This window comes from Bos mutus, chromosome 25 (genome assembly GCF_027580195.1).
Source record: "Bos mutus isolate GX-2022 chromosome 25, NWIPB_WYAK_1.1, whole genome shotgun sequence".
Lineage (NCBI taxonomy): Eukaryota > Metazoa > Chordata > Mammalia > Artiodactyla > Bovidae > Bos > Bos mutus.
The window spans coordinates 7812675-7952836 of record NC_091641.1 but is presented as its reverse complement, the minus strand read 5'-3'; the positions used below and the strand labels follow the sequence as shown (position 1 = coordinate 7952836).

Here is a 140162-nt window from a genome sequence, read left to right as displayed (position 1 = left end):
CCCCTCTCCTGCATGGAGCCCACTCTCCCCCTCCCTCTCCAAGAGCTCCCCTCCCCTTTACCACCTCGGGAGCCCCTCCTCATCCAACCCGTCCCCAACATATATGTTAAGTTCCATGAAGGAATTCCCTGGCTCCCTAGTGATTAGGACTCTGTGCTTTCACCACCAAGACTGTGAGTTCAATCCCTGGCTGGGAAACTAAAATCCCAAAGGCTGCGTGGCCTGGCCAAAAAATATATATATATATTAAGTTCCATGAGATCAGAGCCTTGGTTCCATCCACAGTGTTATCCCTCGCTTGTGCCCAGGACAGTTCTGGTTCTCCCTGTCCAAGCACCTAGCAGGCAGGCACTCAACAAATATTTGCCAGATATATATAGTAACTCATTTAATTATTGTCAGTCAGTCAGTTCAGTCGATCAGTTGTGTCCGACTCTTTGTGACCCAATGAATCGCAGCACACCAGGCCTCCCTGTCCATCACCAACTCCCAGAGTTTACCCAAACTCATGTCCATTGAGTTGGTGATGCCATCCAGCCATCTCATCCTCTGTTGTCCCCTTTTCCTCCTGCCCCCAATCCCTCCTAGCGTCAGAGTCTTTTCCAGTGAGTCAACTCTTCGCATGAGGTGGTCAAAGTACTGGAGTTTCAGCTTTAGCATCAGTCCTTCCAATGAACACCCAGGACTGATCTCCTTTAGGATGGACTGGTTGGATCTCCTTGCAGTCCAACACCACAGTTCAAAAGCATCAATTCTTCGGTGCTCAGCTTTCCTCACAGTCCAACTCTCACATCCATACATGACCACAGGAAAAACCATAGCCTTGACTAGACGGACCTTTGTTGGCAAAGTAATGTCTCTGCTTTTGAATATGCTATCTAGGTTGGTCATAACTTTCCTTCCAAGGAGTAAGTGTCTTTTAATTTCATGGCTGCAGTCACCATCTGCAGTGATTTTGGAGCCCCCCAAAATAAAGTCTGACACTGTTTCCACTGTTTCCCCATCTATTTCCCATGAAGTGATGGGACCAGATGCCATGATCTTCGTTTTCTGAATGTTGAGCTTTAAGCCAACTTTTTCACTCTCCTCTTTCACCCCTCTGGAAGGAAAGTTATGAGCAACCTAGACAGCATATTAAAAAGCAGAGACATTACTTTGCCAACAAAGGTACATCTAGTCAAGGCTATGGTTTTTCCATAGTCATGTATGGATGTGAGAGTTGGACTATAAAGAAACCTGAGCGCAGAAGAATTGAGGCTTATGAACTGTGGTGTTGGAGAAGATTCTTGAAAGTCCCTTGGACTGCAAGGAGATCCAACCAGTCCATCCTAAAGGAGATCAGTCCTGGGTGTTCATTGGAGGAAGTGATGCTGAAGCTGAAACTCCAATACTTTGGCCACCTGATGCAGAGAGCAGACTCATTTGAAAAGACCCTGATGCTGGGAAAGATTGAGGGCAGAAGGAGAAGGGGACGACAGAGGATGAGATGGTTGGATGGCATCACCGACACAATGGACATGGGTTTGGGTGAACTCCGGGGGTTGGTGATGAACAGGGAGGCCTGGCGTGCTGCAGTTCACGGGGTCACAAAGAGTCGGACATGACGGAGCGACTGAACTGAACTGAACAATCTTATGATGTAGGAATGACTATCAGCCCTGTTGCCTAGAAGCAGTACAGTTAAGAAGCGAGGTTTGAGCCCAGAGGCAGATACCAAGGCTCTGGGTTTTGACCTCTATGCCAGCCTGCTGGGTACCTCCAGGGTCCACTCCCTGCAGCATTGGCAGGGGACACGAGGCACGTCATCATCAGCTGGGGACAACTTCTGGGCCCACACGCAGGCCTGGCCTGGCTGGTGTCCAGCCTGCTGAGCTCTCAAGGTGGTCCACAGGCTCCTCATGGTCTCACACGTCCTCTGCAGAGAGAGCCCAGCTCTGCTCCCGCTGAGAGCAGATGGGGCTGCACCCAGAGGGGGACAGAGAAAAACAAAAGAAGTCTGGGGGGAAAGTCCAGAAGGTTCCTCACAAGACAGTGGAAGGCAAAGGGCCAGCTCCCAGTACAGGACAGTATAGAACCAGAAAGATATGCCAGGGTGTCTGTTCCTGCCGACAGACATTGGTGCTGGAAGTGTATGTGTGTGTGTGTGCGCATGTGCGTGTGCACGCATGTGTGTGTGTCTTCTGCTGGGAGAGGAGGAGGAGGGGACTGTCTAGGCAGGGCTGAGCCCCGGAGAGGGAAGGACCACAGGGGAGCTGCCCGCTCCCTGGTGTGAAAGAAGGGGCAGCTGCATGGGCATCAGGAGGCCTGCTTTACTGTGTGAACTTGGCCTCCAGTTCGGGTCACTCAACTGCAAAACGAAGGTCATACTGCCCACTGCAGAGGTTGCTCCGGGAGCTGGTACGGCAGGGGCGAGGCCCATCTGAGGATGAGCAGGCTGCTTTGGAAAGTGGTCCTGTTACCAAGCTGAGCAGATGAGGGATGCTGTGGAGGCTGAATGTGATGAAGACCACTAACTCTGAGAATTTGGGCAGAATGGGGGCAGATCACAGTCAACCTGGGCCTCATCCATATAATGGGCATTTCTCCCCAGTGCTTGATGTCCTACTGTGAGAACCACACCTGGAGCCAAGTTGTCTCTCCTCTTCCCTCACCGCCCTGCACCCAAGCCTCATCCTTTTCAGGGGGCTGTACCTCCCTGGGGGCACTGGGATGGTGGGATGATGGGGGCAGGGGTGTGAACAGACCTTACCTCTCTAGGGGTCTGGATCCCTGCTCAGAAGTAAACAGGGCTACCAGACATCACCCTTCTCCAGGCTCTGGTCCCTTGTTCAGGGCTTTCCTGGGAATTGCTGGGTCTCTGAGGATGTTCCTGCCAACGGCTGGAGGGTGAGTTTCATTCTGGACCAGTCAGTGCAGTGACAGAGCTATGTCCACAGAAAGAAGGCTCACTCAAAAACGGTGCTGGTGCTCTCTTTGCTGGCTTTGCCCCTAGTTGGCTGGGTAGAAGGTGGCTGGGTGTTGGCATCTTCTTCCTGCAAGGAAGAAGCCAGGTGTCCAGAGATGAGACCCACGAGGTGGGAATCACAGGAAGATCCCCCAGACAAGGAAATGGCAACCCAATATTCTTGCCTGGAAAATCCCATGGACAGAGGAGCCTGGCGGCTACAGTCCATCAGTTCAGTTCAGTCGCTCAGTCGTGTCCGATTCTTCGCAACCCCATGGACTGCAGCACACCAGGCTTCCCTGTCCACCACCAACTCCCAGAGCTTGCTCAAATTCATCTCCATCGAGGCCATGATGCCATCCAACCATCTTGTCCTCTGTCGTCCCCTTTTCCTCCTGCCTTCAATCTTTCCCAGCATCAGGGTCTTTTCTAATGAGTCAGTTCCTCACATCAGGTGGCCAAAGTATTGGAGTTTCAGCTTCAGCATCAGTCCTTCCAATGAATATTCAGGACTGATTTCCTTTAGGAAGAACTGGTTTGATCTCCTTGCTGTCCAAGGGACTCCCAAGAGTCTTCTCCAACACCACAGTTCAAAAGCATCAATTCTTTGGCGCTCAGTCCATAGTGTCGCACAGAGTCAGAGACAACTTGCACACATGCAGAATGCAGAGGCTGGAATCTCTAGATTTCTTTTTGCTTCAGAGGGGGCCCACCTGGAATGGTCTGGGGTCCTCAGAGGCAGAACCAGAGACTTGAAATCCTCCTATCTGGTCTCCCCTCTCCAGCCTGCCGGTGCCTCATCCCCCATTCCTTCCAGCCCCCTCTGATCAGGAACCAATAGAGTGACCAGAATACAAGGAAACAAGCCACGGCTCTTCCCAGCTCACACCCCTTTGGTGCCCCCCCTCCCCACCCCTCCCCCATCACACATGTTGCCCTTTGTTCATCAGCTCGCTCAACAGACGTTCATGAAGGGTCTGCTAAGTGCCAGGTGCGGTGCACGGAATCAGCTTACAGGCTGGCGGAGAGAAAGCCAGTAATCACACAGCCACACAAATGATAGGATATCCAATAACCAAGCATGCAGATGCTCAGGGGGAAAGGAACACGGTTGAGTTGCGAGGGGGTCCTTACACAGAGGACCCTGGCTGGCCAGGTAGAGGAGCAGGAGTTCACTAAGGACCCTGAGCAGGAGCCGAGGAAGGGAGTGCCAGGGAGTCATTAGCTGCAGAAGGCAAGAGAAGAAAGGGGGACAAAGAGGCCAAATGCCACTGAGATGTCAAGTAAGGTGTTGGTGTTGTTTAGTTACTAAGTCACGTCCTACTCTTTGCGACCCCATGGACTGTAGCCTTCTAGACTCCTCTGTCCATGAGATTTCCCAGGCAAGAATACTGGAACAGGTTGCCATTTTCTCCTCCAGGGGATCTTCCCTACCCGGGGATGGAACCAGCACTGGCAGGTGGATTCTTTGTCACTGAGTCACCTGGGAAGCCCTTGAGTAAAATGAGAGAAAAGTGTTCTCAGGGTAAAGCACAGACTTCTTAGCTTGGTCCTCAAGGCCCTTCAGGCTGGCCTCATTTGTATCTCGATCCACCCCTAAGCCATAGCAATCACCATGCCTACCATGCTGTTGCGTGTGTGCGTTTTCCTCCCTGCCTGGAATTTCCTTCTCATCCTGGTGAATTCCCAAAGACCCCGCAAGCCTCAGCTCAAAAGCTGCCTCCTCCATGAAGCCTTCCCTGACCTCCACCCCTCTGGCAGAGCGTGTCACTACCTCCTTGGGTGTTCCCATAGCCCTTGGTATAAACCTCTGTTTGGCGCATACGGCAGAATAGTAAGAATGAGGCTGGTGAGAATAACAGCCAATGGGATATATGGAGATGTTGAGAACGATAGGTCAGGTTTTCCAGAAGGGCAGTGCTGAGACCAGGCCCTTTGGGTCCACTGACAGAGGCCAGTGAGTAGCCCTCCCGCACTGGCCTGTGGCTTGGTGTTGGATTCCCCCTGCTTCTCCTACTCCGGGGCCTCATACAACCCACAGCACCGCCTGTCCTGCTTGGCAAGCTGCCAGGTGTCTGCCTGTCTCCCTGTGCATGTGCAAATCCCTTGAGGGTTATTTCTTCATGGTCCCTTTATGCTTCAGCATAAAGTGCTCTGGAATGGAAAGCGGAACTCGAGGCCAAGGCAAGGGATGCTCTGCCAATTTCCTTCAGCCCCAACTAAGGATGTTTCTGGGCTCCCTCTCTGATTCCTTCATTGCACACGCGCTTCTCAAACGATGGAACCAGCCACTTAGTCCCTGGCCTCAAGCACTTTCTAGGCCTGGACCTGAAAGGAGAGGAAGCTGGGTTCCTTGAAATGTTAGTCACTCAGTCGTGTCCGACTCTTTGCGACCCCATGGACTGTAGCCCGCCAGGCTCCTCTGGTTCTCCAGGCAAGAATACTGGAGTGGGTTGCCATTTCTTTCTCCAGGGGATCTTCCCAATCCAGGGATCGAACCTGAGTCTCCCTCCTTCAGGTAGATTCTTTACCATCTGAGCTACCAGGGAAGAATTACTTTATAATATAGGGGGTGCCATCTGACCCAGGCTGGCCTTCCAAGATCATTGTGAATGCCAGGGCCACCACTAATAGATCTACCTACCTGGCGAGGTCCTAGGAGGCTGGGGCAGCAGCCCCCTGCATGGGCCCCTGGGCTGGGCTCTCCTGGCTTTGCACTTGGCCAGTCAGGCCCTAGGCTATGCTGAGAGTTCTAAGAGTTCTAAGTTTCAGTTTTTATTCAGAGATCTTACTGAGGACTATAGCCTGGGAAACAGTCTCTCAATAGCTCTGAGGGTACTACTCTGAAGAGGTTCTGGCATAGAGAAGACAGGATATATGTATATATGATTTTGGCTGCAGAATACAGGCAATCCAGTGTCTCTCTCAATAGAAGGTCACTGCTAGATACAAGGTACAGATATCTCAGTTAAAGATTTTAGTGTTTTTGTTTTTTTTCTATGTATGGAAAAGTGCAAGAATCTGGGTCTATTATAATTCTTCCTGAGATATATCTAACTGTTTAAGGGGCCTGTTTTTTCAAAGCACACAGTGCTTTGTCCTGGTCTTGGTCTTAAATTCCTTTCAGGGTATATAGGTCAGTAACTGTGACGGCTGATGACTTGATTCTTGTAGAACTGGGTGGTGGGCGGTATTCTTTGATGGACATCAGGTGGGATGTGGATCCACTCAGAGCCTGTTTCTGGTCCAGACTTGCCACTGACAACCTATATAATCTTCAGCAAGTCACGCCAACTCATGGGGCCTCTGTTTCACCCTCTGTAAAATGGGATGATAACCACCTCCTGGGGTTGGTTGCAACAGTGAAAAGTTTCCTTATGTAAAAACACTCTGTAAGCTATAAAGAGAGGTGGATGATGGCATGGGCCATGTGGGCTGGGGGGCATCCCTCCCAGTGATAATATTTTCCCCCACTCTAGGAAGGATAGGTACAAAAATAAGATCTTGATGATCTAGGTCTCAGTATTATCTATAGCTGTATAGCAAACTACTCCCAGATCTAGCAGCTTAAAATAACAAATATTTATCATCTCACAGGTTTTGCGGGTCAGAAATTTGGGAGCAACTTCATGGGGTGGTCCTGCTCAAGGTTTCTCTATTTTTTTTTTTTTGGTCACATGGCATGTGGGATCTTAGTTCCTCAACCAGGGATCAAAAGCCCCCTGCAGTGGAAGCAGAATCTTAACTAATGGACCACCAGAGGAGTTCCTCAAAACTTCTGTTGAAGTTACAACCAAGGCATCATCTGAAGGCTTGACTGGGACCGGAAGATCTGTTTCCATGGTTACCCACTGACATGGCTGTTGGTAGGAGAGCCCAGTTGCCTTGCTGGCTGTTGACAGAAGGCCCCCTCCTCTAGCACATAGGTCTCTTCATGAGGCTACTTGAATGTACCCAATGTGCCAGCTGGCTGGCTTTCCCCCACAGCTGGAGAAGCAAGAGAGAGAAGGCAGAAGTTACGATGGCTTTTGATCCAGTTTTTGGAAGTCACATATCCTTTCTGCCTATACTAGAAGTCATGTCGGTCAGTCTCCTGATACAGTGTGAAAGGGGACTACACGTGGCCTGACTATCAGGGCACAGGATCGTTGGGGGCCATCCTGGAGACTGACTACCACAGTTCTCTCCTCCAAGCCTTATACGATCACCCCTCCTCCTCACATACCAGGAATCCAGCCATCACGTTTTCCTCCCCCTCCACTCTCACTCTCCCTCAGTCACCAAGGCCCAAGGTTGGGCCTCTAGAATGCCTCTTTTACCAGTTACCTCATTTCACCCTCCTGTCCCCACCCAGGCAAGATCTCGGTCATGTCTCTCCTGAACACCCAGGCTCTTCTAATCCAAGATGTACATATTGCATGAAACTTTCATTGGCTCCCCAGCGTACACAGACTCCTGTGTATGCTCCTGGGAACAACTGCTGGGTGAGGTGTTCAGTCTCTGCTCACCACTCCCAAATGGGCCTAATTTGAGCCTCAACGATGTTCTCTAAGCAAAGTTATACCCCTTCATTGACCTTGTTAGCTCTGCCTGGAAGATATTCTTTTCATTTGTTTGTAAAACTCCTAGGCATCCTTCAAAACCCATCTCCCAGAACCCTTCTCTTACTGCCCAGGACAGTCAGTTTGTCCCTTTCCAGATATTCTCAGCCTCTGCTCGCAACCTTGTAACCATCTAATTACCTGCCAGCCCCTCTTCACAACTATGAGCTTCCCCAGGGCGAGCACAGAGCCCGGCTCATCTTAGGGTCTTCAGAACAAAACCCAGAGCTGGGTGCATCTGCAGGTAGGACCTGGAGAGAAGATCAGGCCGGATACATTTAGCTGTGAGTGGGAAAGAAAACCCCAAATCAAACTGGCTTAACGAATGAGGACCTTCATTACCTTACATGGAAAGAACTCCAGAAGCAGTGGGCAATTGGCACGGTGTGACCAGCGGTTCAGGAACCATTATTGGCTTCGTTCTCTGGCCAGTTCTCTTCATGGCTGCATGAGGGCTACCAGAGTGCCCAGGTCACCAATGGGCATGATAACATCCAGAGTCATAGGGGCACCATGTCCTCTGAGATCTTTCTCTTGGGAGCCTCCTCTATGCAGCCCCTCAGAAGACCTCCCCTCCTTGTTTCCTTGACCAGAACCAGGTCATGGGTCACTCCTAAGCCAGGTACCATGGGGGAGACTGTCTGGGCACAGAGGCTGTTGGGAGGCCACCTTCCAGACTGGAAGGGAGTCACAGCCTGATCATGAGAGCATGTGGGACATATTTACAGATGGAGCTGGGAAATGAGAGAGACTCTGGCATGTCTAGAGCAATTAAGGTGAGATGTGAGGAAATAAGGTTTCTAAGGATGGGTTTCCAGACCCCTTGTCCACTGTAGTCATCTTTCCATTCATTCATTCATTCAAATAGTGATTGAATAGCTTACGTGCTAGGTTCTGTATCAATCCTATGAAGTACGTATTATTATTTACATCTCAGAGTGAACAAACTGGGCCACAGGTGGAATAACTTGTTCAAGCTCCCAGAGTAGGTGGGAACAGTCATATCTGTGTGGCTCACGGTGCAAAGTTCTGAGTCACCCCAAGAGAGGACCATAGGCTACAATGGCAGGTTGCGTGTCCAGAACTGGCCTCACTCGCCTAGGCCCTGACCAGCCTCACAGGAAGGCTGGGCTTGGCTGGATGGGGCATCTGTGCTGTTTTGTAAGGGATGAGGGTCTTGGCCAAGGCACAAACCATTCTGGAACCAGCTCTGATTCCAGCACCTGGCAGGAGCACTTGGGGTGGGGATGTTTTTCAGATATAGGTACCCCGGGCTCCACCCCTAATCCTTCAAACCACACCTCTCCACTCCATAAAAGGCCACCATGGGTCTCAAGCCCTGGGAAGGCAGGACGGTGCCTCAGCCGAGGAGCTTCCCTGGCCGGTTGGCCCTGTCCAGGGCATCCACACCAGCAGCTGCCCAGGTGGGTGTCTTCTCAGCATGCGGCAGGGCAGGAGGAGGGGGAGGGGGCCAGAGGCTAAGCACTGGAGGTGGCAGCTTTGGTGCCCCACCCTTCCTCGGCCCTCCTGGGAAGCCAGGTTCAGGGCAAGGAGGGCAGAGAGCCGGCTGCCTGTACCTGGCAGGTCAACCGGAACCGAGACTGAGGGTAGCTAAAGGCAGGGTGGCTGAAACCAAGCCTCGATGAGGAGGTGGAGTGGCTGGCTGGGGTCTGTCCTGTCCCAGACTGGGTGGGGGGTGGAGAGGCGGTGTGAGAAGGGAAGGGAAGAGGAAGGAGCTGGTGTGGGACTTGTCCCCAGCCTGTGCCCAGGCCTGGTGGTACAGCAGGGAAAGTCCTGGATAGGGCCGCTGAAGCAAGGGCTCTAGTCCCGTCCCTGCCATTCATTTACTGTGTGACATTGGACAAATGCTGCGACCCCTCTGGTCTGAGTTTTCTCACCTGTACAAGAGGGAGGTGGCCTGGGATGATCTTAAAGACTCCTCGGGGTGGACCATCTCAGCTTTTGGTTTGTGGTGGGCCTGGATGTCGGTGCCCCACCCTCTTCCACCTTCCATCCCACCTGCTCTCATCTTCATCCCCTCCTGCAGCCACTTCCGACTTCCAGCCTTGGGGCCCCAAGCCAAGGACTGGCGACTTTGGATAAATTTTCAGGGCCTGGTGGGGGCCCAGGTCTTCATGGTTATCTTCCTTCTTCCCTAGGGCATCCCGGGCAGGCATTTTTATTAGAGAGGATGCAGATGCCCTTGTGCCTGGGGAGGTGCAGGACAGAACTGTGAAGGGGGTGGTGCTGAGTCCCTGGGGAACCAGCCCTAATTTCTCTAGCTCTGTGCTTCTGGGACCCCCTGCCTCAGAGTGATAATGTGTGCGCTTGCCTGACCCCTGGCCTCCTGAAGGGGCCTCTTTGGCATGCATGTTGCCCAGGGATTCCCCTGCCTAAGGGTTTCTAGAGCAGAAGACCCAGGAAGGGGTAGGGGATAAGAACAAGCATCTTTTGCAAGCAGCACTACAGAGATGGATGCGGTTCCGCTTGCAGCCTGGGAAGCTCCTGAACTCTCAGGGGGGCAGGCACCAGCAGCCTCTGCAATGGGGGACCCCCAGGCACCCAGCTTAGGCCAGGAGCTGAGGTATCCTCTGGAGACCTTCTAAAAAGGGGAGGAGCCAGGATAGGGAACATATGTATACCTGTGGTGGATTCATGTTGATATATGGCAAAACCAATACAATATTGTAAAGTTAAAAAATAAAATTAAATTTAAAAAAATAATAAAAAGGGGAGGAGGAGGACTCCCTTGGCAGTTCGGTGGTTAAGACTTCACCTCCCAGTGTGAAGGGGGTGCAGGTTTGATTCCTGATTAGGGAACAAAGATCCCACAAGCAGGTGCACTCATACATGCTCAGCAGCTGTCGTGCTTGACTCTGTGACCCCAGGGACTGCAGACTGCCAGGCTCTTCTTCTGTCTATTGGATTTCCTTAGGCAAGAATACTGGACTGGGTTGCCATGTCCTCCTCCAGGGGATCTTCTCAACCCAGGGATTGAATCCATATCTCCTGCATTGGCAGGCGGATTCTTTACCATCGAGCCACCTAGATCCCACATGCCCTGAGCCGAAAAACCAAAACGTAAAACAAGCAACACTGTAACAAATTCAATAAAGGCTTAAAAAAATGGTCCACATCAAAAATATTAAAATGAATACATAAAAAATAAAAAGGGAGAGGAGAAGGAGACACCCTCTGCAAAGCAGGGTTGGCAGTCAAGGTGCTGCAGGCTGGCTGGGCAGCCCGAGGCAGGGCAGGAGTTTCTAGCACTCCTTCCTTCTCCTGCTAAACCCTCATCCCTCTTGCAAAAGACGTTCTGGGGAATGAAACCAGAGTTTTTTTAATTTCCTGAGCTACCACAGCTTTTTCTCTTGGCAGAGCCAGAGTTGCCAAAACGATTAAAATAATCCTGTTATCGTCCTTATGGATCAGCACAAGCCTTTCCTTTCTGGTAGGAAGAGAGCTAGTTCCCTGAATTTACTGGTTCTACTGGTTTGGTCCTGGAGCTCCAGTTGAGGCCTCCCCAGGGCAGAATGCTAATCTGGGTTGCCCATCTGGTCCTCTTCCAGCAACGGGAATAATCAACCAGCTTTCCTCATGCCCAGGCTGCAAGCATTCATCTTTAGAAATCAGAGGACACACTAACATCTCAGCTGATGGTTTCACCTTCCTTTAAGCTCATTTCTCAAACCAACTTTGGATGAGGGATAGGATGAGAAACTGAGGCCCAGAGTCAGAGGCAGATTTCCACAAAACTCAAGTCACTTAAGCTTCAAGATTCCCATTTGCTGAAACAATAAAGTATGTGAAAACGATCACTGAAGACATGCTAAGTTTTGCCTTTTCTGTCATTACAAACCATCCATCTGTGACTGTATTCAACAAAATGAAACAAGTTCTGGGAAATCATATTTGCATTATTGTGCTCTTTTTCTTGAAGGGGGCTCCTGTGAAAACCGCTGTGGTCCTGCCAGTGTCTCTTGGGCAAGAAGTGGTAAGACGGAGCATCCCAGTCAGCGACCTTTCCCTCCACCGCCTCGGATCCTTCTGCCTGTTCCTTTCTGCTCCCACCTCATCTTGTTGTTCTTACTGTTTTCAAGGTAAAGGGTTGATATCGTCTACCTGCTTTGTTTAATCTGCAAATCTGAGTGGTAGGTTTATGGGAAATAGTTGGCATGGATCGTCTTACTTTAAAAATAAGCCTGTAATCTCTGTTACGGGGGATTAGACTAACTCATATTGTAAAAGGTGGATATTTCACAGGGATGGATGTCAGCTCATTTAAAGGGAAACTTAACCCCGTCAGAGATTTCGTAGATGGATGGGTTCCCTGAAAAGGCAGGAAGCACCCAGTCACAGGATGTGGGCAAAGAGAAGCTGGAGGCCATTGGTTGCCAAAGAGGCGTTTCCAACTTTGGGGAGAGAATGGATGTTCAGGCAGATGCAGTGTAAGAGGGGACCCTGAGAGCCTGTGGGGGCAAAAGCGTGGAAAGAGACCAACCAAGTATGCAGGTGAGTGAACACAGGAGAGGAGGCCTCAGGATTGGGGGTCCAGCTTAGACGCCTAGATGATCTCGGCTGTGAGGGCAGCAGGGTATTATGTCAGTTCGGTGTCCCCACGTTTGGGGCGGGTGGTTATCACCAGGGCTGCTGCTGCTCTTTCTGACCCTATTCCCAGCTCTTCTTCCCCCTGTTGTGATTTCCCATTTCCACGTGAGTTGTCACTTGGCCCTGACCCTGCTGGACAGAGAATAAGGTACCCCTTTGTTTCTCCAGCCAGGATCCAGGAAAAAGAATACCTGCTACCTTACCTTATCACAGGTGTTGCAGAGGTAGAATTTGACACTGGAAGGGATCCGAGAACCCAACCCCTTCACAAGCTGTCAGCTAGTCTGCACACAGAGCATGGCAGAGCCTCTGTTCTTTCATTTACGACGTGGGAACAATAGTTCCCAGTTCTTGGGATGGGGTGAGGTTTTAATTAGATCTACGGTTCTCAAACTCCAGCCTCCATCACCATCACGGGGAGGGGGCTTTTGTTAAAACCCAGATTTCAGGACCCCCTCTACCCACCCTAGTAGACCTTGAAAGAAGCCTGAAAGGTGGCATTTCAAACCAATTCAAAGGTAACGGGAAAGCTCCTGGTTTGAGGGCCAACACTTTGAGAGTCACTGAACTAGACCAAGAGGTTCTATATCTTGGCCAGGAGACCACCAGCCTCTCAAAGTCAGGGACCAGCTCTAAATCAATCCCATTTCTGCTTAGTGACTGCTCAGCACAGGTACAAGGCAGATGCTCTCAGCAAGAGCTGTCCAAACTGAATGTTAATACAAACCAAGCAGGCTCCTCCTCAGAGGCTCTTTTTCAATGGCCGGCACTGGGTTCTGGTTGCCATGGTGACAGCTGGAGCAGAAGCCAGGAGATAACCTAAACACCTGGCTTTTTGCAGTATTGAGGAGAGCAGGCAAAGGTCTTGTCCCAGCTGCATGTGGACAAAAACGTGGAGGGAGGCAGGGAAGATGGGACTTTGGAAACCTCCCATTACAGAGACACCCTCCCATCTGCTCGGCAGCTGGCCCCAAACCGGGAAGGATTTAAACTTTTGTTGCATAACAGAGAAAGGAACAAAGGGAAGGGGGCTGGGAGGGAGTCTGTTTGTAGGAAACCGGAAAGAGGAGGGCATCCTGATCCCTGAGAACCAACATATACACTCAGTGACTTAATCCATTAGCCTATTTCATCCTCACCCAAACCCAAGCAGCCGCCTTTACAAGGATCCACAGAAGCCGTCCAAGGTCACACAGCTGTCTGGGCCTTGGTGTTAATCCAGATTGGAAAAATGATCTGCTGTTGCCAAAGGCCAAGTTTGTTCTTTGATTTCAGGGCTGCCTTTTTGCTGAACTTTGGACGTGGTTTAGAGAACCTAGGAGTGTGGGGGTGGCAGGGAGGCTGTGAGAAAGGTTTGGGGAGATTTTTAACACCCCAGGGAGCCAGGCTGGTCATCATCCTGGCTTCTCCCTTCAAAACAACTGTCCCTTCCTCCTTTATCTGCTTTTGTGTTTGGATCTACCCGAGCTGTGCTGTGCGATGGACACGCTATCCCCCATGCTGTTCTGGTCACGTTAACCCCATAAGGCAGTGGTTCTCATATTCCAATGTGGAAAAAAGTGAAGCTTATTTAAAACGTCAATTTCTGCCTGGCCTCCAGAGATTCTGATCTGATGGCTGCGGGTGGGGCTGCCTTAGGAACTGGCAGTTTTAATAGGCCCATGACGATTCTGATGTAGGGGACTGGTACCCTTTGAGACATCCAGCCAGGGCCTCCGCTGTCTCCTGTACCTACACGGTCCATCTGGAGCCCCCAGTTTCAGTGCCTTCTCATTCTAGCTCCCTGGCTGCCTCTGCTCCTCTCCTCCTAGCTGTTTTCCTGAAACAATTCACGTTGTTGCCAAACTCTGGCTTCAGACTGCATGTCCACAGTTGCCTCCAGCTGGTCAGCTCACCCTGCAGCCAGCAGGCCCCCACACACCCAACTGGCTTAGTAAACCCCACAGCCGAAGCCTCCGATCTATTTTCTAAAGATCTGGCTCCTGAGCAGCCAGAGAGCCTTTGGTCAGGCTGAGCCAGCTGCCCCTGACATCAGAAGAAACTACGATGTCTGCCCTTTGTAAAAGAGGTTTGGGCAGAAGATCATCCTGTTGACAAGAGAAAGATCAGATTTTGGGGATGAACCAATCAGACAGGGCTGCTTCATTTCCCTGCCTTAGTTTTCCCATCTGTAAAATGGGGGCAAGACCAAGTGCTCATCAAAGACTTTCAGAAAGTTCAGAGTCCCCCCAGGCCAGAGGTCAGGCAGGTTTGGCCAGGGGCTTAGGGGCTTAGCCTGAAGAGCTGGGGCTTCAGGCTCCTTCTCCTGCTCCTCTTTGATGACAGGGCTCACCTGTGTCCTTGCCTTTGCCCTGTCACAGAGCCATCCTTTGAGCATCATAACAAACCTCAGAGCGCCTGGGAAAAGGGGGCGGGACAGGGTTTTTCCTCCCCATCTTGTTCAGAAGGAAACTGATTTCTTATCTAAAGAGGCCAGGCATCTGGTGAGCAGCCGAAGCAGAACTTGGCTTCTAATCTCGGGGTGGAGGGTCTGTGTGTGTGTGCGTGTGTGTGCTTAGTCGTTCAGTTGTGTTCAACTCTGCGACCCCATGGACTGCAGCCCGCCAGGCTCCTCCGTCCATGGGGATTCTCCAGACTTCCCAACCCAGGGACTGAACATGCATCTCCTGCATTGCAGGCAGATTCTTTACTGCTGAGCCACCAGGAAAGCCTGTATGTCTGTGCTTTGGTGACCACCTTATCCCTGGCCCTGTAGGTAGATAGGGCAGCTCCTTTGAACATGCCTGGCATGAGTTCCTGCTCAAGAAACTCCTTTCCTTCCTGTAAAGCAGGAACTTGGAGCTAGTCTAAGACTGCGCTCATGAAGGAGGAAGCTGGAGTCGGAGACAGCAGGGAGGAGTCAGGCCGCTGAACCCTCCAAGGCAGGCACTGCCCTGGGAGAGGATGAGGGGAGCCGCACCAGTGTGGAAATGGTACCACTCTGAAGCGAGAGTGGCACAGAGCTCCCCTCGCCCAGCCCCCACCAGGCTGGGAGAGTTTTCCCTGGGGAAGGGTGGCTCCCAGGGTTGGGGTGAAGCTGGGTGGATTTAGATGTGCTTGACACACTCACTGGGGCTTCCCCAGTGGCTCGGCAGTAAAGAATCTGCCTGCAATGCAGGAGACACAGGTTTCATCCCTGGGTCGGGAAGATCCCCTGGAGGAGGGCATGGCAACCCACTCCAGTATTCTCGCCTGGAGAATCCCATGGACAGAGGAGCCTGGCGGGCTACAGTCCGTGGGGTCCCAAAGAGTCAGACACAACTGAAGCAACTGAGCACGTCGCAAGCACGCACGCACGCACGAACGATACACTCATTGGTGGAAACAAGGCCCAGGTCACTTACTAGTTGTGGGAGCCTGGGGAGCTTGGGATAGTTCTTTCACCTCTCTGAGCCTCTGTTTACTCATCTGTCCAGTGGGGATCATAGTGGACACTTGAGATTTGTGGTAACAGCACTTAGGATCTAGGTGGTGCTTAGTAAATAGGAATTAGCTCCTCGTCCATCTCGTAGCAAGTGGGAGCCCACTGCAAGGGCTCAGCAAATGTTTGGGTCTGTGGAGCAAGGAAAGGCTTCAAGGGATCAGACTGATCAGAAGGTACGAATACGAGGTACAGCCCTTGGCTTTGTGGGATGTAAAAGTTTCTGTTGCAAGGACTTCCCTGGTGGTCCAGTGGCTAAGACTCTGTGCTCCCAATGCTGGGGGCCTGGGTTCAATCCCTGCTCAGGGAAATAGATGCCCATGCTGCAACTAAGACCCAGCACAACCAAATAAATATATTTTTTTAAATGCTTCTGCTGCAGAGAAGCTTTGCTTCAAGGGCCAGTTTCTGCCCCCTCCCTCAGCCCCTAGGCTGTCTGTCTATTGTAGGTGCCCGGAGTTTTCAGGCTGTTCACATTCAGAAGAACCTTGGGTTGCAGAGTGTGGGACAGCACTGCCCTCAGCAGAGAAAGGCCCACTATACTAACGGTCCCTGTCTCTCCCTTAGACTAAGATCACACCTTTCTGATGATTCCTTGATGCGGTGGTACCCACACGTTCACCTGGACAAATCTTCTCCCGTTCTCTTCAGGGGACACAGCCCTTCCAAAACCAACAGAGCAGCTGTCAGGACAGGTCACAAAATCCTTGTCCTGCCCTGACCTCTGTCCAGTCCCATCTCCCCCTCGCCCCAGCCTTGGCTCTAGCTCCCATCCCTCACTCTCGTTCATCCAAGTCCAAGCTCCTTAACTCCAGGCTGCCTATCCTGAATCCTCTAAGGCTCATCCTGCAAATGCCTCCATGCTGCTTTCATTTGGCAGAATCTGGGGAAGGGAAGGGCTTCCCATGTGGCTCAGTGGTAAAGAATCTGCCTGTAATGCAGGAGACCTGGGTTAGATGCCTGGGTTGGGAAGATGCCCTGGAGGAGGGCATGGCAACCCACTCCAGTCTTTCCTGGATAATCCCATGGACAGAGAAGCCTGGCGGGCTACAGTCCATGGAGTTGCACAGAGTTGGACACAACAGAGTGGCTGAACATACACGCTCGCACGCACGGGGTTGGGGAGGCAGAGAGAGGAGGCTTCTGAGACAGATGTGCCCTGGAGGGACTCTGATGAGGGACAGATACTCTGAAGATATGATTTAAAGTAGGAAATACTCTGGACCTTGGAGAGCTGGACAGTAGTGGGGAGCCATCACTTCTGGAGGGATCAGAGCACCTTCCAGAGGTGGGAGCTTTGGTAGGAGATGGACATATTACATAAACATGGAAGAGAACAACATTCCTAGTGGCTCAACAGAATAATAAAAATGCACAGCATGTACAAAACTGGATGCACCCAGTTTTGCTCCAGTGTAGAATTTGTGGAAGAAAATTGTAAAGATCAAGCAGGAAAGGTAAGTTAGGGCCAGGTTTTGAACTCTCCTCTCGCATTCCAGACTAAGGCCATCCATCCATTCCACAAACTGTCGTGCCCCTTTATGAGAACTGAAACACAGATAGGAACTCAGTCTCATCCTTTACAGTAATCAACCTGGGATAGGGGTTGGGGGTGCCCAGGAATCTTGGCGGGAGTCTCAGGAAAAATCTGGATCTACCAGATCCATGGAGAGACTGAGAATCTGTTTCTTTTAAATCATGTTGGCAGAGGCGAAATTTACTTTCAGGAAGAGGACGCACAGGAAGAGCCCTGTAATCATAAGGGTGGTTGGTTTTCAGCTGTGCAGCCCGGCTGAATGCGACGACACTGCTAAGGCTGCTTGATGACTTGACTTTTAGGCTCAAGGGAAAAACAAAGCAAAGAACATGTTATGTAGAAGGCAAATGCTGTCAAGCTCAGTAATGAAAATATCGAGGTTCAGACAGCTGAAGTGGGGAGGCAGAGGCAAGGGGTTCAGAGGAAAGGGGAGGACTCGATGCTGATTGCTTGGCTGTATGGCGTGAAAAGATATCGCTTACAGTGGAAGATTCAAGAAACAAAGATCCAAGGCTATTACTTCAGTTATAAAAATGATTAATAGAGGATGTAAAACAGGTACACAAATAATTATGTTGACATGTGGGCAGGGGAGGCTGGCTGTGATTTTAACAACCTGACTCATCATTAGCAGGACTCTAGAGGTAAGACCTAAAATTTCAGACAACAGCCAGCCACAAAAACATTTATTTACCAGCATGGAAATAAGGACCAGAAGCAAGTCCAAAATGAGGTAAGAAGCTGATTCTTTCTGGGCAGTGAAGATGAGGTGAAACAGGAGAGTTGGCGCGAAACTGTTGTTCACAACCCCACACTTTCTTCTTTCTTTTTTTTTGGGGGCATGTAGTTGGGCTTACAGGATCTTAATTCTTTGCCCAGGGATTGAACCCATGCCCCTGTGGTGGAAGTGAGGAGTCTTAACCACTGGACCACCAGGGAAGTCCCTCCTCACACATGTTTAATTTTGATTTAAGAAAAATGAAGTGTATAGTCACTATTCTTTACATATTGGGAGCCAGTAAGAGAGTTGGTTCCTTGGCCGGTGACGAGGCTGTCTGGGTAATCAGTATTCATGTATGACTTAGAATAAATAAAACACGGATAATGCACAAAGTGTGAAAGATACAAAGGGTGTACAATGACGCTTCCTCTGCTCCTGGTCCTAGCTCTCTAGAGACAACCAGTGCTATCTCTTTTTTTCCTTTCCAGAGAGTTCATACTTATACATCCAAATACAGATACACAGTATGTACATTTTTCCCCCTCCACTTTCTCTCACAGAATAGTTTTTAAAACACAGATGAAAACCTTCTCTACCCACTGGCCATCACCTTGAATTTGCCTTTTGTCAACTGATCTGAGGTTGTTCCCTATCAGCAACGAGCTTCCTTGTTTGTCTTCTTTACGGTTGGATGGTATTCATGTTTGGATGTGGCAACAATGAATGATCGTGTCTATTTCCACTCAGTTCCACCAACCCCGTGAGTCATCAAACTTTCAGATTTTGTTGTCATTGTAGGTGAAAACTGGGATCTCGGTCAATTTTTTATTTTAATTTCTTCTCTTCTTATGGTTAAGAGCCATCTGTTTGGTTTTTTTTTTTTTTCCTGTGAACTGATGGTTCCTATCTTTTGCCCATTTATATGAATCAATCCTTTTCTTATTAATTAGTAGGGGCTGTTTATTAGGGAAAGTAGTCCTTTGATTATTTTTTTTTTTTTAAACCCCTTCCTCCCCGCCGAGACCCTCTTGCTCTGGCTGGGCCGTCCGCTGCCGCCGCCGCCGCCGCGGCACTAGCACTTCGGTTCCCTCCGTCACCCGGCGCCCAGTCCTTTGATTATTGATTATTAACAATTACAAATATTTCTTCCTAGTTTGTCCTTTGCCTTTGGACTTTGCCTGTAGGTCTTTGTCACACATCATGTTTTGATTTTTATGTAGGTAGTTTTTTCAGTCATTTATGGCTTCAGGGGTTTGTGTTCTATTAATAATTCAGAAAGGTCTCTTGGAGATTAACACAAATTCTCCCATGGTTTCTTGCAGGACTTTTCCTTTCTTTTCTTTCACTGGGATTAGTGGCCCAGAGAATCTCTTTTTTTTTTTTTTTCATTCATTTATCTATTTTTGGCTGCACCTGGTCTTCATTGCTGCATGCAGTCTTTCTCTAGTTGTGGTGAGTGGGGGCTACTCTTTAGTTATGGTGCTTGGGTTTCTCATTGTGGTGGCTTCTTTGGTTTCGGTCCATGGCTTCAGCTGCCCCTCGGCGTGGGGAATCTTTCCTGACCAAAGGGATCAAAACCATGTTCCCCACATTGGTAGGCGGATTCTTAACCAGTGGAACACCCCAGAAGTCCCTCCTTTTTCTTCTTTTCAGAAATTGTTCAAATCTTTTATCTACTGGAAGTTTTTATTAGTGTAAAGTGTGAAGTGTGTATCCAACTTACATTTTTCCCCAGCTGGCTAGTGAGAGTGTGTTTTTGAGAAAGAAAAGATAAGGGACAGGAAGGTAGGGCAGTGAGCAGAGCAGTAGAAGAGGAAGTTTCCCTGGCAGCAAGTGGAGAAGAAACTGGAGGTGGCACGAGAGACAGGAACTGTTGAGATCATCCGGGGGGAAAGGTAAGCCCAGGTGTGCCTAAACTAGGGCAGGGACAGCAGGAAAGATGAGAAGATGGGGAGGGTGGTCCTGGAGAAGAAATCTACAGGACTCAGTTACAGACTCAACCAGAAACAGCAAAAGAAGATGTCTATCTCTGGCCCCAGGCAGGCCATTAGCAGAGAGAAAGAGAACTGAGTGTTCAGTGTTTTGGCTTCACATAAGCAGAGTGCAAGGATTCATGGAAGCCTCTTTGGGAAACGCCGGGGAGGTGTTCAACAAAGTGGTGGAAGGGTGAGACAGAGTATCAGAGGTCTGGGGGATGAATTTCCCTCTTGCTCTCTTGAGGGTCCAGAAGATCCCCTGGAGAAGAAAATGGCAACCCACTTCAGTATTATTGCCTGGGAAATCCCGTGGACAGAGGAGCCTGGCGGGCTATAGTCCATGGGGTCGGACTATAGCCGGACACGACTTAGCGACTGAAACAAGGAGTCTTGAGGGCCTAGTATAAGTTACACATTCAGTCCCTAAGTTAGACATGGATGTGCCCCACCCTGAAGGCTCTGGCATTTATGCAACCTGTAGGCGGGACTGGTTTAATGAGGTGAATCAGACTTGTTCCGGACAAACTGGAAGGTAGGAAGCCTAAAACTGAGGCCACAGGAAGGATCCTCTCTTTATACACCCTTTTACAATTTTCAAAGTATTCATACTTGGTTGTCGTTGGTGGGTCCCATTTTTAAAGATGGAGAACTGGTTCTGAACAAGTGAGTTGCCCCCCGCACTGTTCCCAGAGGAATTCGTAGCAGAGCCTGAAATTAATAATAATAGGGACTTCCCTGGCGGTCCAATGGTTAAGACAAGACTCCCGCTTCCAAAGCACGGGCCACATGGTAACAATAATAGTAATAATAATGACTTACATTTCTAGAGCACTATCGCACCAAGCTAAACTATTTAGGAACAAGAGTTACATCACTTAATCCTCATAACCCTGTAATCAAGCAGGAGGCATAGGTGGGCTTCTTACCCCTCAACCAAGGAAGCCAGACTTTCCAAACCAGAAGCGCCCTCTGCCCCCTCCCAGCTCTTTGGTCCAGTCGTCGCCCCCGGCTTGCTCACCTCCTGCCCTCCCACCCAAAAAGCAGGTCAGCATTCCAATCCTAGGCTGGACTGACCCCGACACTCGCCTCGCCATTTTCGAAGGCGAGGGAACTGAGGACCGTGGATGAGAAAAAGCCACGAACACAGGCGATCGGCGGTCGTCAGGAAGCCAGGCGGCGAAGCTCACTGGCCACCGACCCTGCGGAAGCGTCGTGGGCCGCGGGCGCCGTCTGCCCGGGCACTGCAGCCCAGGTCGGAACAGAGCGCCAGGCTCCCAAGGCCTCTAGGCGAAGCCGGGAGGCTAAGGGGGCGTGGCCTCCAGGGCCGTACCACGAGCGCGGATTCTCAGGGGGGAGGCCTAGCACCTAGAAGCGAGCGCATGGCCGGGTTGGGGAGGAGCGGCTCCGTCGCTGGCCACGCCTCCACCCCCGCGACCGGCGCGGGCGGTGGTAGCGCCTCAGTGGTGTGGGCCTGCGTCCTGCTCAGATGTCTCGAGTGCAGCCGGACGCCTGTGGTGAGTGCGTTCGTTCCCTAGGTTGGGATTGGTGGGGTTCGGGCGCCAGGGTTCCGGGTGCCGAGGCTCCGGGGCCCGACGCCTTCTGGCTGCCTCGGCCGCCGGGGCTCCCGGCGCGGGGACGGGCTCTAGGGCCGGGTCGGCTGCCTGTTTGGCCCGCCGCTCCCGCGGAAAGCGCGGCCCCCATCTCGGCCCTTCTTGGGGGTGGCCCTTCCCCCCGCCGCCCCCTAGCTGACCTCTTGCGGATGCTTGAGGGTCGTCGTTTCCACGGCCTAGGGCGCACCACGGGCCCCGTCGACGGAGAATTGGGTCTCGGCGTGAGAAAACTCGGGCTCCAGCCCTCCACGCCTTCATCCTCGGGCTAAACCACTTTTCCTCTCCGAGCCTCAGTTTTTCAGTCTGTACAGTGGACCTCAGGAGCCGGCCCGTTCTTGGGTTCAGTCACGTAGGACGCGCTCGAGTGTGGGTGGGACCTCAGCCTGGCCGCGCAGCATCAGGTGGACTCAGGGGAGCCCGCAAGGCCGGCCTCTCCTGGGAAACGTTCTCGGTGCCGGCTGCATCCCCGGGAGACAGTGCTCCTCGCGGGCAGGGGTTTGCCGGGCTCTGCTGGGTAGCCATGACCTTCTTCGCTCTTGGGAGCAATTGGGTAAAAGGGCGAGGTCTCCTGGGCGGCGGGGGCACTTGACCTCGACTTTTTTGCTTTTTCATTTCTTCACGAGAGTCACCATTGTGTGAGCCGGTGACCACACTGAGAAATTCGGGGCCACTTCAAAGAACGTGGCTACCTCCTCTCTTAAGACCAGCAAACTACAGCCTTCCCTCTGAGCTTGGCGGGAGTGGAGAATAGTGCTAAGACCAAGGGAGATGGGGCTGGAATGGGTAGTCCTGGGTCTGACACCTTGGCATCTTGGCAGGACCACAGGTTTTTACAGTCTCTGTTAGGCCCCCCCACCAGGTTGAAATTCAAGAGAGGGTCTTGAAGAGTGACTTTGAGAACTGTGACATTCCACCTAAGTGAGCGTTTAACTAACTTCTGTGATCCAGTATCTTCACTGTGTGTTACTGTAGTTCACAGGCCGGCCTGTTTGGGGAGAAGACATTGATTCATTAACCACTCACAAGTTCTATCTACACAAATCCCTTTTGAGTGGTTATGGGGTTGTCTTGATCAGGAAAAAGTCCAAAAGTCTAAGTTAATAAAGCAGTGAACCCAGAAGAAATCACTTTCTTTTCTTTGTGTCCCTCTAAGGAATTTTCATTTTCTTTTTGAAGAGTGGTCAGTTCTTGAGCCTCTCATGATTTTAATAATACCTAGTTTAATCATGTCTAAAAAAAATAGATCTGCATTTCAGAGAATGGAATATTGGCTTCCAACTGGGTTGTAGTGTTGACAGCTTCACAGTGATGATAACTCTTCCCAAATCCTTCCTGTCTAGCACTTGAAAATGTAATAGGTAGGTTTGAGGTGAAAGGAGCCCCAGGGATGTACTTAAGCACCTGGAAACAGCTTTGACCAAAGCTAGCATGAGTGAGGCAGCTGAAACTCCTGAGTGATAGGGGTTTGTAAACAATTCATGAGATGTTTCAGATGTTTGTTTTTAGACAAGCCAGAAATTTTAGGACCTGCTGGCCACTCTGAATTGATCCCTTGACTCTTTGAAAATCAGAATCTGAGTTAAATAAAGTTCATGTGTACTTAGGAGAGAGACCATTTGAAATCAGAACTGCTTGGCAAATTGAGCACATTTACTCACAAACTTTTCAAGTTCATTAAAAGTGTAGCTCTTAAGCAATCTTTTTTTTTTTTTTTTAGTTTCTCTTCCTTTGGGAGGCTTCTTTAATTGCAGAGCTTTTCATGGTTCCAGAGAGTCCAACTGCCATTGCAACATCTCTTCTTCCTCACACTTTGGAAGGGGCTGAGCCCTGGATGGGGTGGTGTGGGCTGGCAGTATCAGGGAACCTGAGTCCCATCTCAGGCACGAGCACTGTGTGCCGTTCACCGAACCACCCCAAGCCCAGGGGCCTCAGTTTAGTGCTACGGGATTTAACTTAGGTGTCAGATTGATTTAACAATTAACATCAGAATAAAAGTGAAATAGAGAAATGATGGTTTTTATAAAAATATATTTTATTCTGTTTACGGAAATGCTAAGTGCTCATTATTTTTGAAAATACTATTATAGAAATACTCAACATGATAGTGATATAACAGTGAACATCCTTCATAGCCTTACACTGAGACAAAAAATTATTGCTAGTCATGTAATATATATTCTCCAGATGTTTTTCCTTATATATAAAAGCACTTATTACCTAGATTTTGTTCTTTTACTTAAAACAGCAGGAATTTTCTACTATTGAAATTTAAGACAGAGAATTAAGATGAAACTAGTCATGCTGTTGTGAGTCTTACTTTTTATTACTTAACATGATGTCTTTCTATAACACGACGTAAACAGCTACCTCATTTCTGTTTTAAAACCTCATTCCTTTTAAAAATGACAGTAGCCCAGTAACCAATATGATTGAAAAAAATTTTTTGTTTGCGGCCTTTTACTGTTATGAATTCTGCTATAGGGATTAGCCTTGTTCTTTATCTCTTGGCAATTGGACAAATATTTTTATATAATGAATTCTTAGAAGTGGAAGAGCTAGAATATTTATGAGCTTTAAAAGTATTCATTTAACAGGTAGTGACTACCTCCAATATACAGATGCTCTTTGAGGTGTCGTGCCTATAGCAGTGGAGAAAATAGACAGGTCCTCTGTGGATTTGACACATGGCTTGTCAAATGATGATGTAATTTCAGACTTAACTTTTAGTTATATATCAGTTTCATTTGAAAATTAAAATCAGAAAAAAGTGCAGTGGAGAAATGACTTTTTTCTAAGAGTGTATTTTTTCTGTTTACAAAAATATTCAGTACTCGTTATGAAAAGACTATTATTATAGGAAATTCCCTGCTAGCCCAGTGGTTAGGACTCCTCAGTTTCACTCCAGAGGACATGGGTTAACGATTCTTGGTCCTGCAAGCTGAGTGGCACAGCCAGAAAAGAAAAAAAGACAATTACAGAAATGTGCAATATAGACAAAGAACATTCTTCTTAGCCTTACACTGAGACATTTTCCATATGGAAAAAAATAGTACAAAGGAGTATGTGTGTTTGTAAAAAAAAAAAAAAAGTATGACTTTAAATGTCAGTAGATATTGCCAAACTTCCCTCCAAAAATCTTAATCTTACATTCCCACCAACAGAGATGCGTCATTTTTCAATTCCTAATTCTGAGGCCAGTCGCTAGCCGCTAACAGCAGCCATGTTTTTATTTCAGGAAAAGTAGGTGCAAGACACTTTGTGCTGTTTGTATTAGGTATACATGTTTTTCTCTTTCTTTCAAGTTCTTCTGATGATCCCAAAGCCTGGTGTTTCCATGCCCAGTTCACCCCCAGGAAGGCTGTCTCAGAGGTGAAATCACTTGCTCAAGTCCATGATGGTAAAACTAAGGCCTCACGCAGGGCCGTTTGCCTTCAGAGCCCTCCCTGCTCTCTTTGTGCACTGTTACCTCATTTTCTGACTGTAGAGGACATTCTTTTGTGGGGGGAGTGGAAGGAAATCTCCTAATACATGGTATTACTGAGTAATATAATTGTTCTTCCTCGATTCTGTTACTGCAGTGTGCAAGTGTGTGCATCTCATATGTCTCACCATGCATCTCATTATAGTGTAAGAAACATGAGAGTATCTCATAGAGAGATAGATGAAGCCAGTTCTTTTATGATCATCATTATTATCATCATCACCATCATCATCATCATTATACAAACTGTAGGCCAAACCTTGTGTTCCCAGAAAAGCTCCTGGGTTGGAGGCAGCACTTCAGTTTCTGTTTAACAGGCACCAGCTTGTACAGGCCCACACCTGGCCTTACTTTCTTCATCCATGAAGCGGAGGAGAGTCCCTGCCCCACTGCCTCCTGGAACAGCCCAAGGGGTGTTTATTTTTGGCAGTGAATTCTCTGTGTTCTTGGATACGTTTCCATCCCTGAGGAGGGACACTTGAAAGACACATATTTGGCCTCTAGGGTCTAAACTACTGTGCGTAGCGTCTGGTTCAGCCCTGGTGAAGGGTCTGGTTCAGCCCTGGCAAACGCTCATGGGGAGGGGACCAAACAGAAGTAAACAACGATGGCAGAATGTGTTGAGCTCCTTCTGGATTTAAGGTGTGCGAGGCATTTCCTCTTGGTGTTGAGCCCACTGTGCCCTGGGGAGTGCTCAGGAAGAGCTCTCTTTCAGAGAATTTCTTTTTTTTTTTGCCTGTCCTGGGTCAGTATTGCAGCACGCGGACTTTCTCTAGTTGCCCATTGGCGTTTGGATCTTAATTCCCCAACCGGGGATCGAACCTGTGTTCGAAGGCAGACTCAACCACTGGACCACTAGGGAAGTCCCTGGGACAAGCTCTCTTTATGTGGGGTATCCTGCAAGGCTCAGCGTAAGAGTGGGTGTCTGAGTTGGATCTTGGAGGTTAGACGGGAATTCCCTGAGCCCACCAGGGCACACCAGCTCTGGGGCATGTAAGGGTGTAGGTTGCCTGAGGCTTGGAAGTGATTGGGGCTTATCTGAAGGGGTCTTGTGAACCATGCTACGTGATAGGAAGGCTTTTAAATAGGTCAGGGATGTGGCTAGCACAGAACACTGTATTCTTGTCTTACTTCCCTCTAGGTGAATCCATCATTTAGGAAGCTGACTCTGCCTAAATCTGTATCATACCATTTTAGAGCTCTACATCCTCAAAAGTGTTTTTTCTTCCCCATCCCCCTCCCCAAGTGAGGTGTTTACAATAGCTGTGCACCTGCGGGTGTGTGCGTGTGTAATGGTGGCAGAGGAGTGCCATTGTGCAAACCATGGCTCTTTGAAGGCTGGTGGCTGCTGTTGGTTGGGTCCTTTGGAGCCAAATTCATCCACCTCTGTTATGCCTGATGCTGGTTGGCATGGCAACATGCTCAGGAATGTTGTGAACAAAGCAGCTGGGGGACCTGGTCCTTTTTCTGGGTGGCTTGTGGAGAAAGCCACTGATATGGGGGGCTTATTTATTTCACTTATAAAGAGGGGCTCCGGTGGGGGTGAACATCTAAGAATTATCCTTTCTTTGGACTGCTAGAGGGTGAGGCATTCTGATCTGGACAGAGCTCAGAGAATTGTACACGTGCTTCCCCAAAATTAATCTGTTTCAAGGCTAAACTAGAACAAAATGATGGGCGAAACTGTGGTGCCCTCAGCCAAAGACTGTTTTTCAGAGAACTGGATTCTTTGGGAGGTGACCTGTAGTAGGAAAATAGAATGGAAAAAAGCAGACTCTTGTCCCCTGGTTATAATCAGAGAGGAAGACAGACTGTAAGGGTACTCTGATGTGGGGTTATGTAATTCGCTTCTAAGTGAAAGTCACGAATGATGTTTAGTCATTTTTTTAAAAATCTCCCTGAGTTCTTATCTCCAGTGCCTTCTCCCGTGGCCCTGCCCACCCCATTCCTTTTGCCTGAGCTTAGCCTTTCATATCACCTTGGAGCACCTTGGTCAGGTAAGAGCGCCTTAAGAGCACCTTGACCTCAAGAAACTTTGATCCTCGCAGCATACACCGTGTCCTTGAGCTGGGTGGGCCGGGTTTGTACAAAGGTTTGAGGGCTGGGTAGGAACACGTGAATTTGTGCTCAGCTCTGAACCCCGTGTGCTGACTCTCTATCTGTAGCTTGCTTGAGGTCAGCTTTCAGCACTGTAAACAGGGGTGGCGGTTCTTAAAAACCCAGGACAGTGCATCAGCCAATTGTGCCCGGCTTCTTTCAGGGGTGGGGTTTAGGGAGGTATGCATTCCAGTCACGGGAGAGTGGCCCACTAGGAATTTGTGGTCTTGTGAAGAAGGGCATTTATCGGTTTCAGTTAGGGTTGCAGAACCTTTGTGATTATGAAACCACACGGCGTTACCTGGACACATTGGACACAGTCACTTATGTAATGTGATTTGCAAACTTTAAAAGGTCATTGAGCATGACAGCAGAAATGGGCAAGCCTGTCCCTCCTGAAACCCTCACCAGTGAGGTCTCTGGCCCTGCTAATGACCTCACCATCCCCTGGTCCCTGAAGCTCTAAGGACAGAGGACATTTCCACTTTCCCTCATATTCACTCTGGGTTGCCACCAGCACTTAGTCCCGACAGTTTTTAGTCTTTGAATCCCCTTCCGCTGCTGCGGTCTTTCTGTGGCCTCTGTCATTTCCTGCCTCACCAGCCCTCGAATTGGCCTCCCCGCATCCATAATTCTCCCTCCCGCTCCTCCCCATCACTTCTCATGATCTGTCCATGGTACCATTGCTCATTATCACTCTTTGCTCAAGAATACAGTCTCACTGTCTTAATGCTTTCTGTTTATTTTTCCTCTTTCTTCATCTGCTTCCAACAAGAATATGGAAGTGTTCAATCACTTTAGTCGAGTCTGACTCTCTGCGACCCCAGGGACTGTAGCCCACCAGGCTCCTCCATCCATGGGATTCTCCAGGCAAGAATACTGGAGTGGGTTGCCATTCCCTTCTCCAGGCTGTCCTCCCGACCCAGGGATCATACCCACATCTCCTGCGTTACAGGTAGATTCTTTTCCTACCTAGGAAGCCCGAATTCTTTAACATCTTGAACCACCTGGGAAGCCTGAATATGGAAGTAACTTATAATAAGGAGCCTCATTCTCCCTCTCCCTAATGGCAGCGTGGTTGGAATAGAATGTGATTTGTCGGGGACAGAGAAATCCCCACCGTTTCCGCATATGTCAGCCAGCACGTGGAACAGCGCCAGGTGTGCGGCAGGCCCTCAGAAACACTAATGGGATGAGTGGAGGGTGAGTGCCTCTGGTTTCTCTCTGCCCAGTGTCTTGCCAAACTTTCTGCTGCATATTGACTGAGATGCCAGTATTGGGTCTCATCTGTATTTTTTAAAGATTATTCTAAGACACAATATGAATTTTTGGTACAATTTTAGTTTTCCATCTAGTTGTGACATTTTAAATGTTTCAAATTCCTCCTGCCTTTGGTAGTTGATTCAGTAATTGTTTTTTAATTGAAGAAGGGAAAGAACTTCTGTACTGCCCCTCCATAGTATTAATAGCATTTTAAGCTTTGCCTTGTCCGGAAAAGGTGGTGAAGGGCTTGCAAGTGGGTAATCAAGTGGCTCTGATGCCAGTTGGTCTAGGTTTAAATCCTGGTTCTAACGCTTATCAGTTCCCTGACTTTAGACAAGGTACTCTGATCACCGTGCTAGTTGTAGCTCCTATACCTCAGAGCATTGGTGTGAGGAGGAAAATAAATAGTGGAAAGTCCTAATGTGTGTGCTTCATAACCTGGTAACTGTTGTTACGGTTAGTGTTTATTTAGGAAAATAAAGTAGATGAGGTAAATAGAAAATGATGAGACCTAGGGATAAGGCTAGTGTATGGCTGCTGGAGGCTGTTTGGCCTTGTCTTGAATTTCCTGATGTCTGGAACAAAGAGAAGAAGACGCACCAGGAGGTGGGAGTGCCTGCTGATGGATACAGCTTTCCTTTGTTGGGGGAAAGGGGTGATGAAAATGTCCTGGAGGTCGTTAATGGTGCTGCTTGCAGAGCGGGTGAACATACTGAAAACCACAGAATCGTACACTTTGGGAATTTGGGAGTGTGTGAATTATATCTTGATTTTTATATCAGGACTTCCCAGGTGGCACAGTGGATAAGAATCTGCCTGCCAGTGCAGGGAACATGGGTTCAGTCCCTGGTCCAGGAAGATTCCACATGCCTTGGAGCATCTAAGCCCACGTGCTCCAACTACTGAGCCCCCTTGCTTCAGCGGCTGAAGCCTGCACACCGAGAGCCCATGCTCCTCAACAAGGGAAGCCACCGTGATGAGAAGCCTGTGCACCACAACTCGAGAGTAGCCCCTACTCTCCGCAACTGGAGAAAGCCCGCCCATAGCAACGAAGACCCAGCCCAGCCATAAATAAATAAATAAAAATTTAGAAAGAAAATATTAATACTATTTGCTTTAAAAAAATCAGACCAATAAGCTGGATTTTTCTTCCTCGTATTAAGAGAACACGGTCAGGCAGTCCACAGCTCAGCAGCTCGTGGTTTAGTGCAGGTGGTATAATAACCATGGACACTTTTATAGGCACCATGAGACAATCCTCTATCCCCACAGGGTCTGATTCTTCCCGACTCGTTCATGCTGTTCTGTTGTGAACTTCGGATAACCCATCTGCCCAAACCCTGCTACCTGAAAGCGTGATATGACTCGGCAGGCAAAGATCATGGAAATGACCTTCAGTTGTGCTCATACAACTTGATTGACAACAGGCCTTTAATGGGTGGCAGTGGCCTAATGTCAAGGCAAAATACAGGCAGAGCCGGGGATCAAAACAATGCCATCTGAGGCCCGAGCCTGACCTCATGATAAAAGCTGGCCCCCGGAAAGCGCACGGCCACGTCTCTGAATGCTGGCCTCCATCAGCGCCTCCATCACTGGGTGCGGAGCTGCTGCCTGGCCTGGCCTTGTGTGGCTGCCTGGTCCTCACTGCCGCGGCAGAGAGTCGGTCTTTGAACCAAAAGGCACCATCTGCTGCTGGCCCAACCTGGGGTGACCAGCCAGCCTGGGAACCACCTGGGAGGATGGTGCACCAGGATTGGGCTGCCCCCTTCTCATCTGTGGGCAGCCAGTGATGGCTAGAGCAGTGACAGGGTCTCACACGGCCATTAAATCTCCCCCTTTGAGTTACTAGCTGTGGGACCGTAAGTAATTTGCTGGTTCCTTAGGTCTTCAGGTTTGTGTCTGTGAAATGGGTGAAATATTTACCTAAACAGGCTAATCATAAGCACCAAAGAGCTTGTGTGAAGTGCCTAGCGTGGTGCTTGACCCACGGCGCTCTTTGGGTGGGTGCTGTCTCTAGGCCTGCCCTCTGCCTGCTGAGCAGGCAGGCAGCGCACGAGGTGCTGATGAGGACCCTGCAGCCTTTTTGTCCCCTGTGGTGCCCAGGGCTGGCTTTTTGAGGATCGAGGTATTAACTCTTGCTGCTCAGTGATTATGAGGAATCCTGGTTGTCAGATTCTCGAGACTGGCTGGAGAAGTCCAAAGATGATGAGTAGAACATAATGTGAGCTTTAGGAGCTTATAATCCGGTGAGAGAAGCAGATATGGAGGTAACTATAACCTGAGGCAGAGGCTGCCACGTGCCAGAGCTGTGTGTGGCCATGAAACCAGGAGCCAAGGTTTTTTGGAGGAAGTGGCACTTGTGAAGGGACAGCTTTGATGGCTACAGAAAGAAAAGGAAGACCATCCTCTGGGGGGAAGGCAGTGAAGCAGAAACAGGCAGCAGTGTAGCACGTGTGTTTTGGGGGGCTGATAGGAAGGCCTCACAGTAAGGATGCTACTGGATTTTTTTAAAAAACTCTTTAACCAATTTTCGACTTACAGAAAATTGCAAAAATAGTTGCAAGTTTTCTTATATTCCTCACCCAGCTTCCCCTGTTGTTAGCATCTTAAAAAATTATAATAAAATTAGCAAGAACAGGCAATTAAGATCAGCAGGGTATCATGAACTGTAAACCAGGGGTCGACAAACTTTTTCTATAAAGGATCAGATAGTGAACACTTGAGGCTTCATGGGCCAGAGGTCTCTGTCCCAGCTACCAAGTCTGTTGCTTTAGCGAGAAAGCAGCCATAGATCATCTGTAAATGAACAAGCATGACCGTGTTCCAGTAAAACTTTGTTTTCAAAAGTAGTCAGCTAGTTGGGCATGGCATGAAGACCGTAGTTTGCCAGTCCTTGAATGAAGCTCCACCCCTCATGAGAATTTCACTTGTCTTTCCACTCATCTTCTCTCTACTCCAGGCTCTCACCCAGGATCCTACAGTGCCCCGACTTGTCAGGTGTCCTGATTCTCCTCCAGTCCCTAACAATTCTCCTTTCATAACCTTGATGCTTTAGGAGAGGGCCAGTCCATTGTTTTGTAGAATGCCCTTCAGTTTGGGTTTGACCAGTGCTTTCTTGTGATTGGTTTGAGGTTGTGCATTTGTGGCAAGAGCACAACAAAACTGGTGCTGTGCCCTTCTCAGTGTCTTGTCTCAGGGGTCCATTACTGATGATGCCTACCTCGACCTCTTGATTAGGTTGGTGTCTGTGGCGGTTTTCCATTGTGAAGTTTTTATTTTTTCCGTTTGCAGTTTTTTAGGTATCTTGGAGGAGATAACTCTGAGACTATGTCAGTCCTGTCCTCCCCACCCAGCCCTGCCTCAGAACTTTTTGCCCACTGATTTTAACACACCCATTGGTGGGTCTTCCCTGCAGTAGTTCTTACTGTGGTGTTTCTCTGATGGTGGTCCTGTCTCTTCCTCTTTCCTTCTAAAACATTTATTAGTTGGAACTCTACTGTGAGGAAGGCTTCTTCTTTCCCTCCCATTTTTATATCTGGACTCATGGAATGTTTATTTGTCCTATGGTTAAAACTCCATTAGCAGCAAGCACTCCAAAGAGGAAATTAAGAAAATCATTTATAGTAGCGTCAAAAAGAACAAAATACTTAGGAATGAATTTAAACAAGGAGATGCCAGACTTTTGCACTAAAAACTGCAAAACATTGCTGAAAGGAAATGAAAAAGACTTAAATGGAAAGATATTTCTCTTCATGGATTGGAAGACTTACTATTAAAGTGGCATTATCCTCACTCTGATCCAAGCAGTGTACAGGCCCAGTGCAGTCTCTATCAAAGTCCTAATGGCTTTTTATGCAGAAATGGAAAAGCTGATTCTGAAATTACTATAGAATTTCAAGGAACCCCAAAGAGTCAAAACAATATTGAAAAAGATCACACTTGGAAGACGCATACATACTAATTGCAAAACTTATTTCACAGCTGCAATAATTAAGACAGTGTGGTCCCATTATAAGGATAGATAATGGATAGATCAATGGAATAGAACTGAGCCTCCAGAACTTAACACATTTGCGTATGATTAATTGATTTTTTTTCTTTTTGACAAAGATGTCAGGGCCATGCAATAGGGAAAAAATAGTGCTGGAACAACCAGATATCCACATGTGAAAGAAAGAAGCTGAACCCTTGCCTCACACCATATACAGAAATCAACTCAAGATGGATCAAAGATCTTAATGTCAAAGCCAAACGGAAGATCTTAGAAGAAAGCAGGGGTTAATCTTCATGATCTTGGATTTTGCAGTGGTTTCTTAGATATGACACCAAATCACAAGCAACCAAAGGAAAAACAAAAAACAGATAAATCGGTCTGTTATGGACTAAATGTTTGTGTCCCCATAAAATTCAGTGTTGAAATCCTGACCCTGGAAATGCTGAACTGCTGCTTCTCTGCTATCTGCCATGTGAGAGAGCAGCTGTCTACAGAACACACAGGGGACTCTGGTCAGACATGGAGTCTGCTCATGCTCTGATGCCAAGATCTTCCCACCCTGCAGAATTAATGAGAAATAAATGCTTGTTGTTTTAAGTCTGCAGTATTCATAACAACAGCCCCAAGCTGAGACATGGACTCGCTGTTTCTGTAGCCAAATAGCTTAGATTTTATTCATCAGTCTGCTGAAGCATTCCTCTGTCAGAAACGATAGATGCCATCCAAAAATGTGTCTGATATCCTTGCTTTTTAACTGTTGGGGCTCGCTGAATCGAAGCAGCTGAATTTGACGCACTTCCACTGCCACCTCCTTCAGGAATTAGCTCATCTCCCTGGGCTTGACATAGCGAACAGGCAATGTCTGGCCACATCCAAACCTTGTAGAGTTATCTTTTGCCCAAGAAATTTTGGATTTTGACAAGAGAGCAAGTCTCCTGAGTGATCACATAGATGGGGAAATGAGCATACAGAGATCTGATCTTGTAACGGAAGCCCAGTGCAACACCCTTGATCTTGTTCTGTGTGTGACTATAGATAATGCCAGTGATAGCCAGGTCCTTCCTGTCTCCCCACCATTCATCACCCCAGAGCCTCTTTTCCTTTCCGAGGAGGCCGAGTTCTACATTAAAGTGATTGAAGACCGTCCGCAGGGTGGCCCGGGGGCCCTTCACAATCATTGTGCATCCCTTCAGAGAGAGTGATGTCAACCTTTTCTGGAATCTTGATGGTCTGATTGCTGAGAATGGGCTTCCTCCCCACAGTAGATGCAGCAGAGAGGATGCCCCATCCCGCACCCCGTGCCACTCCTCTTGTGGGATCTTAGTTCCCAGCCAAGGATTGAACCTGGGCCTTGGGAGTGAGAGCATGGAGTCCTAAGTACTGAACCACCAGGGAGTTCCCGATGCGGTTTGTTTTTAATCTGCTTCTGCCCTGAAGAAGTGATCCACCGACCTTCTCTGGGTGCCTGCCAGGTGTTCTCTGCAGCTTTACCCATATTCTCCTCCCAGCAGCCCTTTTGGAATTTTTTTTTTTTTTTTGGAATTATTAATAATGATGATTCTCCATTTTAGATGGGCAGGCAGCTGAGGGAAGTCAAGTTTTGCCCACAGTCATAGAACGATAAGTGGCAGAGCAATTTTGAACTCATTTTATTTAGAGCTATGACCCCATTTTACCTGCAGGCCCTTCTGGCTCCTCTTCACTCACCCCCTCCCCGATGCCTCCATCTCTGCGGTTTTTTACCCTCTCCCATCAGGAAGCCATCCTAGGCAGCCTCTGCCCAACCGCGAACCGCGTGGGCCAGAACCTGTGCTGCTTGTTTTGGGGGGAAGTAACTGTGTGTCCCTTCTCTTGCCATAGAAAGGACATCTCCTACCTAGTTTGTCTTCTCCTGTTTGGTTAGTATGGTGCTGGGTACCTGGGCATGGAGGACCCACTCTTGATATGAGTGCAGCGGTTTCTCCTCAGGGCAGTTTCCCTCTGGACAGTTGTCTTCAAATCAGCATCACCATCAGTATTTCTGTGATTCTTTGCAATGTTGCCACAGGCATCATTTATGTAAAAGCCAAACAAGGGTTAAAAAACCACCTGGTTGGCTAAGATGAGAAGTGATTGAGGCTGGCGGTGGTAAAACCAGTCTGCAGGTTTGGCTCACTAAACTCCTGCCAAGTCCCATACCCTTTCACTCTGTCCCTCTGCCCCAGTTTTTCTGTTTTATAAAGCAGTGGACTAGAGAGAAATCAAACGGAAGATGGGGCTATTTCACTCCCCTCTGTGTTATAGCCCCTTCTCTGTGAAACCACTCCTAGTGAGAAAAGTCACAATTTCTAGTTGCAATTCAAATATTCCTTTTGGAAAGTAGTCTTGGTTTCCTTTGATGTGACTGAAGTGTAGGGATTCAAGAGTCACCAGATGATGAAAGAGTAGTTACTCACTTTCTCTAGAGAATACTAGAATGGGGGCGTTTGGGAATTTGACATACTACTATAAATATTAACATATGAATAAAACAAAGTAAACAAAAACTCCCCACGGCTCTTAACACTGTGAACGAATAAACAAAGGTGGGCAGGTTGCTTTTTACTTTGTTTTGTCTTCCTGGTAAGATGGTTTGGAACAAGGACAGGCTACTCCTCACGCCAGAGCGGACAGGTGAGCTTGGATAGATGTGCCATCGTCTTTCCATTCCGACCGATGGAGGTTGACAGAGACCTCACTGACCTTGTCTGCTGATGGTAGAAAAGTGCAGACAGCGGACCACCAGGCTTTGGCAGGGGTTCCGACTCCTACCTGTGTGTTCTTAAAGCCCAGAAGAGCTGTTGCGGCACCTCTTTGAGTCATTTCAAACCTTCCGAGCTCCGCTCTGGGTCTGCCCTCCTTGGGTACCAGACTTGTCTCCTGTCTCCTTGCGGGAGCTTCCGGGACCTGTGTGCACACCCACCTTCCGTCCCCATGGAAGTTAAGGTTTCCATGTCGGAAATCAAGGCGAGCCCATCAAGGATGGCTGAAAGACTGCCCTTCTTGGGTGCCAGTGTCCTGGCCTCCCTGGAGTCCTTCTGGATTCTTATCAGTGGGGTTTTTTGTTTTTGTTTTTTTTAACCCTGTTTCCTTCCCACGCTGATGGGGATGCAGTGTTTTGTGGAGTTACTCCCTCCTCCCCAGGTTAGAATGCAAAGGGAAAGCTGCAGAGAAATGCTGAAAAGAAATTGCTTTGTGGAAAATAATTTGAAAGTGAGTCAAGGGTCCTAAAAATCTTTATTCCCTTTGATTCAGAAATGTTTCTAAGATATATTTGGAAACCCTATTTTAAACAAATAATCAGAGGTGCACAAAGTTTTATCTTGAAAAGGTGTCAGTCATCATGTTTATCGTGGTGGTATTTGTAATAGTGAAGATATCCAGTAAGCTACTGTGTAGTCGTAGGCTGGAAGAACATTTGAGATTTTTATAATGTTCAGAATTTAACAAATGAAAAAAGCAGGACAAAATTATTTGTAGTATAAAACCAATGATGTTAAAAATAAATATATTTTATAGTATACACGTAAAAAAATGGGTGGGACAGAAACAAAGCATTTGGGTTGTGTTTTCTTTATGTTTTTTAATGTAATACATTTTCTTCAATAAGCTTGTATTTATTTTAACTTATTTTTATTTTGAAATAGTTTCAGATTTACAGAGAAGTCGCACAAATAGTGCAAAGAATTTTTGAGTGCTCTTTACAGATTCTCCAGATATTAACATTTTACTTTATTATTTTCTCTCTTTCTCTCCCCCTTTTATTGTTAATATTTTACTTTTTGGCTGCCCCGTGAGGCAGGCGGGATCTTAGTTCCCTGACCAGGGATCTGACCCTCATCCCCTGCGGTGGAAGTGCAGAGTCTCAATCACTGGACAGCCAGAGAAGTCCCTCTCTTTCTCTTTGAAACTGAAGTGTAATCCCCTGCGTCTCTGTGTTAGTTCCCGGTGCACAACACAGCACACGGTATTCCTGTGTGCCGCAAGACGATCCCATGGTCAGTCTGGTAACCGTCTGTCCTCATGCAAAGACCTTAGAGGTATTGGCTCTATTCCCCATGCTGTGCAGTTCATCCACATCCTCTCTGGCATTCAGGGAACCAGTTTGTTCTCTGAATCTATTTCTGTTTTGTTTTTTAGGACTCCACAGATAAATGAAATATATGGTATTTGTTTCTCCATCTGATTTATTTCACTTGGTATAATACCCTCTAGATCCATCTGTGTTGTCACAAATGGCAAGATTTCATTCGTTCTTATGGCTGAGTAAGTGTCCGTGTTATACACATACCATGTCTTCTTTATCCATTCATCTATGGATGGGCACTTAGGTTGCTTGCATATATTGGCTATTGTAAAGAATGCTTAGGGGTGCACTATGTTTTTTAGAATTCGTGTGTTTATTTTCTTTGGGAAAATACCCAGAAGTGGAGTTGCTGGGTCATAGGATGGTTCTAGTTCTGATTTTTTGAGGCGCCTCCATAGTGTTTTCCATAGTGGCTGCAGCAAGTTACCTTCTTCCTACTAACACTGCACAAGCATTCTCTTTGCTACATTCACACCAACACTTGTCTTTCTCACTGTCATGTTTTTCCTTGATCTTTTTGAGAATAAGTTGTACATATGGACATATGAAGTACCCCTAAGTACTTCAGTGTTTCTTTTCTGAGATCCAAGGGCATTTTCTTACATAGCCATGGTTTAATAATATCAGGAAATTAACACTGATATTCTGTGTTCATTGTCTAATCATAGAATTTTTTTCAAACTTACCACTGTCTTTTATAGCAAAAAGAAAAAATTTTTTATTTTTTCTTGGTCCAAGATTGCACTGAACTGTAACCGCCCACTCTTTACTTTCCTTTGATCTGAAGCAGTTCCTCAGTCTTTCTTTATCTTTGTGACCTTGACATTTTTCAAAAAGTCAGGCCATCTCTTTATGGAATGTCCCTCAGTGTGGATTTGTCTGTTTCCTCCTGATATGATTCAGATGTGTTTGTGGAATGTCACAGAAACGGCCTTTTGTCCTTAAAGCCCTGCATCAGGTGCTTTCACTTCGTCCCAGTATTGAACTCTGATCTCTTGATTATGGTGGCGTAAGCCACGTTCTCCACCTTTTATTTCAGTATTGACTCTTGCATTATTCTTTTATCCAGCGGGTTCTAATCTGTTGCTGGCGGTATTTGTCTTGCTATTCAAGTTGTCCCAGATTTCCCAGTGGGAACCCCTTCAGGTGCACTCCTGCCTTCTTTAGACACGTCCCTGTCGTTCTTCAAGCAGCACAGCAAAGTGATCCAGGTTCATCCACTGCTTTTCCTGCCCTTGTTCCTGAGTCAGCCATCTCTCCAAGGAGCCTGAGTTTCTTTGGTTGGAGAATGGTGTTGAGAAGCCAAGATTTGGATGCTAAATGGCTTCTTGCTCCTAGGATATCTTTATTTCCTCTCAGCAGACGAAAGTAGGAAATACACACAAGCACATACGCATTTCCATGTTCATCTTCATATATGAAGGAACCATTGTGTATGCTGATATCTCTAGTTTCAGTCCAACCCCACAGCATTCATTCCCTGATCTCTCTTCCCATATTTGTACCTCCCTCCTTCAGCAGTAAGAAATCCAGCTCCTGTGAATCTAATATCGTAAGTAACACAGTCATCTCCTTATAAAGAATAGACAAAGCAAAGGTCCTTTTAGACACCCGCCCACCACCATCATATTCTAGATGTTTCCTAGAGGAAATCACTATTGTATATATCCTCCTGGATCATTTTTCTGGAGAACTACCTAATTTTTCTTTTATTTCACTAGTGGTTTCATAATGAGACTGTCACTGCCTTCTGTGTTACGTGTATATAATGACAGTATTTCAGTGAGAATACGATTAGTTCCACATAACTTTTTTTTTTTTAACTATTGTATAGCATCCCATTACTTGGAATGGAAAACGTAAGCACCCAGTTCGGGGGCTGGTACAGGCAGTGCTGAGCTCAGTGAGAGACACAGTCAAGAAAGAAAGTCACCAGACCCAAAGGTCTGGGTATATATTTTTTTCTTTTTCCATAAGAAAAAAGCTTTAAAAGTGTTTTTCCAGTTAGGTAAATAGCACATACTCATTATTATTTTTTTTTTTCAAGTTCACAGTCCCAACTTTATTGTCACTTGGTCACACGCACTTTAAAAAACACACACGCTTGTAAAATACCCACACATCAGGAATTAGAAGGCCATAAAACAAGGGGCTTACAGGTGCCAAAAATATCCTAGGATTCAGAATAAACAAAACTCAAAAACTTATTTGTTCAGAACACAAAGATATTTTGTTGTTCATGACGTTTAAGTTTTGCTGTTGTTTTAAAGGGATATTTTAGGGACAAAAATGAAGCTTCTTGCGTTGCCTGAGGCAGGGCCTGACTTCTGTCTTCCTTGAAAGCATTCTGCAAACTCCAGAAGCCGGTCTGTGCTGGCCTTGCCATTCACGCCCAAGCCTGTGTCTGCAGGGCTACAGGGCATCCAGGATGTGGTCGCTTGCCAACCAGGTCCTGCCGCTTTCCCGAGATGAGTTTCTCGTTCTCGATGTATGTGTCTTTCTTGAGCTTGCCGGCCACCAGCCGCTCGGCCTCCACCGCCACCTTCAGGACCAGCTCCTTGACCTGCGCGTCCAGTCTCTGCATTTCGCTCACTTTGTCGCACAGGTCGGAGCCCTGGGTCTTCAGCCGGGACTGCGGCAGTGCCACCTCGCTGGTCAGGGCCTTGTGCTCCGTCTCCAGGCTCTTCTTGCCGCTCTTGAGAGTGGACACATCTCGGGACTGTTTGTACCTGTTGACCGTCGTCATACATTAAAAATAAAGTGGGGAAAAAATCCCCCCCCCCCGCCCGAGATAATATTTTGGTGCTCCGTTCACATATGCATGCTATGCTATGCTAAGTCACTTCAGTCGTGTCCAACTCTGTGCGACCCCATAGACGGCAGCCCACCAGGCTCCCCCGTCCCTGGGATTCTCCAGGCAAGAACACTAGAGTGGGTTGCCATTTCCTTCTCCAATGCAAGAAAGTGAAAGTGAAGTCGCTCAGTCGTGTCTGACTCTTAGCGACCCCATGGATTGCAGCCTAACAAGCTCCTCCGTCCATGGGATTTTCCAGGCAAGAGTACTGGAGTGGGGTGCCATTGCCTTCTCCGCACATATGCATGTGGAGACATAAGTACTTTACATCCTAGAATACATGTGCTGTTTTTTGGGTACTTTTTTTTCCAGTGTAACTTCAGTCTTTTAATACTCAGCTTGATGAATTTTTACATAAACTTCCCAGGAACTACTGCTCCAGATGAGATACTGGACATTGCCCAGTAAGCCAGAAGGTTCCCTTGTGCCTCCTTCTCCACTGATGACCCTTGACCTAAAGGTAACCGCTGTTCTGACTTTTGTCACCATTGACTGCTCTTGCCTCTTCTTGAAGTTCAGCCATAAATGGAATCCTTTAATAAGTCCTCTCCTGAGTTTGGCTTCCCTCGTTCAGCATTACATCCGTGAGATTCAACTGTGTTATTGTGGGTAGCAGCAGTTCATTCTTTATCATGGTCATGGCTGCTTTTGTTGTTTACTTCTTTATCATTAAGACTTTTCATAGTAGTCACAGCTACATTTATGACAGCACATAACCCTGTGCCAGGCACTGTTCTAAATCCTTGACAATTTCAGCTTGTTTCAGTTCAGTTTAGTCGCTCAGTCGGGGCCAAATCTTTGCGGCCTCATGGACTGCAGCACACCAGTTTGCTCAAACTCATGTTCATCGAGTCAGTGATGCCATCCAACCATCTCATCCTCTGTCATCCCCTTCTCTTCCTGCCTTCAATCTTTCCCAGCATCAGGGTCTTTTCCAATGAGTCAGTTCTTCACATCAGGTGGCCAAAGTTTTGGAGCTTCCGATTTAGCATCAGTCTTTCCAGTGACTATTCAGGACTGATCTCCTTTAGGATTGACTGGTTTGATCTTCTTGCTGTCCAGGAGACTCTCAAGAGTCTTCTCCCACACCACAGTTCAAAAGCATCAATTCTTCCGCGCTTGTTTAATCCTCAGAATAACCCAATGAAGTGGGTACTACTATTAATATTATTGTAATAACATGTCCTTGTCTCTGTATCAGGTTGAAGAAGCTCCCTATCACTCCCAGTGTACCGAATTTTTTCATCATGAATGGATGTTGCATTTTGTCAGATGCTATTTCTCATCCACTGGTGACCACACAAGGTTTTTTAAAGAAGCCTATTGATAGAGTGAATCACATTGATGTTTGGATATTGAACTAACCTTGATTCCTGGAGAAAACTCCATTTGATCATGATGTAGTATCCTTTTTACATTTTGTGTTATTTGATTGGCTAATATTTTAGATTTTTGCATCTGTGTTCATGAGGCATGTTTGTCTGTGGTCTTTTTTGTACTATCTCTGTCTGGTTTTGGTATCAGCGTAGTACAGGCATAAAAGAGTTGGGAAGCCTTCTATTTTCTGTAAGAATTTGTACAGAATTGGTCTAATTTCTTCCTTAAATGTTTGATATAATTAATCAGTGAAGCTGTCTGCTTCTGGAGGTCACTTTTGGTGATGATTTTAACTAGTAATTTGAATTCTTTTAGAGAACTCTTCAGCTGATCTATTTTTCTGGAGTGAGCTCTGACAGTTCATGTCTAAGGAATTTGTCCATTTCATCTGAGTTATCAAATGTTGACATAAAGTTGTTCATAATTTCCCATGTTACCCTTTTAATGTCTAAAGAATCTGCTGATGTCCTCTTTTTCATTCCCTATATTGGTGATTTATATCTTCTTTTTCTCCTGGTCATTCGGCCTGAGGTTGATCTATTTGAGAACAATGTATATATCATGAGTTCTAAAAATTCTAGTATAGTTGAGAATTTAAGGATTTTTTTTTTAAGAGAAAACTTTTTGTTGAAAAATATTTTTTTCTTATTATTATTCAGGGAGGGAATCAGAATGGACCTTAGTAACGGACACACATTTTATTTACTTATGAAAATATTTATTTATTTTGGCTATGCTGAGTCTTAGTTGCAGCATGTGGGATACAGTACTCTGAGCAGGGATTGAATCCATGCCTTTCCAGAATTGGGAGCACAGAGTCTTAACCACTGGACCACCAGGGAAGTCCCTAGATACATGTTTTAATTCAAGCTGCACCCCTCATCAGCTGTGTGACTTCAGGGGGCTGAAAGACTCGTCAACCCCCCAGGATTCCTCTCTCCGCAGCAGAAAGCCCAGGTCCGTGGGAAGCACGGACTGATGCTGGGACTGGTGATCTTGATTCATCAAGAGGGTTAGTACTTGCTCCCCTTTCCTGCCTTTTTCAGAGTCTGCCCTGCGCCTCCCGGTCTCTTCCCGTTGCCCGAGTCCTTAGGCCGTGCGGCGGATGTATCACTGCGTCATTGTCTGCTTTCGCTTTCCACAGCTCTTCTTTAATGAGAACTAGAAGCATGTGTGTGTGTCTGTGTGTGTGTCTGTGTGTGTGTTTCAAAGCCTTTGAAAGAAGGGAAAGAAGGTCAGGAATCCATATTGAAGTGTTGACTCAGGTCAGAGACGAGGGTTTTCCTCCTGGTATCGTCACCAGTCAGCTGGTTCGGTTTTATGATCATGAACTTGGCGGGTCTGTGTCCCAGGCCCCTGGCGTGGCAGACAGTCTGTCATTAAGTGCAGATTACCTAGCCTTGTGTTGACCCACGTCCACTGATGGGAGTGGGGCACGCCTCACCACGGTTCATCTTCTTTCTGTGCATCTTTGTCAGAAAGTTCTTCCTGGAGAGTGTGGGAACCTCCGTCCCTCCGTTACCACTTCTGCAGTCCAGGGCCGCCGCCACCTCTGTTTCCTGACCACCCAAAGCAGGGATCAGCTGCCTCTCAATCTCTTAGGGTAAACTTCTCCGGTTCCTTTCTAGCTTCTCATGTGTCATGTTTTGGGGACCACGCCATTCTGGGGGCCCTTTTCTGACTGTGTTCTGGTTTGTCTCTGATGCTCCCTGTCAGTAGGCCCTTAGTGCAGGTCCACTCTGGGAAGGCCCCGTAGGCTCTGGCCCATCCCATTCCCTTTTCTTGGAAAGGGAGGCATAGGATCTGTTTTGCAGCCTTGCTATGTGGACATTTCCAGTGAATGGTGGCGTGCCCTGCTGGGGATGGGGGGGTTCTGATTGCCCTTTGGCGTTTCTCATCACACCAACACCCCTTATTCCCAATCAGGCACTAGAGGCAGAAGCCGACCACATCTGCCCAGACCTTGAGTAAAGCAGGGCAAGTCTGCAGCTCTGTGCCTCTCTTTTCCGTCTTTGTATTCATAGTCAGTGAAGGTGTCGGCGTGGTCAGGAGGGTGGCGGCTTAAAAATGCGCATGAGAGCTGTGAGATAGGTTTTATTGGGGACAAAATGAGGACTGCAGCCTGGGAGACAGCACCTCAGCTCCGAGAAACTGCTCCAGAGAGACGGGGTGGGGGGAGGACAGTATGCATGTGATTTTGGTAAAGGGGGAATACATGCAATCAGGCACAGATTTTTCCAGAAGGTTTCTGCTCATCTCATGAAGCTTTCTGCTAGCCATGAGGAGCAGTCATTACCATGAAGGATTTTAGTGCTTTTCTGGGTATGAGGAGATGCAAGAATTGGGCTCAGAAAAATCAGCTCCTGAAAATATCTGTCTGAAGACCTGTCCTGCCAGTTTTCCCCTGAGCACAGATGCCTCATTTCTGCTCTCCACTCTGAGCTCCTTTCATGGGGTGTTGAAGGTCAGCAGCTGCAGTAGCCCATGATTTAATCCTCGTGGGGTAGATGACAAGTGCCGGTTTGTAGTTGAGGGGTGAGCCATATGAACTTGGCTTAGAGAGGCCCAGCCCTTCCTCCTGGGTCTCTCCTTCACCTCTCATGCCAGATGTGGGGGAGCTTCCCCACCAAGCACAGCAACTGGGTGCCCTGCAGTTTAACTCCATGTTGATTCTGTCTCCCTGGAGAGAGAGTCAGATCCCATAGGATAAGGGCTCAGTCCCTCAAGACTGCTCCCCCCTTACCCCCACTGCAGATGGTGGTCCCAAGTCCAGGTTGGCATCTGTGCCTCTGACTGATGGACTCTGCATTTTGGCTCCCACAGCCCCCTTCTCAGGTTTGATTAATTTGCTGGAGCCACTGACAGAACTCAGGAGAACACATTTACCAGTATATTAAAGGATCTGATGAAGGATACAGGTGAACAGGCAGATGAAGAGACACATAGGGTGAGGTCTGGGAGGATCCTGAACCCAAGAGTTTCTGTCCCTGTAGACTCAGGGTCACCCTCCCAGCACGTGACTCTGCTCACCAACCTGGAAGCTCCCCGAGCCCCGTGCTTCTGGGATTTGAGGGAGGCCTCCTCCTGTGGGGATGATCAGTTATTCAGTCCGTTTCCAGCCCCTCTCCCCTCTCTGGAGAAGGCGTTGCAGGTAGGGACTGAAAATTCCAAGCTTATCCCCTGGAGAAGGAAGTGGCAACCCACTCCAGTATCCTTGCCTGGAGAATCCCGTGGACAGAAGAGCCTGGTGGGCTACAGTCCATGGGGTCGCAAACGGCCGGACACGACGGAGCAACTAAATAACAACAACAAATTCATCACTTGGTCGTCCTGGTAACCAGCCCCCGTGCAGGAGCCCACTCACAGTTGCATTCAAACAGAAGATGCTCCTGGTGCTCTTATCACTTTAGGAAATTCCAAGAGTTTTAGGATAGAAACTCTGTGCCAGGAACAGGGGGCAGAGCCCCCTGTATGTATGTATATATATATTTTCTATTATCTCACAGCACTCGTGTGAAGTCTCTTGTACCCATAAATTGCCCTTGCTAACTTTTAGTAGTGTCAACTAAGTTACAGCCTCAGAATGCCCCAGAGTTTATTGCCAAGGGCTTAGGGGATCTGTGGGTTCACAGTGCTTTTGGTTCAGGCCAGGTGGCTGAGGCCCCAGAGAGGCCGAAAGAAGAAACAAGCGCATGTGGCCATCCACGACCGGCTGCAGTTCCGGTGGTCAGTGGCCATGGGGCTTTGTCAGCTCCGTTTACGCTGAGTAATGCTAGCTCGCTCTTCTGCCTGCTTCTTACCAAGTCATGCTTTCACAGATCCAGCTTCCCTGGCTGCCTTCCTCTTTCACATCCTTGCATCAGACACAGTGCCCGTCATGTGTCTCCACATCCCACCCATAAGCCCTGTTAATCGGGGGAAAAGTCATCAGCCGGGGCATTTGGGCATCTGCAAGGAACGTGGGCCTGCATGAGTTCTAGTCAAGGATGCCTTGGTCATGGCTCCACATCTGCACTGATCCTGTGGGTGCAGCCACTGTTTGGGGTTACCACCCCGCCACCTGTTCTGACTGTGCCACACCCTCACCCTGTCATCACTGCCACCCAGAGCTCAAAGGCCTTAGGCACGCAGAACACTCCTCCACGCACTGGTCTTAAATCTCCTTTTAAAGGCCAGCCTCTTACTCATCACCCTTATACTCACGCATACGCATCTTGTCCTAACGCTCTTGAATCACACTAGATTCTGTAACTGCTGCTCTTTTATCATTTGTATCAGTGGTTACAAGTGAGTAACTACTGCTCATTTATCAGGAGGCACATGCTTCCTCCAGCTGGAACTTTTCCCTCCTTTACCCAACTGGTGGACCCTGGTCATTTTTCATGCCCCAGCTCAGAGGTTGGTCCCTGGGTGACCCATCTTTGACTGTTTGGACCATCTTCCCTTCTTCTTCCTCAGAGCTCCGTTTTCCCCTATGTGTGGCCCCTCCGTGGTTTGAAACCACTGGAATATGCCTACCAGCATTGGGACAGAGAAGGCCTGACAAAAGAGAGGACTTAAACACGTCCCTGGGATTCTCCAGGCAAGAACACTGGAGTGGGTTGCCGTTTCCTTCTCCAATGCATGAAAGCGAAAAGTGGAAGTGAATTCGCTCAGTCGTGTCCGACTCTTAGCGACCCCATAGACTGCAGCCTACCAGGCTCCTCCGTCCATGGGATTTTCCAGGCAAGAGTTCTGGAGTGGGGTGCCATTGCCTTCTCCTAAATAAGATTTAGAGTGTTATAATACCCCAAATGCTTAGGATCCAATTTTAAAAAAATCACTCACCATCCTAAGAACTAGGAAAAATCTCAACTTGAATGAGAAAAAGCAGTCATACAAAAGATAAAGAAGAGCCGAAAGTTCTTTAGAACTGAAAGATACCGTAGCAAAAACAAAAGACCAAAATTCCACGGATGGCACCACGGCAGAATTGGCAGAGGAGACCACTGGTTAACTCAGGAGAATGGAAATGACCCAATCTGAGCCAGCAGAGAAGCGAGGTGATAAAACTGAGCATGGCCGCGGGGACTTGGGGACAGCCATACACATAGGCCAGCGTGGCCCCGGGAGGGAAAGAGAAAGAGGGTGGGGCTGAGAAAGAACTTGGAGACAAAATAGATGATAAGTTCCCAACCTGCCGATGGAAGAAGCTGAGTGAATGGCAAACAGGATGAACCCAAAGAAAGCCTCGCTGGCCTTGTGTGGGTTTAAAAGGTCAGCGAGGCGGACACTGTACCCAGAGGGGAGTGTGTTCCAGCTGCTCTTTTGAGCAGTGCTCTCAGCAGGCTGCCTTGGGGAGGCCCTTTCCCCTGAGTTATCGCTCAGGCTCTGGAGGGTTAGCCGTTAGGCAAGAGGAGGCTTGGTTTCCCTAAGGATTCTCTCTCTCATCTTGAAGAACCTTGGCAGAGGTTTGTGACCCGGAGCAGACCCTACTCCCGCTGCAGCGGGGGTTGGGGGGGGTGGTCCTGGGCTCTTTGGAGGCGACGGTGCCTGGGTGACATGCGCACTAAAGGGGCGGCGTGCACCGCTCGCTGGCTTCCTTTCTTCCTTCCTTCCTGTTGCTGCATTCATGCCAACTCACTGTGATGTCAGCGCCAGCTCAGTCGATCACTTACTGACGAGAAGTTAACGTACAGTGACGGCAAAGCTGCAGATCCTTTCCAGAGGACGATCTGAGACATCAGGTGTTGTCAACAGTTGGATGGAGAAAGAGCCCTTCTCTTTTTGCCACATGTGTCCCTTCAAAGCTGACTTCGCTCCCGCCACGTCCTTGGCCCCGGGTGGCCAGCGATTTGTTCACCCCGCTCTGCAGGGTGTCGGGCTGCCCCGGGGACTGCTGCTCAGTTGCCTCCGACTCTGTGCTACCCCACAGACTGTAGCCCTTCAGGCTCCTCTGTCCATGGGATTCTCCAGGCAAGAATACTGGAGTGGGTTGCCATTTCCTACTCCAGGGGATCTTTCCAACCCAGGGATCAAACCCACATCTCTTACGTCTCCTGCATTGGCAGGTGGGTTCTTTACCACTAGCACCACCTGGGAAGCCCTGGCATTGCTGCCTCTGACCTTCAGCATCAGTGGGAACTGGCTAATTGGTGCAGTTCAAAAGGAGGAATAGCACCTGTCTGACTGTTTATGCCCGTTTCCATATGTACACTGTCTTTATGATAAAAGTGAAAAAACTTAGGTACAGACCTAATATATAATAAAAGATTGAATCAGACCTGCTCTGTTTGGGGTGGGGGAGACTTACTTGGCTGGTCTTTGATGAACCCCATTTTTTCTGTGTCTAATTTTTACATGTAAGAACATGGAAGCCTCCTTCCTGCCAGTAAGGGATTTGCCCAGCTGGCGACAGGCCTGTGGCAAGAGCCTGGTCTGGTTAAGAACTTCCTCTATTTTCCCACAGCCTTTTTATTTTCTTCTGTTGCTGACAGATGTTGCTTTTGGCCCCGTGAGCTCTATACTGTTTGGTTTTCCTGCTTCCCACTAAGTGCAAAAGAATGAATGATTGAAAGGTAGATTGCACAGGGCTCCCAGAGTCTCCCTCAAGGGCCTGTGGGGACCTCAGACTATCTCACGGTGAGCCCCCCACACTTGAAATGGAGACCATCCACCAGGCAGGATGGTCAAATTTCTTCCATCTGAATATTTCACACTCAGAGTAGAGTGATTTTATGCAGCAGGGCCTTGATTCCCTGACCTTGCTGAGGTGCCTCGGGGCATCATTGGTGGCACGCAGAGGTGCTCAGAGAGACTCCACATCTGTGCCCCTGAGCGCAGCTTGGGGTGTTTCTCAGTATCAGTGTGAGATCTTCTGCATTCCCTTTGACACTCTGTGTGTCTTTGCAGAGCTGGGTTTTTGGAAGTTGTTGGGATCCAACTACTCCTAAATGGAACTCTTTGGTATGTCTCTTGGCCTAGGGATACCATTTACTCAGATTCCAGGGGCTTCACAAGCCGAGAAAGTCGGGAGACCTGTGTCCTGGAGGATCACTGCATGGGCATGCTCCCAGCCCCTAAGTTCTTTTCGGTCTGTAGGCTTCATGTCAGTGGTTCATGCAGTTGATACATCCTGTGTGTTTCAGTGAATTCATTGACTTTTTTCATTCCATGAGAACTTTTCTCCAGCCCTAGGTGATGTGCCAAGCACTGTGCCGGGAAAGTGTGACACACACCCCCACCCGGGAAGTGACAGTTGAGCCAGGGTCTGAGGACCGAGTGGGGAGCAGGTAGAAGGAGAGCATCCCAGGCCCGGGTCAAGGCCCTGGGGACAGGGACACAGGCTGGAGAGGAGGGCAGGTGCGTTCATGTACACCTCCGTGGGACGTTGGTGGTTTAACAGTTTGTTCTTGGCTTCAGCCCCCAGGCACGTGGCTCTGATCCTAGTTGGGAAGCATGAGGTGAAGGTTTTTCCTGACTTCCTCCTTGCCAGCCTGCCAACCCTTCCTTCTCACCACGAGCCAGATACCCAGGTGTCTTGGGGGAACTGTTTGTCCCTCGGGAACTGGGGACAGAACAAAGAGACGTGTCCACTCTGTTCCCCGGCTTGGGTGAGTGGCGAGTAAACCTCGCCCTTGGAGCCTCCCGGCCTCTGGTGGAAATAGATGCTCTCCGGGGTCCTTTGCACCGCCCTCTGCAGCTCTGGTCTGTCTGACATCTTACATCTCAGAGCTGTGGAGACCCCAGTCTTAGTGCTGTGGTTGACTTGGCGTGTGGCAAGGAGCAGTTGTTTAATTTTGTGGGTGTCAGTCCCCCCTTGGTAAGTAAGGGGGCCGGGCAGCCTGAGTCAGCAAGGTGGTGGGACAGGGAGCTGGCAGTCGTCATGGGGGGCTCTCCTGGGCCAGCATGTCAGCCCTGGCGGGACCCCCAGGCAGGCTCCGAGACCATGAGGACAGGTCCCCTCCACAGCAGAAGTCTCGTGGGCACGTCAGACACCACTGCTGGGGTGGGTAGAGAGACGTGACTAACCCTGAGTAAACATTCAGTGTGTTTATAAGACAATTCTTTAAACAGTACTCTCTGGGTACTCGAGTTAAGATTGTCTTTTCACATCAGATATCGGAAAGGGTGAGCTGAGGTGATCTCGGGAACTCAGCCTCTGAAACCAGCCCCTCAGATTAGTGACCAAGCTCAGAAGCAGGCTGAGGGCCGCCCTGAAGGGCCCGCTCCCGGCCCTCAGCTGACCCGGGGCCCCCGCTCTGGTTCCCCGAAGTCAGTGACAGCTAATGGAAGTCACGTGTGAAGTAATCTCGCGCTGCCCTCCTCGCCGAGCTGTGACTCGGGCATTTCTGACCGAGCCTGGAGCCGTGGTTGCGCTGAGAGCCAGCCACTGGGTAGGAGCAGTGATTGCAAAAGGGCACAATGAGATTGAAGAGCCAGCCCGGCCTTGGTGACAGGAGGCAGAAGTGCACCGCGGGAGCGTCTGGGCCTCTGCGGGCTCATCTGTACATACCTGCCAGGTTTCAGTGGTGGGGGGACCAGTCGAGCGCCTTTCAAGGGGACTAAATAGGTTGGTGTGGTGGGGGTTCCCAAGAACACCATCTGGGAACTAAGCCAATTGGTGTGTGTGTGTGGGGGGGGTGGGTTCCCCCAAGACCACCGTCTGGTTCAGTGATGCAGCAGGACTCACAGAAGTTGGCAAAGCTGCTTTACTCCCAGTCATAGTTGATTACGGCTGAGGGAGACAGCCTGAAAGCAGCAGAGGGAGACGCGAAAGGACAGTCCAGCAGGAGCCGGCAGAAGCTTCCAGGTGTGCTCTGCCCGCGGGCGGGCTGTCCTCCGGGGGAGTCACACCATGTTCTCCACCAGCAGCCACGTGCGGCCACGTGTCTTAGGTGCTGCCAGCCGGCGAGGCCCCCTCTAGCTGTGGCGTCCAGGGTTCCCTACTGAGAATCAGTCTTTAAGGCCCGGGGCACCCCCATGTCTGAGCTCACCTCTTGAGTCTCCAGAGCCCCAGAGGTCCCAGCAGTACGATGTGACTCAGAGCCCCAGGTGTTCCCCTACGCTGCAGCATTAGCATAAACCGTCTGGGTGACCCAAGGTCTCGGGTATGCAGAGACATTCTTATTAGGCGGCACATCCCAAGGGCTCAGAGGTTATTTCCATGGAGCTGTCCAAGGGCCAGTCCCTGAAGACCTGTGGAGCGTGCTGGTTCGGGGCATCCCGGGCCTGCCGGGGAAAGGGAAGCTGCGCCCCGCTGTGTCCTTGTGGGGCTGAAGCAGGCTGGTGTGGGGAACCCGTGGCTCCTCCTCAGGGCACTGGAGGCCCGGTCCTGGTTCCAGCCTGTGCCCAGGTGCACCCGGGGCTGAGCAGGCACCACGCCGGCTGCATGCTCGCTCGGTTCTGGTCCCGGGGCTCTGCCTGTTGCTGCATCCCTTGGGGTGTGCAGCCCAGACCGAAGCCTTCAGGGGGCTCCCCAGCAGGCCCCAGGCGGCCCCTGCTGACTTCTGTCGTTCTTTGTCTGGACAGATTCCTGATGAACATGGCAGACTCCAACATGGATGCCGGCACCACCACGTCTGAGATGGTGGCTGAAGAAGTGTCCCTTTTCAGCACGACGGACGTGATCCTGTTTTCTCTCATCGTGGGTGTCATGACATACTGGTTCCTCTTCAGGAAGAAAAAAGAAGAAGTCCCCGAGTTCACCAAGATTCAGACCACGTAAGTGACAACACTCAGGGTCCCCCCCGGAGCACGTCTCTGCTGTCCTCCCGGCAGTGCTCAGGCAGGAGCAAGCCAGCTGAGAGGGGCAGGGCCCCTCGTAGCGTCTTGGGTTTTGCCTGATTGGTGGGCTCTGCTTCTGGTCTAGCTTCATAAGTGCTTCTGTTTGTGCTGCCCCTCACGTCGGTCAAGGTCCTTTGATGCCTGTCTCGTATTCAGGCGTCGCAGGAACCAGTCAGAGCAGAAGTCGCCGTACGCCGACAGGCAGCATGATGCTCTGGCATGCAGGGGCCTCAGCACAAGGCTCCCAGTTAATGCCTCACTCCAGGCCTTGACCGTGCCTTTCGTAAATGCACGGGCTCACCGAGGCACCCTCCTCAGGGCCAGGGCGCAAGGTAACGGGTCCTTTTGGGATTCCCTCGAATCCTTTTCATTGTCGACAAGGAGAGAGTTGCAGTTTGACGCTGCCTTAACATATCCTATTCACCTAACAGCTGCTCATTTCTCTTTTTATTTTATTTTAAAAATTTATTTATTTTAATTGGAGAATATTTCCTTTCTCTTTTTAAATGAAGAGAGGAGCCTGGAGCTTAGAGATTGGTTGCGGTCAAGGGTTGGTGACAAAGTAAGAGAAAAGCTATTTTTTCCTCCTCTACTGTCAGTGCTCAGACTGAACACTCCTTTGAGCAATCAGTTCTCCATCTCTCTGGACCCCAGCTGGGTGTGACACTGTCTCCTGAAGTTAGCATCAGCTCCCCCAGGTTACGGGTTCAGCCCCAGAGGCCCGCCCCCTGCCCCCCTCAGACAATGATCAACAAGTCCGGGTGCCAGCAACTACCTGGGTCAGAGGTTCCCATAACCCTCTGCTTGGGTTTGATTAATTCGCTAGAGGGGTACACAGAACTCAGGAAAACACCTTTCTTACTAGATCACCTGCTTAGTGTGATTTAGTAAGAATAAAAGAAATAGCCAGATGGAAGAGAGGCATAGGGCAAGGTGTGGGGAAGGGGCCCAGGGCTCCCCTGCCTCTCTGGGCTGCCACCTGCCCAATCCCTCTGTGTCGTCAGCAGCTCCAGGACTGTCCAAACCCCATCCTTTTGGGTTTTTGTAGAGGTTTCATTGTGTGTGCATATTGATTTAATCATTGACTGTTGGGCATTAATGCAGCCTCCAGGCCCGCTCCCCTCCCCGGAGGTCACTAACCCTAAATGCAGTGACCCCGCCCTCACAGGGCTCTTGTGGGTGACGTCTGTAACATCAACTAGCTCTAGTCCTGCCACTCGGCAGCTGCTTAGGTGTTTGTGTCCCAAAGTGTTTCGTACCGAGCACTACGCTGGACGCCGCAGGTATGCAAGAATGGCCTTTATGTTAAAGAAGCTAACAAGTCATGACTTGGAAAGGTACTTTAAAAAATTGTTTCTGAAACACTTTCAGCTCAACAGAGTGGGTGGCCTCATCGCTCATGATGGAGGGAGAGGTGAGCAGGCGGGAGACACAGGCTCTGGGGTCTCTACTGAGGCATCCTCTCTTGGAGAGGTCAGAAAGGTGTGCTGCAGGAAAGGGGCCACATTCCAAGACTTCAAGGGCTTTGCCAGCAGAAGGCCAGAGCGGGGCGGGGAGGCTGGCAGGCGAGGGGAGGCTGGCAGGCGAGCGGAGGCCAGCCTGTACCCCTGGAACTGGACAGGTACATTCGTGGTGTGGCAAAGTGTTCTTGGTGAAAAGGTATGGCACTCAAGAGGACCAGTGCCCAGGTCCCAGTTTAAAGGGGCCCTGCGTCTGCTCATCTGTAAGATGCAGGTATGTCCCAACCCCTACCCCTGAGGGAGGCTGTGCCATGAGAGAGCCTGGAGCCACCATTCTTGTGTTACCAGGGTCCCTGGGCTCACTAGATGGACTTGAAACAGAAGTCCTAGGCTTTACAGATTCACAGACTCAAATGGTTTCTCTTTGCCAGAGTGCTGAAACTCTATTTCCCTCTTTATAACCCTAAAATTTTCACCCTCCATGTCTCAGTCCCCTTCTCGTCCCTCATGGTATCACGCTGAATATCTTGTGGCCAGGGTCCTGCGTTGTACACTGTAAGAGAAGCTGTCGTCGAGCAGTGGTTAGGGTCTGGGCCCTGATGTTGGTTACGAAGGTTTGAGTCCTGACCCCACCCCACCCTGTATTAGTCTTGTGACATTTGCCCTCACTTAATCTTTTGAAGTTTGTGTCTTTAATTATAAATCAGAGATAACAGTAGAACTGACCTCATAGGGCTGTAAAAATTAACCGACATGCTCCGTCATAGAGCTCTTTACCCAGCTCCTGGTGCTTGAAGAGCCCTCATCATTAATACCATCTCCAGTCTTACAGGAACCTTCCAGAACACCATCATTACCCTGTTTGGCAGAGAAGGAAGCTGAGGTGTTAGTGACTGAGTGTGCCTGAGGTCACCTAACTTACAAGCAGAGCTGGTTTTTCTTTTGAACCCGGATCTACAGACTGCACAGCCCCGTTTTCCCCGCTTTGCCAGGCTGCCTTCTGTCTCTTAAGATGTGGGTAATATCCCAGTGTAAAGGTGAGAGAGCTGAGACTCAGAGAGGCCGCTTTGCTGATGTGCCTGGGCCACGCAGCTGGCCCCGTGCAAATCCCTCCATGCTGCCCCTGCTCTCTCGTGCTTCCGGTGAGCGCAGGCGGCTCCAGCCACAGCTCGGCCTCCCTCACCGCCAGGCCCGTGGAGAGCCAGCGGTGTGGGGACTGTCTGCAGCCCACAGCTGGATCCAGAGTCCTCACTGATTCCCAGTGGCTTCCAGTTGGTCTTTTAAGGCCTTTTCAGGCCTTCACCACCTGGGATAGTGAGTCCAGACCTTTGAGCATGGATATTTTTTAAAAACCAAGCCAGTGGGAGCGGCTGTGTCCGACAGCAAGCACAGGATGCATGTCCGCAGCCCCCTGACCCCAGACTTCGGGGTGCACGCGATCCCCAAGGAGCCCCCATGTCGGCAGGTGAATCTCCCAGGCGTGCTGGCCTCGGGGGGGCCCTCATCACAAGGCTGGATTGGGCTTCAGAACCTCAGGTGCCCAGGGAGGGCTTCAAAGAAAGGTCAGTTCTAGAAGGCCTCCATGGTATTTTTCACAAGCTGTTTATTGAAATGCATAACATGCAGACATAAAAGTACACAGATCTTAAGCACATGGTCTGATCATTTTTCACAAAAGGGGCATAATCATGTAAGAAACTCCCCCCACCAGTCTCACCACCCCCAGGTCGCCCACTCTCCTGACTTCTCGTGACAAGTGTCGTCTGTGTCTCGGGATGTGTAGCGTTTGGCCATTTTTCCTGAGGTTTCTCCACATCATGTACAGTGATAGTTCTTTCGTTATCATTACATGGCGTTCAGTTGTGGGATAAACCATGACTTATTCACTCCCGTCACCAAGGTCCTTTAGATTGCTTCAAGCCTCAGGCATTGTTACCAGCGGCTCTGCAGGGAACACCTGTACAAGTGGACATGGTTCCCGTGTGGACGTAGCTCTGCTGGGTGTGTGGTGGACGTGGAGGTGGGGTCAGAGGGAAGGCTCACATGTGCCTCTGTTAGATACGGCCAGTTTCCCAGCCTGCAAGTACCAGCTCCCAGCCCTGCCCCCAGCATGCAGGGGTTCAGTTGCTGCCCATCCTCACCAACACTTACTTTTATCAGTTAAAAAATTTTAGCCTTTCTAGGGAGTTCCTGGGCTGTCCAGTTTTTAGGACCTGTTGCTTTCACTATCAGTACCTGGGTTTGATCCCTGGTCAGCGAACTAAGGGTTTTCTGGCTTGGATTGTGAAGCATCTGCCTGCAATGCAGGAGACCCAAGTTTGATCCCTGGGTCAGGAAGGTCCCCTGGAGAAGGAAATGGCAACCCACTCCTTGCCTGGAGAATCCCGTGGACAGAGGAGCCTGGTGGGCTACAGTCCACGGGGTCGCAAAGAGTCGGACACGACTGAGCCACTAAACCACCACCACCACTACAGTGAACTAAGACCCCACAAGCTGCATATATGGGCAAAAAACAATTTTTTAATGAAAAAAAAAAATAAAATAAAATAAAATTTTAGCCATTCTAATGGGCGTGTGGTGGTACCTGTTTTAATCACATTTCAGTGATTTTTCATGTTTACTGGCCACTGAGGTATCTTTTGTGAAGGTCATTCAAGACTTTGGCCATTTTTTTCTTGCCAGGTAATTAGCCTTCTTCATTTGTCACAGTTCTTCATGTGTTCTAGATCCGAGTCCTTCGTTAGATGTCTACATATCGTCAGTATCTTTTTGTAACTTGCCTTTAACTCTCTTAACAGTATCTGTCTTTTTGTGATCAGAAGTTCTTAAACGGGTCCAATCGTGAACTTTTGGTTGGCCTTCACATTTATGGCTAATGCTCTGGTGTCCAGTTTAAGAAGCCTTATCTTATGGTCATGGAGCTTATCTTTTGTATTTTCTTCTGAAAGCTTCACTCTTGTAGTTTTTATCTTAGATCTGCCATCCAGCTAAAATTGATTGGGTATCAGCCAATTGTCAGGGCCCTTTGAGATTGATTTTTTCCTTTATGGATATCCATGTATTCAGTTCAGCACCATTTGTTACAATAGAAAAGGTCATTCTTTTCTCACTGCACTAAAGTGTCATCACTGTGGATGTGAATCGGGGGGCCAGAGAGATGGGGGTTGACTTCTAGACTCCTTGTTCCATTGGTCTGTTTTCTGTCCTCTCCCCAGTACCACACTGTTCTGTTTTCTGTGATTTTATAGTAACTGTTGACTTGGTATCTGGTAGTCCAAGTCTTCCAGCTTTGTTCTTTTAAGATTCTGTTGGCTTTTGGGGGCCCTTGGCATTTCCAAGTAACTTTTTTTTTTTAACTTGGCCAAAGCTCAGCTTGTGGGATCTTAGTTCCCCAATCGGGGATCAGACCCAGACCCCAGCAATGAAAGCACAGAGTCCCAACCACTGGACTTGCAGGGACTTGCCTCCATGTAACTTTCAGAGTCAGTTTGTCAATGTCTGCTGCTGCTGCTAAATCACTTCAGTCCTGTCCGACTCTGTGTGACCCCATAGACGGCAGCCCACCAGGCTCCCCCGTCCCTGGGATTCTCCAGGCAAGACCACTGGAGTGGGTTGCCATTTCCTTCTCCAATGCATGAAAGTGAAAAGTGAAAGTGAAGTCGCTCAGTCGTGTCCGACTCTTAGCAACCCCGTGGACTGCAGCACACCAGGTTCCTCCGTCCATGGGATTTTCCAGGCAAGAGTACTAACAAATGAAAAAAAAAAAAAACCTGCTGGGATTGGATGGAATCTCTCAATTAATTGGCATCTTCCAGTATTGAGCCTTGAGCCTTCTAATCCGGAAACATGGTTTTATCCCCCTGGGGAGGTGTTTCGAACAGTTTACGATAGCAATTAAAGACTTGTAATAGAGAGCAGTTAAAAGCAGCGCATCCTCATAGTAATAATCCCTCTTTCATCTCCACTCCCTCTCACTCCTCCCCCTTCGCTCAGCTTGTACCTCTGGGCAGAGCGCGTGGGGCCAGGGCAACTCCCAGTGTGGGGGACCCCAGAGTGGGGTCTGGAGCTCAGGGCCCCTCTGTGCCCACATGCACTTTGCTTGCACGTATAATACAGCCCCCTTCCTATTGGGTGGGAATTTGTTTTTTTCCTCCTTCCATGGTGCAGAGATAGTGTCCTGTTCCCATCCTGTCCTTTGTCTGGGTCCCCAGCCCAGCCCCCGGCCTGTCGGAGTGAAGATACTCAGAGAAAGGCCGTTGACTTAGTAAATGCTAAAATCTGCACGTGTGTCTGCCTCTCGAGCAAACTGGCTCACAGGCTGGGTGTGGCTTACGTTACTTTTTTTTTTTTTTAATTTACAACATTGAAAGCCCTAGCAGTTTCACTTAAAACTCACTTCTATATAACCTTTTTTGAAAAAGGGGAAAAAAAAAAAAAAGCATCCCAGAGGACCCGGCCACGCTGTGAGCCCACCGTGACCGCGGCCAGCAGGGGCTGGGGCTGAGCAGGGCCGCCCGTGTCGAGGGGGTCCACACGGCAGCCTGCGCCCCCAGCCAGCCCCGGCCGTGCTCCCCCTCGGCTCTGCTCACAGCCTTGGGAAGCCCTCACCCCTGCAGCCTGCTCCTCTTGTGGGGCCTAAGAGTGCTTTCAGGAGAAACAAAGCTGCTTCTTACAGAACGTTGCAAGCAAACACCGAAGCATGGGGGGCACCCAGGCCCCCGCCACCATTTCAGCTCGCCACTCCGGGCCATTCTCCACTCTTGCCAGATTACCTTAAAGCTGGCGTATGATTTCACCATTAGTCCTGTAACTCATATGAATGATGAATAAAGAAATCACATGCTTTCATAGGAAACTGGAAATATCTCCTGTGAAACTATACGGAAACCTGCACTAGCAGAATATTCCAGTTGTCTCACATTCGAGGACTTCCCCTTTCTAAACCTAACACACCGCCTCCCTCCCACCCCTTCAAGTCCACAATATGTGTCAGTATCAGTGGATACTCGGCCGGCATTGTTCATAGTTCCTTGAGTGACCAAACCTTTTTTTTTTTAAAGATTCAGGATCTAAAGCCATACATCACAATTGATTACTCAATCTTCTCAACCTCTCTTTTGGAGGGGTCAGGTCTACATGCAGTAAAAGTCTCCTTTTTTTTTTTTATTTTTTTAAATATATTTCATTTATTTTATTTGGTTGCATTGAGTCTTAGTTACAGCATGTGGGATCTAGTTCCCTGACCAGGGATCGAACCCAGGCCCCCTCATTGGGAGCACAGAGTCTTAGCCACTGGACCACCCGGGAAACCCCCCAAATTCTCCTTTTTTAAAAAATTATTTTGAATTGGAGGATAATTGCTTTGCAATATCATGCTGGTTTCTGCCATGCACATTCCCCTTTTTGAAGTGCACAGTTTGATGAGTCCTGACAGGTGTGTGCAGTTGCGTAACCAGCGTTACGGTCAAGATAACCAAGGACATTCCGCACCCCAGAAGGCACCCCCCACAGGCCCCTTCACAGTTGGCACTCCCCAGCCCCCACCCCTGGCAACTGCTGGTCTTACTTCTGTTCCGCACTTTCGCCTTTTCTGGCAAGTCATGCTCACTGGGGCTGTGGCCTCTCGTGCCTGGCTGCTTCCCCATCACACAGTGACAGATCTCTTTTGGTCCGAAGGCTTCATTCCACCCCTGTGACTCCCTCACAGCATTTTTTGTTGAAGAAACCAGATCATTTGTTTCCCCGAGTTTCCCACGGTCTGGATTTTACTGACTGCATCCCACTGGGGGTTGCTTCTGAAAAGCCACAAAGAAGCTCATTTTCCTCCATGACCTTTGTTTGACGGCTCGCTCTCAGCAGAAAGGCCAGGAAGACCAGGAGTCGAGGCCACCAGCACCATCTCTGACCATTCTCTGTCTCCCGAGTGCTGTCCTGGTGCTGGCTCTTTGCACACCCAGCTCAGGGCCACCTTTCCTAGACAGGGGTCCTTGGCTCTGACAGTGGAAACGCAAACGGATTTTACAAAGAGCAAAGCATGAGGAAAGGCCGTGGAGGGTGGATCGTGCCCGAAACCGCCTGCATCTGTGGTGGACATGGCGAGGACGTAGGCTCAGGACATTCACGCTGCCTCTGTACTCGGAGCTGAGGGTTTTCTGCTGCCACCTGACCACGAGGGACCGCTCCTGTCCCTTGATGGGACTGGGGAGGTTTTGCCATTCTAGCCAGTGCCCCAAAGCTCAGACGTGGCCTGTCTGGGAAGCGATGCAGGGCTGAGTGTCAGTGGCCCTTCTGACCTCACTTGGCATCCTCTGGGCTCTCGGTGCCAGTGGCTTCATCTCTGGGGGCCAGGGGCCAGGGTGTAGGGACACGGGGCATCCTCAGGGCCTCATGTGCAGGTGGGACGCACGACAGTGGTACAGTGGACAAGGCTCAGACAGCCGAGGTGCCACTGGCGGGTGTCAGGAGGGAGGCACCCCCCAGGCTGAGTCTGGAGGCTGAGTAGGAAGCTGGGAGAGGGCCGCGTGTACTGACGCCGGGACCAGGAGAACAGGGCCTGCTCTGGGGAAGGTGTATCCTGGCAGGGCCTGGGTGTAAGTCACCAAGGGAGTCGGGGGTCGTGAAGGGAGCCGAGATAGGAGAGCTGAGGCTGGGGAGGGACCCGCAGGGCCTTGGGGTTTTTGTCTGACCCTCGTGGGGAGCCGAGGGGAGGGCTGGTGCCAGGGCAGCCCCGAGAGCTACGGTTTGCGTCTGGGCCCCACACAGATTGGAGGACGGTCATCAGGAGGTGTCCTGCTGACCAGGGCCCATGGTGTCCACCAGGGGAACATCACTCCCCCTGAGGCTCAGAGTACCCTCAGTGACCGGGAGGAATCCCTGGGAAGGGCAGTGAAGTGTTCATGGGGACCGCCGTGTCCTGTGTCCTGACCAACGGGGTGACCAGGGAGATGCAGCCTTGCTCTGCTGGGGGCGGGTGGGGAGCAGACCCTCAGCCTGCCCTGCTGGGGAGTGGGAGGGTGCCTCTGGGCTTTCCTGGAGCTGAAGTTACTGCTTCAGCCCCAAGCTTCACTCCCCTCCAAAGTCAAATGGGGCAGAATCCTTTCCACCTTCCCGGTGGGGGTGGGCGGGGCAATTACCTGAAGTAGAAAAGGAAGTGAACAGGAGCACTCTGTACGCAGGGGTCCCCCCCTTTCTTGTCTCTGACCCCTGGCCTCCCACACTGCTGCATGCTCCCACCTGCCTCGCCGCTTTCTGCCCACGGCGATTCCCACTCTGGTCCCGGGTGGTGGAGAAAGCTGCTGTTTCTCAAGCTCCAGGGAGCCACTTTGTTTTCACCCCAGGCAGCTTTTCCCAACCACTAGCCACGAGGTTTCCGCCACGAGGCTCTGGTGGGTCTGCCCCCTTCCACCACCCGCTCTACCACCATCGATGTCACCCAGCTCTCGGCCCTTTTCCCCGCCTGCCGCCCTGGGGCCTGGAGAACTTGTCGCCACCCACAAGGCTCTGAAGGGAGCCACTCAAAAGCAGCTGTCCCACGTATTGCCGGGAGCAAGGGAAAGTCTCAGAAGAAGTCAGTTCCGCTTTGCTGAAAATTAAATTTTACAAAGCCTTCTGAGCATGGCCTGGGACTGGAAAGAGAATGAATCACGCCAGCCCTTGTGGTTTGTCTCGGTCCAAGTGACTCAGTGTTCTTGTCCACCCTCCTTCGGGCCGATACAGTCCCCCCCACCACCCCCGCTGTAGTTGACCTCAGAAACCAGAGGCACTTCTGCTCCCAGTTTGGGGGTGGGGAACCTAATTGGAACCGTTTGTACTCTGGAGCCGTGTGGTCTCAGCTCTGCGCCTGGGCCAGCCGCGGCCTCTCCTGATGGCTGTTTACTTGGGTGCCTTCAAAGGGGGGCTCCCCACATGGAACCATCTCAGCCCACCTTGCTGGGCGTTCCCCGCACTGCAGTGAGGGGCCAAGATGTGTTAGTTTCACGGACCCTCTACCCCAGGAGACTGAACCCAGTGTAGTAGGCTCTGTCCCCCGCAGTTCTTTTGTAGGGAGGGAGATGGGAGCCAGATCTAATTTAACGGGATTCCAGGGAGGCCGGCAGCAGGCTCCTTTATAGGGATGCAGCCCTGCCATAGCAACCTGCCCCACCGCTTCCCAGGGTCCAGAGGAGCTTTGTTCAGCCTGCACGACTTCATTTTTTTTTTTTTTCCTTAAAGTGGAAAAGGGGGAGGCTGTGGGGAGAAAGGGCTCTGCTATAAACAGTTACCAAGGAGACTCCAGCCGGGGCTGGGGAGGTTGCCTCCTTCCCTCGGTCCATACAGGAGGAGGAGGGGTGTGTGCCAGACGCAGGGGCTCATGGGAGGCTCCAGCCGGGAGTCCCGGTTCCTCCCCACTGGGCCCGCCAGATGCGGCTGCTCTCCCAGGCACCGGGGTCAGAGGCAGGCAGGGGCTCTGCGGGGCTCCCGAGAGAACAGAGCGTCCAGGAGGATGTGCGGCGTCCATGGGCCGGGCTGCCCGCCTCCAGCGCCGGTAGAGAATGGACGGAGCCCGACCTGCTAGCTGCTGGCCCCCTGCATGCATCCAGGGGCGCAGCATTCTGCCTGGCCCCCCCGGTCCAGAGCAGCTGGGCATGAGAAGCCATGGGGTGCACCTACTCAGCTCATCAGGACGAGCCCATCCCGAGGTCAGTTCCAGACAGCATCCAGGGAGATGGTGTGGATGCCCGCAGGCACCCCCACTGGGGTGTGGAGGGAACTTGCTCCTGGGCAGGGACGTCTGGAGGCACAAGGAGGGCACGGCCTAAAGAGCAGCCCCCGGGGGCTCGCCGGGGCACGGCCACCCTGGCCCCCGAGGTCCTGGTTTGCAGGCTGCATGTCTCTGCTTCCTGAAGAAAGGGGTTTAGACTAGAAACCAGGAGGGCCGCAGTCACCCTACCCATCCCTCACCCTGGGAAAGATTGGGTTCCGAGTGCGAATCCCAGTGCACAGTGGTCAGGAGCGGGGAAGCCAGGCAAGGGCACCCAGGGGTGGCCCTGCTCAGGGCCTGGCAGCCGGGTATCAGCAGTGGGAGCGTGAGGAGCCTGCCCCGTGTTGGGCAGTGACTGGAGGCACGGACGGAGTCTCCCCCTCCTCCTCGGGTTTCCTGTCCCGCTCGTGGCTCTGTGGGTGTGATCTTTCCCCAGGGGCTGAAGCTAAGGACAGTGCTGGCCTTCAGAAGTGCACGCCTTTCTCAGGAGCACTCTGTTCCTGGGGGTGGGGGGCCTTAGCACCTTGTGCCTGCCCTCTGACACCCCCAACCAGACCTGCGTAGAGGGCCCCCTTTCCCCTTCCTGCCAGCCTGGAACACCCTCTCCATGCAGCTGCATAGGGAGCCCCCCCTCCCTGGCCCTCCTCCCCAGAGCTCATCCCCGCCGGCTGCCTGGGCCTCATCCAGGAGCCCCTCAGCTACCGCGGCTTTCCCTTGCAGGAGCCGTTTCCTCCCTGAGACCAGAGCCCAGCTCTTCCTCGAGGCTTTTCCTGTCTCTCTGGGCACAGTGCCTGCTCCTTCTGGAGCCTGTGGCCTGCGGATGCCCCATCAATTTGGTCTTCTCACACCTCACCCTGCTGAAATCACAGAGCCACCCAAATACTTTCCCCTTCCCTCTTTATCCCTAAAAGTTAGACGAGTTCCCAGTGCGGAGCACCCCACTGGGGCGGCTGCAAAGGTGGAGATGCAGGGTTTTCAATCAAGGAGTCCGAGGCCTTGAGAGGCCTGACTTATCCAGTCGGGGGCCTATTTAGTAGAAGAAGCAGGCTTTGACCCTGAACCTCTCTGCTCCTGAGGTGTGGCCCCTCCTCTTCCTCTTTGATTTTCCGAGCCTGGTGACAGGCCCTGGGAAGGTAGGGGCCACCTTGTGTAGTCTCGTGCCTGCCCCCCCTTGGCTGGCCCACATCACCTGGAGGTGGAGGACGGGCAGCCGGGTGCTCAGTGGGTGGTGGGTGTGCCCTAGTCCCTGTCTTCAGTGAGGACTCAAGTCCACTTGGCTGAAGCTTGTACGGAAGCCTCTGTCCTTTGAGAGAGGAGAGCTTTTCCACTGATGTCAGACCCTCAGGTGGGTCGGGGAGCCTCCAAAGGCCTCTGAGGCCACCTCAGCCAACCTCCTGCTGGGTGAGGACTCAGGACCGACCATCCCAGAAGCTGATAAGGCTTCATGTGCCAAGTGCAATCGTGCTCATGCTGATTGCAAAGAGATACACAGGCAGCTCCCCCCAGTTGTGACACCCAGCCCTCAGGTTGAGCAAGAACACACTGAAGGGTTTGGACGGAGGCGTGAAGACGCATTGAAGGTGGTAACGGACAGCCTCATGTCAGTGGCAGGGAAGGTGCTCTGGAGAGGAGCTTAGGCCTCGTGTTTTCAGGATAAGCAGGAGTCTGTGGGAAAAGGGTTAAAGGAAGGCGCTCTAGGCCAAGGCAGCAGTGGGTCCGAGGGCAGGGAGGAACTAGGAGATGCCCAGCTGGTCATTGTGGCCGATCATTTAGACAGTGGAGGAGGATGGATTCTGAATCGAAGGGCCCTATTTCTTTCTTTAGAATGGCTTCTCTGGTGTGGGTCTCTCCCAGGGTATGTCTTCAGCCATCCTGATGTCCAGACACAAGGCGGTAGAGTTGACAGGATCCTAGGGACCATCACGGAGGGGTGGCCTCGGGAGGGGGCTGGCAGGCAAGGCCAGGGCAGATCCTGAAGGGACTTGTGTACCTCTGGCCTGTGGATCATGGGAGCCATGGAAGGTTTTAGAGTGCAGCAGTAGCGTGGTCAGAATCTTATGTGGGAAACTCCTGGTTGCCTTGAGAGGTGGAAATTGGAGGTGAGACAAAGCCATGGGGACCATGGGCTGGTAGGGGCCCAGGGAGTGAACTTGACCTTTCATTCTCATGCTCTCCTGTACCCAGTGGGTCAGCCCTGGTCCCGTGAGGTGTTAGATTTGGGTCTACCAGGTCTGGGAGCCTGGGTCCTCCCTCTTCCAGCCTGGCACTGGACTGGAGGTGGCTAATGGCGTGGGCACCATGGTGTCTCCCGTGCCCATCAGACACTTTTATTTTTCAGGACCTCCTCTGTCAAAGACAGAAGCTTCGTGGAGAAGATGAAGAAGACGGTGAGTTCTCTCTCTGTGCTCGGCCCTGGTGGGCAGGTGGAGATGGCCAGCAGAAGGCCAGCTTCGCTTGATGGGAAGAGAGAGGGCGGGTGGGAACGGACTCCGCTCCCACGCGTGTACATTCCAGTCTAACCAGAGCCTTGAGGCTGCTCTGCCGTTGCCGGGACAGTTTACTCTGTTGAATGTTTACTTCTTGAACAAACCAAACTCTAGGAACAGACCCTCCCTCTGTCTCAGATGCCGCCTGGCTCCTTCCTCCCAGACCAGGCTGTGTCCACAAGCAGATGTCCACCTCACATGGCTGTGGTCCTAGCGCAGCTACAGTTCTCGCTCTTTGTTTTTGTTTATTTAAGTATCAAATTTTATGACATGGTACTTCATTTATGTGGTTAAATCCAAAACACAAACTATTGAGGTGGAAAACTTCTCTCCTGTTCCTGTCACCCATCACCGTTCTGAGAACTTCTTTCTGTGCGTGTAATGAAAACAAACAAACTTTTATTTTTACTTTTTAAACACAAAAAGTGGCGTATTACATACACTGCTATAGACCTTTTTTTTTCTCTCACTTAATGTCTTGGAGATTACCTCACAGCAATTCAGAGATACCTCCCTCATCCTTTATTGTAATTGCATAATGATTCCACTCGTGGCCACAAGTACTATATAATTTGCTTCGATGCTGCCTTGTTGATGGGTGTTTGGAATATTGCTCATCTTTAGCTCTTCCTTCATGACTTCCCTTGTGCTTCCCCTGTGGCTCAGCTGGTGAAGAATCCACCCGCAACGCGGGAGACTTGGTTCAATCCCTGGGTTGGGAAGATCCCCTGCAGAAGGGAAAGGCTACCCTCTCCAGTATTCGGGCCTGGAGAATTCCATGGACGGTATAGTCCATAGGGTCACCAAGAGTCGGACACGACAGAATGACTTTCGTATAGCTCTTACAGAGAGAGCCACTGTGACCATGTAGATCAGTTTGCATATTTGCAAATACGGTCCCGGATGCGGAATTGTTGAATCAGAAGGTACACGTGTTTGTGATAGAAGCTGCCAAATTGCACCCCACCCCACAGGGTTCACAGTCACTAGCAGGTGTGAGAAAGTCTGTTCCCCCACAGCTTTGCCAACAGAGTCCACTACCAGAGTTTGGGGTTTTGCCCATTTTCTAGGTTAAAAAAAAGATTTATCTCTGCAGTTCTAATTTGCATTTTCTCTATGAATTAAAGCAAATTCTCATGTTATGGGATGGCTTTTATTTTTTCTTTTTTAATAGATTCTTTGTTCAGCTCTTTTGCCCACTTTTCTGTTGGGATTGATCTTTCTCAAGAAATTCCTTAAAATTATTAGGGAAGTTAACCCCTTGTCTGTGATATGACTTAAAAATATTTTTCCCAGTTGATAGTTTGTGTGTCACTCAGCTTACTGTGTGTTTGTTTTAAAAATTCCATAGTCCGTTTTACTTTTCTATGACTACTGGACTTTGAGTCATCATGTGAAAGGCTTCCCCACTCTAAAGAGATAAAACAATTCTTCCATGTTTTCTCTTGTATCTTTATGATTTCTGTTTTCCATATTTAAAATTCAGTCTGTTGGGAATTTATCCTGGTGTAAGATGTAAGGTTTGGGTCCAACACGTTTTTACTCAGCTGTCTAAATTCCATGTAATGAAGTCCATCTTTTCCCCACTAGTTTGGTCATAAATGTAATTTTCATTGGTATTTGAGTCTATTTCTACATTTTCCTATTCTGATACTTTGATCCAGCTGTTTGTATATAAACAATATCATACTGTTATAACTTGTTTTAATATATGTAGCACTAAGCACTCCCTCCCTCTCCCCATCACTCTTATTTTTCACTTTCCTAGCTTTTACTTCATGTATATTCACTTATTTGGGATAACAGTTTTATTGGGATTTAATTCATATCCCATACAGTTCTCCAATTTAAAGCTTACACACCAGTGGTTTTTTAGTGTATTCTCAGTTGCACGAACCATCACCACAGTCAATTTCAGAACATTTTCATCTTACCCAAAAGAAACACTTTACGATTAGGAGTCATTCCAGTTCCCCACCCTGAGCCCTGAGCGACGTTCATCTGCTGTCTCTGTGGAGCTGCCTGTGCTGGGCCTTCCACGTGAGTGGAAGCAGTACCTGGCCCTTGGTGGCCTCTTCCACTGAACTTAGTGTCTTCAGGGTTCGCCTGTGCTGTAGCAAGTGCCAGCACTTCTTTCCTTTCTGCTGCCAAATGATATTGCAGCAATGGGTTCATACTTACTTTGCTACAAGATTTTTAGGATCATGTTGTTGATGAAAAAAAAGAGCTGTTGCAGTTTTTATTAGGATCGCGTTATTTCTGTATCGTGGGTGGAGGCCCAGCATCCTGCTGTCAAATCTCTGTGAGAAGCAGAGGTCTTTCCGTTCAGCGGGGCCCTCCGTCACTGAGTAGTTGTTGTTGCTCTTCAGTCGCTAGGTCATACCTGACTTGTCTGCGACCCCCTGGACTGTAGCCCACCAGGCTGTCTGTCCATGGGGTTTCCCAGGCAAGAATACTGGAGTGGGTAGACATTCCCTTCTCCAGGGGACCTTCCTGACCCAGGGATCACAGCTGAGCCTCCTGCAGCTTCTGCGTTGGCAGGCGGATTCTTCGCCACTGAGCCGCCTGGGAAGCCCCTTGTCACTCGGTGGCTTCTGTCGTGTTTCTTGTTTGGCTTATTTCTAGGTTCTTTATATATTTTGATGCTACCGTAACTACTGTTTTATATCAGGTTTACCTTCCTTTCCTTGATATCATAAGCATCATTTTAAAATACATTTTTAAATGATTTGGAAATGATTTGTAAGAAAATTCAGGAAATGAAAAAGGTATGGGAGCACTTCACAGCAGTTGTAACCCCTGCGTTTTATTGTCGTCACCCGCACCTGTCAGTCAGGGCTCGATGCCAGACCAGAGACCCTCCAGGCAGTTTGGCCGCTGGAAGGCCTGCTGCTGAGGTCTGCAGAAAGGGACTGACCGGAAGGTGGCCTGTGCCTCGCTTCCACCTTCCGCATCTTGCAGGGTGCATCCCATTGGCTGGACCAGTTTGCTGCCTCCCTGACTGCAGGGCGTCTGGGGGATGGAGTTGGGGCTTTTCCAGAGCTGCTGCGGAGGGCGCTGTGGGAGGGGGGCGGAGTCAGAGCCTGTGGGCCAGTCTAGATGGGGTACCTCCCCCCACTGTCTAGGTTTTTATAAAGCATGTGTGATTACTTTTGCAAACATCCAGGAAAACTCACCCATATTTTCCCACTTAGAGACTCTTGGTATATTTCATGCTCTTTTTCCTTTCTGCATGAATGTGTATAGACTGTGCACACACATGTCGGGTGGATATGTAACAAAATTGGATTACGCTATACATAGTCTTTGGTCACTATAAGTGTATTTTTTCTTGTTTTTTACTGAACTTTATTTCTGCTGTTTTCAAGTGTTATGTAAAGATCTGTCCACAGTGTGACTTTGAGCAGCTGTGTGTATTGGATTACCTTGGTGGCTTCAGCTGGAGCCGGCTGGGTGGCCTCTGACCCCACCCGCCGCAGTGGCTGTGGTAGTGAGATGCTGGCCCAAGGTGACTTAGAAAAGACCTGAAGGAGGAAAGAAAGAGGGTATCCTTAGGGACCTGCCTGCCCCTGTGGTCACCTTGAGTCTCCGGTGAAGCCTGTGGCTCTTGGCCCCTCACTGACCCCCATGTGTCCGGCCATCCCTAGGGCAGGAACATCATCGTGTTCTACGGCTCCCAGACGGGGACTGCTGAGGAGTTTGCCAACCGCCTGTCCAAGGACGCCCACCGCTATGGGATGCGGGGCATGGCAGCTGACCCCGAGGAGTATGACCTGGTGAGTGCCCGCCACGCCCCGGCCCCTTCCTCCCGCGCAGTGCGGTCCAGGGTGTTAAGGCAGGCGTATCTGGATCGTGGAGACACGAGGGCAGAGTTAGGCAAAGGGACAGGCGGGATTGGGCACCTCTTGTCATTTGTCCCAGCAGCCAGGCGGCCTCCAGACATAAAGAACCCCTGGCCCAGGTGTGTGCATGTGCGCTGCCTGCCCGGCTCTCCACGCTGCAGGCTCTATGAGCGCTGGGCAGGTGCCCACAGAAGGGACCCGGGCACCTCGTGCATTGGGTGTGGCTTAAAAGATGACAGGGTCTCGGTAGGTCAGGAGAGGAACTGTCTCTTGTGTTTCCTCAAACCCCCTCTCCTGGACTGCAGTGTCGGGGGAGCCGGACTCAGGAGCCGGGGGGGGCGGGTTCTGGACTCTAACCCTGCTCCCCCGACTGCCTGGGGGACCTGGCCCAGCCCCTCACTGGGGGGCCTCGTCTACAGGGAGAGGTGAGGGTATTGGACGAGCCATCTCTAGGAACCGTGCAGCTCAGCTTTGCATGGAGGCTGTAAACTCATGTGTCTGGGCTTGGGGAGGGCCCAGGAGAGCCCGGGGATTGAGGGGAAAGCCCCCATTTGGGGCTATAGGATCCCCCCTCCCCCATCTCCTCCTTCAGCTGTCCTCGGCACGTGGCTCCTTTGGGCCCACACAGTGCTGTCTGCAGGACTTAGTCCCCCCCTCCTGGCCCCAGCCACACCCAGCCTGTCTCTGAGGCCGTGGGGGCCAACTCACCCTGCTCACGCTCCTCCCAGCACTGGCTCCTTCCCCGGTCATAGCTCTCCAGACTGCAGGAAACATCCAGCAGTCTGCTCACTGGGACGCCCATGCCGTTGGCCCCAGGGGACACGGTGGGCAGAGAAAGGGGAGTGGTCCTTAGGCCCCAGGAGAGGCGGGGCTGACAAAGCAGCTAGTCCTGGGAAGACGCCCCAGGGAGCGCCTTCCTGCTTCTCCCCACAGGGTCATTGCCAGTCATCACGTGGGCTCCAACGTGATGAATGAACTTCCCCTGAGAAGCCCTGTCTTCTGAGTGCCAGCTGCTTCCCACCTGTGCCCCTCCTTCACCTTAACCAAACCGGCCCCCGCCTACTCCACACACACGCCCCCTTCAGTCTTGGGGATGGCACCACTATCCCTCTGTCTTAGGACCTGGGTTTCGAGTTGACAGACAGTTGGTTAGGAATCACATGAACTCAGGCCCCCCGGGACTCCGTAGGGTGCTGAGGTGCCCCAGAGGTGGCAACGTGTTCCACGTGCCCACTCCTGGCCTGGAACCCAGCTGCTGCTGTCCACACCCAGGCCCTCGCCATGCTCTTCTGGGCCTGCTGTCTCTTCATTCTTGAGATGCACTCCGTTCACCTGAGCCCAGAACTCACCCGTCTGCACTTGGGAGCCAGCTTAGTCATGGTCACTTGGCCTGGCCCTGTCTTTGTTCCCCCAGGCCGACCTGAGCAGCCTACCAGAGATTGAGAAAGCCCTGGCCATATTCTGCATGGCCACCTACGGCGAGGGGGACCCCACCGACAATGCCCAGGACTTCTACGACTGGCTCCAGGAGACGGACGTGGACCTCTCTGGGGTCAAGTACGCGGTGAGTCACCCGTGTGGGCTCGTGCGACCTCCAGAAGCTCGTGTCCAAGAGGACACCTCCAGTTCTCACCTCGATCTGCAGAGCCCAGGCCTGGCAGGGAGCTTGTAGGTGGGAATCCCGGGAAGGGCTCACGCGGTGACCCTCTCCCGCCCAGCCCGGCACTAAGAGCCCTTTTCCCCTGTCCCAGCCCCACCGTGCCCAGGGGCATTAGCTTCTAGAGACAAAAGGCAAGAAAGGAGGAGTGGGCTGACCAGGATTCGGCCGGGCAAGGGATCAGGTGGGGTGAACACCCTGCAGCTGCCAGGGTCCAGGCCAAGTGGTCATGGAGGAGCCTGAGCTGTGGGTCCATGAAACAAATCCGCTCCGGGGCCTCCCCGTACAAGGTGTCTGGCCGGACCTGCTGACCCTGGCCCCTCATCCACACAGGTGTTTGCCCTTGGGAACAAGACATACGAGCATTTCAACGCCATGGGCAAGTACGTGGACAAGCGGCTGGAACAGCTCGGGGCCCAGCGAATCTTTGATCTGGGGCTGGGCGACGATGACGGGAAGTGAGTGCCCCCCCACCCTGAGCCCCACCCTCAACCCCCACCCAGGCTGTCGAGTGTCAGGAGCCCCAGATTCAGGCTGGCCGGGGCCCAGGAGGGCAGGGCAGAGCCTTAGTGTCCGCGCACCCCTGTGACCTGCCTCACCACGGAGAGGGAAGGCCAGCCCCCATCACCAGGCCCGCCTTCTTTGCTTGTCCACACCCTCCCGGCTCACCCAGCTCAGACAGGGCTGCCCGTGGTTACTGCAGACCCTCTGGACACTTCCTGATGCCCTGGGTTACATCACTGGGCGGGCTGGTGTGAAATGAACCCTCGAGCTTGAGGGGGAGCCAGGGGACAGAGGGTCTAAGCCTGGCCTGGCAGCCCCATCTGGCCCCGGGTTCATCCCCTCTGGTCCACAGCCTGGAGGAGGACTTCATCACATGGCGAGAGCAGTTCTGGCCGGCCGTGTGCGAGCACTTCGGGGTGGAAGCCACTGGAGAGGAGTCCAGGTGAGTGCATACAGCTGGGGCCATGGGTGGGGCACCGGCCCGGTGGGCGCAGTGGGGCTGGGGGAGGCTCAGTCGGGGTGTGGAAGGGGACCCGCACGCAAGGGTCAGGGTGGGCTTCCCGGCCTCCTCGGGCCTACTAGCCCGGCTGCCTCACCTCTCCTGCCTGCCCCACACTCACACATCTCCTTCCTCGTGGGTCACGCCTGGCCCCGGATCCCTCAGGCGTGCCCCATGGTCTCACAGCCTCACTCCCTCCTGGGGACCCTCCCAGCCCTCAGCTTCACCCTGGGTCTCCCCCTTCCAGCATTCGCCAGTACGAACTCATGGTCCACACAGACATGGACATGGCCAAGGTGTACACGGGCGAGATGGGCCGCCTGAAGAGCTACGAGAACCAGAAACCGTGAGTCGAGAGCGTGGCTGGGGCCCAGATGGCTGGCCATTCTGTATGTCTCCACAAGGCCTTTCCTGCCGGGCCCCATCCCATGGGCTTCCTCGTTCCCTCCATTGGGAAGGGGCCTGGCCAGGGCCACACACATGTCCATATCCGCCCCAGAGGAGGGCACAAGGCCCGGAGCAGAGAGATGGGAGGCTGCTCTGAGCCCAGGGCCCTGGGGACCCCTCCCCTCTTGGTGGTCCTTTGGTCCAGAGCGTGGCCTCAGGGAGACTGGCACCTGCTCAGTTTGTACTTCATTTGCCTGTTAAATATCCAGTGGGGTGGTGACCACCACTTCCTGGACCAGGACGTAGCAAGTTCAGCTCTGGGTCTAGGCTGAACTTTGGCCAGAGGGCTCATTTCCTTCAAATCTGCCTCCATATTTGGACTTTTTTGTCCTAAGTGCTCCTCTCTGGGGCCCCTGACTTGCACCTGGGCCCCACCCAGACACCTTGAGCCGCCCAGGAACGTCCTCCTTCACCCTCCAGCAGCCCCACTCTAGGCAGCCACTGCGGTTGCGGCCGACAGCACATTTCAGTGACTTCCCGGTGGGAAAGCCTGTCCTGTGCAGCCCTGGCTAGTCACTCAGGACCCAGGCCCTTCCTCTGTCTTACGGAACCACCTTCTTGGGCCAGGCCCTCCTGTGCTCTGCCCACCAGTGGGTACCAGGTGCGGAGGGTCCCCCAGGTTTCAGACCAGCCTCAGTTTCTGTCTGCAGACAGGGACGCTGATAACCCGGCTCTGCCCCCTTGCGGGTGCCGGGAGCACCACTCTGGCGGGGGCGGGAAAGCCCTTTACCTCATTGGAGAGGCTTTCTCATGACCCAGGAGGCCAGCTTTGAGGTTCCCCGTGTTCTGTGTGGTCGGGAGGGTCCTTGAGGGTGTGGAGATTCAGACCAGAGGCCTAGCCAGTCATTGCACTGCTCGCCCCACCCAGCCCCTTCGACGCCAAGAACCCATTCCTGGCTGTTGTCACCACCAACCGGAAGCTGAACCAGGGAACCGAGCGGCACCTCATGCACCTGGAATTAGACATCTCGGACTCCAAAATCAGGTACCAGCTGCCACCACGCCCTTCCCCAAAGCTTTCACCCAGGCCTCCTGTTCCCACACAGAGCTGCCCTCCACCCTCCCCCTGAGCCTCGCATCACCCCCAGGTATGAGTCTGGGGACCATGTGGCTGTTTATCCGGCTAATGACTCTGCCCTGGTGAACCAGCTTGGCGAGATCCTGGGTGCCGACTTGGACATCATCATGTCCCTGAACAACCTTGATGGTGAGTCCTGGGTCCCAGGCCTCCCCCCTACCTGGGCCTGAGGGCGCTGGTGGGAATGGGCCCCCTGGAAAGGCCCAGAGGTTGAGTTTCTGCTTAGACCTAAAATCTGGTATCCTGGAAGCCCTCATACCCAAGACCCGAGGGGCAAGTTGCAGAGCAAACCGGGAGGCAGGGGGAGAAGGCAGCTGTAGGGTCTGGCAGGCTCCCTTTTGGGGCTCCCCATCCCCTTGCTGCCATACCCCCTTGAGGGAATAGGGGCCTGAAGACAGAGCCAGGCCCAGCTGTCCATGCAGCCCCATGTCCTGTGGGGAAGAGAGCCACAGCCAGCCACCGCAGGCCCCTCCAGCTCCAGGGTCTCCTCACCTGTGCACAGGGGTCTGAGGCAGCAATCCTGACAGCCTCTAGGTGCACTGAGGGTGCTCAGCCTGCACCCCCAGCCTGAGCCTCTGACTGTGACCCTGCCCCCCAGCGCCCCGCACCGTCCACCAACCTGGGGCCCACCTCGGCCTGGCCCTGTCCCACTCGCCCACCTGTGTCCTTGGTGATCCGAGCCTGGGCTGCTCCTCCTCACCTCTCAAGGCTCCAGAGTCGGCCTTGAGAGGACAGGAAAGGGGGCTGGTCTGCAGCGGAATTCCTCTTGCTGGCAGGGGACCTGCTGGCCCGTGGGCCGTGGACGGGTCTTCTTCCTCTCACTGGTGGGGGCGGGGGAGGCCTTGTGCCGTCTGAAGCAGCACCTCTCTGGCGGTGGGGGTGTTGTCAGGGCTCACTCTCTCCCAGGAGTGCCTGAGCTCCCGTGGTGGGGGCCCTTCTCTGCCAGGGGCTGCTCTGAGAGGGGGCTGCGGAGGCTCAGAACGTGAGGCAGAAGTGGGACTTCAGAAGGCGCGCCCACATCTGCCCTGTGGTGCGAGGCCTGAGCCCCCATTCCTGAGCCCACACAAGAGGGTGCCTGGGTGCGGGGAACACCTGCTGCTTGATGTGGGCACTGGGTACACAATGGCGTTCAGTTCGCGAAAATCCATCAAGCTCTGCTCGTGTGACTTGTACACTGTATGTAGGTCGTGCTTCAGTAAGGAGTTCAACCCTTCCCCCAAAGCTAGGCCCTCAGCCCTCAAGGCTGAGCTGTCCTGGGCCAGGCCCTCTCCTCTCTGGGTGGCTTGGCAGCCTTGTGCTTCTCTGGGGCTCGTTGGTGCACAGGAGTCAACACCCCTGCGGTCGTGCCTCTAGGAGGTGGAGTCACCCCTGGGTCCAGCCCTGCTCTGGCCTGGCCGTGGGGAGGTGTCAGGAAAGCCGGCCTGTTGACTGTGGCAGTGGAAGCCCCTCAGCAAGGGCTGGCGGAGCACCTGAGTGTACAAGATGCCACCCCAAAAGCTTGGCATGTGGGTGTGGCATGCACCAGCCTCTGCTTGTGTCCAAGAATAAAACCTGAGCTGGAGGGGCCCTGTCATCACAGCCGAAGGCCCGGTATTGGCATCTCACCATCAGAGCCTGGAGCCCCCACGGTGGATCAGGTCCAACCCGCAGGCAGGCAGGCCCCACCGGGGCGCTCCCCCTTGGCCGCCCTCTCTGAGCAGTGACCGTCCTGGATGGGGACAGTGACAGGCCGCCCCCAGCAGCGTCCTGCCTCTGATGAGACTGGCTGTCCAGCAGCCAGGCGCCTCAGGCCTTGCCCCAAACCCAAGGAAGACCCCAAGAGAGCTGGTCTTGGTTCCCGCCCACCGAGGCTTGGCCCACCCCTTCCCTGTGGCACCCCACCAGCCCTGGGGTGGCCCCTCACCCCGAACCCTGCTGCCCTCTCCTTGCAGAGGAGTCCAACAAGAAGCACCCCTTCCCCTGCCCCACCTCCTACCGCACGGCCCTCACCTACTACCTGGACATCACCAACCCGCCACGCACCAACGTGCTCTACGAGCTGGCGCAGTACGCCTCGGAGCCCGCCGAGCACGAGCAGCTGCGCAAGATGGCCTCCTCGTCAGGCGAGGGCAAGGTGGGCCTGCCCCCGGCGCCCGAGCACCCAGAGTGCCAGCTCCCCGGCCCGGCCTTCCCCCGAGCTGCCTGGGCCCCTGGGCTGCTTGCCGTCTTACCCACGTCTGTGTTCCCAGGAGCTATACCTGAGGTGGGTGCTGGAGGCTCGGCGGCACATCCTGGCCATCCTGCAGGACTACCCGTCCCTGCGGCCCCCCATCGACCACCTGTGCGAGCTGCTGCCTCGTCTCCAGGCCCGCTACTACTCCATCGCCTCATCCTCCAAGGTGGGGGCTCTGGGCCCGCCCCCGTAGAGAAGACAATGTTGGCTCCTCAGAGAGCCCCAGGTCCCTGGGCCGCAGCCCCAGCTCTGCCCCACATCCGCGGGCACTTTGCTCAAGACTCCCGGGCTGTGTATCCAGAAGGCTGGACCGTAAGATCGCACCCTGCCCTCCAGCCCTGGTGCCAAGAGCCAGTCAGGCTGGCCGCCAGGAAGGGGCCTTGAGCAGGGACCCCGTGACGGGGTGGGTGGCAGGAGGGAAGGACCCCGGGCACAGCCATGCTCACCCCTGCACACCCCTAGGTCCACCCCAACTCCGTGCACATCTGTGCCGTGGCCGTGGAGTACGAAACCAAGACGGGCCGCATCAACAAGGGCGTGGCCACCAGCTGGTTGCGGGCCAAGGAGCCGGCCGGGGAGAACGGTGGCCGGGCCCTGGTGCCCATGTACGTGCGCAAGTCCCAGTTCCGCTTGCCCTTCAAGGCCACCACGCCCGTTATCATGGTGGGCCCCGGCACCGGGGTCGCCCCCTTCATAGGCTTCATCCAGGAGCGGGCGTGGCTGAGGCAGCAGGGTGAGTGTGTGGCCTGGGCGGGCTCCGGGCAGGGGGCCGGGCCTGGGTCCCTCGCTCACCTGGCCACCCTCGCCCCAGGCAAGGAGGTGGGCGAGACGCTGCTCTACTACGGCTGCCGGCGCTCTGACGAGGACTACCTGTACCGCGAGGAGCTGGCCGGTTTCCACAAGGACGGCGCCCTCACCCAGCTCAACGTGGCCTTCTCTCGGGAGCAGCCGCAGAAGGTGAGGCCGGGGGCAGGCCCTGGGGTGGTGGGGTGCAGGGGGCGACCGGCCTCCCTCACAGGCAGCCCCGCCCTCAGGTATACGTGCAGCACTTACTCAAGAAGGACAAGGAGCACCTGTGGAAACTCATCCACGAGGGGGGCGCCCACATCTACGTGTGCGGGTGAGTGGAGGGTGGGCGCCTGAGGGGGGCAGGAGGGGTGAGTGGGGCGGATGGGGGGGGAGTGGGGCGGATGGGGGGGGGGGCAGAGGGGGTGGGGGCAGGAGGGGTGAGTGGGGCAGAGGAGGGGTGAGTGGGGTGGATTGGGGGTGAGTGGGGCGGATGGGGGGGTGAGTGGGGCGGATGGGGGGAGGGGGCAGAGGAGGGGGTGTGGGGCAGGAGGGGTGAGTGGGGCGGATGGGGGGTGAGTGGGGCGGATGGGGGGTGAGGGGGCAGAGGGGGGGGGGGGGGCAGGAGGGGTGAGTGGGGCAGAGGAGGGGGTGAGTGGGGTGGATTGGGGGTGAGTGGGGGGGTGAGGGGGCAGAGGAGGGGGTGACGGGGGCAGGGGAGTGAGGGGGCAGGAGGGGGTGGGGGGCAGAGACATGGGGTGAGGGAGGCCGGGGGTGATGGGGGGCAGAAGAGGGGTGAGGGGGGCAGAGATGGGGGGTGAGAGGGGCAGGAGGGGAGGTGAGTGGGGCAGGAGGGGGTGAGGGGGGCAGAGGCCGGGGGGTGAGTGGGGGGTGTGAGTGGGGCGGGGGGTGGGTGGAGCAGACGAGGGGTGGTGCGTGCAGCAGAGGCCGGGGTTGGGGGCTGGCCTGCCCGTGGAGGGCCCTCCCCCAGTGCCGCCTCCCTTCTGCGCGCAGGGACGCTCGGAACATGGCGAGGGACGTGCAGAACACCTTCTACGACATCGTGGCCGAGCAGGGGGCCATGGAGCACGCCCAGGCCGTGGACTACGTCAAGAAGCTGATGACCAAGGGCCGCTACTCCCTGGACGTATGGAGCTAGGCCGCCCCCCTGCTCCGCCGCTCATGCCCTACAGACTTTCCTCCCCATCATGTAATCTCGCGCCTCACTCCCTTCTGCTGGGTCTCCTGGGTGGCTCTGCCGGGTGTGGCCCCGGAGGCAGGCCCAGGACAGAGGCTGCTCCCAGCCCAAGCCGTGCCCTCCAGTCAGCCCAGGGGGCGCGGCCGAGGGTCACGGGCTGAGGTGTGTGAGTGCCTCGGGACCCTCAGTGGCTGAACACAGGGGTCCGCCTCTCAGCTGATGAGGCCTGGCCCCTTCCTGTGATTTTCGATGAGTGTAAATAATTTTAAATAACCTCTGGCCCTTGGAATAAAGTTCTGTTTTCTGTATTTGCCCGGCAGTGCTTGCACAGATCTGAGGCCTCCACCTGGGTCTCCTTAGCTCAGACCCCAGAGACACCTCGGGGGCCCCCAGGTCCCGAGTGGTGGCGGGACAGGCCCCCCAAGCCCATCTCACCCACAGGAGCACACACACAGGCTCTCTGAGCTGTCTTCCTTTATTCAGGCCACTGGTGCCCAGCTCCCAGGGGCGGGGACACAGGCCCAGGTCCTCCTCTCCAGCAACGCCTTCAGGGCCCACAGAGCCCACAAAACCCAGGGGAGGGCAGATGAGACCCTCTCGGACACGGGGAGCCCCCACCCCCTCCACACAGAGGTTCAAAAGCCCGTTCCGGGCCGGGGGTGCTGTTGGGCAGGGAGGGCCCAGCCTCATTCTTTCTTGCTCCCATGCAGCTGGTTGTGGAATTTCTGGTGCACGACCCGCAGGGTGGTGAAGAAATTGCCAAGGAAGAGGAGGAGGAAGGGGAAGCCGCACATGAGCACCTGGGGGAGCAATCGGGGTCAGGATGGGAGCCGGGCCAGCCCTTCCTGCATCCTCCCCAGGCGGGGGCCCGGCTCACCTGCCACTCCTTGCACTCGGGGTCCCGGGCCAGGTTGAACAACGTCAGCGCGTTAAAAAGCTGCCAGAACTGGGAGGGAGGGGGCTCTTACACACGGTCCCTGCTCGAGACAGCCAGGTGGACGGGGGCTCGGGTACAACTTACGTGTCCGAAAAAGAGGAAGGGCAGCAGGAAGGTGAGGCCCCGCCACATCCAGGACTGGAAGCCCTCTGCAGGGGCACAGCGGGGCAGAGAGGACCCGTCACTCAGAGCCCGGGCCAGAGGCAAGGACGGCAGGGTAGGGCAGCCTCGTCTGACTCACCCACAGTGAGGTCCATGGTGTGCCGCTCGCCCAGGGCACGCAGGCGGTACAGACAGCCGCTCTGGTAGTAATACTGGAGGAACTGCACGAAACCTGGCGGGGGGCGGGGCGTCAGGACTGGGCCGCAGCCCCAAGCCCGGGCCTGCCCTTCCTTGGGGACGAGTCCTAAGCAGAGCTGGGACCTCAGAGACACTCACTCTGGTACATGGAGAAGGACAGGAACTGGTTCCGGAACTTCTGGTACATGAGGCCGTCGGGCCTGAGAGCAGAGAGCAGAGGGCAGGGTGGGGGCTCAGGGACGCCCCCCTTCTCCCTGCCCCTCGCTCCCCCGAGGCCCGGGGACCAAGCCGACCCGCTCACCATGTCAGCATGACTCCCGACAGGAACGTGGACACGTAGTGATGGAAGACCCACCAGCCTTTGATCCTGCGTGAGGGAGCCGCCGTCACCCCTGTCCCCTCAGCCCCAGGATCAGGGCTCGGGGGGCAGGAAGCGGGGCTGCAGTGGGCAGGAGCCAGTACCCCCTGCTTCTCAGCCATGGCTCCCCCACTGCCCCCCACTTTGCAGGGCAGCTCCAGGGGCGCCCCCCCACCCTGGGGGCGGGGCCCCGCCCTCGCCCACCGGGAGCCGTTGTTGATGAGGATGCTCTCACGGATGGTCAGGGTGCAGTAATACCAGACCAGCAGGAAGTTGAAGGCAGCGTCTGTCACCCTGTGGGCAGGGGTGCGGAGGGTGGGTGCTGGCGCCTGGAGAGGGTCCGGGAGGCCAGCCCCGCCCCCACAGGACACCCACCTGGAGTTGAGGAGGAAGCGGCAGGTGAAGGAGATGAGAATGAGGATGATGGTGAGGTAGAGCTTGAACTTCTCGTACTCGTCTTTGTAGGCAAACCTGGGGGGACACACTCGTGGGACAGGCTGGGGTGCTGGCGGGGCCCCGCCAGGCCTCCCGATGGGCTGCCTGGGGTGCCATCGGGCAGTGGCCCCCGAGCCCCAGGCTCAGCCAGGGAGGCTGGGGCAGGCTGGAAGGGGCCCCAGGGCGGGAGGTTGCAGGGGGAGGAGTGTGGCGACCACAAATTACTTAGCCTGCTTGCTCAGGAGTGTCACGTTGACGTTGCCCAGAACCAGGCTCAGATACAACCTGGGGAAGGAGAGTAGCCTTCAGCCCCAAGCCCACTGCAGCCACCCACACCCGCGACCCCACCGTGACCTCCTGCCAACCCCGAAGGGTGCCATCACCCACCCCATCCAAGCTCCTCTCATCTGAGAGTCACAGCCGTGTACTGAGCAGCGGCACCCGTATGGGCTCCTGTTCACACGCAAGCCCGAGGCCCGGGCTCACGGTGGTTCAGGGACCAGCCTGAGGCCGCGGAGAGGTTACAGGGCACAGCGGGGACTGGGACTGGAGGCCAGGCTGCCTCTCCGCCTCGCTGCGAGCTCCTCCCTCTCCCATTCCCAGTGGCGCCCTGGCCAACCCTCCCCCAAACCCTCCACCCTGTCACCTTCAGGCAGGTGACATTATCCCTGCTGCCTCCCCACCCTCCTCTCTGGACGCCCCTCCTCCCAGACCACCCCTTCCCACCACCCCAGGGACTTCCCTCCAGTGCACACTGCACCCCTCCTGGGTCTCACCCTCTGCAGGCCCCATCACTGAGCAGGTAGAGATGCTCAAGCCCTTCCTGTGTACAAACTCGCACACCCAAACAGAAGGACCCCTTAACCCTCACGACAAGCTCTAGTTACTGGTTTCCAGGCACTGGTTTCTCCTTCCACTCACCTCCAAGCTTCACAAGCGTGGCCTAAACCTGGCTGTCTCCTCGGCTCTCTGTCATCCCCAATATCACCTTTCCAGCCCCACCTCCTGGAAGCGGTTCTCTCCAAGGTCACCCGGACTTCCAGGAAACATTCCCCTTCAGTGTTACCTCTGTCCGGCCCCCACCGTGCCCCCGGGGGGGCCATCTGATCTCAGGCTGCGGGCCACTCCCTCCCCTGCCTTCTGGGACAGGCTTTCTCCCCGCAGTCTCTCTGCTGGACTGTTTTCCCCGAGCCCCGGTTCTGCCGCGTCCTCTGCTGTGACAGCGGCTGATCTAAATGCATAACTGAGCTGTCGCTCTCTCCTGCCCACTGGGCCAGAGGGGAGCGCCACAGGCTGGCTCCTGAGCTGGTCTCTCTGCAACCTTTCGCCTCCTACCCTATGCTCTGGACATGACACCTGCTGTTTGCACCTCTCCAGGTCTGGCCGGCCACCTCCTCTATCCTTCATGACGCAGCCCAGGGGTCACCTACCCCAAGAGGCTGTCTCCGGCCTCCCAAGCGGTGAGGCACCCCTGTCTGTGGTCTCCCCGATTCTCTGTACGTCCCGCACAAAGCGCCCATCATCACAGTGAGCTGTCACAGTCACTGAGGCTGTCCCTGAGGGATGACCGGGTGTGACGGCCCCCTTGGGTCCAGGAAACCAAGCAGAGGGAGACAGGGCTGTGAGCCGAGCTTGGGGGAGGGGTGGCTCACCCATTCTTCTTGGGCAAGTAGGCCTCCATATCGAAAAAGAGGCCCTGTCGCTCCTTGATCTGGTTTTCCAACTCCTGCGCGGCTTCCTCGGCCTCTGACGGGAGGGAGGGTTTGCATCTGCAGGTGGGGCCGCAGAAGCCAGAGTCAGAACACCCGACCCCTGGGAGGCAGGGGAGCAGACGCAGCCCAGAGAGGGGAGAAGCCGTGCCCAGAGGCACCTCGGAGTCAGCGCCAGCTCCCTACCCCATCAGGCCCAACACCCACCCCCGGTCCACAGCCAGGGGTATGAGAAGGGAGGGCGGGGAGCATGTAGGGGGACAGGTCCTAACTTCCTCAGGACAAGGGCCAGCTCCTGGAGCCTCTTCTTCTGCCGAGTGATGGAGCTAGTACAGCTGTTCTGCAGCTTGGTCAGCTCCTCCAGCTTCAGGCGGTACAGCGGTGGGTCTCCTGGGGACCAGGGAGGGGGAAGGCTCAGGCTGGCTAGGGGACCCCCGAGCCAGAGCCTGCTGGGAAGGGGGTGGGGCACGGATTCGCCCAGGGCTTCCCCAGGAGGGTCTCAGCAGGAAAGGAGGCAGCCAGCTGAGCCAGCCTCAGGAATGCCCCGAGGGTCCTCTCTCTCCAAGGCAGGCAAGGAGATGGGGCTCTTCTGGCAAACCCAGGAGCCCCCCCCAGCACCTAGCCCCCAGAAACAGACACGTTCTCGGAAGGTTTTCTTAGTCTCAGCCCATCTACTAGTTGCTCGCACCCCTCTCTGCCCATCCTGAGTCTGCATTCTAAGCCCACACGGATCCACAGTCTGGACCAAGCAGGCAGCCTAAAGCCATCCATGGCCTTCTCAGAGCCTCCCGTCCAGACAGCCTGCAAGGGAGAGGGAAGCTGAAGTTGTCCAAGATAAGTGCTGCTCTGGCACTCCCAGCATCTTCCTCCCAGGTTAAAGGTCACCAGGCTTCAGCCCTTGGGCCTTTTGCTGTTAGACCATTCCTCTACCCTTCCCCCCAGCACCTTTGGCCCAGGGCTTCCCAGAGCACTTTGCCCCCTGGGGTGAGTCTCGAGAAGGAGCAGCCTGGAGATGGGGGGCAAGGGGCAGTGTGAGGAAGGTCAGGCAGGGGCTGAGGCCAGGACAGTGGTGCCCAGGCTCGGGAGCCTGGGTCTCCCCTGCTCAGGGCCCTGGGGAGACGCACGAATGATAGCGGCTTGGCCAGGACAGGCCAGGGGGCAGTCTGGCTCAATGTGGACAGGAAAGGGCTGGCACCAGTCCAAGAGAGGCACAGGCCTGATCAAGTGCCCAGCTGGCCTGGGCTCTACCCTGGCTAGGGTTTGTTTCTCACGCTCAAGGAGGGGCCACCTCGGCCTACCCCCAGCCACCACACTCCCCTGTCCGCCTGTCCACAGAACAGCACAGCGGCCCATAGCAGCCAGATCCAGACAATACCCACCCCCGCTATGCCAGGCTTCCACTGGTCTCAGAGAGACTCCCACCCCTGTCACACCCATAAGTCTCTTGGCTGGGCCCCGCCCACCCACTTTCCCCTCACTCTCTGCAGCAGCCACGTGGTCCTGTGTGGTTGGAAGCTGTCCTGCACCCAGGACCGGCCTCGCCCCCATCCAGGGACTTCACCTAAATCCCACTTCTCCGGACCGAGGCCACGCGGCCTCCCGTCCTGCTCCCCAGCCACATTCAGCCCAGACCGCCCGGCCCGAGGGAGGGGAAGGCCGGCCCGGCCAGCGCCCATGGCGCGTTTGCTCAGTGATTGACCCAAGACTGGCCCTGGTTAGCTCGGATTCTCCTGGGAGGGGACTAGGTCGGAGCCGGGGCCTCTTTCCGAGATCTTCACGAGAGACCGGAGGTCTGCCCTGGTCAGTAGGGTCACTCCGGTGTCGCGGCGACTGCGCGGGCGAAAGATACCACCGCCGGACATTGATTTGAGGCCGAAAGGAGGGTCCAACCGGGGACACCGGGACCCAGGGCCTCGCCGCCGTCGGGAGCAACACCAGGGTCCCCCACCCTGACCCCGAGCTTTCCGCAGCCCGACCCGGGGCTACCTGACCCTTGACTCCGAGCCAGACAGACATGGCTCGGAACCAATGGGAGCCCGCCTTGGCGCTCACCTGGATGCCGTGGAAGTCCTGCTGCAGCTCCTCCCAGTCCCGCAGGCAGTCGCCCAGCGGGCCCGGAGGCGGGGGATGCATTGCGGCCGGGCCGCGGGCCGGAGGAGCCAAGAGTCGAGGACAGCACCGCAACCCCGGCCGGCCCGAGGCACCTCCGCCTCCGCCGCCTCCGCCCCCGTCCGCTTCCGGGCTCGCGCCGCCGCTACCACCAATGGGGAAAAGCCTGGGGCCGCGAGCCCGCTGGCCCCGCCCCCCGCCAGAGCCAATCCGGGGCCGGGCTGGGCCTGGGGCGGGGCCACAGGGTCCGAGAGCCGCTGGCCCGGCCGCTGTAGCGTGGAGGGCGGCTCTACGCGGGATGCCAATTGCGTGGTGCTGCCAGCAGTGTCCCTGCCGGTCACTCTGGGAGTAAACCAAGGCCCAGGGAGGGGGCATCCTGCCTCAAACACTTTCCGCCTGGGGAAGCTGCTCTTTGGCAGGGAGGCAATTCTGAGCCTCTTCTCTTGCTTGGATTTTTACGAGGACCTCTTTATGTCTCCCTGTCTCCAGGTTCACCGCTACTGCCCCTTCACACAGACACCAGGCTACCCTGCCTAAAACCAATCCCTATCGTGTCCCTGCTGAAAACTTGCCGGTGTCTCTGCCCTGCTTACCAGGAGGTGCCTAAGCCACAGATCTGCAGCCATCCCAGGCTCCGCTCCAGTTCAAGTGCTCACTAAAGCCTATACTGCCTGAAAAGCCCTTCAGTTCAGTTCAGTCGCTCAGTCGTGTCCGACTCTTCGCGACCCCATGAATCCCAGTACGCCAGGCCTCCCTGTCCATCACCAACTCCCGGAGTTCACTCAGACTCATGTCCATCGAGTCAGTGATGCCATCCAGCCATCTCATCTTCTGTCGTCCCCTTCTCCTCCTGCCCCCAATCCCTCCCAGCATCACAGTCTTTTCCAATGAATCAACTCTTCGCATGAGGTGGCCAAAGTACTGGAGTTTCAGCTTCAGCATCATTCCTTCCAAAGAAATCCCAGGGCTGATCTCCTTCAGAATGGACTGGGTGGATCTCCTTGCAGTCCAAGGGACTCTCAAGAGTCTTCTCCAACACCACAGTTCAAAAGCATCAATTCTTCGGCGCTCAGCTTTCTTCACAGTCCAACTCTCACATCCATACATGACCAATGGAAAAACCATAGCCTTTACTAGATGGACCTTTGTTGGCAAAGTAATGTCTCTGCTTTTCCATATGCTATCTAGGTTGGTCATAACCTTCCTTCCAAGGAGTGTCTTTTAATTTCATGGCTGCAGTCACCATCTGCAGTGATTTTGGAGCCCAGAAAAATAAAGTCTGACACTGTTTCCACTATTTCCCCATCTATTTCCCATGAAGTGATGGGACTGGATGCCATGATCTTCGTTTTCTGAATGTTGAGTTTTAAGCCAACTTTTTCACTCTCCACTTTTACTTTCGTCAAGAGGCTTTTTAGTTCCTCTTCATTTTCTGCCATAAGGGTGGTGTCATCTGCATATCTGAGGTTATTGATATTTCTCCCGGCAATCTTGATTCCAGCTTGTGCTTCTTCCAGCCCAGCGTTTCTCATGATGTACTCTGCATGTAAGTTAAACAAACAGGGTGACAATATACAGCCTTGACATACTCCTTTTCCTATTTGGAACCAGTCTGTTGTTCCATGGCCAGTTCTAACTGTTGCTTCCTGACCTGCATACAAATTTCTCAAGAAGCAGGTCAGGTGGTCTGGTACTCCCATCTCTTTCAGAATTTTCCACAGTTTATTGTGATGCACACAGTCAAAAGCTTTGGCATAGTCAATAAAGCAGAAATAGATGTTTTTCTGGAACTCTCTTGCTTTTTCCATGATCCAGTGGATGTTGGCAATTTGATCTCTGGTTCCTCTGCCTTTTCTAAAACCAGCTTGAACATCAGGAATTTCATGGTTCACGTATTGCTGAAGCCTGGCTTGGAGAATTTTGAGCATTACTTTACTAGCATGTGAGTTACCCCTGGGCAAAAAGCCACTGCTTGAGGGCATAGGCTTCTGTTGGGGTGGAGTGGGGAGGGGGTGCGGGGGTGCTCCTCCAACCCTCTGTAGAGTCCTAGCAGGCAACATAGCGTTCACCTGTATGCCTCGACCCTGTCCAGGTGGTGGAAACATTTGCTGAACGACCGTGGACAGACATGTTAAAATTCTCCATCAGTCCCCTGGTCCCTTGACTCCAGGCTTTTTCGGTGGGTGCTGCTGCCCTCACTTAGAAGCACATTTCTGAGGAAAACTCCCTTTAAGACCTGAGGAATTTCTAGAAACCCTGGCACGGGGTTGGAATGGAAACAGTGAGAGACTTTATTTTGGGGGGCTTCAAAATCACTGCAGATGGTGACTGCAGCTATGAAATTAAAAGACGCTTGCTCCTTGGAAGAAAAGCTATTACCAACCTAGAAAGCATATTAAAAAGCAGAGAGATTACTTTGCCAACAAAGGTCCATCTAGTCAAAGCTATGGTTTTTCCAGTAGTCATGTATGGATGTGAAAGTTGGACTATAAAGAAAGCTGAGCACAAAACTGATGCTTTTGAACTGTGGTGTTGGAGAAAACTCTTGAGAGTCCCTTGGACTACAGGGAGATCCAACCAGTCAATCCTAAAGGAAATCAGTCCTGAATATTCACTGGAATGACTGATGCTGAAGCTGAAGTTATAATATTTTGGCCACCTGATGCGAAGAACTGACTCATTTGAAAAGACCCTGATGCTGGGAAAGACTGAAGGCAGGAGGAGAAGAGAACAACAGAGGATGAGATGGTTGGATGGCCTTACCGACTCAATGGACAGGAGTTTGAACAAGCTCTGGGAGTTGGTGATGGACAGAGAAAGCTGGCGTGTTGCAGTCCACAGAGTCTCAAAGAGTTGGACAGGACTGAGCGACTGAACTGAACTGGCGTGGGGGATGGGAGGGTGGGAATCTCTTCGTGGTGAACACAGCCAGGCAAAAATGAGTGGGGAGCAACAAAAGGAAAGATCCAGCCCACAAGCAATGGACCAGTGGGAGCACCGAGGAGTGCTGGAGATGAGGCAAGGAGATGCCCTTGTGCCACGAGTCTCTCAAAGCTATGAAGCCTAGCACCTGAGCCAAGGCTGGGCTTGGCATCTCTGGGGCTGGGGATCTCCGCCGGTTGGTGGGCATTTTGACATCCCCTGAGAAAAACACGAGGCTGGAGGAAGACTTGGAGCTCCCCTGGGGCAGCCTCCCAAGGGACCACATTATGGGAGACAGGAGGGGCAGCTGCTCTGGCAGCCAGATGCTCCTCCCAAGGCAGCCTCGGGAGTGCAGTGGGCGTGATCCAGACACCCAAGGGATGGGTTCTTGCTGAGTGTGAACACCTGCTATGTGGCACCAATGAGGAACCCGGGAAGAACCACGGCAGGAGGCTGGCACGAGGCTCCAGGCAGCAAAGGCCTTCTTATTCCTCGGTTACACACCCTGGCCCACTACCCACAAAAAGCCCCCAAGTCAGGTTCTTCTGGCCCCATAGCTGGACCACAGAATCAGTAGGGTGGATTCTGGATGTCCGTGACGATGTCTCCGAGGACAACCTTCTCCCACTCTGACAGCTGAGCCACCAAAGCGCGATTTGGACGCATGTTGTTTTTACACTTCTTGAGGTAGGCCCAGGACTTCTGTGAACCGAGGAGAGAAAAGCAGACTTCAGGGTTGGACCTGGGCCCCTTCCACCTTGAAGAGAGCCAGCTCAGGGGGGACAAGAGACACTTGCCCAGGGGCCAGCAGCAGAGCTTAAGGGCAGGACAAAGAAACAGCAGCAGCCTGCGGTTAACAGACTAGGGTGAAGGAGTCAAAGAGCTGGCTCTGCCTTGGGCAAGCCCCTCTGCACCTCTGCTACTGAACACAGAGACAGAAGTCACTCTTCTGTCAGATGGCTCCTGTGAAGGCTGAGAAAACATGGGAAACCTACTGTGGACGAGGAAGCACCATGCCCATGCCTGCCACTCAGCGCTGCCTCAAAAAGATTTGCACTGGATTTCCCTGGTGGTCCAGTAGTTAAGAATCCTCCTGCCAAGGCAGGGACACGGGTTTGACCTCTGGTCCCAGAAGATTCCACATGCCTCAAAGCAACAAAGCCAGTGCACCACAGCTACTGAAGCCTGTGTGCCCCAGAGCCCATCTGCAGCAACATAAGAAGCCCCCGTGGTGAGAAGCCCACCCATGCACCACAGCCAAGAGTGAGCCCCACTCGCCACATGTAGAGAAGGCCCTCAGGTAGCAACAAAGATCCAGCACGGCCAGAAAGAATCAGATCAGATCAGTCGCTCAGCCATGTCTGACTCTTTGCGACCCCATGAATCGCAGCACGCCAGGCCTCCCTGTCCATCACCAGCTCCCGGAGTTCACCCAGACTCACGTCCATCGAGTCAGTGATGCCATCCAGCCATCTCATCCTCTGTTGTCCCCTTCTCCTCCTGCCCTCAATCCCTCCCAGCATCAGGGTCTTTTCCAGTGAGTCAACTCTTTGCATCAGGTGGCCAAAGTATTGGAGTTTCAGTCTCAGCATCAGTCCTTCCAATGAACACCCAGGACTGATCTCCTTTAGGATGGACTGGCTGGATCTCCTTGCAGTCCAAGGGACTTGCAAGATTCTTCCCTAGGACCACAGTTCAAAAGCATCAATTCACTGGCGCTCAGCTTTCTTCACAGTCCAACTCTCACATCCATACGAGACCACAGGAAAAACCATAGCCTTGACTAGATGGACCTTTGTTGGCAAAGTAATGTCTCTGCTTTTCAATATGCTATCTAGGTTGGTCATAACTTTCCTTCCAAGGAGTGAGCGTCTTCTAATTTCATGGCTGCAGTCACCATCTGCAGTGATTTTGGAGCCCAAAAAAATAAAGTCTGACACTGTTTCCACTGTTTCCCCATCTATTTCCCATGAAGTGATGGGACCAGATGCCATGATCTTCGTTTTCTGAATGTTGAGCTTTAAGCCAACTTTTTCACTCTCCACTTTCACCTTCATCAAGAGGTTTTTTAGTTCCTCTTCACTTTCTGCCATAAGGGTGGTGTCATCTGCATATCTGAGGTTATTGATATTTCTCCCGGCAATCTTGATTCCGGCTTGTGTTTCTTCCAGTCCAGCGTTTCTCATGATGTACTCTGCATATAAGTTAAACAAACAGGGTGACAATATACAGCCTTGACGTACTCCTTTTCCTATTTGGAACCAGTCTGTTGTTCCATGGCCAGTTCTAACTGTTGCTTCCTGACCTGCATACAAATTTCTCAAGAGGCAGGTCAGGTGGTCTGGTATTCCCATCTCTTTCAGAATTTTCCACAGTTATTGTGATCCACACAGTCAAAGACTTTGGCATAGTCAATAAAGCAGAAATAGATGTTTTTCTGGAACTCTCTTGCTTTTTCCATGATCCAGAGGATGTTGGCAATTTGATCTTTGGTTCCTCTGCCTTTTCTAAAACCAGCTTGAACATCAGGAAGTTCACGTTCACATGTTGCTGAAGCCTGGCTTGGAGAATTTTGAGCATTACTTTACTAGCGTGTGAGATGAGTGCAATTGTGCGGTAGTTTGAGCATTCTTTGGCATTGCCTTTCTTTGGGATTGGAATGAAAACTGACCTTTTCCAGTCCTGTGGCCACTGCTGAGTTTTCCAAATTTGCTGGCATATTGAGTATAGCACTTTCACAGCATCATCTTTCAGGATTTGGAATAGCTCAACTGGAATTCTATCACCTCCACTAGCTTTGTTCGTAGTGATGCTTTCTAAGGCCCACTTGACTTCACATTCCAGGATGTCTGGCTCTAGGTGAGTGATCACAGCATCGTGATTATCTGGGTCGTGAAGATCTTTTTTATACAGTTCTTCTGTGTATTCTTGCCATCTCTTCTTAATATCTTCTGCTTCTGTTAGGTCCATACCATTTCTGTCCTTTATTGAGCCCATCTTTGCATGAAATATTCCTTTGGTATCTCTGATTTTCTTGAAGAGATCTCTAGTCTTTCCCATTCTGTTGTTTTCCTCTATTTCTTTGCATTGATCTCTGAAGAAGGCTTTCTTATCTCTTCTTGCTATTCTTTGGAACTCTGCATTCAGATGTTTATATCTTTCCTTTTCTCCTTTGCTTTTTGCAGAGAGAATATAAATAAATAAAAACAAAGGTTTGCATCGGAAGTGGGTAAATGAATGGCAAGAGGAAGAGAACTTGGGCAAATTCTCTGAAGAAGGAAAACTGAAGAAGGAAAACAAATTCATTCACGTGCCCATCCCCAAATACAGAAAAGGTTATCACATGAAGGAAGGTCATCAGCTCGTCTCCATCTGATGGAGGAAAAAGGAAAAAGTGGTGCCTCAGCAGACTGTGGAACAGAAGGAAACTCTCTCAACATAACAAAGGTCACATATTAAACAGTTCACATCATACTCAGTGGTCAAAGACTGAAAGCTTTTCCTGTGAGACTAAGGGGAACAAGGCAAGGATGCCCACTTCCACCACTTCTATTCAACATTGTACTGGAAGTCCTCGCTGGGGCAATTAGGAAAAAAGAAAAGAAAAGGCGTCCAAATTGGAAAATATGAAGTTTTGCAGCTGTTTGCAGCTGATATGAACTTAAGGATCTCATATGTAGAAAACCTTAAAGAGTAAATATAAAAAAAAAAAAAAAAACTAGAACTGTTAGGATGTAACAAAGTCGCAGAATACAAAATCAGTTGTGTATCTAACAATGAACAATCTGAAAAGGAAGTTAGGAAAATTTCACTTATGCTAGCATCAAAAGAATAAAATTCTTAGGAACAGGGATCAAAATGAGCAGGGGGTGGAAGAAAGGAAGAAGCTTCCAGAAGGTTGGGTAGTGGGGAGTCAGTGAGTGAGTGGGCTTCAAAGCAGAGTGGAAGGCTTTGTGGCAGAAGTTACTAAGGGGAAATGTTGAGAAAATATGAGGAAGGTGGGAGAAGACAGAATAAGGTGTTCTCATCACAAGTAGGGAGATGAGTGCTGTTCTGGTATGAAGAGTAGACTTGGGGAACTGGAATCCCTAATCTGCCACAGGGCCCAAAATTAACCTTTTAGAAGCCAGATGGCCCAGGGCAAAGTTGTACAAATGGTAACCATGTGTTAACATATCTGGAGAACCTGGTAATAAAAAGCATGTTCACATAGTTTGCATTTGCCTCTTAAAAAAAAAACTCTCAAAAATGTGTGTATCAAGGGGAGGTACCTCAACATAATAAAGACCACACACTACAAGCTGACAGCTAACATCATACTCAACAGTGAAAAGCTGAAAGCTTTTCTCTAAGATCAGAAACAAGACAAGGATGCCTACTCTTACCACGTTTATTCAACATAGTTTTGCAAGTCCTAGACAGAGTAAGAAAAAGACATCTAAATTGGAAAGGGAGAAGCAAAACTGTCTCTCTTGGCATACAACATATTATATATAAAAACCCCAAAGACTTCACAAAGACACTGTTAGAATGAATAAACAAAGCAGCAAAGTTATAGGATACAAAATCAATATACAAAAATCAGCTATGTTTCAACATGCTGATAAAAAACCATCAGAAAGAGAAATTAAGAAAATACTTCCAATTGTGTCAAAAGGGTAAAATACCTAGAAATAAATTTAACCAAGGAGATGAACAACTTGTACACTGAAAACTATGACAATGATGAAAGAAATTAAAGACACCAGTGAACAGAAAGATATCCCATGCTCATGGATTGGAGGAATACTGTTAGAATATCCATACCCCCCAAAGCAATCTACAAACTGAACACAAACCCTATCAAAATCCCAATGGTATCTTTCAGAGAAATAGAACAAACAATCCTAAAATTTGTATGGAACAAGACTTCAAATAGCCAGGGCAATCCTGAGGAAGAAGAACAAAGCTGGAGGCATCATACTTCCTGGTTTCAAACTATATTGCAAAGCTATAGTAAAAAAAACAGTATGGTATTGGCATAAAATATAGACGCATATATCAGTGGATCAGAAGAGAAACCCCAGAAATAAGCCCATACATATATGGTCAATTTAGGATAAAGAAGCTAATAATATACAATGATGAAAGACTGGTCTCTTCAATAAGTAGTGCTGGAAAACTGGACAGCCACATGCAAAAGAATGAAACTGGTGGGAATTCCCTTGCAGTCCAGTGGTTAGGACTCTTTGCTTCCATTGCCGGGGGCCCAAGTTCAATCCCTGGTCAGGGAACTAAGATCCTACAAGCCATGCAGCCAAAGGGAAAAAAAAAAGAATGAAATGGGACCACTATCTTACACCATACACAAAAGTCAATTCAAAGTGGATTAAAGGCTCGAATAGAAGACCTGAAACCATTAAACTCCTAGAAGAAAACATAGGCAGTAAACTCCTTGACATCAGTTTGGTGATGACTTTTACGAATTGACACCCAAAGCAAACAAAAGCAAAAATAAACAAGTGGGACTACATCAAACTAAAAAGCTTCTGCACAACAAAGAAAACCATCAGCAAATTAAAAAGGCAATCTGGACTTCCTCAGTGGTCCAGTGGTTAAGGCTCCACACTTCATTGCAGTAGGCACACGTTCAATCCCTGGTGGGGGAACTGAGATCCTGCATGCCGTGCAGTGCAGTCAGAAAAAAAAAAAAAAAAGATTACAAAGAAGCCTGTATATTGTCACCTTGCTTATTTAACTTATATGCAGAGTATATCATGAGAAATGCTGGACTGGATGAAGCACAAGCTGGAATCAAGATTGCAGGGAGAAATATCAATAACCTCAGATATGCAGATGACACCACCCTTATGGCAGAAAGTGAAGAGGAACTAAAGAGCTTCTTAATGAAAGTGAAAGAGGAGAGTGAAAAAACTGGCTTAAAACTCAACATTCAAACAACTAAGATCATGGCATCCAGTCCCATCACTTCATGGCAAATAGATGGGGAAACAATGGAAGCAGTGACAGACTTTATTTGGGGGCCTCCCAAATCACTGCAGATGGTGACTGCAGCTATGAGATTAAAAGACGCTTGCTCCTTGGAAGAAAACTTATGACCAACCTAGACAGCATATTAAAAAGCAAAGACATTACTTTACTGACAAAGATCTGTCTAGTCAAAGTTACGGTTTTTCCAGTAGTCACATATGGATGTGAGAATTGGACCATAAAGAAAGTTGAGCACCAAAGAATTGATGCTTTTGAACTGTGGTGTTGGAGAAGACTCTTGAGAGTCCCTTGGACTGCAAGGAGATCCAACCAGTCCATCCCAAAGGAAATCAGTCTTGAAAATTCATTGGAATGACTGATGCTGAAGCTTAAGTTCTAATACTTTGGCCACCTGATGCGAAGAACTGACTCATTTGAAAAGACCCTGATGCTGGGAAAGGTTGAAGGCAGGAGGAGAACGGGACAACAGAGGATGAGATGATTGGATGGCATCACTGACTTGATGGACATGAGTTTGAGCAAGCTCCGGGAGTTGGTGATGGACAGGGAGGCCTGGTGTGCTGTGGTTCATGGGGTCTCAAAGAGTCAGACACGACTGAGTGACTGAACTGAACAGAGAAGGAAAAGGCAACCTAAGAAGTGGGAGAAAATATTTGCAAATCATATAACTGATAATGGGTTAATACTCAAAGTACATAAAGAAGTCATACAACTCAACAGCAAAAAAAAAAAAAAAGAAAAAAGAAAGAAACTAACAAAAAAAGTCCAAAGAATCTGATTTTTAAAAGGGCTAAGATTCTGAATAGATATTTTTCCAAAGAAGACATACAGATGGCCAACAGGTACATTGCAGCAGCCAAAACGCACCTCCCTTGGAAAGCCCTGAGCAAACACTAGCAGAGAGCTGGGCAGCACTAGGGGCGGTGCAGGTGGTCCTGATGGCCACAGCCTTGCCCAGCCTGCGTCCCAGGCCTGCCCCAGGTGCCCAGCCTCAGGCCTCTAGCCCAGCTCTTGGCACCCTGTCCTTGGGCGTGGTATATTAGGTAAAGCCCTTGACCCTTCCCTCTCAACTCCTCACCGTCAGGTAAGGTCCTGAGGCAGTGTTGGGGAGCCATTCCTTTGAGGTGCAGTTCTGACCTGACCTCCTGGACCAGGCAATACGTACCTTCAGGGTCTGCCCATTCCAATGCATAAGGTAGGCCAGGATGGCCGCACAGCTGCGGCTGATGCCCAAGGTGGAAAAGACCAGGATGACGGAGTTGAGCTCCAGGTGAATATCTGGAGAGGGAAGGAAAGGTGGAAGGCTGTGCGTGGCTTCCTTCCCTGAGGATCCAGAAGACGCCTGGCCTCAGTGGATCCAAGAGTAGGTTCAGAACCAGCACACCACGGTTTAGGCGGGTCATGTGACAGCTCTCGGATACTGTTTCGTTGCCTGGCAGATGATGTGTTTAGCATCATCATAGAAAGGCCTTCTCTGAGCTATCCGTGCTTCCCTCCCAGGAAGGTCGGCCACTGGCTGACTTCCCAGGTGGGGATGGAAGGACCATCCCCACAGGCACCTGGGTGCTGACAGAGGCTGTGTAGCCTGATGTGAACCACAACCAGTGAGCACTGGCTGTGGGGCTTGGGCACGCGAAGCCACCGTTTCCTCATCCGGAACATGTGCTAGCGGTGCACTGCCTGCCTCATGAGGTTTTGCACCGTGCTTAGCCCTGCCCCTTTTCTCCTGCGAGCTGGGAGTCACCGTCAGTAATAGGAACAAGGTGCCATGGACCCCTCTGCTCCCTAGGCACAGGCCAGTTGGGGCCTAGTTGAAGAATGCCCCTTACCAATGAAGTGACAGAGGTGGCGTAAAAAGGGTGTAATGTTTGCTTCCAGGGAATCTTCTATCTGGATGTGCAGAAGCTTGTCGGCGTCACCTACAAAACTAAACAAAAGAAAAGCATGTAATCGGGCAGATTCGCCCAGAGCCTGGCTGTAGTGTCCCTTCATCCACAGCAACAGGACCATAAGGGGAGGATGCTGAGCAGGGGGATGGGGGTAGATAAATGATCCCCTCTCAGAAGAAGAGCGCCTGCCTCAGAGGGGTGCTGTGCAGATTAAATCAACTCATCTATGTACGGCATTTAGCAATCTGCTTGACACATGCAGTACTCAATAAACGGGATATTATTATTATCGACCAAACCTGGTGCTTTCCTGGAACACAGTGCAGATGGTGAGGATGGAAATATGTAATGAGTCTGCCATGTTAAATGGAGGAAGCAAGACTGACAGAGAGTCAATTAACAAGACTGACGGAGAGTGGAGGGGCTCCTGTTTTAGATAGGGTGGTCAGGGAAGGCTTTCCTGAGGAGGTGATATTGGGAAGAGGTTTAAAGGAGGTGATGGGACAAGCCAGGCGGTTATCTGAGCAAAGAGTGTTCCAGGTAGAGGAGAATCCAAGTGCAAAAGCTCCAAGGGCCAGGATATTTAGTATGCTTGAGAAACATCAGGGAGATCGGAGTGGCTAAAGCTTTATGAACAAGGGAGAGAGAAGAGGGAGATGAGGCATGAGGCACATTCCCTGAGAAGATGCCTGCACGGAGCTTGGCACAATGCCCGGTGTGCAGTGAGCACTTGGTAAATGTTATTTATGAAGAATACAGCTTGCTGGGCATTCGCCGTGGCATGCAGAAAGGTGCAGTAGATTCAAGAATGAAAATATTCTGGTTTAGTTTCTTCATGAGCATCTGCTGTGACAAATACAAGCACGATTCACCATGCATGCATGCATTCATTCATTCTGTCCCTCCATCCTTCCTGTCCCCTTCCTCTCTTGCTCCCTCCCCACCCGACCACCCACCCACCACCCACTCATCCATCTATCCCCCATCATCCGTTCTTTCCCCAGACACTCGCTCAATGCCTATAGTGTGCCAGACCTTGAGCTGGACCCTAGTGGACACAAGATGAATCAAATAGGGCCTCTCCCAGCTTCAGGGAGCTCTCACCCTGATGGGAGAGGTATGCACACAAACACATGGCTAATCCAATCGGCTAGGCTTGAGGATAAAGACCTACACATGCTGCTGAAGAGGAGGGGCAGGGAGCTGGGGAAAGCCTAACATGGAGGAGACATGGATGGAGGAGGTTGAAGGATACAAGGTTAACATATAAAAATCAACTGGATTTCCATATACTAGCAACAATCAGAAATTTAAATGTTATTTATTTATTTCGCTGCACCGTGTAGCCTGCGAGATAGTTCCCTCCCCGGGGACTGAGCCCAGGCCCTAGGAATGAAAGTGCCACGTCCTACCCGCTGGGCCACCGGGGAATTCACATGACTGTTGGCAGGATTCAGTTTCTCACGGGCTCTTGGACTGAGGGCCTCGGCTCATCACTAGCTGTTGGCTGAAAGCCATCAGGCCCTTGCCATGCAGACCTGTCTCCAGAGGACAGCTGACAGCATGGTAGCTGACTCCCTTCAGGGTGAGTGAGCACGGAGCGGTAAGACAGACGGCACGGTCTTTCTGTGACCCAATTTCAGAAGTGCCCGCCCATCACTTTTGCTTTAGCCCATCCATTAGCGTACCTCAGTAAGTCCAGCCCAAATGCTGTGAACGGTAGGCGGGGGGAAGCACCAGGGAGACTGCAAAGACATATTCCACATTTCCCTTTTGTTGATTTCTGTTGAGTCAGTCGTCAGTCTGATTACTGTTCCTTTGAAAGTCATGTCTTACTTATCTGCTTCTTTTCACCTCTCTCTCTCTCGTTCTCAGCAGTCTCATTAAGTACCTTGATGTGACTTTCTTTAGATTTATTGATTTTCATATAGTAATTTTTATTACCAGATGCCTCACCGAATTCTTATGTTATATAAATTCCCTCTGAGCTGAATTTTATTAGCTTTTGATTAGGAACTAGAGGAAGTAGAGGCCTTGGTGATCATGACTGGACATAGCTGAGAAGACACAGGCTGACAAGCAAGGCTGTAAAGAACTTTCCTGCTCCATGAACAATGGTGAGTGTGTGTGTGTGTGTGTGTGTGTGTGTGTGTCCCTAGCACCAGGGAAAATCTGAGGCATAACAGTTGCTGTATCCAATGTTTGTGTCTTCCCAAAATTTATATGTTGAACCCTGCCCTTGTAAAAGGGACCCCTAGAGAGCTTTGCCCCTTCCGCCAAGTGAGGACACAGCAAGAAGAGTTCATCTGTGAACCAACAGCAAGCCTTCGTCAGACACGGAATCTGCCAGTGCCTCCATCTTGGACTTCCCAGCCTCCACACCATGAGAAACCCCATTGTTCATAAGCCACTGGTCTGCAGTATTCTGTTACAGCAGCCCAGATGGACTAAGAGAAGGGTTACTTCTCAGAGGGCCTGAGACAAGAAAAGCAGGGTAAACCAGGATTATTTTGCATCAGAATGTCAAAGCACCAAAAAAGCATTACTTTTGGTGAGATTTAAGTATGGGGAGTGGGGCAAGTGTAGGGTCTCAGTCTGGGGCAGAGGATGCTATGCTTATGCCGGGAAGTCAAGAGCAGGCTAGGAATAGATGAACAACGCAGATCCCATTCCGGTGTGTACTGGTTTCTAAAAGCCCTTTCAATCCTATCAGTGCATGACACTAGAAGGCTGATATAAATAAATAATACTAATATAAAAAAAACAATGGTATTTCTACTTACAATGGCCCTGTCTCCATGGAGATGTTGACATGTGCGCTGATTTTCAAATCCTTTTGAATTTTAGGGTCGCAGGCTTGCTTGAAATTTCCCAGGTAGATCCTGCCTGGCATTATCTCAATAGGGTATGGCTGGAAGGCATCCAGTTCCTGAGGACGGGATGGAGAAAGCCTGCTGTGATAACAATCCCCAGAGAAGAAGCTGTTTTTGTTTTGTCTCTTGAGATGCAGCTCAGCAAACAAGCTTAGAAAGGCAAACTGGGATAGTGAATGAGACTAACCAAATGTTCATTGCAGCACTATTTACGTAGCCAGGACGTGGAAGCAACCTAACCGTCCAACATCAGGGGAATGGATAAAGAAGATGTGGTACATATATACAATGGAATGTTACTCGGCCATACAAAAGAATGAAGTAACGCTGTTTGCAGCAACAATGGATGGACCTAGAAATTATTATAACTAAGTGAAATAAGTCAGACAGAGACAGACAGACACTGTATGGTATCATTTATATGTGGGATCTTAAAAATATGATACAAAAAAACACAAAAGAAAAAAGAAAACACACACACACAAAAACATGTGATACAAATGAACTTACTTACAAGACAAAAACAGACCCACAGACTTTGAAAACAAACTTATGGTTATCGAAAGGGAAAGATGTAGGGGGAGGGATAAATTAGGAGTTTGGGATTAACATACACACACTACAATATATAAAACAGATCATCAACAAGGACCTACTGAATAGCACAGGGAACTCTACTCAGTATTCTATAATAACCTATACGGGGAAAGACTCTGAAAACGAGTGGATCTATGTACACACACAGCTGAGCCAGTTTGCTGTACCCCTTTAACTAATACCACATGGTAAAGCAACTACATCCCAATATAAAATACAATTTAATTTTAAAAAATTATGTCAAAAAAATTAAAAACAAAACTACCATTTGATCCAGCAATCCCACTTTTGGTATATATTTGAAGGAAATGAAATGACCATCTTAAAGATAGATCTGCACCCTACATGATCATTTGAGCATTATTCACAAAAGAGACAGAAATGACCTAGAAGTCCATCAATGGATGAATGGATAAAGAAAATATGGCATGTATATACAATGGAATGCTGTTCAGCCATAAAAAGGAAGGAAATCTTGTCATTTGTGACCACATGAATGGAATTTGAGGGCACTGTCCTGAGTGAATAAGTAAAAAAAAAAAAAAACATTGCATGATCTCATTCACATGTGAAACTCTGAAAAAGCAAAACTCATGGTATTTCCAGGGCCTGAGGGGGTGGGTAAAATGGGGAGACATTCAGTCAGTTCAGTTCAGTCGCTCAGTCGTGTCCAACTCTTTGCAACCCCATGAATCGCGGCACGCAAGGCCTCCCTGTCCATCACCAACTCCCGGAGTTCACTCAGACTCACGTCCATCGAGTCAGTGATCTCATCCTCTGTCATCCCCTTCTCCTCCTGCCCCCAAGCCCTCCCAGCATCAGAGTCTTTTCCAATGACTCAACTCTTCGCATGAGGTGGCCAAAGTACTGGAGTTTCAGCTTTAGCATCATTCCCTCCAAAGAAATCCCAGGGCTGATCTCCTTCAGAATGGACTGGTTGGATCTCCTTGAAGTCCAAGGGACTCTCAAGAGTCTTCTCCAACACCACAGTTCAAAAGCATCAATTCTTCGGCACTCAGCCTTCTTCACAATCCAACTCTCACATCCATACATGACCACTGGAAAAACCATAGCCTTGACTAGACGAACCTTTGTTGGCAAAGTAATGTCTCTGCTTTTCAATATGCTATCTAGGTTGGTCATAACTTTCCTTCCAAGGAGTAAGCGTCTTTTAATTTCATGGCTGCAGTCACCATCTGCAGTGATTTTGGAGCCCAAAAAAATAAAGTCTGACACTGTTTCCACTGTTTCCCCATCTATTTCCCATGAAGTGATGGGACCAGATGCCATGATCTTAGTTTTCTGAATGTTGAGCTTTAAGCCAACTTTTTCACTCTCCACTTTCACTTTCATCAAGAGGCTTTTGAGTTCCTCTTCACTTTCTGCCATAAGGGTGGTGTCATCTGCATATCTGAGGTTATTGATATTTCTCCCGGCAATCTTGCTTCTTCCAGCCCAGCATTTCTCATGATGTACTCTGCATATACGTTAAATAAGCAGGGTGACAATATACAGCCTTGATGTACTCCTTTTCCTATTTGGAACCAGTCTGTTGTTCATGGCCAGTTCTAACTGTAGCTTCCTGACCTGCATACAAATTTCTCAAGAGGCAGGTCAGGTGGTCTGGTATTCCCATCTCTTTCAGAATTTTCCACAGTTTATTGTGATCCACACAGTCAAAGGCTTTGGCATAGTCAATAAAGCAGAAAGAGATGTTTTTCTGGAACTCTCTTGCTTTTTCCATGATCCAGCGGATATTGGCAATTTGGTCTCTGGTTCCTCTGCCTTTTCTAAAACCAGCTTGAACATCAGGAAGTTCACGTTCACATATTGCTGAAGCCTGGCTTGGAGAATTTTGAGCATTACTTTACTAGCGTGTGAGATGAGTGCAATTGTGCGGTAGTTTGAGCATTCTTTGGCATTGCCTTTCTTTGGGATTGGAATGAAAACTGACTTTTTCCAGTCCTGTGGCCACTGCTGAGTTTTCCAAATTTGCTGGCATATTGAGTGCAGCACTTTCACAGCATCATCTTTCAGGATTTGAAATAGCTCAACTGGAATTCAATCACCTCCACTAGCTTTGTTCGTAGTGATGCTTTCTAAGTCCCACCTAACTTCATATTCCAGGATATCTGGCTCTAGGTGAGTGATCACACCATTGTGATTATCTGGGTTGTGAAGATCTTTTTTGTACAGTTCTTCTGTGTATTCCTGCCACCTCTTCTTAATATCTTCTGCTTCTGTTAGGTCCATACCATTTCTGTCCTTTATTGAGCCCATCTTTGCATGAAATGTTCCCTTGGTATCTCTAATTTTCTTGAAGAGATCTCTAGTCTTTCCCATTCTGTTGTTTTCCTCTATTTCTTCACATTGATCACTGAAGAAGGCTTTCTTATCTCTTCTTGCTATTCTTTGAACTCTGCATTCAGATGCTTATATCTTTCCTTTTCTCCTTTGCTTTTCGCTTTTCTTCTTCTCACAGCTATTTGTAAGGCCTCCCCAGACAGCCTTTTTGCTTTTTTGCATTTCTTTTCCATGGGGATGGTCTTGATCCCTGTCTCCTGTAGAATGTCATGAACCTCAGTCCATAGTTCATCAGGCACTCTATCTATCAGATCTAGTCCCTTAAATCTATTTCTCACTTCCACTGTATAATCATAAGGGATTTGATTTAGGTCATACCTGAATGGTCTAGTGGTTTTCCCTACTTTCTTCAATTTCAGTCTGAATTTGGCAATAAGGAGTTCATGATCTGAGCCACAGTCAGCTCCTGGTCTTGTTTTTGTTGACTGTATAGAGCTTCTCCATATTTGGCTGCAAAGGATATAATCAATCTGATTTCGGTGTTGACCATCTGGTGATGTCCATGTGTAGAGTCTTCTCTTGTGTTGTTGGAAGAGGATGTTTGCTATGACCAGTGCGTTCTCTTGGCAAAACTCTATTAGTCTTTGCCCTGCTTCACTCCGTATTCCAAGGCCAAATTTGCCTGTTACTCCAGGTGTTTCTTGACTTCCTACTTTTGCATTCCAGTCCCCTATAATGAAAAGGACATCTTTTTTTGGGGTGTTAGTTCTAAAAGGTCTTGTAGGTCTTCATAGAACCATTCAACTTCAGCTTCTTCAGCGTTACTGGTTGGGGCATAGACTTGGATTACTGTGATATTGAATGGTTTGCCTTGGAAACGAACAGAGATCATTCTGTCGTTTTTGAGACTGCATCCAAGTACTGCATTTTGAACTCTTGTTGACCATGATGGCTACTCCATTTCTTCTGAGGGATTCCTGCCTGCAGTAGTAGATATAATGGTCATCTGAGTTAAATTCACCCATTCTAGTCCATTTTAGTTCGCTGATTCCTAGAATGTCGACGTTCACTCTCGCCATCTCTTGTTGTGGATGTGACTGGTGATAGAAGCAAGGTCCGATGCTGTTCTGGGGATCTAATGTACAGCATGGCGACTACAGTTAACAACACAGTATTATATACTTGAAATTTTAACAAAATTTCTAGAAAGTACATCTTAAATGTTCTCATCGCTCACACACACATAAATGGTAATTGTGTGAGGTGATGGATGTGCTCATTTTACTATGGTAATCATCTTGCAACATATGAAGTGAAAGTGTTAGTTGCTCAGTCCTGTCTGACTCTGTGGGACCCCATGGACTATAGCCCTCCAGGCTCCTTTGTCCATGGGATTCTCCAGGCAAGAATACTGGAGTGGGTAGCCATTCTCTTCTCCAGGAGATCTCCCTGACCCAGAGATCAAACCCGGGTATCCTGCATGTCAGGCAGATTCTCTACCATCTGAGCCACCAGGGAAATGGCAACATATATGTGTATCAAATCATGTTGTATGCCTTATACTTACACAGTCTTATATGTCAATTATACCTCAATAAAGCTGGGGGGCTGGATCACAAAATTTGAGTGTTTCCAAGGAAAGATTATTAGAGCACCCATCAGGTGGTTAGAAACAATTATTAATAAAAATAATTATTAAACAATTATTAATGAGACTTATAAACAAGCCAGAGAAGCACACCAGTCTAAGACTGTTCTCAAAGCATGCCTCCAGAACTAATGAAAATTCCCCTAATGGTTCCTTGGGTGACCTCTTGTAGTTCAGATGTCTGTAATAAAACAGTGGATACTTGTTTATTGTTGGCATAGACTGAAAACTTACTTGTTATATTTAGTAATATAAAACCTAGGCATAACCTCACAAGAAAAAAAGGAAAAGAAATCCACTAGCATTGAATAAATTGATGTTTATTGAATATGATCTGGTGGTGGTGGTGGTTGTTCAGTCGCTGAGTTGTGTCTGACTCTTTGTGACCCCATAGACTGTATGTAGCATGCCAGGCTTCCCTGTCCTTCACTGTATCCCAGAGTTTGCTCAGGCTCATGTCCATTGAGTCAGTGATGCTATCTAGCCATCTCATCCTCGGCTGCCCTCTTCTCCTTCTACCTTCAATCTTTCTCAGCATCAGGCTCTTTTCCAATGAGTTGGCTCTTTGCATCATTGGCCAAAGTTGTTGGAGCTTCCACTTCAGCATCAAATTTGGAAAACTCAGCTGTGGCCACAGGACTGATTTCATTCCAATCCCAAAGCAGGGCAATGCCAAAGAATGTTCAAACTGTCTAGAAACCCCCTATTTTTCACCAGTTTTCCATAGGAAATGCTAACCAATATAATTTTAAAGGTCAAACCAGTTCTAAACCACCTCTGGCTCCAAGTTCAACTCAGAAACAACATCTTAAGACCTCAAGCTAGTGTGCAGCCCACCCGCGCCTTTCAGAGCCTTGTGGCTTCAGCACACCTCCCCTCCCAGTGAACCCCCCACCAGCCCACACTCCTCCAAAACTGTCGACCTCAAAAGCTTTTTTATCAATAAGCAGACACCACTCCGAGTCAACCCCCAAGTCTGTGAGACATTCGGCCCTTCCACATGCGGGCAGGCAGGCCCACCACCTGCAAATGTGACCCAAAGCACTCCCCAGGGTTCTGGGTGACCACCCCCTCAGGACGCTCAGCTTGCTGGAGCCAAGTGGACTCCTCATGGTTTCACCTGGAAAATCTCACTCAGTCTCACCACAAATCTGTCAAGGATCTTCCTGATGCTTTCGAACCAGCCTACTTTCCCAATAGTTTTAAGGGCCGTGGGGGAGTGGGTGTGACATGGATAAAAAAATGCTCTGCTCTAAACAGCCACTGCCTGTTAATTCTAGAGGACACAGTTTTGATAACCACGTCAACAAATGTAAGAGAAACCAGTATCACAAACTAACGTGTCCAAATTGAGCCCACTGCTTTCTCCCGACACAGCTATAGTCCATGGGGTCACAAATAGTTGGACATGACTTAGTGACTAGACAACAACATATAAAACAGGAAATTAGAAGTCACTCTGTCTAAAGTAGAGGGGCCATCTCAGAGTCTAAACTCCGTGCCTCCATCCCCCTGGTAGGAGTTCCTTGGGGAGCAGCAGAGACACGTCTGCTTCATAACGTGTCAAAACACATAACAGGAAGGGAGTGGGGCTTTCATTCTTGCCCCTGAATTAGTAACAAAAGTCCCGAAGTAGGGAGAAGCCAATCTAGGAACGTACATCCTACGAGGGCCTCGAACAAGCAGCATAGAACTCACCTGTCCAGGCCCTACTAGATACCACCCCATCCCTCTTCCCAAACTACCTAAGAAGATGGGGCAAGGACCAGTCTCAGGGGTATACACGTCAGAACTGACCGAACTGTACATTCTAAGTATGTGCTGTTTTAACCTATGCCAATTCCAACTTCCTAAAGCTTTAAAAGAAAATAAAGGGGCTTTTGTGGTGATCCAGTGGTTAAGAATCTGCCTGCCAATGGTGAGGACAAGGGTTTGATCCCTGATCTGGGAAGATCCCACGTGCCACGGGATAACTAAGCCCATGCACTGCAACTACTGAAGCCCGTGCTCCGCAAAAAGAGAAGCCCCTGCAATGAGAGGCCCAAGCACCGCAACAAGAGCAGCCCCTGCTCTCCGCCCATGCACAGCAGCAAAGACCACTGCAGCCAAAAGTGAATATTAAAAAAAAGAAAAAGAAAGAAGGTGAGTTATGAGCATGTCATGTTTGCAGACAAGAAAGGCCCTCTTTCGTCCCTGCAAAGCCAGTAAGGACGCTCCTCTGGGAGAAAAGAGGGGTGCCTGGGGGGCCCGGGAAGACTGGCTGTACAGCTGCTGAGCTAAGAATCACAGCTCAGCGGAAGGTGAGGAAGTGCCCTGGAGAGCGTCACACGCATACCCTGTGTTTGGGAACAGGTATGACCCCAGGCGTGGGTCCCCGCCTTTTCACACGGGCTGGCTGGAGCAGCCGTGCCAGCAAGGCCAGGAGCAGCCTCATTCCCATCATCACACCCTCCGGGGGCTCATTCTGGGCTTCAGGTGAAGGAATGTGGATGGGGTGGGAGGTCGTGAGCTGCCAAGGGAAGGGAAGGGACCTGGGGGCATTCCTGTCAGGAATTCTCAGCTGGCTCTCTCTGAAGGATCCTTGGTAACAGATGGAAAGGAAACCAGCCTCAAAGGCCATCATCTGTGGCACACAGAACCAGGCGGGGCAAAATGAGAAGAAAGCACGTCCCCACCACTGATAAGCAGCCAGTCACACAAGACAGGGCCCACCCGGACCCCCAGCACCAAAGGGACCAGGACCGGAAGAGGGGAAGTAAGGAGGTATCCCTGAAGCTATCATACACTCCTCCCCATTCCCAGTCCCGAGCCCACAGACAATGGAAAGCTGCCCAACTCCAGGAAGGGAGAAGAAAGAAGACCTGGGTTGAGGCTAAACTAGTCTAGCCTGTACTGGACTGTTTTATTCCCTTTTAAAAAATTATTTCAAAAGTAGAGAGAATAACGTAACAAACCTCTGGATCTCTCACCCTTCAGCAAGCATTCATTATCAACTAATGGCCCATTTTGTTTCATATGTACTTCCAACTTCCCGACCCTCCCCAGATTATTTTGAAGGACATTCTAGACATCATGTTATTTTAATTATAAATATCTCATTATGTATCTCTAAAAGATAGAGACTCGCGTTTTCAGAAATGTAGCCATAATAATGTCATCACAACCTTAAAAAATATATAATAATAATTCCTTGCTGTTCAGTCGCTCAGTCATGTCCGACTCTTTGTGACCCCGTGGACTGCAGCACACCAGGCTTCCCTGTCCATCACCAACTCCCAGAGCTTGCTCAGACTCATGTCCATCGAGTCGGTGATGCCATCCAACCCTCTCATCCTCTGTCGTCCCCTTCTCTTGCCCTCAATCTTTCCCAGCATCAGGGTCTTTTCCAATGAGTCAGCTCTTCGCATCAGGTGGAACTCCTTACTATCACCAAATTCCAGTTCCTAGGCACACTTCTCCAGTTGTTTTATAATATGATGAAACTGAAATTTTTCATAACCGAGAGTGGTTGGAAAGTATGTTATCGGCCCATGATGCTGCCCACGGCGAGTGACAGCACAGCTGAAGTAATCGCTAGAAAGAATGAGACCCCTGCAGGTCCACATTCCACTTCACTCCTGACTCTTCAAGAAACCGGATGCTATGAAATCCCCGCAGGGAGTGCCCCTGTCTGCCTGTCACTGCATCCCAGTGCTCACCTTATTCACCCTCTGGTTTGGCTCCGGACACCTTGTGTAACACCTCGGCCACACCTTGTCACAGCCCTGGTCTCCCCCACTAGACAAAGGAATCCTTGTAGGCAGGGGCTGCTCTCTCACCCTTTCGTTGTATTCTCTGGACCCAGCCAGGGTTCGTGAGGCCAGACGGCTAAGGATGGCCCCGCCTGTGTGGCTTTGACCACGGCCCATCACCCAGAACCCCCGCCGCGGATCCCTGCTCTCTAAACCGGCCTCATTGATGAAACGCCACACTGGCTCTGCCTCCATCTGGCACTTATAATTCATCACACTGGACTGGACTGCACCTCCTGGCTGCCCGAGTTCATTCCCAAGCCTCCGTCAACACCTCTTCCACCTTTTCCACGTCATCTGTCTCCTGCTTCTCCAGCCCTGCTCTCGACCCCTTCGGCCCCCAGGGAAAGGCCCCACTCCCGCCCGAGCCTGCCTGTGCTCGGTGCGCAGCTTGCCTGAGGCATCCAGATGATCTTCTGTGTCCGGAAGAAGTGATACATGGCCGAGAAGAGCTCGTAGCCTCCTCTCAGGATAAGGACGGGGTGGCGCGTGAGGTGGGTCAGGGCTCTGCCACACTCAACAGCCGCTCCAAGCACTATTCCTAAGAGCAGAGACCAAAGAGATGACTGTCCCCTCTGTGCTCATCGTGTGCCTAGAGGCCCAGTGGGCAGGCACTCCACTCTGGAAAACAATTATCGAGGAAACTGAAGTGAATATAAATAGAGATGAAAGCTACAATTAAAATTTAAAAAGCGATTCACCACCGAGTAAGCTGATCTTTGTCTGTAAACTCCAAGATTTCCTTTTCGATTTCCATACTGTTGCAAGGAAGGACGATCCAAGACAAGTGAAGTGTGCGCGTGCCTATGAAAGCGACAGTCGCTGGGTCATGTCTGACTCTGTGACCACACAGACTATACTCATGGAATTCTCCAGGCCAACACCGGTGTGGGTAGCCTTTCCCTTCTGCGGGGGATCTTCCCAACCCAGGTCTCCCACATTTCAGGTGGATTCTTTACCAGCTGAGCCACATATATGTATATACAATATCATAAATGATATACCACACAATTCATTCATTTAAAGTATATAAATTAACATTTTTAATGTATTCCCAGTTATGCAACCATCACTGCGGTCAATTTCAGAACATTTTAATCACCTCCAAGAGAAACCATGTACCAGTTAGGGGGTTTCATTTCTCACTTCCCTGCAAACATTCAGCTCTAAGCAACCACTAACCTAATTTCTTACAGCTCGACCTATTTTGGACATTTTATAGAAATGGAATTGTATAAATGTGGCGTTCTGTGTCTGGTTTCTTTCACTGGGCATGATGTTGTCAAAGTTCATCTATGTTGCAGCCAGTGTCAGCACTCCATCCTTTTTCACAGCTGAATAATATTCCTCTGTGTGGCTCTCCATGTCTGGTTTATCCACTGATCTGTTGATGACTATTTCAGGTGTTCCCATTTTGTGGCTATTATCAGACTGCCAGGAACACCCATGTACAAGGTTTTGTGTGCACATGTTCAACTTCTCTCTAGTATATACTATGGAAAAGAATGTTGCTTGCCATATCAGTAAACAAAGAACACTGTGGCCGTCAAGCCACTGGCCACTGCAGTCGTCCCTGACTGTGCAACCTTCCCCGAGTAAGCAAATCATCAGAGTGTGGTTTTGGGATTTGTTGTTCTGTGATTGTGATTTCTTACTGAGTAAGGATGGCGACTCCGTAGTGCTAAAGTGAGGTCAGGTACAGAGTGTAGAGGGGATTGTTTTCACCGACCACCATTTCCTAGGACTTCAGGGTTCAGCCGACAATCCTAGGATTGCAGACCAGGGACGAGTGTAGCAAAGAGGGGACAATTTCCTGGCTAAGGGCCTCCTGGGAAAACTGGTGTTATTACAGGCGGAAGCCTAACGCCACCCAGTGGCCACTGGTATGAGTGCCCAGCCCATGGAACTCATCCACCCCTATCGGTCACTGAGCCAGCAGGCAGCAGCAACGCGTGGTCAGCCCAAAGCAGGGGCTGAATGGAGAATGCAGTGGAGCCTCAGTGAAGCAGACTGGAACTGGCCGAGGTCCAGCTCGAGGATGAAGTGACTGTTCTCCAGGATCACTCGGGTTTGAATCCTGGCCCCACCACTTACTAGGTGTGGTGGTTTAAAAACTCTTCCCACAAACGCTTTCAAATGCTTCCCTTTAGTTTAATTCCCCTCTCCTGTAGGGGTTGGAGAAGGAAATGGCAACCCGCTCCAGTGTTCTTGCCTGGAGAATCCCAGGGACAGGGGAGCCTGGTGGGCTGCCGTCTATGGGGTCACACAGAATCGGACACGACTGAAGCGACTTAGCAGCAGCAGCAGCAGCCTGCAGGGGTGGGCTGTACTCAGTGACTTGCTTCTAATGAACAGAATGTGACCTAGTATTTCCATCTCAAGACCAGGTCATAAATAGGCCCGTAGCTGTCCCCTTCTCTCCCTCTGTCTTGGCCCATTCCCTCTGGGGAAACCAGCTGCCCTGTCGTGAGGCCGTCTAAGCAGCCCTCTGCATAAGTTCGTGCAGTGAGGAACAGAGGACTCCTGGCTATTCCCACGGGAGTGACCATCTCGGAGGCATGTCATCCTGGCCCCATCTCACCTTCTCGGGACAGCAGCCTGGCTGACGTCATGTCTACAGCCTCAGGATAGGCAAGAATCTCCCAGCTAAGTGCTCCCGAATGCCACAGAAACAAGCAGACAACTATGGTATTAAACTATTGACTTTGGGGGTAATTTGTTACATAGCAGTAGAAACCCACGGTCCCAGACATGGGGAACGACTTATTTCACCTTCCTGGACTCCAGTTTCCTCCCCTATAAAACAGAGACGTTACTTACTAGGAGACCACTCTCCACGGCCTTTCGTGTTTCTACATGTCCTCTGAACAAAGGCGCTGGCTTTTCAAGGATATCTGTGTAATAAACAGCCTCGGATAATAGAGACAGTTCCTCCCTCCAGAGTCAAGGGCAGGCAGGCTTTCTGCATGTTTGTTAGAAAAGATTTAGGCCCCCTAAGCTCAGAGGTCTCTAACACCACCACCCACTGTCTTCTGGCCACTTTTATTGCTCTGAGAAATAAAGTCTTTTATCTCTGAGCCAGGAGCCTCAGGCCTTGTGCCAGCATCCATGAAACCATGGCAGGCTCACTTGTCACCTTGCAAAGAAGGAAACAACCCAGACCCTTCCCAGGTTCTGACACTGCCATGCCCATAGGGCTGCTCTGTAGAGGTGGCCCAGGCAGAGCTCCCGACATGTGGCAAAGGCGCTCAGTAGCTTAACTCTTCGTCCTGCTGCTCTGGTAAAGACTCACTGTGCTTGCCGTCATCAGTGCTGTCGTCTTTCAGCATTAGCTCCAGGGAGATGGTGTTGTTATCGTATACCACACAGTATTCCACACACTCCAGATCCACAGACTCCGGGATTAGATATTTGCCTGCCCTCTAAAGAAACCACCGGAGAAGCCTGTTGGCGGGTGGGTTAGACTGAGCCCACACGCCCTGCACACCAGCACTGGGAGGAGCCCAGGTGGGACAGCTCCCCCTTCCTTGACTACACACAGGCCCGGAAGCCCTGAGAGTGGACCAGAGAGGCTGCCACGTTCCAAGAGTCTTCCACACCCATGGTCCCCCCTGGGAGAAGCTGTCCACGGCTGACTGGACCAGAGACGATACCCTGGCCAAAGAACAGTGGTCTAGTGACCAGCCCACAGCTGATTAGGAGCCCTGGCACAGGTGCTGAGAGAGCAGCTGCGGCCACTGGAACTACTGACATCCTCTGGAGAAGGGTGTGGGTGATGGAGACCAAATCCAAAATCTGCCGTGAAGAGGGAAGTAAGCAGACAGGCCTGAATGGGCAAAAGTCACAACCCCAGGGTTCATAACATTGCCTGGCACATCAAAGAATTAAATAAACATTTCTTAATGAAGCTGTTGACCATGGGGGACAGGGAGAGGCCTCAGGGAGTATGTGACAGTGTCAGAGACCCTTGTGGTGGACACACGGGGTCCTGCCCCTGCCGCCCACGGTGTCCAGTAGGAGGTGTCCCTCCTGGACCTCGGATAAACCCTCCCATTCTTCCGGCCCTCCAGTAAGGTAGCCCGTCCGCCCCACGTGCGGACTCTTGTCAGTATACCTTCTTCACAAGGAGTGCTGTAATCACGTGGCTTTCATCATACTCCCGTTTGGACCGCACATCTGAAAAGGAAAAGCATCGAATGAGTAACTGCTTTTTCGCAAAGGAACACGTGACCAATGAGAGCACTAAAATACGTTAAAGTAAAACGATGAGCCAGAAACAGAGATAATAGCTCTAATACAAATAACCAACAAAATCTTGTATCCAGAATTTGTAAAGAACTTAGAAATCAATGGGGGAAAAAAACTACATCTGAAGACATCTTTACCTTCAGATACAGCTCAAGAGTACCTCCAAGGCTGACTCCAGCCCTTGTGAAGTGTCTGCCTGAGGACACTCAAGGCCGCCAAAGAACTTACTGCTTGCTCCAGCTGGCACCTGAAGACAGGGCCCCTGCCCCCGCCTCTGAGGAGGGTAGAGCCTAGCTTCGATAAGCACCAGTTAGCGAGCCCCCTTGGGTCTCACATGGTCCAACTCCCACCCAGTTCGTAGTTTTCACTTCCCTGACTCTGAGCCCCACATTCCCCTTCTCTACTCCCTCATTCTCCATCGCAAAGGCCTCTGTGCAAACTGGAGTCCTGTTCACTCTGGGCTCCTCCCTATTGCAATAGTACACTACCGATTAAATTAGATCATTAAATCAGAATTTAATGATCTAATAACAAAAATGAACTAACTACACTCTAGCTCCATGCAACAACATAAGTGAATCTTCATCGCATAGTCTTGAGCAAAGGTCAGAGACATGGTCTATCTGGCTTAAAAACAAGTGAAACTGGGACTTCCCTGGTGGTCCAGTGGTTAAGAAGCCCTCTTCCAAAGCAGGGGGTGCAGGTTCGATCCCTAAGATTCCACATGCTGTGGAACCACTAAGCCCTCACACTACAACTAGAGTCTGCCCACCGCCACGGAAGACCCCACCTGCCACAGCTAAGACCTCCACACCCATAAATAAAGTACTCACCCAATAAACAGAGGTAGTTGGGTTCAGTTAATCTGGATAGTTTTGTGACCTGATTCAAGATGTTATAAAGCTCTGTTGGTTCACACAAAACCAAACCGGTCATCCTACAGGAAAGAATCCATAACGTATTAATAAAAGCTCAGTGAAGTGAAAGTCGCTCAGTTGTGTCCGACTCTTTGCGACCCCATGGACTATTCAGTCCATGGAATTCTCCAGGCCAGAATATTATTGAGTGGGTAGCCTTTCCCTTTTCCAGGGGATCTTCCCAACCCAGGGATCGAACCCAGGTCTCCCGCATTGCAGGTGGATTCTTTAGCAGCTGAGCCACAAGGGAAGCCCAAGAATACTGGCGTGGGTAGCCTATTCCTTCTCCAAGGGATCTTCCCAACCCAGGAATTGAACCACAGTCTCCTGCATTTCAGGCAAATTCTTTACCAACTGAGCTATCAGGGAAGCCCAAAAGCTTAGTACATCTTTCTATTTTAGATGAAGGACTACTAAGTAAGATAATTAAACTTTCTTAACATGTGTTCAAACAAAGGTGAAAATAATCACCAAAGTGATCAAGGAAACTTTAAAAACTTAAAGTGAAATGTGTGTAGGGGAGATAAACATTGCACACAACATATCTGAATAAAACAGGTTGTAAAACAGTCACCAATTCATTTCTTCTTTCAGTAAATCATCACTGAACACCTACTACATGCCAGGCACTGGAAATAACTGTGGTCAACTAGACCCACCCTCATGAAGATTACAGTCAAGCGTGGAATGCAGACATTGGACCAAAAAATACTTCATTAAGCAGGGAAAGCATTATAAAAGGGTCAGCATCCAGTGTCACAGGAGGTGCCAACAGGAGGGCCTCGCCTAGTCAGGGGATGGGTGGTCAGAGAAGGGCTGTCTGAGATGTGATTGCTGCGACAGGAGGTTAGGCAAGACTTAGGCAGGTGGAGGAGGGAGAGAGGATGAAGGAGGTGGGGACACTCCTGAGAACAGGAGGGAACTTAGCACCTGAGGTTTCCAAAGGAGCCTGGGGTGACGACAGTGGGAAGAGAGTGATGACGGAGACCCTGGGGAGGCTGGTGCAGGTCCCTTGTGAGGGGCCTTGTGGGCTTATTGTAAAGATCGTGGTGCTTCGTGGAAGGTGGCACATCGCTCACTGGTACTGATAGAACTGCCCGGCCAGCCTGGGCTGTGGCTCCTGCTTACAGGGCTGCTCTTGGTTCCTGGGCACAACAGTCTCTGCTGCCCCCGGACACTGAGGGGAGAAGGCCTGTGCAGAAGCTTCCTGCAAGGAAGTTACCTTTTAGCCGGGGTGGGAGCGACCAGGAGCAGCCAGCAGACCTCTGCAGGCCAGTCAAGTCCAGGGACAATCTTGCTCAAGTGGACAGTTAGGGTCCACTTCAGAATTGCCAATACGATGCTCCCCAGAAAGGCTAACCCCTCGTCTTGGGCCCTGAACCTTCTCGCCTCCTCCAGCACCTCAGTTCTCGGCCTCCCCTCCAACACCATCAGTTTCGGTCTCCATGTAGGTCATTCCCAGTGGCGTGCCAGCATCCTCCGTGCCTGTCTCTGTTCCCTTTGTCACCTGAGACCTTTCAAAAGGGATATGTCTACACGGCCTCCACTTCCTCACCTCTGAACTCTAGACTGAACGCCTGTTGTGCCACTTATTCTTGGCTGCCTGACCTCAGGGAATAATTAGCCTTTTTGTGCCTCAGTTTCTGCCTCTGTTAAATGGGGGTAAAAATAGTATTGCCATTTCTGTAGAACAAGGATAATAGTACTTGTTGTGTGTGGATCAATGAAATTACACACGGAAGACATTCTGAGCAGGGAGGAAGGGCTCGGTAACTTTTAGCTATTGGTACAAATTTCTTCCCTGGAACTTCTAACCCCAAACCACAGAAACTGCTCTTATCAAGGTCATCACAAATACTCCTCCTGCCTAATCCATTTAGTCATTCCTCTGTAACCCACTTGAATGCCTCCTTCCCCAAACACTCTCCGCTCCCAGGACCCCCCACTCTCTAGGCTTCCCACTTCCCTCTCAGATGGCTCCAACTCTCCCCATGAGCACACCCTCAGACACAGTCATCTCCTCTCTTCTCTACCTACACTCTCACTCTGGGACAGAGCTTCTCAGCCTTGGTACCACTGACATGCGAGGCCAGGTAATTCTTGGTGGTGGGGCTGACCTGTGCACCACGGGATGTTTAGCAGGATCCCCAGCCCCTTCCAGCAGAAGCCAGTACCAACTCCCACCCTCCAATTATAAATGTTTCCAGACGTCACCAAACGTCCCCTGCAAGAAGGGCAAAGTCACCGTTAGTTGACAACCACCACTCCCCTAGAGTCTAGGGGATTCATCCAGTCCCTGGAATACCCCCTGTATACCAATGACTCCCAAATCATAGCCTCTACTTGACCTCTCCACTGAGCTCCAGGCTCCATGTGGATGCCTGATAGGTAGCTCAAGTATAATGTAGCCAGAAAAGAAGGTTTAAATTACACAAGCCCACATCTCCAATATCTTCTTGTCTTTTAGTCTTCCCTGTCTCAATAAACAGCACCATTATCCACCAAGTTACTCGAGGTCACATGTCTAATCCCTCATTTCCCTCCCATTAGCTCCCTTCTATTAGCTCTACAACCTCAATATATTGGGCTTCCCAGGTGGCTTCATAGTAAAGAATCTGCCTGCCAATGTAGGAGATGCAGGTTTGAGCCCTGGGTCGGGAAGATCCCCTGGCGAAGGAAATGCCAAGCCACTCTAGTATTCTTGCCTGGAAAACCCATGGACAGAGGAGCCTGGTGGGTTATAGTCCATGGGGTCCCAAAAGAGTCGGACATGACTTAGTGACTAAGCAACAACACCTAAATATATATATTCCAAGCCCATCTCCAGGGGGCTAGCAAAGTACTAGCATTCTAGACCAAAGTACTAGCATCTCTCTCCCAAGGACACAGTACTTGCCAACTGGGCTTTTTGCTTCTGCTTTCTCCCTATAGTCTAAACTTCACATGGCAGTCAGGGTGATCCTTGTGAAGTATGAGTTCATTGTCTTCACCTGTACTCACTCATTTGCTTATTTTTATCATCAGTCTCCTCATAGTGGAATGCATGGCTCATAAGAGTGGGGGCCTTGCCCTTCTGTTCACTGCAGTACCCCCACATGGTGCCCAGGATTTCTGATGCAGACCAATGCTCAGTCAGCACGTGTTTAACCAATACATTATTACTAGTCACCATTCCTGCCTTCACCAATGGGCCTATCCTGACCTAATGCCATACACCTAGATGCCACACACAGAGCCCTCCTAAAGGACCTCCCAACTCATCCCCCCAGGTCCTCTGCCTCTGAAAGTCCTGATCTCAGGCCATTTTGGAGGCGGTGAGCATCAGGGAATGGGGATGGACTCTGTGTCCAGTCCCCAAACTTCATGAAGCCAACCTAAAAGCGATCACTCAGAGTCCATCCTCACCCTCCCATCTGCTTCTCCCCATGACAACCTCCATCTCTTCATTCACTAGCTAACACACTGTCTCTGGGCTTTCAGGTAAAAACCTAGTCTAGCCCCAGGAATCAACTCCTTCTGACATCTCTCCTTCCCAAAGGGTGCACTCCCACTTGTCAGGCAAGATCTGCCTCACCTGCTGGCAAACCTCAGGAGGGTGTGCACTGTCCTGCCCCTAACAGCACACTCCTGAGAGAAGACGCAGCCCTGTAAGCCACAGTGAGAAGCGCCACTGGACTGGGCAGGCAGAGGACTGGACACAGCTAACAGCCCTTCCAGCGCAACTCCACACTCGTTTTTGTTTCTTTTTTTTGGCTACACTGAGCATCAGGAGGCATCGTAGGTCCCTGACTCAGGATCAAACCTGTGCCCCCGCCAGTGGAAACATGGAGTCCTAGTCACTGGACCACCAGGGAATTCCTGCTCCAAACTCTGAAGGGTATGAGAGGTTCTTGGCTCCACCATTTAGGTCCTAAGAATAATTTGATATCGAACTTTTATATAGAACCATAAAACAAATACTGATGAGGTGCTAAGCCAGGCTTGTGCCCCACCTTCTGCTCCTGACATGGGTTCCTGGATATGCCCAAGCTCTGGACCCAGCTTTGCTTTCATTTCCCTGACCTCTGGCTGGCCCAGGGGACTGAAGCCTCTGCTCTCAACTCAGAACTGCCACCATCAGCATCTCAGCTCTTGGGAGCTCCTGGCCAGCAGCTCCAGGCTGCCTCTGCTGTCACCAGTCCACCACCTCCTCGTGCTCTGCTGGCATGTAACTTGGAAAGCCAAGTCCTTTGATGCCCAGCAGGGATGGGCCACAACTGAAAATTAAGCTATATAAACATAGTTCTGTTTTAAAATGTATGTCCCCAATTTCCAATATTCTAGGGTCCCTAGAGGGAAATAAAACTCTCATACAGGTTGGACAATTAAATCTTTCTAATTCTTCATTTTAGCTCCAAGGATATTAAAGATGTAAAATACTTCACTTGAGTAAAATATTTCACTTGTGGTACAATTTTAGGGTTGAAGAGAAGATAAGTTAGCACAGAATATGTGCACCTAAGAGCAAAACTTTGATAGCTCGTGACCGTGGTCCAAAGCCTCTCGCAAGGAACAAAATGGTCAGTATGCGTGCTTATGCGTGGCTCGCGTGGGGTGCAGCAAGGAGGGTATCGGTGTGTTTCCTATATTGTGCATAAAGATATACAATGAAGAACGAGAAAAATTAATCTATAGTGATAGAAATCAGGAAGTCAGGTATTTCTATTTTCTGGGGGACTGGGACATAAGGGAACTGTCTGGAATAAAGAAAATGTTCCTATAGCTTGTTTTGGGTGGTGGTTACAAGACTACAAACTGTCAAAACTATCAAACTGCACACTTAAGATCTGGATACTGTATCGTATGTAAACTATATGGCAGTTTTTGTAATCCCCTGAAATATGAGGATACTTCTCTACTTTGGGTGGGGATGGCCCAATAGAGAATTTGGGAGGTAAGGGTTCCCTGCCCTAGAGATGCTGACAGGGGCTGACTGACTTGGCAGGGATGGGGAGAAGTCCCACCCCCAGATGTAGCAGTGAACATGAGAATCTGACTCAAGTTCCTCTCCTGTGGCCTCAACTCTCCCCTCTACAGGGACAACTTCAGCCCTGGCCTCTCTCAGGAGTCTCAATCCCATACTGCCTCTTGGAGTAATCCCCCAAGTGTCCACTGACATTTTTATGTGGACAATTCATCACCACTTCCAATTCAGCCCATCTAAAATAGAGCTCTTTTTCTCCACACAGCTCTCCTTCCACACAACTTCTCTCAGGCTGAGTTCCCACAGCACTTTTATTTAAATCCAGATAGGCACAAACAATTCTTATCAATTCTTCCCCCTCCCTTATTGGCCCCACTTCCCCATTTCTAAAACTACCATCAAAACTCAGATTATGTATCATCTCCTAAGACTCTTGCTGGAGAAGGCAATGGCACCCCACTCCAGTACTCTTGCCTGGAAAATCCCATGGACGGAGGAGCCTGGTAGGCTGCAGTCCATGGGGTCGCTAGGAGTCGGACACGACTGAGCGACTTCACTTTCACTTTTCACTTTCATGAATTGGAGAAGGAAATGGCAACCCACTCCAGTGTTCTTGTCTGGAGAATCCCAGGGATGGGGGAGCCTGGTGGGTTGCCGTCTCTGGGGTCACACAGAGTTGGACATGACTGAAGACTTTTGCAGCACAGAAGCTACAAGAAGAACAAGGTTAGTCTCTCAAAATACTATGGAAGATAAGCCTTCTGAACAACCTCCCTGCCTTGCACATTTTCCCCTTGGAATCTTTGACATACCAAGGTCGGTCTAATCTTCCTCAAACACAGTTCTGGTGGCATCACAAAAGCCTCTGACAAACACTTGCTTCCCAAGCAATAAAACACAAACTTCTCCGCTAACATGCATAAACCCTGCACAATCTGGGGTTTCCAGTCTTGTATCTAAAACCACTTGACTCTCCCCAAATTCAGAAACCCACTCTCAACCTGGTCAGGTGCTGGACAATACAGAGATAAAAGTACCTGACTGCACGATGCTTTCAGTTCCAGTGGTAAGATACAGGGGTAAACAATTAACAAGAGAACACAGTCAGTGATACAATAAAGGACACTGTTCTCATGTCCCAACTCCCAACAGAAATGATCTGTTCACTGTCCCCTCCTACAGGTTTTCCTTTGGGCTCTTTTCCCTTTCTTTCTCATCTGAACACTTTCTATTGTTAAATGCCCAACTCTCAGTGCCCCTCCTTTGGGAACTCCAAAGCCCACGTGCAAGGATCTCTCCCTCCTGTGGCGCTGAACGGTCTAACTCTTGTTCTTCCTTTACATCTTAGCTTAGATGTTTCATCCTCCAAAGTCCTCTCTCACACGGCCCCCACCTCCACCCCAAATCTGAGTTAGATAGTCCTCCTTTGTGAAGGAAAGCTACACGGCTCAAAATAGCCTGGAGTTAAAACTCCCTCCAATGGTGGGGTCTTCCCCAGCATTCTATACAGAACAAAGAACTCCCCGACCCCCCCTCGCCCCTCGAAGGAAGGAATGGACATTAAGATTGATTAGGTCCAGCTCCCAGCCAGTCCCAGTCTTCAGCCGGCCTCAGGAATTCCTTGCCCTTGTTGTTAAAAGTTAACTAACCCAAACAATCTTGAAGAAAAACAGCCCCCTCGAGACAATGTATTTCCGCATCTATGTTGCCTGTATACCTCCTCTTTTCTCCACTTAGCGCAGCAGCTCACTCATCTGACTGCTGCCCCTTCTCGCCTCATTAAAGGTGACCTGTTCCTGTTGAGTACAGGTCTCATTCTTTCTCCAAATCTCGCTTTCTCTGACTCCCTTAACGTACACTTTGTGTTCCCACAGCCCCTCATAATTCTCTAGTGTTGCCCATATCATGCTGCTTGCAATGTACCTGTCTCACTAGACTGTGAGCTCCTTAAAGGCAGAAAATGTGTGGATCCTCGCTCATCTGTGAAGCAAGTGATCTTAGTAGCTCAATGAACAAATGGAAAGGAGGCAGGGAAGAGTAAGCCCGTCATCACGCGCACTCTCCTACTTGTATGTTCGTCAGTACTTGGGCTAACTGTTCTTTTTCACCTCCTGCTACCCCGTTCCCAAGTAGGCTGTCATCGGTTCCCCCTCACTGGGTTTGCACACTTCTCCAAGGTAACAACCTGCAACACACCGATCTGCCCCACTTGACCCTGAACTTTTGGAGGGCAAGGAGGTCTCTGCACCCCCAGAAAATAGCAGCAGGACAAACGAAGCTTCTAAGTATACTGATACATTTGAATGGAAAGCTTCCAGTGAGCAAAAACCATGTCTTCACTTTGTCTGTGGTGGACTCTGAACAAATCCACTAACTGTGCTCAACATGGTTTCTTGGCTCCTAAAGCTGAAACGATGTGGCCAGGTTGACAGCATTGCTGGGCCGACCAGAGGTGAAGGGACGGCGTGACTTTGCAAGTTTTATCACCTGGATATCTGTTACCGCATCTATAAACTCTAGCGACGAGTCAGTGCTCAGGGTCTGTCATTCTCGGGAGTGGTGTCCCTAAAGCTTTGTAAACTTAATAGAAGGTCCTGGGCATCATGAGGAACGACAAGTGGACGGACTGTGTGTAATCAGGGGTGGTGCACAGGACTGACAAATTAGAGGAGCCCCCATCCTCCACCTCAATCCCGGGGCTCTCAACCTCCCCTCCCCCATTTCCTTTCCAGAGCTTTCCAGAGTTCAGAGCCCCTCCAGTCCCCAGGGACAGGATGGGTGGGTTTGGCTGAGCTGGCGGAGGGGAAGAGCGGCTCGGATCGCACCCATTCCGTCGGGCCTCCGACCTGACCTCGGCCGGTCGCCCTGTCAGAGCCTCTGTCTGGGGCCCCACCTGCAAAATGGCTCCTCTAAGGCTCTCCAAGCCTACAGCCCGTCTTCTTCCACCTCTCGAGTGCGGACTCTCCCTCCCACTCTGACCGCGTCTCCCTCACAGGCCGCACGCAACACGACCAGCGCTATGACCCAGCCCAGGACTGCGCCCCGGGAAGCACCCTTCTGCGGGTCTCCTAGAAAGCCCGGATGTGGCCGAGATACCGCGAGAGCTGGGACGTGGGGGCGCCGGAAGCAGCGCCGCTCTCGCGAGACAAGGCGGAGCAGAGCCGGGAGTCTTGTGCAGTGTGGAGGTCGTTGGAGTCACTTGTCTGGTGACAGTTCCTTTGCCAGCCTGTCCGCGCCCCGCCCGTCCCAGCCATGCTTTCCGCCCTCGCCCGGCCTGCCGGCGCCGCTCTCCGCCGCAGCTTCAGCACCTCGGCCCAGGTAGGCCCTGCGAGGGGCAGCCTGCAGGTGGAGGCTCCCTGGCCTAGGCCACGTGTGTTCCTGGCTCGCGAGCAGCCTTGACCCCGGGTCAGTCAGCTTGGACCGCTGGGCCGCCTGGTGCAGACCCGCAGTTGTGTCGGCTGGGTCGGCCCTGATACTGGGCTGGAGGTGCGCGGGAGAAAGTCCCGGAGTCAGGGAGGTGGGAAATAGTCCAGCTCCAGTACCGGGGCTCTTCTCCGAGCCTGCCAGTTCATCCCCAGAGTCTGCTCTTGACCTGTGCTCCTTCAAGCTTGAGAAGCCAGGGCTGTAGGGCCTAAAGTAACTTACCTTCCGTAGTATTCTGAGAGACTAACCTTGTTGTTGCAGCTTCCGTACCAGCATTGTGTAATTTTTAACTTCATAGTGCAGACGGAGCTACCTAGGGTAGAACACTGGTCCAAGGTTACAGTCTTTTGGCCAGAGGATTAAAATTCCCCTCTCCTGACCACTGTAATTTTTTCTTTTCGGATCACCAAGCCTTCCCTCTAAGAACCCGAAGACTGCTTCCTCTTAAGGACCTTTTGAACGCTGCTGCCTGTGGGTGGGCCGCTTGGGCCTGGCTTGGCCTGGGACTGCTTAAGCCTAAGCTATTTTTAGCCGTCTCGGGCAGCGATTCCTAAACTCTGGTGTGTATCAGAATCACCAGAGTACTGATAAAGATCAGAGACAGAGGGTCAGTGAAGGAGGTAGGACCTCCTGGGCCTCTGTTTTTATCAAGTGCCCCGGGTGATTCTAATACAACCCAAGTAAGTGAACCCTGGAATGCCCACATCGTCTCTTAAGTACCTTGCTCTAAAAGGGAGGTGATTGTTAAATGAGGTTCTGCATTTCTTAGCCTCCGCCTTTCAGACCCGTCTCCTGTGTGTTCAGTTCATTTGGAAAATAAATACACACATAAGTACCTTTGAGTATCTGCTTGCCCAGAACTGTGTTGGGTGCTGCCGGTGATACTGGGGTGAGTGAGAAGCAGCACTTAGCCAAAAGTGAGTAAGCTTAGGACCCTAGGACGGTGGGGGTGTTGAAGAGTGACGCTGAGGAGTGGGGGAAGGGACCTAACTGAAGATAAGACCCATATTTGCTGCTATGATTTCATGAGGGGTATTGAGAGAAGAAGGAACATGGAGAAAACCAAGGCTTTGGATTTTGGAGTTGAGTTGCTAAGGTAGGAAAAACTGCTCAGAAAGAGTGATGGGAGTTGAGGGTGGTATTGATATCGGGAGCTCAGGTTTGGATATGCTGAGTTTAAAATTCCTACTGGACATACAGACAGAGTCGTTGAGAAGGCAGGTGTAGAAGTCAGAAAGATGAGCTTGAGCCAGATGGTGCATTGGCCTAGAGACTTTAGATCCTGTGTCATTAACAGGAAAAATGGAGTGAGCATTCAACCTGCGTGTATTTATGTCTCTGTATGTACTAATGTTCTAATATATAAACACAAGAAAAAAATTTAAAAACAAGCTGTTAAATAAAGTTTGTTATACAGACTTTAGAAAGCAAACTTGTGAAGGAAGTGTTACTGTATATCCATTTTCAAAGCCCATTGCTAAACAGTGTGCCAAACACTGGGAAGGGATGTGAAATCTGGCAACAGCTTGTTCAGGAAGAGATCATGCGCTGTCCTGCAATAGCAGAGATTCATCTCACTGTAAAGATTCCACCATTTACAAGTTATGTTTTTATAAATATTAGCTGAGCTGATGAAACCTTATACAAAAAGTAACATGGCCTCATTCCACTGAGAGTGTGTTGCATTCATCTTGTTTGTCACAGGGGACTGATTGATCCAAGGACCCTAGTTGAGGACACCAGGTCTGTCTGTTTCCTGGTAGATGTTAATTCTTCACCTGTTAGATAGAATTAAGACATAACCTTTGACATTTACATCCCACACACCAAGGGGACTGTGTTGTGCTCCCCGTGTTGGAACCCTGGTCAGTCGTGGGAGCCAGGCTGAGAAATCTGGGCATGAGGAACTTGAAAGGATTTTTGAGCAAGGCAATGATGAAACCTTTGAATTTGGGAGAGGATGGTTGAGAGGTAGAGCTGAGGACCTAAGTTAGACAGTGGAATCAGAGTGGAAATCAGGGGCAGGTTAGGAAGATGTTTGAGATGCCAGCTCCTTCGTGTCTTAACTGGGTGTCTCCAGTAAGGAAAGAGGCAGAAGATAGGAATGAAGGTTTGAATGTGGGTGAACACAGGTGCCATTTGGGGACAGGGATGGGAGAGGTAGCGAGGATAAATTTATTTACACATTTGGGTTAGTGGGACCAGTGGAATGCCTAACAGAACTGGAGATGTGGAGTTGGAATCTGGGAGTCCCTGGGATTCAGAACAAGGTGTGAGGGTGATCATTGAAGCTCCAGAGATGGGTGAGATTCCAGACTTCAGGTTCTGGGTGGTTGGTCCAGCTACTTTCTGTGAAGTCAGGGGTACAACTTTAAAAACAGAACACGTGAATTTGAATCTAACTTGTAGTATATCCCCTTTCGAGTTTTAATTTCTTCAAGCAAATCACACTGTGTATGAGGTGTTTTTTTGAGGGCTTTTTTTTGTTTTGGTTTGCTGGGTTTGCTTTTGTTGACAGAAGCCCTGTATTGCTGGCTTCGGTTGCTATGGAACACAACTTGCAGCCGTAGTGTAGACACTGCCCTCCAGGACTGTGTACCAGCCTTTGAACTCCCGCAGAGGCTCTTTTCTCAGTTTGTCTTCTTCCTGGCCTGCTTGCCAGGATAGGCTCCCCTTCTCGTTTGTGAGTTTAGGCTGGAAGCAGCCTCCCTGAGGATGGCTGGGGTTTGGGTTAGGCCCTGCGCCTAACCTAGGTAGAGGGGAGAGTGCCTCTTGTGTAAGGGGAGTGAGCTTTAGGGCAGGACTTCGCTTCAGGACAGCTCTTTGCCCTCAGCTCCTGGGCATCTCACTGCCTGGCCACTCAGGAGCTGGCCAAGGTCTGTTTCACTCCTACAGCCCCCAGGTCCAAGCACTGGCCCATTGGTAGGATTTCAGAAATATTTGTTTATAGTTTTTAAAACTGCACGTTGCAGGAGAGGCTTCTGTTAGCAGTCCAGCGGCCGAGTGAGTAGTCTGCTTGTCTCTCGAGGGTACGGGAGAAGTGTGCCCTGACCCTCACAGCACCTGAAGGCACAGGTTGTCCCCCGTTTTCCTGAGGCATGCCTCTGAACGTCCGGAAAGAAACAGGGCTTTGGGGTGGTAGGAATACCTTCGCCTCTTCGTTTGGGACCACTGCAGTAAAAGAGGCCAGGGGCCGCAGTCTGCAGTTTTTACGTGTGAATCCTTTTAATGCTGAGTCCGTCTTCAGAGTCCTCTCTCTCTGCCTCTTTCTAGAACAATGCTAAAGTAGCCGTGCTGGGGGCCTCTGGAGGAATTGGGCAACCGCTTTCGCTTCTTCTGAAGAACAGCCCGTTGGTGAGCCGCCTGACCCTCTACGATATCGCTCACACGCCCGGAGTGGCCGCCGACCTGAGCCACATCGAGACCAGAGCGACCGTGAAAGGTACTGGGCCCACTGACCCCACAGACCTTTCACCTCTTCTCCCCAGGAGACCAGGATCCAGGTTTAGAGTGAGATTCTTGGGTGGAACTAGGTGTTCAGAGACTTGGGGTTTCCGTGTCCATTTTAGAATTAAATTTTATGAATTATTGCAGCTTTTTGCACTTGCATCTGAAAATGTAACTAGTGTCTTTCAGAAAAACAACAGTGGCCTGATCTTCCCATTTACAATTTTGTATGATTTAAAATAATAGGAGGGTAGGGGGAGGGGTAGGGGAGCCTTCTGCAGGGAAGTGGGGGCAGTAAGCGGTGCTGTCCCTGGTGTGCTGCCAGTGCCTTGCGGGCCGGGCCATCCCTCCACCCCAGGGTTTCCTCCGCCAGCTTCTTCAAAGCACAGCCACCTTAGGGAAATCTGAAATGAATATAGGTATATTATCCAAGAAGTCATTCATAATCACATACAGTTATGTATAGCCTGCTCATTATAGCAGCGTTTATCCACGTCACCAAATTCTTGGTAAAATCATTTTTAAAGAGTTATTGTAAGTTACAGTTTATTTATTGTTATACCCATGCTCTTGGCCATTGGACTGTTTTGTGTTGCCCTGTACTATAAGTATTTATGTAAGCATAAGCATCTTGTTATCTTTACATTTTGTTTGGGATCGTAAAAGTAGAATGAGTAAGTAACGGCTGCTTTACAGCTTTTACTGTAGAATGTCAGATTGCTGTGCAGGAACCTCGTACTGCTTCCTGTCTCCACTGATGGTGTGAGGCTGCCGATGGTGTTTGCACGTGTCTTCAGTGGGTGTAGACAGTACAGAAGGTTGACTTGTCAGGTCACTTGTGTGCCTTCCAAGGTCCCTGTGCATTAGTTGGCTTACTTTCTCTTGGGCTGTATATTTTAGAGTTTCCAGAAGCTCACACAATAGGGAAAAGTCAAATCAAAGCAGATTTTGGTCTTTGGAGCCAATTCCCCTGAGATGTTTGAAAGTGAACCCTCTTCTCCTCAGGTGATAGGAATAAACAATAAAATAAACAATAAAATAGGTGCTAATACGTAGAGTCCCTGTGTGTCGTGGAGTCTCTCTCCTGGCCTCCAGTGCACTTCTGATCTGACCCCAAAGTGGAGATTTGTTAGGATGACCGTGATGTGGAATAAGCAGCTCTTAGCGGGAGCTGAGCAGGACTCCGAGGTGCTGGCAAGTCGCGTCAGATAAGGCCAAGTGGCCGAGTTGGATGCTTATGCCGTTCTGTAGGGGGGCTGGGCCATAGAGGCTGGGGAAAGTGGAGTGAAAGGGACTGTCCTGCCAGCTGGAGTCGTCCAGACCATGGTGGTAGTTCTCACGGAGAGGAACCCCTTCACAGATAGCCCTTCCATCCTGTCTTGAGGCCTGTGGTCAGATTTGGACCTGGGTGGGGCTGTCCTCCTGGGCTCTGTCTGTGTAGATGTGCTGGCCTCTGCGGGTCGGAAACTGTGAAATTGCTCACTCGAGTGTTTTTTTTTTTCCAGGCTATCTCGGACCTGAGCAGCTGCCAGATTGCCTGAAGGGCTGTGATGTGGTGGTCATTCCGGCGGGAGTCCCAAGAAAACCAGGTGTGTGTTGAAAGCCTTGCCTAGTGTCTCCCTGAAAGTCAGCTAAGGATGTGGTTTTCCATGAAAAGTGGAGCTGGTTTTTTCTCTGCTGCAGAAAAGATTCCAGGCTCCCAGATGCCCGTGGGGCGCAGACAGAGCCCTGCACAGGTCACTGGGTCCCCTTGCCCAGTCTCTTGGGTTTTCTGCACAGAACGCCCTTTCTCCACGCATCTCTGCCTTGGAAGGCTTACTGATCCTCCTCGGGTATAATCCCCTATCTCCCGTCCCCACACTCGATCCACACTGACCTCTGTCTTGGCACTTGTCACACTGGGTCATTTTCCCTACAAGACGGATTTACTTGACAGGGACCCTGTGTCACTCACGTTTCAACATCCTTAACAACAAACACACAGCACTTGGCACATGTTTGGGAATTCGTCCTGTGCTCTATGAACAATATTGAATTGGATCATTCTCAGGTATGACCCGAGATGACTTGTTCAATACCAACGCCACGATCGTGGCCACCCTGACCGCTGCCTGTGCCCAGCACTGCCCGGAAGCCATGATCTGCATCATCTCAAATCCAGTAAGTACCCGCCGCTGGCAGGTGGGCGGCTGCAAGTGCCGCCTGAAAGCTCAGCGTGCGGCTGTGCTTAAAGTGGAGAATGAGCAGGTTGATGTGTGGAAGTGGATAAAGGGGATGCATACTAAGAGGCCTTAAATTATTTCCTAAGGATTCTTTCTGGCCTGCACCATGTGAGTGGTAACCTGAATTTCCCATCAAGCATGTGCCTTTGAAGGCAGGTCACTTCCCCTCTCGGTGTCCTAGTCCTTCCACCTAGAAAGGAGGTCTGCTCCTCAGGCCGCCCGTAGCTGAGATTGCGGCAGCCTGTTAGCTTCTTTGACTGTGCTCCACTCAGGCTCTGCAGTTCCTGCCACTCCGGCCTCTCCTCCTCACACTCACACCTGATCACATACACGGCCGCCCCCACTCGCCCCTACCCAGGCCCTGCTCGCTGGTTTTTGCAGGAAGATTGTTCCTCAGTTCAGAAACTCCGGGTCGGGAGCTGTGTCCCCCTGAGAAGTCAGCTAGGGCGCGCATGCCCACCCCAGCAGGGCCCCTGGTTGCATTTGACAGCAGCCTCCTCCGTCCCTCCCTCCTGATTGAATCTGGACTCTGGTCTCCGAGTACGAGAAGGACCCGGGTGAAGTGTGGTGACATTGCTGTTGACTGAGGGACGTGGCCGCAGGTGAACACCCCGAGCTTGAGGCCAGGGCCTCTGGGAAGAGGGACCAGCCCTTTCCAAGCAGCTCCCCTTTCCTCAGGGGCCACTGGTCAGAAGTTGTTGGGGAGCTGATGAACCAGTACGTGATATAAATCTTGCTGGTTTTGTCTTAATTCTTGCCATGTACCAGGTAGTATGTTACGCACTTGCCGTATATTAAGACACTGAGCCTCAAAGTGGCCTCATGAGGCTACTCTCCCATCTTTACGGATAAAGACACCGAGTCCCAGGGAGCTGACGTAACTCGCCGAGGGTTACGGTGCAGAGTGCCAGAGCTGGGACTTAGCCCTGGGCCATCTGAGCTTGTAGCTCTGTACTAGGCTGGTTTTTTGTTTTTGTTTTTAAAGAATGGTCTTTAGGGCCTAAGGCCCAGCTGGAGCAGAACCCGGCTTGCAGAGCCTTCGTCACATTTTTAAGTTGACTGTTGAAGGGTCACGTGCATATGTGAACTTTGGGGTCGGAGGTCACCAAGGGGAAGAGTGCCCGCAGCAGTGAAGGGCTTCTTCTTTCACATGGCAGGGTGGGGGCTAGGGGACGAAGCAGTCTTTTAGAGTAGGGGGCCTTCCATGGTGAGGCTCAGTTACCAGACAGGGCAACTTAATGTGACACCTTCGGGCTTGCTAATAGTCGGATGAGATTTTTCCTTCTGTCGCATGGCTCTGCTTTCAGAATGCAGGTGAATTCTGCCTTTCTCTTGGATTTACTAGGTTAACTCCACCATCCCAATCACAGCGGAGGTTTTCAAGAAACACGGAGTGTACAACCCCAACAAAATCTTCGGGGTGACAACCCTGGACATTGTCCGAGCCAACGCTTTCGTCGCAGAGCTGAAGGTGAGAGCCGCATCGGGCGTCTTTCACGTGGCCTTTCTGATCCTCCGTGTCCATCCTTGGCTCACTGATGGGCGTGGAGGACACCAGGGCCCCATAGGCCACGTGTAACCTGAGGGTAGTGTTAAATGTCTTCAAAGCTTACCTCCTTCATGGGCGGCAGCTCTCACGTTTTCGTGGGGAATGCAGACGGGCGCCTGTGGGCTGAGACTGGCCAGCGCCTGCATTGACCAGCTCGTCTCCTCCCCGCGGCATCCAGGGTGCAGGCTTTCCCGGGGTCTCTCGCTGGCTGGAGCGGGTTGTGCTCCTGGTACTCTCCACCTCTGATAACTGGCCTTCGCAGGATTGACCTGCTCATCGTTAGGCAAATGATGAGATCAGCAAACAGGATGGGCTTGGGCAAGCTCCTGAGATAGTGTCAGCGTTGTTATCCCGGTCTGTGTCCTGATTCGCTCCTCCTCGGGAACGCTAGTGACTTAGACTCCCCTCTGCTCTCGCCAGCTGCCGGCTTCTTCCTAGCTGCCTTCGTCCTGGGGTGGGTGTGGCACCGGCGCCGGGTCCGGAGTCCTCAGTGTGTTTCACAACTCACTGTCTTAAGTCCCTGGTTGTGGACCCTGCAGAACCACTCCTCCCTCCCCAGTAAACATCCCTCCTGAGCTTCAGACCATTTTTTGTGACTCTGCAGAAGAGGTTTCCCATCCTACCTCCCACCAGTTAGGAATAATTGCCATGCACGTGGCTTGGAGAGAAGGGCAGGCACAGGATTTGACCTCCACCTTCCGCCCCTGCACTCAGCACCTCTCTCCACTGCCATTCTTGCTGTGGCGTGTTCCTCAGCCTCTCTTCTCCATGGGGCAGATCCTGAGACGTGGCCCCAGGGCCTGGGAGCTCTGTGGAGTAAAGTGGAAAGAGACGCTTTAATTCCAGAGACAGTGAGTTTGAGCAAACTCTGGGAGATAGTGAAGGACAGGGGAGCCTGGCAGTCTGCAGTCCATGGGGTCGCAAAGAGTTGGACATGACTGAACCGCAACAATTTTGGAGACAGTTGGATTGAATAACCAGTTCAGCACACGTGTGTTTGGAGTGGGATTGTTGGTGCCATGTCCCAGGTGCCCAGCCTGGCGACCTGTGCAAGCTCCTTGCTCCGTTAGCCCTCTGCTGCTGGGCCCGCCCACCCTTGTGACTGGGCTCCCCTTGCTGGGTGAAGCGGGTTCCTAACTCAGGGCATCTCTCTTTAGCAGCTGCAGCGTTTGGGGACTGCTAACAATGGCGCCCACTCCAGGACTCTTGCCTGGAAAATCCCGTGGACGGAGGGGCCTGGTGGGCTGCAGTCCATGGGGCTGCTAGGAGTCGGACACGACTGGGCGACTTCACTTTCACTTTTCACTTTCATGCATTGGAGAAGGAAATGGTAACCCACTCCAGTGTTCTTGCCTGTAGAATCCCAGGGATGGGGAGCCTGGTGGGCTGCCGTCTGTGGGGTCGCACAGAGTCGGACACGACTGAAGCGACGCAGCAGTGGCAGCAACCCCTCTCCCATAACTCCCACCAGTGTCTTTTTCTGTGATAAAAAATACCTGATTCGCAGATTCTCGGCGGGAGGCGGGGGCGGGCAATCATGCCTCAGGTTTAACAAGTGAATCAGCCGTCTCAACAAGCCCCGCTTAACTGTGGCGTCGTGACCCCTTTCCACGTGGTTCCCTCCTTTTGGTTCCAATCACTGAGCTGACAGACTTCTCAGCCCTGGCTTTTCTAGAATCTCGCTCTCGTGTGAGGGAAAGAGAATCTGCTTTGTTCACGGTGAACACAGTGTGGGCACGTGAGTCTGGGCTGACACGGGCGTGACGGCAGGTGTGGGAAGGAGGGCTGCCGTCCTCTGGTCCCAGGAAGCTGTCAGGCTGAGGGGGACCAGCTGGGACCCTCCACGGAGGCAGTTGCCAGCCCGTTGTGAAGGGAGAACCTTACATGTCCTCACCAGACGCCAGGTACTCCTCACTGCACGTGTTCAAGCTGACGTCAGAGTGTGCGGGCGCGGGGGCTGGTGGGAGAGGTGAGCGCAGCCGGACTCGCCCGCGGCCTCTCTCCCGGCTCCTTTGTTTTGTTCTTGAGTTTTGTGGATTTTCCAAATGTTGCTGCTTAAGGTGCATACGATGGGTTTGACACTCAAAGTGCTTGTTTAAAAATTAATCAGACTTCACGCTTTTCCTCACCAGGATTTGGACCCAGCCCGAGTCAACGTCCCCGTCATCGGCGGCCACGCTGGGAAAACCATCATCCCCTTGATCTCCCAGGTGTGTGTCACGGGTGTGTGTCTCCTCGCCCGGAGGCCCCAGCCCACGAGCGCCCTTCAGAGGCTGACGGTGGGGCCCTGGGGCAGGCAGACCTCACCCTCCGTGGTTACTGTGAAAGGATTCCCACTGTGGGTGCAGCCCCACCCCACTTGTCTGGGGGGGTCTCCCGATGGCCTGGGGGCTGTGGGAGCAAGTGTGGCCAGAAGGTGTTAGAACGGCCAGCTCCCACACACCCTGAAAACTGCTGGTGGAAGCACCCCCTGCCTTCCCGGTTAGGTCAGAGCAGGCAAGATCTCTGTATAAAAATGAGGAGACAAAGTAAACACCCCCGAGAATGAGATAAATCACCTCGGAACCTCTGACCTCGGAAGGAGATACTGAGGAAACACTTTAACTCTGAATTGATGGACATCCCTTAGAGCGAGCATTCAGTGCCCTTGACCCCTGTCATGAAAGACAGGGGAGGGCGGAGGGAGCAGTCAGAGGCGCGATCCCTGAGTGCAGTGGGCCCTGCCAGGACCCTGAACAGCAGAGGGAGGTAGGGGGACAGTTGGTGACCAGTGAATAAGGTCTGTGGTCTAGTACATCACACGTGATACTGATTCCCTGCTTTTCATAACTGCATCCTGGTTATGTAAGATGTTAACGTCAGGTAAGGCAGGTGAGGAAAATCTTCCTGCTATTTTTACAGCATTTTAGTAAGTCTAAAATTAGTCCAAATAGAACAAGTTTTTAAAAAATGAGTAGGGATCTCACTGCACCGCCCAACAAAGTCAGCTTTTTCTTTAAAGAAAGAGTCCTGATTTCCCACATGAGCGCGATGCCCGGCCCCCATGGGCCAGGGGCTAGGAGGGCGCGGGACCTTGGAGCCTGACCCTGCTCATGTGGTCCCTGTGGCTTCTGCTTGCAGTGCACCCCCAAGGTGGAATTTCCCCAGGACCAGCTGACCACCCTCACCGGTCGGATCCAGGAAGCTGGCACAGAGGTGGTCAAGGCGAAGGCCGGAGCGGGTAGGTCTCAGGGGTGGCCCCGGGCCCTGGTTAGAGTCTGAGCTGAAGACACGAGCGCCTGGCAAGGAGCAGAGCCTTTTCTCAGTTTCACCTCCATCCACTTGACATGCCACCCCCCAGTCAGGGCAGCTCGGCCTGCTGGGCGGCGTGGAGTAGTGTCTAAGGTCAGCAGAGCTAATTCCATGCCGTTCATGCATTTGTCAGGTCAGGGAATGCTGACATACATTCCCGATGACTAGAAGGCTGGAGGTTATACAGGTGGATTTTCAGCTGGCAGGAGAGCGCGCCTGGATCTCCAGGTCACAGCGCTGGCGTGGCTGACCCACATGTGTCCTCCTAGGCTCTGCCACCCTGTCCATGGCATACGCTGGAGCCCGCTTTGTCTTCTCCCTCTTGGACGCGATGAATGGAAAGGAAGGAGTCGTCGAATGTTCCTTCGTTAAGTCCCAAGAAACGGACTGTCCGTATTTCTCCACACCGTTGCTGCTGGGGGTACGTACCTGGGGGCCGGGGCTCAGCTGGAGGAGGAGCGCGTTCTATAGTGGAGAATCAGCTGCTGCACCTGGAGCCTTCACTCTGTTACTCGGATGTCCGTGAGCTGGGACCGTCCCGCCGCCTTTGGAGGGTAGAAGTGCCACCGAATCAGGAGCAGGGAGACACCTCCGTCTGTGGGGCTGATGGGCTCTCATGGCTCCAACAGCTGGTTGGCAGCGACCACCAGGGCAGCCATCCTAACGGGACCCTCGTGTCCCGAGGCGGCTTGCAGACGGCTCCCAGTAGCGGCTTCCCCACACCAGCCTGCGCTTGTCCTGAGCCCAGGGCCTGCCGAGGCCTGTACCGCTGTTAGACTTTCAGTTCCAACGTTCCTGGGCCGTTGTGACAGGGCTCTTCTAGTCAAGTTGCTGGCTTCAGCCAGGCTGGTTTGGACAGCTGTCCAGTCTGCTTGACTCCTACCGGGTGTTCAGGGAGCAGCTTGCCGTGTCTCAGCCATGGGCACCTGCTGGGATCCTTCCTCTCATGCCCAGAAAGAAGCCCTTCCCATAGCCCCCTGGTGTCCACAATCCCCGGGACTCACTCTGAAGAGGTCAGTCCTGGAGCCCTTTGAGCAGGTGTGTGTGGCATGGTGAGGCCCCGGGCTGATGGTTCTGACCAGGGAGCGTCTGAGGAGGCCTGGATGCCAGGCTGCTGTCTTCCTAATAACCAGCATTTACCTACGTATTTACATTGGGTTCTGGTGGACATTTAAGTGTTTCTTCAGTCCTTAACCAACTTGGGAAAGAAACTAGCTCCGAGAAGTAAGCTCTATGTTGGGGAGAACAACTCGTGTTACTAATTATTGAATTCTTTGTGTACCAACTGACCCAGGTTTGTTCTGGCAGCCTTCTGTGAGGCAGATGCGGAGACAGACCTGGCGTGTGAGCAATCGGGCTGCGTGCACAGCGAGTTCTGGGGCCTGGCCCCCAGCCTGGGGCTGGCTGACAGCAGCCTGAGTTCCCGGCACAGCTCACACCCGTCCCTTCCTGTCCCATCCCATCTCCGATGCGTGTGACTCCCTCCGCAGGCTGCCCAAAGCCGCCGGCCACTGGTGTAGACAGGCTAGGCGGGGCTGACGAAGTTACAAGCAGGCTCTTCTGTAACAAACTCATTCAGGGAAGCTTTCTTGTAAAATATTACCATCTCCCCTCTCTCCTTCAGAAAAAGGGCATCGAGAAGAATCTAGGCATCGGCAAGGTCTCCCCTTTCGAAGAGAAGATGATTGCTGAGGCCATCCCTGAGCTGAAAGCCTCCATCAAGAAAGGAGAGGAGTTTGTCAAGAACATGAAATGAGAAGGCGCTTAGCGAGCAGTCAGTCTCCTTAACTTATTAAGGCATCATGTCACTGTAAAGCCATTTCAGATACTTTTGTCGTTTAAATTTGCTTCGTTGAGGAGGATTGTATTAACGAACCACCCCTTTGCAATCTCAGTCAGTCTGTCGGTGCATCAATAAAAGCAGGCTTTGATTTTCTTTTTCAAGGTCTCCTCCAATTAAATCCTGTGATTTCTTCCCCATTAGAGCCTACTACAGAGTGTCTGTCTGGCGTCTCTCCCATCACGAGTCAGAACTACATGTTATTTAAAATTTAGACTGAAGCATCCTGGTCTCCTCAGTAGCTTCAGGTCTAAAATCTCGATCAGTAACTGCTTCTCACGCCTGCGCTGTGAGCTGTCACGCCCCTGGGCTTGTGAGGTGGGCAAGGCCCACTCAGGCCTGATTCCTTCGTGTTCTGTCCCCCGCTTGCTGCTGTTCAGTGGGCGCCGCCAGGCCGCTGTCTCCTGTCCCGTGGTTTTTCTGGCCCAGCAACCAGCACCGCTGGCTGGATTTCATCCTCTTCTCGTTGAGCCCTGATATTCAGTGGCAGTGACAGAATCGTGAGGAAGGCCGGGCAGGGGCGGGAACAGCCAAGCTGGAACACCAGCTGCAGCCACAGGGCCGCGGACATGGGGGGTTCCTGCCCTCGTCAGGAGCCAGAAGGGGCCTTATCACACAAACTGGGCTTAGCGTAAGTGTGGGGGATTAAAGGGAGGCCCGACTCCCTTCAGGCACAGGCTGCTCCCCAGAAGCCGTGGCCTCCGAAATGGAAACTGAGAGCTCCGTACCTAGGAAAGAACCTCCTGACGATGGGTGATGACCTTCAGTGAAAGGCAGGTGGGGGATGGAGCTTCGCCCAGTGGACAGACACTTTATCTGCAGCTTTTTTATCCCCCCAATTAAATGTCAGGTACGACAGCGCTGTTTTCTTACACAAATGATAATGTTCCTTGTTGAAAACCTGAAATGTAAGCCAGATAATAAAGCGGAAATGACCACTGATGGTAGCATTTATTCTGTTAAGTTTGCATATTTCAAAAGCAGAACGCTCGTGCCACGTGCAGCCTGTCCTGCTGGTTACTACTCTAACAAGCACACTGTAGTGGTGCAGAATTTCTCACGACTCTGCAGTTGACAAGTTTCCACCAGAAAATTCTGCTCTGCTAGGTGTAGGGGCCTGGCCAGCCCGGCACGTTCAAGAGGATGTCTCGGGCTCACGGCTGCTACTGGGGGGATGAAAGGACAGCTGGGCCCCACGAGGCCCCTACAGTGGGGTGCGCAGATTTCTTCTTGATGGCTCAGGGTTCCCAAAAGTGCAGGAGCAGAAGCTGCCTGGCATTAGGGCTTGGGCTCGGAGCCAGCACAGCCTCACTTCTGCTACATCCCTGTGGCTTAAGCAAGTCACAAGGCAAGCCCTGGTCCACGCTGGGAAGAGCCTCAAGGGCCTGAGTACCCAAGGCCTGGTCCCGTGGGAGCCAACTTTGGAGATCAGCTGCTACATGTGATTCTTTTCTGTAAGTATGTATGCGTTTTCCCATATCGCCTGCTTAATTGCTGGGTAATCCTTAAGGTGAATGTACTGTAAGATGTACTCCACTCTGTTGGGTAATTAGGTGGTTGGGTTTTCACTCCTAGGAAGAGCGTGGCTGTGAACGTCATGGTGCTGCTGGACTAGTTCCTCCCGGTGATTCTGTATGTGAAGCACTGTGCCAGCTCTCTTTGGGGTGTGTTTGCTATTCCCTGGGATCCTTGCCGTGACCCTGACAGGCAGGACCTAGTGCAGATGACTCAGCAAGTTGTCTTGGTTTAGGATGGTCAGGTCAGTGCCCACCTCCATACACCAGTGGTTACCACATAAGGTCGTCGAGGACTTTGCTTAAAATGCAGGTTCCTCCCTGCTCGCTGTTGGTGGGAGTGTAAACTGATGCAGCCACTGTGGAAAGCAGTATGGAGGTTTCTCGGAAAACTAAGCACGTGATCCTGGTGGCTCAGCTGGTAGAGAATTCGCCTGCAGTGCGGGAGACCTGGGTTTGATCCCTGGGTTAGGAAGACCCTTTGGAGAAGGGGTGGGTATGGACTGTATAGTCCATGGGGTCGCAAAGAGTCAGACACGACTGAGAAACTTTCACTTCCCAGCAATCCCAGTCCTGGGCATATATTCAGACAAAACTATAATTCAAAAAGATACATATACCCTTGTGTTTGTAACCACATTATTCACAATAGCCAAGACAGGGAAGCAACCTGAACGTCCATCAACAGACGAATGGATAAAGAAGTTGTGGCATGTGTATGCAGAGGACTAGTACTCAGCCATAAAAAGAATGAAATCATGCCATTTGAGCAACATAGATGCAACTAGAGATTATCCTACTAAAAAAGACAAATACCATATGACATCACTTATTTGCAGAATCTGAAATATGATAGAAACGAACTTACCTACAACAGAAAGAGACTCGGACATGGAAAACAGACCGTGGTTATTGCCAAGGGGGAGGGGTGGAGTAGGAGATTGGGATATAAACTATTATCTAGTTTACATTAGAAGATGTTAACTAGTATATATAAGATGGATAAATAAGAAGCTCCTACTGTAGAGCACAGAGAACTATATTCAACATCCTGCGATAAACCATAATGGAACAGAATATTAAAAGGATGTGTGCCTGTGTATAACTGAATCGCTGTGCTGTACAGCAGAGATCAACACAATATTGTAGATCAACTGTATTTCAATTAAAAAAAAAAATTTAAGGGAATTTCCTGGCAGTCCAGTGGTGAGGACTCCATGCTAAAGAGTGCTGGGAACTAAGATCCCAGGCACATTGTGGCCAAGTTTTGATCTACCTATTTTTGGCTGCGCTGGTCTTGGTTGCTGCATGCAGGCTTTCTCTAGCTGGGCGAGCGGGGGCTGCTCTCCTGTCGCGGACAGAGGCTCTAGAGAACGCAGGCTCGGTGGTTGTGGTGCACGGGCTTAGTTGCTCCTCGGCACATGGAATCTTCCCAGACCAGGGATTGAACCCGTGTCCCCTGCATTGGCAGACAGATTCTTGAGGAAGTCTGTCAAGTTTAAAAAAAAAAAAAAAGCAGGTTTCCTGTGCCTACCCCTCAGAAGTTCTGAGAGCAAGGACCAAGCACCTATAATATTCCAGATTCTCCCAGATTATTCTGAGGGGATGAGGTGGTCAGTGACCACGTTTTGGACACTGGCTGCCCCAGAGTTCTTTTCTCTAAGGGTTTTCACAATAAGGCTCCTGCCTTTTAGGGCTTATGGATAAGTCAGGGACGAGAGAATCAGTGAGAAAAATGCAGATCAAATACCAAATGACTCCAAAGAGGACAAGGTTACTTCTGCACGTCTTGGTAGAGGCCAGGACTGGAGGAGACTGCCCATCAAGATAGCCGGGAGGGAGGAGGAGACGCCATCAGACCTGGCCCTGCAGGTGGGGTAGGATTCCAGCTGGCCGGAAGGGCAGGCTGGAGACTCCCGGGCTGAAGAGAATGGGCTTAAGATGGGATTGAGGTATGGCCAGTGCTCACACATGAGGGGAGTGAGGCCATTCAGGGTGGAGTTGGGGAGTCTTGAATGCCAGGCTGCAGAGCTGGACCTCATCCTGTGGGTGTGGGAACTGGGAGGATGTCAAAGGCGCTGAGCAGGCTGGTGACAGGGTCCCGGGAGGAGGCTTGTCAAGATACAGATTGTGACCCAGGAGCCTGGAGAGGGAGGGATCCAGGTGATGTCTTTGCAGCCGGCCACACCTAAGGAAAAAAGACGCCACGAGGACCACTCCTGTGACACTTGGCAGCAGAATGGGCAAGGACCAGAGCATGTGGCAGGGAGGCAGAGGGTGACAGGGACATGGAGGAAACAGCAGCAGCCTCATTTCCACCCTCCAGCAGTCCATCAGCCCGTTGGCGGCGTAGGTTCAACTAACCACGCTCCCCACTTTCAAGCTCCAATTATCCGCCTCGCAGTCTGTGAACTGGCTGCCAGCCCCTGCCTTCTGGTTGCCTCCTGACACACGACTCCCATCCGGCTCAGCAAGGAACAAAACCCAGGGACTGAGTGGATGGTGTTAATGACCATGATGAGCTGGCTGAGTCTTTGCTGGAGGAAGCCAACAACCAGTCTGTAGAGAGCAGAGAGGAGGCTCTGGGGCACCTACTCGGGGTCATTAGATGGTGACAGAATCGGTCCTGCAAAGAAGCTCCCCTTTAAGTCCCGGGTAGACCCAGCCATGTGGGGTAATTAGAAGGAAAGCGGAGTCTTGCCTCCCCACTGCTAAGGCAGAGTGGGTGACAGCTTAGCTCAGAATGAGCCTGGACCTTGCAGGAGGGAGGCCAAACCTCCCAGGTAGTTCTCCCAAACTGCCAGCAGAGGGAGCTGGAGGCTGGCGCTGCAGCATCAGTCCTGTGGCCTGTGGGTCAGGCGGTGGCTGGAGGGTCAGCTTTCCCCATGGGTCTGGGCTCTGCTCACCCCGACCGGAGTGCGCAGCCACCTTCAGGCAGGGGTAGTGGAGGTGGGAGAGAGTCCAGGGAGATCTGGAAACCAGCCTGGAGACACAGAAGAGTTGAGGTGGGGAGTTTCAGAAGAAAACCCACTCCCACCCCCACCCTTGGTGGCTCAGACGGTAAAGAATCTGCCTGCAATGAAGGAGACCCAGGTTTTACCCCCCGGGTCGGGAAGATCCCCTGGAGAAGGCAATGGCTATTCACTCCAGCATTCTTGCCTAGAGAATCCCATGGACAGAGGAGCCTGATGGGCTACATACAGTCCATGGGGTTGCACAGAGTCAGACATGACTGAGCGACTTTCACTTAACCATAACCCCATAACTCAAGGCCACAGGCCCCACCAGAGGAGTAGGCAGAGGATAACTTCCCACTTACGCTAACCGAGTAACCATTGGCTCCTCCTGTCTCCAGTGCCCTGAGTGGACAGTAGGGACAGGCCACTCTGTCCAACACCCCGAGGGGGTGGGGATTAAGTAACCCAAACCCAGGGTGGACTGAGCCACTGGGTGGCCGGAAGGGAAGGCCTAGCCTGTGGACACCTGCAGCCTGCCTCCTTCGTTCGGCCCTGGAGGGAGCTGGGCCAGGCCCTGCCTGCCCCTGAGTTCCCACAGGGTCCTTTCTCAACGGCTCCGCTTTCTAATCCCCAAGCGCTTGAGATGGATCTCTTCAATTAACCCACTTTAAGAGGCCACCCACGTCCTGCTGCCTGTCATCCCTGGGCCTGTGGGCTCACGGCTTGGGCAACCTCCCTAACATCTACAGCCTGGGTGTAGATGTTAAATTCAATTCCCTCATGAAGCCGAACAGGGTCCCCAGAACCGGGCACTGAAAGGCACAGCCAGGCGGGCTGATTGCTGACTGGTTGCCCCAGTACAGCTGACCTGGCTGGGAAACACTTAGACCACGTAATCCACAGCTGCTGCCCCTCTGGTCCGCCCCATGGTAAAGAGGTACCACCTGGCAGCTTGGCGTCTCCCAACCCCATTAGCCAATGCTTGCATACTTCAGTACGACTGTGGTATGAGGCGCCTTCTGTGGGGCTGGGGAAGGCAGTCCCAGAGGGCAAGCTTCCCACCCCCAGCAGAGCCCACAGGCCTGACACCCTCCCCTCACAGCCCCCCACAGTCCCCCACCACAGCCTGGCTTCAGCCAGGGGGCAGAGTCCAGAGGCGAGGCTTTGGGGTGATTCCCAGCAGTTTTACCTGCCCCTTCTTCCTTCCCAGGGCCTCCTAGGTGGTGCAAGCAGTAAAGAACCTGCCTGTCAATGCAGGAGAAGATGTAAAAGATGCGGGTTTGATCCCTGGGTTGGGAAGATCCCCTGGAGGAGGGCATGGCAACCCACTCCAGTATTCTTGCCTGGAGAATCCTATGGACAGAGGAGCCTGGGGGGCTACAGTCCATAGGGTCGGACACACTGAAGCAACTTAGCACGCGCACACTTCCTCTCCAAGGAAGCACTGATCTGACAAAAAAACAGAGGAAGAAAAGCCTCTCCACAACCTATTGCTGCTGCTGCTGCTGCTGCTTGCTGCTAAGTCGCCCACCAGGCTCCTCATCCATGGGATTCTCTAGGCAAGAAAACTGGAGTGGGTCCACAACCTATTACATGAAAACAAATGGGTATTATATGATTGCATATACCATAAAAAAAACCTACCACCAACAACCGCTCCCCTAAATGAGTGTAAATGTCCATTAACTTGGTTCACTGTCTAGAATGGGAAGTCTGGTTCTGTGTCTTGACACCAGACCCTTGGATTTCTTGGATTGCTGACTCTCCATGCTCTGATGTCCCCTATGGGGAGTTGGGGGTTTCCCCGATGTCCACCCCCACCCCAGGAGACAGGATCTTGGAGGCACTCCATAGAGGGTGGGGGGAACACTGACCCCAGATCAGGGCTGATGGAGGGGACTGGCCGTTCACAGAGGGGCTGGTGTCCCCTCAGGAGGTCACCCTCTCTGCCAATGCCCGGCTGCTTGTCTTGAGGCCTGACGGGGAAGCACCGCCCTGCTTCCACCCTCTGTGTCTGTCTGTCTGTCTGTGGGTGGGGGGAGGAGCCATCAGCTCCCACAGAGCCTTCTCTCCACTTTAGAGCCATTTCACATTCTCCCAGCTGGCAACCCGGCCCAGCGGGAAGGCTCCTGTAGGAGATCCTGGCAAGTCTCTTTCTCCTTCTCTGGGTCCCCTCCCCTCCTTCCTGAGAGAGCCCAGGGCCAGCCTGGTCCCTCTTAGGAAAGGCCACCCCTTAATCTAAGCACTACCCCCCACCATCACTCTGTGAAGCCCCCTCCTCCTGAAGCCTCCAGCCCAGATCGACTATAAACCCCACCTCCGTTGCCTAAAAATAACTCCTCCCAGCCCAGCCCGCTCCCTCCCGGCTCCTGCTGGTGCTAATGCTCTCCCAGCCAGGCGGAGAACCCTGTGCCAGGCAGACCACGGGAAGGTAATTAGGTTAACTCCGCTCCTGACCCGGATGGTGATCGGATGCTTGGGGCTGGGGCAGGGGTGACTGGGAGTGCTTCTTTCACGGGCCTGGGTGATTTTGTGTGGTGTGTGTGTGTCTGTGTAGGTGTCTGGTGTGTGTATACGCGGGGTGTGTGTTTTGAGTGGCAGGCACTGCATAAGATGTGAAAGCAGAGACCGAAGTTGGGTGTGCCTGGCCCAGACTGGGGGAGGGGGTGGGGGGAGGAAATGTCTGGCTCAGGAAAGGAGAGGTGGGGGAGGGGGGAAGCGATGGGACCCTCAAGCCCCTCCCACTGCCCATTGATGTTGACCAGGCAGTGCCTCCTTGCATTACCTAGCATCTTGTCCTCACCCTGAACCTTCCACGTCTGCCATCTCACAGCTGTGAGGAGGCCCCCATTACAATGGGGGAAGCAGGGAGGGGCTGCCCAGGAGCCCCCAACCTGATGAAAGCCCAGTGCAGCTTTAGCCCCCTTTTACCCAGTGGCGCTCGTGATAAAGAACCTGCCTGCCTGTGCTGGAGATGAAGGAGGTGCAGGTTCGATCCCTGGGTCGAGAAGATCCCCTGGGGCAGGGCTTAGCAACCCACTCCAGTATTCTTGCTTGGAGAATCCCATGGACAGAGGAGCCTGGTGGGCTACAGCCCATGGGGTCACAAAAGAGTCAGACACAACTCATGTGACAACATGCATGCACGGGCCAGCTCCTCTGTGCCAGGCACCTCCTGGGCACAGATACAATGTGGGATGATCAGTAAACTGAGGCTTCAGTCATGGGATCTTGCAGGTGGTGATTGGCAGGTGGGACTGAGTCCCCACTGACGCTTGAAAAGACCCCAGCCCCGGGGCACTTTCCACGGCAAGGAGCAGGGTCATCCATGGCTGCTGGAGGGAGCTGTCCCAGCAGCTGCAGAAGAGACTGCAGGAGGAGGCCAGGCCTCTCCAAGGGACCCTGATTGGACTTCGGACATTTATCGTGACGAGCATCTCAAGGTGCGAAACCAGAACATCAAGCCTGCCACACCCTGGACAGCATGGCTCAGACAAGGCTCGGCACAAACAGGAAGTGATTTCAAGAAAGAGTTAAATAGCAGCACAGAAGGTGCTCAGAGGAACAGAAATGTGGAGCTGGGACCAGAATGGTGGAATTTTCCCTGGCATCTTGCTACACTATAAATTTGACTCCAAGCTTCCCAGTGCCACAGAGCCTTCCAGAAGGAGAGTCCAACAGGACTGGTGTAGTCTCAAAGGACAGCCTGGGAGATGAGGCTACTGGAGGCCAAGAAGGGGTCGCCTCACTCCAGACCCCAAACCTCCTCCCCAAGCTCCATCCCCAAAGCTGTGGCGCCTGGATTGTGGCCATTCCCCTGCTTGCTGAGAGGATTAAGTGTCTAAAGTCCTCATCGGGGGAATTCCCAGGCAGTCCAGTGGCTGGGACTCTGCCCGTCCACTGCAGGGGGCACGGTTTCTTTCCCTGGTCAGAGCACTAAGATTCGATATGCTGCACAACATGACCAAAAAATAACATTTTTTAAAAAAATTTTTTTAATAAAATAAATAAATCAATCCACAGCCCACAGTGGGCGCTCAATAATGGTGATCGTCTTTGTCATGTTACTCACTTGGAGGTCAGGGCTCTCCTGGGACCCACGGGGGAGTCTCTGGGTCTGAGGGTGGAGGCTGCTGGGAGGAGGGGAAGCTGGGGTCCTGGGGCAGCCCCAGGCAGGGCACAGGAGCAGGGTCCTCCCCACCGCCATCCTGCAGGGCTGGGCCAGCCTGGCTTTGTCTGAGCTGCCGGGATTCAGGAAGCAGGTTCAGGCTGCTGGGGTCCCTGGAGGGATCATTAAAGCAGGGCCAGGGGGAGAAAAAGGAGGCTTTTTGGTCGTGTGCAATTAAATGCATCATATTTATACCACTGCATGTACACACACACAGACACACGCAAGCAGGTCATTCCCAAGTACCTCCCGCTCCCCCTGTCCCACCCAGGCAGTCGCTCCCAGGCCAGCGGCCCCCTCCCCAGAGCGCAGGGTCACGTGCTGCGGTCCAGGCCCCTGGCTCTGCCTCCCCGGCCTGCCCCCAGCTCACTGACTTCGGCTCCAGCTGGGGTGAGGCCTGTGGCCTTCTCTTGGGCCACTGAACAGCTAGGAAAGGCCCCATGAAATAAGTGGGGCCTGGGTTAAGACCCCCCCTCAAAGAGACCCTCAGTGAGGGTGGGGTGGGGAAGGGGATGGGAGGGAGGTCTGGAAGGGAGGGGACACGGGTGTACCTGTGGCTGATTCTTGCTGATATCAGACAGAAAGCCACAAAGTTCAATAAAGCAATAATCTTTCAATCAAAAAAATAAATTGAAAAATAAATTTTAAGAAATAAATAAAAATGGAAAGAAAAAGAGACCCTCAGTGGCTCCCCTCCCACCTCTAGGTGCGGGGTGGGAGGTGTCAGGTTCAGCGTGGGTGTGCCCCTCCCATCCTACAAGCCAGCTCTAGCCATCTGTCCCCGGGTCTGAGGTGTTGGTGTGTGTTTGTGCGTGGATGCATGTGTGCGGGTCGCATGTTGGTGTGGGAGTATGTGCGTGCTGCATATGCCAGGAGTTGTGTGATGTGTGTGTCTGAGGTTTGGGTCATCCAGGTGTAGAGATGTAGCTGTGTTCATGAGTGTGTGTGAGTGTGTGTGTGTGGGGGCACGTGTAAGGGGCTATGTACGGGACTGCATGCATGTGACATGTACGTGGGGTACATGTGAGATGTGTATCTGACGTGTGTGTGCCTCATGGACGTGTACGGCAGGTTCAGGTGATTGGGGATCACTTCTGCTGGCAGAGGAAGGCTGGTGGTGAAACGGGGTCACAGCCCCAGCTGCCATCTCTGCGGCCGCGTCCCTCCCTGCCCTCCTCAACCTCGCCTGCCTGCCCTGTCCTGGTGAGAACACGTGGACCCAGGCGTGGCGCTCAAGGACTTTAAGAAGAGTTCACTGCACACTCCTTGGGGATGAGGGACCCAGGCCAGGGCACCTGCCCCCAGGGATAACCTGGATTCTCTCTGGACCCGGACGCAGTAGGCGCCCAGTGTGGGATGGTGAGATGATGGGCGATGAGTAAGGGCCTACGGGGGTCCTGCCGAGGAAACAGGAAATGTACATCCCAGGCCACAGTGACGGGGTAAGGGGCAGGGCTGTCCTCTGCCCGCCCGTCCCCTTCCTTTGTCCCTCTGCTGCCATTTCTGTTTTCTTTTACTCTCTTTATCTCCTCACCCTGACCCTCCCTTCTCCTAAGCATCTAAAACAAATTTTTTTATTAAAATAAAATATACATAGGGACTTCCCTGGTGGTCCAGTGGTTAAGACTCCGCATTTCCACTGCAGGGGTTGTTGGTTAGATCCCACGCATTGCATGGTACAGACCATTCTAGAGGAAATCAACCCTAAATATTCACTGGAAGGACTGATGCTGAAGCTGAAGCTCCAATACTTTGGCCACCTGATGGGAAGAAACGACTCACTGGAAAAGAGCCTGATGCTGGGCAAGACTGAAGGCAGGAGGAGAGAGGAATGACCCAGGAGGAGGCATCTCTGCAGCAGCTGAGCGGAGGAACCGGTGGCTCAAGTCATGGCCCAGGTCACGTGTGGGCTAGGTGGCTGTGAGCAGCATTGGACCTCTCTGAGCCTCAGTGTTGTCATCTGTGAGATGGGACAGTGATCCCCGGCGCAGGGGCTCATTGGGAGGTTCAGAGGGAATGAGGCCAAATGCTAGGATATGGCAGTGCTCAAAGTGCGCGTCCCTCTCATTCCTGCGCCCAGGCCGAGTGGGACCCAGGTCTGCGGGTGAGGCCTAGGCTGCTGACGACAGGCCCCCGGGGCCAGCCCAGGGTGGGGCTGAACCATTGAGCTGCTTGTGAGGCCTCAGCAGGGAGGGGAATTCTCATGAAAGACTCTAAGGCAGAGACAGGCAGGGCCCGCAAGCCTCAGAGCAGAACCCCCTTCCCCTCTCACTATCACCACTGCCCCACCACAACCCCCACCCATTCTAACAAAACCTTCTTCCCTTCACACTCCCACAGCCCAGGGACTTGCCCCTCCAAAAGGAGATCAGTCCTGAATGTTCACCGGAGGGACTTATGCTAAGTCTGAAGCTCCGTGCTTTGGTCACCTGATGAGAGGAACTGACTCATTGGAAAA

At 51.3% G+C, this 140162-nt stretch overlaps 4 protein-coding genes, 1 long non-coding RNA gene and 1 pseudogene across 13 annotated transcripts; 2 read left to right on the top strand and 4 right to left on the bottom strand.

Moving 5' to 3' along the window:
• Positions 1-21236: 21236 nt before the first annotated feature.
• POR (cytochrome p450 oxidoreductase) lies at positions 21237-75610 on the top strand. Of its 2 annotated transcripts, XM_070362497.1 has the most exons (16): positions 21237-21361; positions 50139-50330; positions 62932-62980; positions 66727-66855; positions 68336-68485; positions 68912-69036; positions 69435-69524; positions 69829-69927; positions 70897-71013; positions 71117-71235; positions 73038-73219; positions 73335-73484; positions 73781-74051; positions 74130-74275; positions 74353-74438; positions 75119-75610. In XM_070362497.1, the coding sequence occupies exons 2-16, from the start codon at positions 50146-50148 to the stop codon at positions 75261-75263; spliced, it is 2043 nt and encodes a 680-aa protein (XP_070218598.1). In that variant the 5' UTR covers positions 21237-21361; positions 50139-50145; the 3' UTR covers positions 75264-75610. The 2 variants fall into 2 exon arrangements, with proteins under 2 accessions (XP_070218598.1, XP_070218599.1); XM_070362498.1 differs by lacking the exons at positions 21237-21361; positions 50139-50330 and adding an exon at positions 60300-60531.
• Positions 31984-39143, bottom strand: LOC138985588 (large ribosomal subunit protein uL6-like; annotated as a pseudogene).
• On the bottom strand, positions 65913-67757 carry LOC138985580 (uncharacterized). The gene is made up of 3 exons (XR_011462621.1): positions 67630-67757; positions 66505-66603; positions 65913-66136 (listed from the first exon to the last, which is right to left on the bottom strand). It is a non-coding gene; the product is annotated as an uncharacterized lncRNA (long non-coding RNA).
• Positions 75611-75763: 153 nt separating the features above from the next.
• TMEM120A (transmembrane protein 120A) lies at positions 75764-81282 on the bottom strand. Its single transcript, XM_005892828.3, is given in 13 exon segments — positions 75764-76102; positions 76180-76248; positions 76324-76388; positions 76481-76573; positions 76678-76739; positions 76841-76906; positions 77102-77191; positions 77273-77368; positions 77558-77617; positions 78985-79101; positions 79314-79419; positions 79422-79431; positions 81094-81282. Coding segments are annotated over 13 exon segments (1029 nt in total). The 5' UTR covers positions 81175-81282; the 3' UTR covers positions 75764-75988.
• A 3249-nt stretch (positions 81283-84531) lies between these two features.
• On the bottom strand, positions 84532-117186 carry STYXL1 (serine/threonine/tyrosine interacting like 1). Of its 8 annotated transcripts, none has more exons than XM_070362499.1 (10): positions 116939-117186; positions 108247-108350; positions 107280-107341; positions 106458-106587; positions 103561-103706; positions 94736-94881; positions 93641-93697; positions 91893-91990; positions 91229-91341; positions 84532-84774 (listed from the first exon to the last, which is right to left on the bottom strand). In XM_070362499.1, exons 1-10 carry the CDS (start codon positions 117010-117012, stop codon positions 84643-84645), a joined length of 1062 nt encoding a protein of 353 aa, XP_070218600.1. In that variant the 5' UTR covers positions 117013-117186; the 3' UTR covers positions 84532-84642. The 8 variants fall into 8 exon arrangements, with proteins under 8 accessions (XP_070218600.1, XP_070218601.1, XP_070218602.1 ...); XM_070362500.1 differs by having other exon boundaries at positions 116965-117186; XM_070362501.1 differs by lacking the exon at positions 116939-117186 and adding an exon at positions 116187-116320.
• On the top strand, positions 116434-129161 carry MDH2 (malate dehydrogenase 2). Its single transcript, XM_005892826.3, has 9 exons — positions 116434-116611; positions 119990-120158; positions 121669-121752; positions 122214-122323; positions 123731-123856; positions 126067-126144; positions 127055-127154; positions 127495-127646; positions 128850-129161. The coding sequence occupies exons 1-9, from the start codon at positions 116546-116548 to the stop codon at positions 128979-128981; spliced, it is 1017 nt and encodes a 338-aa protein (XP_005892888.1). The 5' UTR covers positions 116434-116545; the 3' UTR covers positions 128982-129161.
• The last annotated feature ends 11001 nt before the right edge of the window (positions 129162-140162 follow it).

Coding starts and splice junctions, on each gene's coding strand:
- STYXL1 (XM_070362499.1), bottom strand. CDS start 117,012: ATGAAGTTAAAAATTACACAATGCTGGTACGGAAGCTGCAACAACAAG. Junction 108,351..116,938: donor CTCTCAGAATACTACGGAAG/GTAAGTTACTTT, acceptor TCTTTCCTGTAG/GATGACCGGTTTGGTTTTGT. Junction 103,707..106,457: donor CACTGATGACGGCAAGCACA/GTGAGTCTTTAC, acceptor CTCTGCTCTTAG/GAATAGTGCTTGGAGCGGCT.
- POR (XM_070362497.1), top strand. CDS start 50,146: ATGAACATGGCAGACTCCAACATGGATGCCGGCACCACCACGTCTGAG. Junction 68,486..68,911: donor TCTCTGGGGTCAAGTACGCG/GTGAGTCACCCG, acceptor TCATCCACACAG/GTGTTTGCCCTTGGGAACAA. Junction 74,276..74,352: donor CTCGGGAGCAGCCGCAGAAG/GTGAGGCCGGGG, acceptor CCCCGCCCTCAG/GTATACGTGCAGCACTTACT.
- MDH2 (XM_005892826.3), top strand. CDS start 116,546: ATGCTTTCCGCCCTCGCCCGGCCTGCCGGCGCCGCTCTCCGCCGCAGC. Junction 123,857..126,066: donor CTTTCGTCGCAGAGCTGAAG/GTGAGAGCCGCA, acceptor TTTCCTCACCAG/GATTTGGACCCAGCCCGAGT. Junction 126,145..127,054: donor TCATCCCCTTGATCTCCCAG/GTGTGTGTCACG, acceptor TTCTGCTTGCAG/TGCACCCCCAAGGTGGAATT.